Source organism: Phalacrocorax aristotelis, chromosome 1 (assembly GCF_949628215.1).
Source record: "Phalacrocorax aristotelis chromosome 1, bGulAri2.1, whole genome shotgun sequence".
In the NCBI taxonomy this organism is placed as follows: Eukaryota; Metazoa; Chordata; class Aves; order Suliformes; family Phalacrocoracidae; genus Phalacrocorax; species Phalacrocorax aristotelis.
In genome coordinates this window covers 210,744,305-210,868,940 of record NC_134276.1, presented here as the reverse complement: position 1 = coordinate 210,868,940, position 124,636 = coordinate 210,744,305, and the positions used below count along the sequence as shown (strand labels likewise).

The 124,636-nt window shown below is 43.5% G+C and overlaps 1 protein-coding gene across 2 annotated transcripts; it reads right to left on the bottom strand.

The window, feature by feature from the left end:
• Nucleotides 1–27,555: 27,555 nt before the first annotated feature.
• On the bottom strand, nt 27,556–90,690 carry FAM107B (family with sequence similarity 107 member B). 2 transcript variants are annotated; one of them, XM_075081543.1, is made up of 5 exons: nt 90,480–90,660; nt 88,409–88,528; nt 36,744–36,927; nt 32,493–32,646; nt 27,556–30,573 (listed from the first exon to the last, which is right to left on the bottom strand). In XM_075081543.1, the coding sequence occupies exons 3-5, from the start codon at nt 36,869–36,871 to the stop codon at nt 30,457–30,459; spliced, it is 399 nt and encodes a 132-aa protein (XP_074937644.1). In that variant the 5' UTR covers nt 36,872–36,927; nt 88,409–88,528; nt 90,480–90,660; the 3' UTR covers nt 27,556–30,456. The 2 variants fall into 2 exon arrangements, with proteins under 2 accessions (XP_074937644.1, XP_074937645.1); XM_075081544.1 differs by lacking the exon at nt 88,409–88,528 and having other exon boundaries at nt 90,480–90,690.
• Between the last annotated feature and the right edge of the window lie 33,946 nt (nt 90,691–124,636).

The window sequence follows — 124,636 nt, the reverse complement described above, 5'->3', positions numbered from 1 at the left end:
GTGATAGGTTACACACCACTGCAGGTAGGTTAGCAATTTTCTACTGGAGTTCCTTTAAACTGAAAAGCTCCTTTGGCTCACTTCCATCCACATACCCTTCAGGACTGTAAACCGAGAGTTTGGGACTCACTGAAGAGTATGGGTTCTGTCCCCTTGTGCTAAGTACAGGGTCCTCTCTGGTCCTAGGCAGCTGCTTATCAGTACAGAAACAGCTGATCAGAAAACACCTGTATTCCTTTATGAGAAGCAATTCAGGAATTTAGGTCCTAATTACTATCCTTTTTCACTTAAGGCTTCATCTGCACTGTCAAGTAATTTTGTTCCGTGGAGTATCAAGAGATGGAAGCTCTCAGTGATGAAACACCTGCAACTCTACTATGGCCAGGTCAGGGGGATTCGGTTTAGTCCAGTGCCTTGCACTAAATGTCCCCACCACACAGGGGTTTTCAGGATATTTGGAGGGCAATCTTTGGTCTCATTGGACCTGTATCTTCCCATGAGGAGGTGGAGAGCATTAATGGTGGGAGAAGAGCTTGTGTGTCCTGCAGGAGGAATCCAATCCATGGACACCAAACCCTATCTGAAAACCAAACGAAATCCTGCATGGGGACTTCTGCTGGGAGATTCACTTCAAAATCTCACCAAAGCTCTGAAGCAAATGGCTGATGTGGATGCAGATTTAGACCACATGTTTTTTGAAGAAAAGTCTGCATCTCACCAAAGCAAGGCTTTGATCCTTGCTGGGGTCTCTGCATGCTGCTTTGGTACACAATATCATCTTGAAAATGCCACTCTGTCCTTTCAGAGCAATGTACAGATTTGCTTTTGCTCCTATTTATGTAAACTGAAATAGGAATGGCTCCATTTCCAGGGCACAAAAAGGGCTATTGGATCCCCATCTGTGTGGCTGGAAGTTTAGGGTATTTCTAAGCTGCTTGTAGAAACATTCCCAAAACTCCTACCCTCATTCAACGTGTCATTGCACAACAGCTTCTTTATCTTGTCCAGAGCAGTATGGGTCTGCAGGGTCCCTGTACCAACCCGTGTCCTCCCCATCTAAAAGCTGCTCCTGGTGTGTGGCTGCTCCTTTGTTGGTTGGGAAAAGCAATGGTTGCCGCTTTGCTAAATGGCTTCGGAAAGGGAGCTGGAGAGAAAACAAGGCACAGTCCTGCCTCCTTGAGCAGCGGCACAGCCTGGTCAACAGCACTAGGAGGAGTCAGAAGCCCCAGCTCCCTTCTCAGCTTTGTTCTTCACCATCTGTGTTTCTGCAGCCAGCTGTAGGCATCTTGGGTGGCCCTGGGCTTTCTGCGCTGTGGAGGGAGAGGTGGGCTCATCCCACGGGGCAGGCCGAGTCCTCCTGGGTGGTAGATGTTAGAAGTTTCCTATTCTTCTCTGTTGGCCCAGCAGGAGGCCTGGGGCAACAGATCAGCTTTCAGACTCTGGAAACCCAAACAGGAACCCGAATGGAGATGGGCTTTTTTTTGATCTTTTTTATCCCTTCAGATGGGGATGTTTATAGACAGTGCTGAGTTCCCCTTCTTGGTTAGGTTCTCTAGATCGACCCGAGCAGAGAGGACATGGGGTGATGCAGGGATAAATTCCCCCAGAGCCCTGTCATAAGGCAGATCAGCAACTGAGCTAGCAAGTGATGTAGATTCTCCAACTGCTCCTCCAAATCGGTACATGCTCAGCAGTTTCCTCTGAGGTGCTCCTGATCTGCATCAGTGGAAGAACAGCTTGGGAGTACTGAGTTTGGCCAAAAGGAGGAGGACAAGGAGTCTCTGCACTGACTTCAATGAGTTTAGGGTCAGGTCTACTGCAATTCTCTCTAAAACACACTAAGTTCAGTTAAAATACATTTGCAGCTTATTCCTTTTTAGCATATGAGGACAAACCACTTTTGTTTCATAGCCTAAGATCTTTCACAGGGTGTTTTTCAGGTAAGACTATGAAGCAGAAATAATATGCCTCTTCAAAAGAAGTGTAAGGATGGGGCTGACACACAGAGGTGCTTCCCTGACCCTCTCCCAGCCTGCCATGATTTACATCCCAGGGACTTGCTGAGCTGGGGTGATACCACTGCACACATACGTTGTGTCAGAATGGCATGGCCATAAGGGTAGCAGACAGCAATGCACCTGCCTGCAAGAGTGACACCACCAAAACCTAGAGATTAGCACAGCGGGGACAAGGCGGTGTCACAGTGACAATACAGCATCACGGGGACATTCAGAAAGCAACAAGAGATCATCAGGCCACTCAAATTCAGGCTTGGTTCGGAAGTGCAGACCGTTTCTTGCAATATTGATGGAGAAGACGGCTTTAGACATGTCTCTTGAGATCAGCTTGCTTTGGCCAAACAAAGGACTGCTCTGTGTGGCACTTATTCTCACGAATGAAAAGGCTGTTTTCCCCAAAACATACTAGTGTATAGCTAAAAGATGAGCCTGTTGCTTTGGGGAAATATTTGGTGTCTTGGGTGAATCCTGCCTAGTCCTATTCTCCCCTTTCAGGGCAGAGAGCCTGCGTTTGCCCCTCTGGCAGAGGTGCTCTTGTCCAGAGGGATGGTGTTCCCACACGGGGTCCCACTGCCACCTCTGCACGCCCCTGCCTGGTGCTGATATTTGGGGGCGTGCCAAAGCAAAGGACAGCACGGAAAGGCCAGGCTCTAACAAGATCGACCTTTCTTTCATGTAAGTTCTGGCAGTTCCTATGGCTAATAAAACACAGATGTATCAAAAAAGACAGACTAAATAGAGCTGTGGGTAGCAGTTTCCTAAGAGGGCATCCTGGGAACAAGGGACATGTGTGCCACCATCCATCATGAAACCCTTCATGTGGAGACCTGTCCTAGGGAGGCGTGGGATACAGCTCTGAGGGGCTGTATTTGGCCCCTTTAGCCACCGGATTAAACCCCATTTGCTGTCTTTGCAATCACCCAGGGCTGCAGTAAGCAAGGTAGGGTACCAAGAAAGCATTTTATCAGTGCACATGACCGGGATTGGATTGTGTTATAATGCTGACCCTGCCCTCTCCTAATTTAAAATGCCTGATTTCTCCCACTTAATGTTTCAAAGCTGTATTTTATATGCAGTGTACAGGAGCTAGGTATTTACATACCCATCCCTTTGTCTCTCTACCTAAAGAAAATACAGTCTCCGTGTGTATCAGATGCTTGGGCCACTGTCTGGGATCACAAAGCTGCAGCACACCAAGCCCTCCTCTCCTTTCAGAGAGATCTCCTAATCAAGGGACGAGTCCTGAATAGCGCCCAAGGACAAAGCAGCTCTGCTGCCTCCTTCAGACCTGACACCACGCCAGTGTCCTCTTAAGAGTAAGATGTCTGCAGATGACAAATAGGAGAGGGAAAAAGGGAGCATAATGGGGGAGGAGGTGTTGGGAAAAAAAGAAAGCAGCAGTGCTCATTAGAGACACAGCGAAATGATGCCTTTCATACCTGCTTCACTCCCTTTTGCTCCTTCCATTCTTCAGACAAATGAGATACCCACGGCGCATGCAGCATGCTGGCGTGCTTCCTCAATTATTAATGGGAGTTGCTTTGTTTTATTTAATGCCATGGTTTTGATTAGTTTATTCTCCTGGGACTTGCTTTTTTCCCCACCTTGTCTCCTTGTTTCCTCCTCCTTACGCTGGTCTACCTTTAATCCTTTTTTTTTTTTCTTGCAGTAAAGATGCACCTACGTTGCTGCTTCTGCCACCAGGTGCTTTGCTAACACAGGCTCAGGTGAGTCAGGCAGCCACGACGTTTCTCCGAAAGGCCATATACTACCAGAGCCCCTTCCTGGGAGAGAGTGAGGCTTGCTAGAAAATAATGAGAACTGGCAGGTCTGATGATCCAAAGCCGAGAAACATATGCCTGACCTGCCTCTTTCATCTCTGTAATTGGGTTTTTCCAGTCCTGTCAATTAGGGCTTTTTTTCTCTTCCTTCTGCCCCGGCATGTCTCCTTTCACAGAGCACAGTGCGAGTGCCTGAATGGCTGATCACAAGGGGGCCCTGGGGTAACCAGCACCGGGGCGATGTGCAGAGGTACGTTTGTACGGGATCATGGGAGCCCGCTGGAAAATCCTACAGTTACTTTGACAAGAGAAGGATGACTATTTCTGCCAGAGAGAGACGACACCTCTAGGCACATGGAAGTGGAGGTCTTATTTTCTCTTCTTGTCTCGAGAACAGCCTGGGTGCTACGTGACAGCGCATTTAAAGGCAAGGCAAGGTTTTCTTGTACTTCCACTTCCAGCCATGAAGTTTATTCCCAGCGGTGTACTTACTCTTACCTACAGCAAAGCCCCCTGCTCCCACATCAGTGGTCAAAGAGGGGTTTAAAATAGGCAGTGTCTGTTTCGGGAGAGCAGTGTCTGCAAATGATGACTTCTTAGGTCCACTAGATTTGACCTTGCACCTTTTCCCTAGCCCTGGCCCCAGCTCTCGACACCCAGGGCCGTGAGGCCAGCCTGCCTGCCAGAGCCAGGGGAGGCCTGCCGTGATTTGGCCTGCACGTACGAACCATTCACCCAGTGGCTCACAAAGACAAGCCAGGTAGAAAGTGTATTTCTTGCTATTATTTGTATTTCTCAAGCCTTTTAAAAATCATTGACTTCTTTCCATGAATGTGTCCCCTAGTTGAAACCAATGAAAAATGTCAAATGCAACAGTTCAAGGTTGGTGAGAAAAGTGAGGGCTATGTTTTAAATTCTGACAAATAATTTTAATAGCTCAGCCTGATGAAGTTTGCAGATGACACCAAGTTGAGTGGGGAAGTAGACACTCCAGAAGGGAGAGCTGCTCTGCAGGGAGATCTGGATAGGCTGGAGGAGTGGGCCAGCAAGAACCTTGTGAAGTTCAACAAGGACAAGTGTAAGGTCATGCACCTGGGAAAACATAACCCAGGAGTGCAGCACAGGATGGGATCCACCTGGCTGGGGAGCAGCTCTGTGGAAAGGGACCTGGGGGTGCTGGTGGACACAAAGCTCAGCATGAGCGAACAGTGTGCTGCTGCAGCCAAGAAGGCCAACAGGATGCTGGGTTGCATCAAAAAGGGCATCGCCAGCAGAGAGAAAGAAGTGATTATCCCACTCTACTCAGCGCTTGTCAGGCCACACCTGGAGCACTGTGTGCAGTTCTGGTCCCCGCTGTACAAAAAGGATGTGGCCAGGCTGGAAAGGGTCCAGAGAAGGACCACCAAGATGACCAAAGGACTGGGAAGCTGCCATATGAGGATAGGCTGAGAGAACTGGGTTTATTCAGCCTTGAGAAAAGGAGGCTCAGAGGGGATCTCATCCCCATGTACCAGTACTGAAGGGGTAGCTACAGAGAAGAGGGAGACTCCCTTTTTACGTGGAGTCCCATGGAGAGGACAAGGGGGAATGGACACAAGTTGCTCTTGGGGAGATTCCGATTGGACACGAGAGGGAAATTTTTCACAGTGAGGACAGTCACCATTGGAATAATCTCCCCAGGGAAGGGGTTGACTCGGCCACGTTGGACACCTTCAAGAGTCATCTGGACAGGTGCTGGGCCATCTTGTCTGAGCTGTGCTCTTACCTCTTACCTAGAGAGGTTGGACTAGATGGTCCCTGAGGTCCCTTCCAACCTGGGAGTCTGGGATTCTGTGATTCTGTTGTTGAGCAGGAGAAAAGCTCATTGCTTTCATCTCCCATGCAAACAGCAGCTCATTTCAAAGGGGAATTCAGGGCTGGTGAGCTCAGCTGCCAGCCTGGTGACTCTGTGTTGGCTGCAGCAGTAGCCACTGCGATCACCAGCTCAGTCCCTGCTCTGCATGTGCTGTTACAACTGGAAAACATTGAGAATTTTTCCCATGAAGTGGATTTGAAGATATTTTTGTCACATAAAAGAGGTGAAAGCTATTAACTTTGAAAAGTACTTCAAATTTCACAGTTTAACACGACCTTTTTTCCCCCCTTTTTTTAATTGGAAAGGTGAAAAAACAATTCTTATTTTTCATTTTTCTTGGCAACTGCAAAACAAGATTCCAAAAGGGCTACTTAAAAAAAAAGTGTATCCAAAAATTCCAGTTATAAATACAGCTGAAGAAAGCTGACAAAACCCTTCCTTCCTCTTGTTCTCTGCTTCCAATTTTTGATCTGGTGTCCAGAAGTCTGATGGAAGTATCAGATATTTTGTGACTTGGGATGGACGTGAGCGGCCAGAGAGCAGCTGCTCGAGGCCTCTTCCAGACGATGCACCTAATACCTGGGTGTTTGCAGTTATGGATCCAGCAGGGTCCAAACCCTCCACAATGTCCAAATGAAGGATACTGGTTTTACAGAGAATTGGGCTATACTACAGTTATTGTAGCTAAAGATCTTCTCTCTTAACCAAATATGGTGGAGTCACAAATTAGACTTAAAAAATTGCTTTGTATGTTATATAAAAAAACATCTGCATTATTTTTACTGCCGGGCTGTGACCAGAAAGGACACACAAGGGTGGGTGGCTGGGCACATCAGCGTGTGCAGGAAAGGAGACAGAACACATGCTTTTTATACTCCACCATTTCTTCATCTGAAAAAATGCCGAAATGACCAAGTACTGTCATATTTCATACAATACTCATCTTTGCACAACTAAATAGGTTTATCTGAGTAGCTGTCAGCATCAGCCATCCGGGGGTAGTTATACATCAGCTTGGCTGATAAAAAAAATGTGGTCAGATTCAGGGAAGACAAATTATTTCACAAGCCTCAATACTAATTAAACGTGTGTTTCATTGTCAAATAGGATATTGCAGTACAAAGAGTGAAGGGCATATTGCTGGCTGCCTTCTTGTCTGTATATATGGATTTCCCCCCGATCTGCTCCTCACCAGAAGCAGTAAGGGCAATACACCAGCAGAAGAACACGGGTCCCTCCCTCCCCAGACCTTTGCTCTGAGCACACTTGCAGAGATGTGCTGGTCTCCCAGCTGTTCATGAGCACTGCGAAGAGGAAGCGGGATTTGGAGAACACAAAAGAGGGGCTTCCCAGAATCAAGCACCAGAGTAATTAATGTTTCTGAAGAATGAACTCCAAGGACTCTGTGAATGAGAATAGAGACGCGCTGATGTGCCTGTTTAATCAGGGCAGAAAATTAAACAGATCCACCGGCTCTGTGTAGATCAAATTCCACTTGGATGCTGTGACTGTGATTATGCATACTCTGTTGAATCTTGAGGAATTATTCTAATATTTTAAGAAAAACCGCCCTACCTGCAGGGGACTGACACCTCTCCAAATCTCATAGGAGCAGGTGAAAATGAGAGAAGAAAACAGAACACCACAGCTGAGATCTTTCACTGATACACAACAGTATAGCTAAGCTAAAACCTTTGTAGTTACATCAAGGTAAACCAGTTGTTGTTCTTGCCGACCATTCTACCCAACCACCAGGGACCCAAAGCAAGAGCCACAAAATCAGGTTTTAACCTGAACTGCTACAGCTATCAGAAGACCGTGGCTTGAATAATAAGCTCAGCCTTAAAGCTCTAGCTGGTGTGATGCTGCCAACCTGCTCTTCACAAAGTGAGGGTCCGCATAATTAATTTTTTAAAATTTGGCAATGAAGTAGGCTATATAAGTGAAAATCTAGCCCTGAATATTCTTTAAGAATAGATGAAGGCATATTATTAGCTGGAAATATTTGGTCTTTAGATCACTTACACCTTTTAAAATATATATAATAATTTTATAATGCCTTACATTTTCTGCCCCTCCCAAGCTTTGCCATTTATTTTCTCTTCCTCCATCACCTAAGTTATCATAGAAAGTGGATAAACGCCAGCAAAGACAGACACAGCTTACAACATCTCCAAATGCCCAAGAGGTAAGTCAGTCCCTGGGGAGGCAGGAGCCTCGAGTTCAATGCAAATTTCAACCAAGCAGAGGAGGGACCAGCACCTGGCTCTTTCACACTCAAGTGAATGATCTAATTGCTGGCTCTTAGTCCTCTGTATGACTCAAAAACCTGGCTGTGCCCAATGCCTTTTCCTCTTACCAGATCTAAACCCAGGACTAATCACTGGAAACTGCAATTAGATGCTTAAACTAAACGGTGCTGTAGATCTGGCAATAAGTCGGGGGGGGACCCTCTCCTTTACCTTGTATATCAGTTGCATGCCTGAAGAACAACGACCCAGCTTACATTTGTTTGGACACAACAGCCTCAGGATTTTCTGTCCCAGTTTCCAGGCACATCAAATTCCGCTTTGGCAAATAGATCCATTATCCAGAAGAGGCATTACTGCTACTCCAGAAACGGCAAACATCAGTTTCAGAGTTAGATTCCTCCTTTCCAAGGGCATGATGCCTGTCTAAGAAGTGCCCCCAGATGCCCAGGTCACATCCCCTTCATTTCTTGCCAGTCTCAAGGAGCTCCCTCAATCTCACTTGTCCAGGTGCTGACCCTAACCAAGTTCTGAGCCCTAGGAATGAACTTCAGCGAGACGGGGGATATCAAAAACACAGAACACGCAGCTTTTGTAGAAAACAAGGCCTCTGCCATCTCCTTCACCCTTTACCAACTCTTGCTAAATAAGATGCAATGTGTAATAGCCATAAAAACAGTAGAGAGGTTGATTTCCCACTATACTGCTGTTTTTGTCTTCTTTCCAGCTTGCCTGAAATCCTCTGATCAGCTTCACTACACCTTGACAGCTTCAACATCTCGGTGGCAAGAGAAGGGGCCCACTGGGAAAGGGCTGGTAGCTTCCTCATTGCAAACCTTGCCACTTGGTGTGGGACTCCTAGGTCTACTGCCTTCTGGTGAGTCCCATCTGTGGTGGGTGGTGAACCTGTGTGCTTGGAAGGGCCTAGCAGGGTGTCTGGAAAAAGCCAAGTGCTGGGCCTTGCCTGGGACAGGAGCATGCACGACAAACCCGTGGCCAAGGTTGGACTCCTCAGCCTCCTCTCCTAGCAGCCGCGGTGCCTGTTGTGCTCCCTTGAGACACAGTTTCTTCTTTCCATCCAGAATAAACACAGGAAGGTCATGCTGTGCTAGTGGCAGCAAGTTAAATGAAACACCAGCGTTTTATAACTGAGAAACGTGTAGGCACAGGAGGCAACAGGGAAGGAATGGCTTTGAAGTTTAGCTAGTCAATGTGTCCCTCTGGGTTTTTTTGTCTTACGCTCATTTTTTGCTTTTTAAATATATGTATTTTAAATGGTTCTGTAAATAAACGAGGACCTGGGAGAGGATCTGCCACAGCATAGAAAGAAGAGAAATTTTTATGCACCAGACAAAGAAATAAACTGTGAGAGTACGTTGTACAGCCCCCTCTCTCGGTAGCAGTCATTATTAATACTAGGCTGGAGCGGCGGTGGTTGGATGTTCACGCCTTTCTGTGGTGCACTTCGCTGCACCCTGGTGTACTTACTATTTGCAGCTCCTAATTGAAGTTTTTTTCGTCCTCAAAAGCCCCAGGGAGGAAACACCAAGAAAGGAAAGCTCTCCTACTTGCTACCAATCTGAAGTACAGGGGGAAGCCACCGAAAACCCTTCCAGTTTTTCCAACAAGCTGTAGGGTGAAACATAAAGTGCTCCTCCAGGATCTGGAGTCCCAGTTTTTAAGAGGTATTCTGCAATAATTTGGGATAAAAGACAAAGAAGCAGGAAAAAAAAGGCAGTAGGAGGAAAGAGATTAGTGCTCTATTCCATCAGATTATATTTGTTTCCTAAGTCAATTAAAAATCAAAGAAAAATATGTTCATTTCAAGTGAGAACAATTTTTTATATTGTTTTTCCAGATTTTTTGGCATTTAAAAAAATCAAAACAAGGAAAAAGAAAGTGTTAAATTACTTAAACTGAGTAATGTGTAGCTGAGGTCATTCAGTGTTGCGACAGACAAGGTACTTATTCTTTTAACACTTTTCCTTTTAGACTGGAGACCAGAGAAGAAAAAAAGATTGCTCATTAGGTGATGAAGAGTAAATCAGAACTGTTCCAGCACTGGAGCTTGATGCATTCTGTGAGATTTTAAGGTCATTTTGCTACACCGAAAAGGAAATGATTACAGGAAATACTACACTTCATGCTTCTACAGCTGGATTAAGTGTTTTATTACTTACCACTGAGGACACTTCTGTTTGACACAAATGTATTTTTTAGAGTATTTTATTAAATCACAGAAAACATCTGAATTCAGAGTGGGGCTATTGAGAAGCTAAATGTAAGAAGAATTGACGTTACAGTGTCTCGGCAGCAGTAAAGCTGTAATCAGTTTTGACAGATCTTACTCATGTGCTTTAGGCTCAAAGAGAAGTTGTTCAGATCCCACCATGGTGAAGCAGAAATGAATGAAATATCAGGAGCTCCCTAGAAATGCAGCGCTATGGAGAAAGGATCTCCAGAGGTGCTTCTCCCTATTCTTCACCAACAGCACTACAAAACTGAGGGCTGTAGGTAAATAACCAGTAAATATTTTGGTATTTAGAAAGATTTGGTATATTTGTTAATAGTCCTGCCTCCTGACATTACATGACTGCATGGTCAGATTATTTATCACTTTAAAATATAAGCTTCTGACACCCAAAGATGTAGACAAATTGTAAGTAGGAAACAAAACGATCCCAACGAGTGTGTTTCAAACTATTTTTTCAAGGCTTGTTTCATGAGTTTTGTAATTCTCATTTGATTTTTTGAATGTTTGGGACCAATAACTTTAGGTCCTTGATTTTGCTGTTTCTGGCAGGAGATTTAAGAAGAGCTGGTTCCTGGTGCCTGCTGTACCCCAAGACACCCCTGCAACAGCCTACCAGGACCAAACCCCAGATAAGGGCAGCTGAAGGGCAGCAGATGGTTCCTTTCCTTCTCCCTTGGACATGAGATGCAGGAAAAGAGGTATAAAAAAATCATTGGCATCTCCCTACCAACAATGGGGGATTCCCAGTGGGATCCTCTGCTCAGACTTAAGTAATTTTTAATCTCAGTCCAGAAGGAAATTATATTCAGCAACAATTAGACCAGCCTTCTGTAACGATTTGGGGTGCAATACAACCCCATCACATGAGAACTACTGTGCAGGGAACATTTTTCACATCTGCAGTATGTAGGAGGCATTTTCCAAGGGTTAAAGGCTCCTTGCTCATTGCAGGACAATGAATTTCCCAAAGGAACGTTCTCAGGCTCATCCCTTATTCCTTTCACTCTGCTTTATAGTCCTGGGAGTCATTAAAGCACAGGTACATCTCAAGTCATTTTTGAAATACCATAGGAACTGCACAGCTGAGATTACTTCCTCCCTCTGGCATGCAAATCATGCCTAAAAAGGGTTTTCCTGGAAAACAATTCCTTACACTTTTTCCCAAGGGTATGTGCTCTTTCATTTGTCAGGGATCAAAATGCTTACATGACAATGCATAAGGAGCTATTTAAACTAGAGTACTTTTTCTCCTCTTCCCTTCATTTTTTCTCATTCATTTTACCCATTCGTAGGTCCTCCACTGAGTCAGAAACTCAGGAAAAATCTTTAAATGGTTGTTCAATATCTTAGTGTGCTGAAACAAGCCAGTTTCTCTGCAAAATTCACTTAGGCACCAGATGATTACCTGTAACTTCTTGTTGTGGACACGTTTTTCCTTTATATTTCCTTGGACTTTTATTTTGTGTGTAGTCAAGAATATCTCTTGCAGTGAGCCCCATCCCACCTAGGTTCTGTGGTGCAGGATTTTCCTTGGATGTCGGTTACATTTCTGTTGAAGTCTCTTGACCATAAGCCTGTCCTTTTAAGACTCCATCCAGAAACAAGCAGTAGGTGCCAGATGTACGAAACTAGGTACCACATATTTCCTCCTAATGAAAAATCCAAAAATCCTCTTACAGTATCCAAACCCCTTGTGTGGTCAACAGAAAGGGAAAGGTGTCTTGGAAGATTTCCAGGGACCAATCGCAACTGAGGGCCCTTACTTGATTACATCTCTGTGAAGACAGACACAGGTGGTCTCTCCCAAGGTTAAATGTCCTTCTAGATGGTGACGTTAGATGCATACTCATGTTCCAGTGATTTCAATAGGAATTAAAGGCCCAGACCCCGGTCACTAACAAATTGCAATTTGGCCATTCACATCAGGGCTGAGATTTACATAACTCAGCAGGAGCTTTGGTGTCCAATGTAGAGAGCATTTCAAATTCCCTAATTATTTCTGAATTCAGACAGACTACCAGCTCTTTGGGTTGGGTCTTCTGCCCAGTGCCAAATGCACAGGCTGTGCTAGCCTGGAAGGAGCTGCTCTGTTGACTAACTCCACAGGGGTCCTTCCTCCAGACTTTATTTTGTTGCTTCACAAAAATAAAACTGTTACAGTTCAGGCAGGATTTCTAGTTCCTGGAAGCCTCCCTCAAAATAAAGCTGACTGATAAAGTTGTGCATTGTTTTTTCCTGGTGTTAGCCACCCCGAGTCAAAGCCACTGGAAAGGGTAGCACCGTGTAGATGAGTTCAACGGTCTAATGCAACAAAGGACCTGTGTATTCAGATCTTTTTCTTCCTTACAGGAGCAAAGTCTTATTCTTTTTTAGTTTTCTCTCTGGAGAGAGCTTTATTTAAAATTCTGTTTGTACATCTTTTTTTTTTTCTTTAGTGCCTTTGGGCCTTGAGAAATCTGGAAGCTCAAGAATTCAATCTTCAAGGAGGTTGTTTAGAAAAACTTCAGTGTGCCACAGCATTTTGTAAACCCCAGATGCAGGCTGGTGCCTTTGATTATTGATACAGGCCATTCAGCCTCTGCCTCTGTCAAACATTTTTTATTTCCACACTATCGGGTGAAAAATTCCCCATCCAGCAGTTGCCTTGTGAAGCAGAAAATGCTAATTTTTGTGTCTGTTGCAATGCAGCTCTGGCAGAAAAAACAGAGGCTGTGTGCAGGGAAATATTAGTGTTGTTAACCCCTCCTTTTTAGGTAGACTATGCACCTATATCACATTTTCATATAATCACTGTATGTTGGTCTCAGCAGAGAACAAAGAGCTTAAATTTATGGCTTGCCTGACTGTGGTTGTCCCCTGCAGCTCATTTGACTATTCATCATGCTCCACACCCTCAGCCCTCCACACAGCTGAGGATGTCACCTATCAGAGGATAAACCCTTGGCCATGTTATAAATTTAACATTATGCATTAAATATCTGTACTATTATAATACTGATGTAAGATATCGTATATATATTAAATCTCTATAATACCTTGCAGAGACTTTGACTGTCACATCCTGCTCAGGTTGTAGCTACAGTCATTACACGATACTCCTGTCATAATGGACCCAAGCTTCAACTGGCTGAAAAGCCAAAATCCATGGAACACCACTACTGCAGCTCTGCCAATTCACAGCATGACGGACTGGCAGCACCTTCCTCCCCTTCAACCATACACGTGGCACCACAAGCTCTTACTGCAGCTCTCCAGGGACTGAACCCACACTCAGCGTTACCCACATGCCTCAGGCAGCACAGCTCATCAGCCAGGGGAAGGAGGTTTGATCCTTGCTGGGCATGGAGAGGCTGGGAAGCTGCGAGGCCACAGGTACTTTGGCCTGGCTGCAGACACAGAGGACGCTGTATCACTTTGACTCAAAGCTGTGCACCGGCCTGGCTGTGCATGATCTCCTGTCATGCCTGAAGCACCTGTGCGATGCCAAGACACCAGTATCCAGACCTGCAGGCACTTTTGAGTTGTTTTCTCCTTTGAAGATCATAACACGTCCTGCTGCTGTTGCTCCACAGGCCCTGGCCCAGAGAACGCCCCACGGTATCTGAAGGCAGACCTCTGCCGGTGAGCCCGGCGTGCCCTGCCACGGCAGCAGTGTAGCAGAGGGATGGCATGACAAGGGCGGCAGCAGTGCTGAACACTGCTGGCACTTTCCACAGGTGCAGCCCAACAGCGTGGAGGTCTCCACCAGGAACATTTTCTTGGCATGGGCTGCCATATAACCTGCAGCCATCCCCACCCCTAGCCCCCACACAACCCTGTGAGCGGGCATTACCTGAGGTGACAGTCCCCACTGGCACTTAGAATGGGACCAGATACCAATGTTTAGGCAACTCAAATCTGCCAATGCCCTTACCTAAACAAGCCTGAAAGTGGAATCCAGAAAAGCAAGAGAAGTACCAAAGTGAAGGGCAAGGAATGCGATGAGGCGCTGGAACAGGCTACTCTCAGAGGCTGTGAAATCTCCATCCTCGGAGGTATTAAACACTCATATGGATGAGGCTGTGAGTGACCTCCCCGAAGCTGGCCCTGCTTATAGGGTATATCAGAGACACCCAGAGGTCCCTTCAAACCTGAGGTATGCTACAAACCCACAACCACAGATGGTATAAGTCAAGATGAGGCCCACAGGAAGGACCATGAGATCGGGGTTACTGATGATAGGTCTTGCTCTGGCCCCTCTAAAAGACAGAGAGGGAATGATTTGCATCTCACCTACTGTCACGTTATGGTTTAATTTTCCAGTGAGAAACCACAGCTTAAGAACAAGTCTATTTATTTGATTTTCATCAGCTAGGCACAGATGTAACCCATGCCACTTGAACTCTCCTCTTGCTCTTCAGTTTTAGATTCTTTTTCAGAAAGCTACTGAAATTTAGAAATATTCCCAGGCAGCCTTCCAAAACTCAGAACGTAGAGAATATTGAACACTGTTTTTCTTCCTCTAGACTACCTCACCAGTTTTAATCACCAGGGAATATATTTTCAAAGTGGCACTCAGAGGCAGACAAATCACATTAAAAAGTAAGGGGATTTCCATCCCTAATTCACCATGACCAGCTTTGAATCATACCTGAAGGCAGCTCATTTTTCTGTCCAGGCAGACCAAGGCAGAAGGAAAAGCTCCCCAGTGCAGGAACAAATCTGAACCTTTCTTGCTTGAGGAACCCACTTTCTTTGCACATGTCTAGGAAGGATCCCAGAAGCAGCTGGGATCTGTGTCCTGCAGGACCACCATGCAAGCTAGTTTTTGCTACCCACCCCCTGAGGTACTCACTCTACACAACATCATAGTACCTTCAGTTTTTTAATGTAGGGTGAAAGAACAGATGTTAACTCTGCAGGTCTGCGCCTATAAAACGATACATCAGCCAAAATAGCATCTATCTTCTCGTTGCTTCAGTCACGATGTCAGCTTAATTGTTGTTCTGAACTTGCGTTCTCATGCTGCATGTTTTTTTTAATTACACCTCATTAATTTTTGCCTTCTAAATGATTACAAATGGCAATGAGAAACCCAGATGTAAGTAAATTCACCTCCATTTTTCATGCACGTTCATATTTTTTTCATTCTGGATACACAATATACACAACATATTGCCACCAGAACACTTGATACCAGAAGATTAAGACCCAAACACAAAAGCATTTAGTCTGTTGGCTTCCCACTGAACTCAGTGGGCTGTTCACAGTCTCAACAGGAGCAAAGAGCTGCAATGGTTGGTTAAATCAGAGCCTCACGGAGGAGGCCAGGACCACACAGTGAGCTAGAAAGAACGCCAAGCACAAAACCCAGAAGATTCTTGGCTCTTTGCCCCCCATTCAGGACACAGGATCAGGCTTCCTCTCTCCACTGACTTCATGTAAGAGCAATCCAAGATGATACTAGGAGGCTATGTGCATGATTTGGAGATGGCCTGTGCATCTTTGCATTCACAGTGATTGATTCTCCAGGTAACCAACAGAGAGGAACGTAACCAAATCTGAACACAGCTAGTTGAAAGAAAATAAAACAGAGCTGCACAAAGAACTAGGTTGAAAGCTGAGATCTAAGAATAATAAAATAGATAGGTCACAATATAATTTGGTACATCAATATGCAATTAAAACAGTGGACTTCTGGGAATTGACATTTGTAGATATGCAGGAGTATTAACAACTTGGTAGAAGGGTTAACGTCTCAACCCTCCTTACAAAAGAGAAATGTTAAAATACATAAAAAAGGAACAGAGGAAACTGTTAAAGTGGCCGTTCAGGACACAAAGCGTCGTATTTAAGCATTCTTTTAGCACAAAGGAAAAGAACAAACTACATATATTAAATGATCCAAACAGCGGCCTCTTCTTTGTTTTTCTTAATGAATTATCTTAAGTTTTCCCCGGGACGCTGCACAAGCCATGCTTGTACTACTGTGGACTCAAGCCATGCTTAAACACAATGGAGAGTGCTGGAGCTGCATGTTCATGGAACACCATCTGTAAACATCTCCAGCACCACTCCTAGCAACTTCTGAGAAACACTGATGTTCGCACTGCCTGCAATGCAAATATTTCTGAACTTAAATATCAGGTGAGATATTTCTGAACTGAATTCAGTGCTCTTTCCATGAGCTTATCCCTGCCTCACAAGAGGTGAAACACAATAATCAGTCAGTCATGGCTGGAAGAAGGATCGTGCACATCTTCTAGTCCTGCTTTTGCTACAGTTGGGATAATCATGGCTTTTTCAAGACAAGGAGTGATTTTTGAAAGTTCCTTGGCTGAATGTTGGTCTTCATGAAGACAGCTGCTTTAAAGGAGTTGTGCGTCCAAAATGCCTTCGCTGAATAGCATTGCTCAACTATGCAGGCATTTTCTAACACGCTTTCCTCTTATTTAGAAGGCTAGACATTCTAAATGTCTTCAATTTTAAATTAGCCCAAGTATAGGGATGCCATCATTGCTGCATATGAACTCAGCAGTAACAAAATCCAACTACAAACTCAGCCCAGAATCCAGAAGGAAACGCAATGTGGTTTGATAAGATCTTTAGGAATTAGAATAGCTGCTGATAAAAACCCCTTATCTTTTCCAGAATGCATGATTGCGCAAATCCAACTCAAGGTGAGAACAAGCACATTTGGGAGAGAGAACTTCTTTGACACATGCTCGTTGACAAGGGCCTATAAAACAGCTCTTCTGAAACATTGCTCAGGTCTGAAAGGTTGTGGCGACAGGATGAAAAAGGCACATGATCTACTGAGGTTTAACCTCTTCTTACATTCCTAGTAGCAACCCTATATATCATGTGGAGTTAAAAACTGGGAACAGAAAAAATACATGGCCTCAAAAAGCCACAACTTAATGAAGCCTGGCGTTATCAGAAGGGTCCTTGTTTTGTGATTTGTGGTATTAAACAGTATAAAACTCATTTGGGTAGTTGCTGGATGGTGACAGATTCTGTCTGATTCTTTCTGAAAAAAACACCCCAAATTTGGACGTCTCTGCTAATGTCCAAATTGTTAAATACCGCACCAGTAGTATCTTCGGTTTAATCTGACTGGAGTTGGAATGAAACCTTTAGAAGAAATCATGGAATGAGGGAGGAGGAAATCATCGATTGATAGAGGAATAAATAATGGTTTGGTAGAAGAGGAAGCCCAAGATTGCCCTAATCAAGAACAGAAGAATGGGTCTGCGGGGAATTGTATGGGAAATGGTGCATGGGGCCAAATGGGTCCAAACACTTCATCTACACGAAGAGGTGATTCTCAAACACTTTGTTGTGGGGTCACATGGGCACTCCCTAGCCTAGTCAGGAACAGAGAGACTCACAGAAAGCAAGGATGCTCTTATGAAATTTTGACATTTTCCTTCCAAAAGCCCTTGAAATGGCAGGTGGAAAGCTAGGGTCCATTGTATGTATTTGCATGGGCTCAAAGAAAGGATAATGCTTTCTCCAGAGAAAATAGTTGATGCAGGATTGCAGGTGTCTAGGTGATCCACTGCTGCGTTTTCTTCCATTTCACTAGGTAAGTCAGCCTGGGTCAAGGATGTGAGAGTTGGGGGTAGCCTTGGCTGCAGTGACCATGAGATAGTTGAGTTTGGGATACTGCGAGGTAGAAGCAGGGCTATGAGTCGGGTTACAACCTTGGACTTCAAGAGGGCCAACTTTGGCCTCTTCAAAGACCTGCTGGGAGGAATGCCATGGGCTCGGGCTCTGGAAGGCAGGAGGGTCCAAGAAAGCTGGACAGTATTCAAGGACCACTTCCTCTCAGCTCAAGATCGGTGCATCCCCAGGAGGAAGAAGTCAGGCAGAGGAGCCAGGAAACCTGCATGGATCAGCAAAACGCTTCTAGAGAAACTCAAATGGAAGAAGGAGGTTCACAGTATGTGGCAAAAGGGACTGGCCACTTGGGAGGAATATAGGAATGTTGTCAGGGTATGCAGAGATGTGATGAGGAAGGCCAAGGCCCACTTGGAATTAAATCTGGCAGTGCATGTCAAAGATAACAAGAAGGGCTTCTTTAAATACATCAGCAGTAAAAGGAAGACTGGGGATACAGTGGGCCCACTGCTGGACGAGGAAGGGGCCCTGGCGGCGCAGGATGCAGAGAAGGCGGAGTTGTTGAATGCCGCCTTTGCCTCGGTCTTTACTGCTAAGGCTGGCCCTCAGGCACCTCAGCCCCCAGAGGTGAGAGGACAAATTGGGACAAAGGAAGACTTACCTTCGGTTGAGAAAGACTGGGTCAGAGATCACCTAGGCAAACTGGATCCTCGCAAATCCTTGGGCCCCAAGGGGATGCACCCATGTGTGCTGAGGGAGCTGGCAGATGTTCTTGCTGAGCCACTCTCCACTATCTTTGAAAGGTCATGGAGGACAGGAGAGGTGCCTGAGGACTGGAGGACAGCAAATGTCACTCCAATCTTCAAAAAGGGCAAGAAGGAGGACCTGGGAAACTATAGGCCAGTCAGCCTCACCACTGTCCCCAGAAAGGTGATGGAGCAGTTCATCCTGGAGGTCATCTGCAGGAATGTAGAGGACAAGCAGGTTATCAGAAACAGTCAGCATGGATTCACCAAGGGAATATCATGCTTGACTAACCTCATAGCCTTCTATGATGGCAAGACTGGCTGGGTTGACAAAGGTGAGAGCAGCGGATGTTGTCTATCTTGACTTCAGTAAGGCATTCGACACTGTCTCCCATAGCATCCTTGTAGGCAAGCTAAGGAAGTGTGGGTTGGATGAGTGGACAGTGAGGTGGACAGAGAACTGGCTCAACAACAGAACTCAGAGGGTTCTGATCAATGGAGCAGAGTCTGGATGGAGGCCTGTCACTAGTGGTGTTCCCCAGGGGTCTGTGCTGCGGCCTGTCCTGTTCAACATATTAATCAGTGACCTGTATGAAGGGACAGAGCGTAACCTCAGCAAGTTTGCTGATGATACCAAGCTGGGAGGAGCGGCTGATACACCAGAAGGCTGTGCTGCCATCCAGCGAGACCTGGACAGGCTGGAGAGCTAGGCCCAGGGGAACCTCATGAAATTCAGCAAAAGCAAGTGCAAGGTCCTGCCCCTGGGGAGGAACAACCCTATGCACCAGTACGGGCTGGGGGCTGAAGTACTGGAAAGCAGCTATGTTGAGAAGGACCTGGGAGTGCTGGTGGGCAGCAAGGTGACCCTGAGCCAGCAATGTGCTCTTGTGGCCAAGAAGGCCAATGGTATCCTGGGCTGCATTAAAAGGAGCGTGGCCAGCAGGTCAAAAGAGGTTATCCTCCCCCCTACTCTGCCCTAGTGAGGCCACATTTGGAGTACTGTGTCCAGTTTTAGGCCCCCCCAGTTTAAGAAGGATGTGGAACTCCTTGAGCAAGTCCAGTGAAGAGCTACGAAGGTGATCAGGGGACTGGAGCATCTCCCTTATGAGGAAAGGCTGAGAGACTTGGGTCTCCAGCCTGGAGAAGAGAAGACTGAGGGGGGATTTCATAAATACCTATAAATATCTAAAGGGTGGGTGTCAGGATGACAGGACTAGGCTCTTTTCAGTGGTGCCCAATGACAGGCCAAGGGGCAATGGGCACAAGTTGGAACACATGAAGTTCCACCTCAATATGAGAAAAAAACCCTTCCCTGTGCAGGTGGCAGAGCAGTGGCACAGGCTGCCCAGGGAAGCTGTGGAGTCCCTTCCCTGGAGACATTCACACCCCGCCTGGATGCAGTCCTGTGCCCCTGCTCTGGGTGTGCCTGCTCAAGCAGGGGTGTTTGGATGAGATGATCTCCAGAGGTCCCTTCCAACCCCCACCATTCTGTGATTCTGTGATGCTGTGACATCTCCAGTGTAGCAGAGCAGTCACTCCTCAGCTGGCTGCTCTTGTCCCTGCCTCTGGGGCATCCCGACGCTAGGGAAGGCAGGCCAGCACAACTGAAGCTGGAGATTCAACTGGGAAACAGCGGGTTGGATGATCGGACAAAGTAAGGACAAGAACATCTGGGCCAGCTGTCTGCTGTCAGGATGGCACAGCCTGGACGTGCCATGGATTTCAGCTGAGCCTGCTTAGAGGCACAGAGCACACCTCCGAGCCTGCAGCAGAAAAGAGCAGCTGAGGTTCTCCATTTATGGGAGCAAAACTCTGTCTGTCAAGAGAACCCGTAGCACTTACCAGCTTCATTAAAGATATCCTCACTTCAGCCTTGGAGGGTGGAAAACTTGGTACAAAGGTGCACCATCTCCTGTGGTCATAGGAAGAATATACGTTTCCTCTTGATGGAAGAATGGCAGCAGCATCTCAAATTTATCTCAAGCCTTTTCTCAATTATTAAAACCAGGCTGTGTGAAAAGCCCATCTGTACACTGACCCAAAAGCATTTTGCACTTAAAAGTTGTTTTAAAAAAGAAAAGATCAGTAGCTTTGGAACAAGGGAATCCTTGAAATCAGCAATCCAAGACGAACTGAAAGAACAGTTCTTCAATCCAAAAATACATACATAAAGAAGTAAATTTATATTGTGGTTGAGGCCACAAAACCACCAAAAATATCAGTAGCTGATGTGCAGTTCCAGCTGCAGGCAGGACTGCAAAAACAGTTCATTGCTACAAGGAGCAGGAACTGCCGTAAGTATTTTAGCTTGCTTTTTAATTTGCTGGTTTTTAAGTGATTTCACTTCAGTTAGTGAGGATGCGATACAAATGTCAAGGGGCTGGAGAATTTAAAAATGCACACGAGAGTACTTTTTGGGAACAAACTCTCAGCAGGTCTTTTTGGACATGCCTAGGCACCTTGCTCGTTGTACAAACACAGACAGTGCTGGAGAAGGGCAGCTCCTGAGGATCACTAGCCCACCAGAGGAAAATACATGATTGAACGTTTGTTTTGTGCAACCCCCAAATTTCCCAACCTGGAGCCTGGCATGGAAAATGCTACAGGAAAAATGGCAGCCGGAGCACTTTGATATCCTGAGGTGGTGAGATGGTGGAGGACGTGGTGTGGCTCCTGATGTCCCACCAGTCTGGCATTAGCCCAGGAGGCTGTCCTAGGTCTTCCCCAGGGCAGCAGAGCTTGAGCTCAGCAGGGAAGAGGAGCTTGGTGCCACGCTTTCCCTGCCGGAGGGGAACTTGCCATTTCCCACCTGCATCTTCCAGTCTGCTGCTGCCACCCCCCAGAAAGGCTTGGAGGAAGGACTTTTAAGTGGAGGTCACGATCCAAGGTGGAAAAGCCACCACAAATACATGCTTGCTGCTGGGTTTAGCAGGGTCCCCAGGAGCTCAAGGGTGGCAGGGCTGGTTTTTGACTCTCTGCAGGAACAGCAAGCTCTGCCCGCAGCACCCTACATCCAGCTTGCAGTAACAGATGCATTACCCAGCACCAGCAGATACTCTGTGGGCTGGAGCTGAGGCTCAGACCACAGAGCAGGGACACCCAGTGACTTTCCTTTATAATTTTATTTCCCCCCCCACACACACTTCTGTGCTAGACATGCCTTCCAGCTTTCAGACCAGGCCAGGATACAGCCCTGGACACATCTTTTTCACTGTATTTCAAGAAATCCTCCCATTTTCATGTATTAATAATATAATCTGTATGGGGTTTATGGGCCAAAACAGTGGTGTTTTGGCTTGGAGGGTGTGGGGGACTTTAAATGTGGTCCACACCATGCCTATGGGCTGCCTGGGGGGCTGCAGAGCATGCACAGAGGGGGCAGGAGGCACTTGGAGGGGTGCAGCCCCCGAATGTAGCAGTCTCCTCCTTGGAGGCAGATGGCAAAGACTTGAGGAGGAAGCTGGTGTGTTTGCACATAGGGAGGTGATTTGGATGCAGGCAGGGAAGTGTGGCAGGGTCTGGCCGATTTGGCCAGGCTGCTGCTCGTTGTTATAGCAACGGGAGGAGCCTGCTGCCAGCCGAGAGGATGGAGAGGGAGGATGGGAAAGGGGACATTTTTAGGAAGCAAAGAAGGGAGTTTGAATGGGTGATGAGAGGGGGAAATTGAAGGTCTGGAGATCACGATGAAAACTACAGAGGGATGGGCAGGATATGCAGGAACAGAGGATTCTCCACACCTGCATTGAGATGGTGTCCCACCGTGCCCCTTCCCTGGGGCAGAGCGAGGGTCCGGAGGGTCCCTCACCTGCCAGGAAGGGGAAGGTGTGCCAGGCCATGAAGGGCACAGCAATGCTCTCCACAGTGGCAGCAGGACAAACACTGGTGGGGGAGCCAGTGGGAAGGGGGCAGAGGAGAGGGAGCACAGAGACCTTGTGCTTGCTGCTGGAATTTCACTGGTACCCCCGGGTACAACAGTGGTTGCAATTGTTGCTTAGGGCAAAGGACCAGCAGCTGGAGAAGGCTGTCCCAGCCACAACCCTGGCACATTTGGGCTCGTCACACCTCCAAACCATCCTGATAACGCCTTGGATCTCTGCAGTGATCTGCCAGCGCAAAACACCACTGGAGACTCCACAACAGCCATCACAGACCTCTCCGTGGCAAACCAGACGGAGCATTTTAACAGACACACCAAAAACTCTTTGTGAATCCAGTTCTTGAATTACTGAGATCTTGAAACGCACTGAAGGCTTTTTAGCGTCATGTCTCAGTGCAATAGAACTGTTAAGGACATCTGCATAACAAAAATCATTAAATCACAAAAAATAATCTTACATTTCCCCAAGGAAGCACCAGTTTGCAAGAGAGCGAGTTTCAAGAGCTCAGCACCGCTGCGCTTTCGGAGGAAAGCTTTGCAGAGAGGAGGAAAAGCTTTTGCCAGGCCACCCCGCAGGGCGCAATCCTCCAGGCCGGCAGGACACCCCGCTCCGCACCGCTTTGCCCAGGAGGTGGCAGCAGCGTGTGGGAGTTCGGCGTGGGGCTGCGGGCCCCGGCCCCGCACCGGCCCCGCGGGATCCCGCCCCACGGGGATGCCCCCGCACGGGGACCCGCCGCTCCCCGCAGCAGCCCAGGGAAGTGGGGGGCACAACCTGCACGGTAAGGCATTCAGAGCAGCTTTGCGTCGCTTAAAGCGGGACCATTTGGCTTTGCCCTAGGATTCCTTCTATGTACTTTAGGCTTCTTCCTAATCATGGAATGTACTTCTTCCATCATCCTCCTCCCCTCTCCTAGGGCTTTTATCATCATGGCCCTTCTCTTTAAGTGGGGCTCTGAGATCAAATCTTCAGTACAACTATACCAGTTGCTCATTTATGCTCTATCAGACACCCATTCTGAATTTTTATTCCTATAGAATCATAGAATAGAATCACAGAATCATTAAGGTTGGAAAAGACCTCTAAGATCATCAAGGCCAACAGCCAATCCAACACTCCCAGGCCTCCTAGACCATGCCCTGAAGTGCCACGTCTACACGTTTTTTGGCACCCCCAGGGATGGCAACTCCACCACCTCTCTGGTTCCAATACCTGACCGCTCTTCCAGTAAAGAAATCTTTCCTAACAGCCAATCCGGAATTCATCTAAACCATTAGCACAGAAATAAAGCTGAATGAACAGCCAGTGGCTATCTGCTTCTCCCCTGCATAGAGTGTTTCTCATTTCCACTCTCCACATGTCGAGGGTTCGGGCTGGGTTTCCCCTCACTCTGCACAGCAGTGCAGTCAGCAGCCTCAAACACCCATCTTAGGATCCATCCCAAGGATTCCGCATTAATTAAACACCTTTCATTACAAACCAGATCTGGGAAATAATCCAAGGGCAGGGAGGCCTGAATAGGCAGCAAGAGCTTGGGCTGAAAGAAAACAATAGGAAAGGAATCAAAAACACAATAAGGTTTCCAGGAGAGGGGAAAAACAGACATACGGTACGTCAGATACGAACGCAGGAACATGATATGCTGTGCGCAGGTTGTGCATCATCCTCAGACTTGCTGTTTAACCTCGAGTACGGGGTGGAAATCTTCACCAGTCAGGAACTCACCTTCCCACTGTTTCTTCCTCCTTTTTAGCACCTCCTTTTTCTCCCCGGAGAGCAATCCCTGCTCTTCAGCATCAGGATTGAGTGCGGCTGCCTGCAGAGGGGCCTTTTAAAGCTGTAGGTAGTTTGCAGTTCACCTCTGGTCTGGTTATCAGCACAATTTCCTAATATGCAGGAAATAGAGTTCTTGATGCAAAACAGAAGCAACTCCCTTGCAATAAGAAAATGATAAAAAAAAAAATATAAGATCTGCGTTTTGAAGAGAATTTGTTCCTTGGTATTTAGTGAGTTAATCTGATTTTTGTTAGAAATAAGAGGAAAGGATCCCTAACAAACCAGCGGCTGTGAAGTATGGGGCCCACCGTGACCAGCCAATTTCCAAAAGCTACTTTTTTGCCGAGTTCAGCTTATGAAGGCGGTACCCTGGAATTGTACGAAGAAGAATTCATCTGAATGATTAGCACAGACATAAAGCTGAATGAAGGCAAGCGCTGAAATTGTACATCAGGGAGAATTACTCCCTCTGGTCCCTGACTGCAGTGATGAAGGGCTTTCCAGGTTTGACAGCGGAAGTTTAAAGGGTCTCTCTTTTTTCCTGCTGCTACTGACAAAAGCCAATTCCAGATCAGCTTTTCATTGGAGAATCTTTTAGGCTTTGCTTCGCAAAGGAGAGTTCAAAGCAGATATCCTGTTGGATATAACCCCTTTTCCAGGGAGACAGTTTCAGATGGGCTGGGCTGCCACGCTTCGACTCCACAGCAGGTGGGATTCAGCACTTTGCCTTACTACACTGAGCAATACGCGCTTCAGATGAACCCTGCTAAGGGGCTTAGGCTTGCTGGGTGCTCTTTAATTTTCGAGCACAATGAAGCAGGCTTGGTATTTCGGCTGCATTATGAAAGATTTGTTTCTGAACAGCTGAAGAGGGGCAAAGAAGTACGTTTCTTCTTCCCACCTCATCAGGCTGAAGTTTCCTGGTGCCAGCTCAATCTATGTTAAATTGCTTACGCCATCCACCGGAGAGATTAGACTTGGGCACATAATAGAAATTAATTCTGAAAATGATTACTCAGATAATTAAGTACTACAGCTGTAGTGGGTGATTCTGGCTCTTGGAGTCCCCTCTCACATGCTTTACATCCTCCTCCTTCCCTTGGCACCGCTGCGGAGATGCCACCTGCCCTCCCGCTGGCCAGCGTTCGGCCTGGAGAAGGTCCCTTGTCCCCAGCCCCCTGCAGAGGCCACATGTCCCCCAGGACCCTGGCGGCTCAACTGAAGACTCCATGGCACCAAGCACCAGAGCCGGTGAGCACAGTGGAGAAAGGGGCTCTTCAGTTTATGAACCATACAGAGATTAAGGGCCAAATTTATTCAAGGTATCCAGGTGCCTCGACTTTCCTGGGAAGTAAAACTCCATGAAAAAGGTGGGTAGTGTAGGGGCAGCATTTGAATCGCTCAGCTTCAGAGGCCTCGCAATGCAGATGACATTCCCTCCCTGTCAGGTGTTGCAGGCTCCTTTACAGTCAAAGAAAGAAAGGGAATTGCGCTCCACAGGGCTGATTTCTCTGCGCTGATGTAAATGAAAAGCAGATGATTAGGTCAAATACACCTATCTGAGGTTAAGCAAAATGGACCCCTGGGTGCCCAAAGAATAGAAGTAGTCCCTGTCTAACCTCAGAAAGGCAACGCAGGCAGCGTGATGGACCAAATGCAGCCTTTAACTAGGCCTAAAGCAATGCCAAAAGGCAGGGTGTGGAAGACAAGCACTGGGGCGGGAGGTAGGATGTCAGTGCTCTATTACCACCATTAAATATTCCCTCCGGCCATGGTTTCCGCCACTTCCATCGAGGAGAGTCATCCTTAATATTGACAAGGGCACCACAAACCTTTACTCTGACAGACAAAAGATTTCAACTACAACACAGAGTTTAAAGCGAGAGAGTGGGTGGAAAGACACCTTGTACTTCTAGTCATCCAGATCTCATGGAGTGTTTGTGCTCTTCCTATTGCGATGTCTTGGGAACCTAGCTTGCCCTCCCATTCTTCACCCTAAAGCCATCAGTTCTGATCCTATGGAAACAGCACAGCTGAAGCCATTCTGTCTCCAGCCATCTCACTCAGTTATTTTCTCAAGTGCAACTGGTCATCACAAGTGCCATCAGCCATTTTAAGTTATGAATGCCACCCACGGACCCTATAACAGCAGCCAAGGAACCTCAAGGTACTTCTTTCCACACAGCTATGGCATGACACAGCCCATCTGCATATGGCCACAGGAGCACAAGCAAAGCCCCCAGCAGACCAGTGCTTGCAAAGCCACTTGACAAAACGTATTAGCTCAATAAAATCCGAAAAAGTATGCAAAAGAAAGATCATCTTTTCCGCTGGACACACTACAAAAGCAGATCACATGCCCTCACTGTTTTCCTTCTGGAGCCAGAGTGAAATATCAAAGGATAATTCAAAACACATTTGGATATGCTTGAGGTAGGAGAGCACAGGGCAGTATCTCCAACAGGCCACAGAAACCCACCCCTTATGAACTCTGTTCTTTCTTACCTCCCCCACTTTTGACAGCTCCTGGAGCAGGTCCAGCATCATTGCATCAGCAGTACTGGCAGGCCCCGTTCCACATGCTGAGCAGTTTCTGAAGGAAAAAGCATTTCCTGACATCTGTTCTGAATTCACTGCTCTTCTCCTCCTCCTCCCCCACTTTGTTTCACCCCATGCTCCTCTCCAGCTCCCCGTCCATCACCACCTGTGCCTGGCTGACCAGTAAGAGCTGAGGGTGGTGGTGGAGAATTGATGGCCCACACCTGTTCCAGCCCTGTCCCTCCACCTGCTAATTTTCTGTCTGCTGTTGACACAGGATTTTGCTCTTAGCAATGGCCCTGAGCAGTCTGACCCTAACACAGCATATCATTTGTGTGTGCACTTCCTTTCACATGTCCAAGTTTTTCCTACTAGAACCACAGGCACGAGTGCTGGCTAAAAGGGCCTTTGCAGGACTGAGCACAGGACTAGGCTCTTTACTCTTTCCTTGCTCCCTTTTAGGATGGAGCTGTTGCAATGCTAATGATTCCAAGTTGAATTTTGCCTGGTGCACTTTGATGAAGTTAGCACGATAGGGAATGATTTCTATAGTTACTTGATTCCCATCAGAATTCTGCCCTCATGCTCTGCCTTACCTTGCACTAGCTGTACAGCTACGGTCTTTGAATAATTTTCTGCATCAAAAATATTCAAAAGATATTAAGACTAAGAGAGACAAGTTTTTCTGCCAACTAATTTGCAGTAATTTTGCATATTTAAACACAGATGCAGTTTTAAGGAACCAAACGTCGTTGTGATCCTGATTCTTCCCCCTACATTGCAGAATTTTAAATAACCTGATACCTCAGTGCAGTCCTCAACGTTTTGTTTTCGGCAGGACATGACAGACACCACGGCATATGCCAAGCATGTGGTAGATTTTATTAAGCATAACTTTGGTTCTAAGTATCCCACCCTCATTCTCGTAATACCTTTAGTTAAAAACAATTATACAAGAGCAAATACAAAAAATATTAAATTATGAAAACAAATCCATTAAGGCTCCCTTTTTATATTTATATATATTTATATATGTACACTCAAACAAGTGCAGATATTAACAGAATGTTAAAGCCACAAAAATGCTAAGAAATTTACTACTATACTATCAAAAGCAAGAGTTTTAAAAAAGTACAAAGTGGTAAGTGAGCCATTTTCAAATCATTGAAGTATTTGCCAGATTGCTTCAAAACCCATATAGCTAAAGGGAAGGTCAGGAATTGCTTATGCTCACTGGCAAGCAGTTTCTCACTTGAGTAGCCGCACAGGACACTTGTGGTGTGACTAGCTGACCACCCATTTACGGGTTGCCCATTCTAGCCCAATCCTAACTTTAAAGACAAGCTTTGGCCTGTCAAACCTACAAGAAGGTGGCTGGGATCCCTAGACTAAAGGGTCGGCGGAATTCTAAGATGTTCCAACACACACATTGATGGTCTGTTCACACAGAGAATTAATTCCAACTGAAAACAAATAACTACTTCACGCTGTATGTACATAGGAGTTTCCTGGCCTCCTGTGATTCAGAAAGAGAAACTCTACCCTGAATGGCAGGCTAACATGGAGAAAGCAGAACGTGTTCAGCCTTGAAGGGCCCAATCCAACACACTCACTGAAGCCAAAGAGAGGTCCTCACCCCCAGCCGACTCAGTGCTGTTTGGATTACACCACCTTCATCTCACATGGTAGGATTGCCATGCTCACACCGAGGGCAAATGGCTGAGAAGGGATGCTCTGCTCAAGGCAGAGGAGGGTTTCCTCACCAACTTCTAGTCATTTCCATACTGTGCAGAAGGATAATTGTGGAGTGGAAACCAGGAGGCATGAAGTTTAGTAGGCTGGGAGCGGCTAAGATGAAAAATGCGCGTGGCGTGGAAGGCTCGTATATAGTGCTGTCTCAACAACATGAAACGAACTCAATCAGTGCAAGTGTTTGAACAATGTGCTCCCAGAAAGGAAGAGCCTCTCCTTCCAGAACAACAGAAGGAGAGGGGGAAGAACCTGCAGCACTCAGGGTGTTCCTTTGTTGAGAAAATACATGGAAGAGTTATGTTTGGCCTTTGTCTTTTGTATGTCCATAATCTGAACAGTCTGGTAGACCATCTTCATATTTAATCTTCTAGACGTGAGTCACACTGCAAGTCTAAATCAATGGTAATATCCTTATCACAATTCAATTTACTCTCAATCTGATTATGTCCTCATAAAAAATGCCTGGATCTTGACATATTGAAGTCTGTATCTAGGAAAAATTCCTAATTATGAGCATTTTGTCCCGAGTGCTGTGTTGAAATTGTATTTAAACTGTCCAATACTTACAGGAAAGGCAAAATGAACTAAAAAACAAACCAACAAACCCTCCCCCACCACCTTTACAAAATAAACACACCACTGTTGACATTAATAAAAAGTGTTCTCAAACAGTGATGTCCAATGTAATTACAAAGTAGAAATTACTTTGTTTAGCATCCTAAGGCAAAGACTAGGATTAAATCCTCAGCTGATATGGATGAGCACAGCTTGGCGAGAGCTAGGACTGTGCTGACCAAGATAGATGAGGATTTCTCCCCAGGTTCTGAAGATAAGATATCTGCACCCATTCACACCATGTAAGAACCCAATTCTATAATCCTACATGAGTAATCTGTTTCCCCTCCTCACCCCAGGCTTTCCTGGGTAACTAGTAGTCATAAGCATGAAAGATCAGATTCTGCCATCCCTGTGCAAGCTAAGCAGTATTTTATTCAATGGCAAGACACAGGAGCAACTTGTGGAAAGGCAAAAGGTGACAGAATTGGACCCTAAGACTCAGTGGTAACACGCTTCCCTTCTTTCTTGAGGCTAAAGGAAGAATGGAACAAAATGAATTTCATTTTATGCCTCACTTTAGGGAAAAAGTTCCATTTCAGTAGATTCCAATGATCAGTTTGGTCTGGCTTAAGCACTGCTCTGTTGCAGGAATTGCAACTAGTTCGTGCACGCAAAGAGCAGGAACCGATGGTGGATCAGATTCCTTGTTTGAGTTCCAGCAAATGAGTTTAAACACTACGAAGTAATGTGTTAACACTGCACTCAGATCAGCATGTCCTTGGAGTAGAAAGGCCACAACAGCAAAGTATGATTTCAAAAAGTACAAGACAGGTCATTTTGCATTGAGAGGTAAAACCACAGGTAGCACTGCACAGGCCTGTACACAATGGTGTAGATTTAGAGACAGAGATGAATCAGCTTCTGGATTCTCCCTGGTGAGAGGATCATCAGATCGTATCCTCGCCAGATTTGATAAAAATTCCAACTAAACACAAATTATTGTGGGATATACACAGGCAGTAGGTCTAGATGGAGGAAATATCTACCTGCACAGAAGCTTCATAAAATATCACAGGAGAATTTTTGTTCTGTTTTAAAGCAAAATATTAATCTGTGTATCTCCACTAAACTAGGATCACAAGAGATAAAGCAGTGCAACACTGAAGGAGTTTCTCTAGTATCCCTGGTTAAAATCTGAGTAAGCACGTCAGGCTGGTCCATGACACTGAACTGACAAACAGACTCCTTATCCATTGATCTCAGGACTGCATTTGGCAAGTCGATCTGTTTATGGTACTGTCTTTTTAATCCACACGTCCCAAGAATTAAAAATCTCATCTTCGGTAAGTGTCAACTGGATGCTGTTATTTTCCCTCTTGAGGGGGCAAATCTGAGACAACTTGCAAAAGCCTCTCTCTGCAGGGAAGCTGGAAGTCTTAGCAGGCGCTGGCTCTAGGAGTCTGGTGCTTCTGTTGCTTCCTGGACCGTCCTCCTCAAGTTGCCCTTGACTTTGACAAATTCAGGTGCATTTTCCTGCTCTTCCTGTATCTTCTGTTGCTCCAGTTCCAGCTTAAAAGGGAATCACATGTAAAAAAAAAGTATATAAAACAGATCATTAAAGCACAAGACAAAAACTAAAGGTTTCAATAACTGGCCATGCCAAACTTCAAACTGCTTCCTTTCTTTCTCTGATGGAAAAGATAAAGTTGCATTTCTTTGGGAGTATCTGCTCTCATAAATGATACATCTTTTAAAATCCTTGGCTCTAGCTCATTCCAGATGTCCACCTTTGCCAGATGGACAAAAACCCAGTATGAGAACAAAGATGAAGCATTTTTGAAGAAATTCTTGGACAGCTTCATTAAAGAAACAACAGTAATTCCCTTCTCTAGCTTTTACAACAGGACAAGGACGAGTGTGCCTTGTGGGAGAACACATGCAAACAGCTACTACTGAGCACGCTTGCAGAATTTATTTCTGAGTGTCTAGGTATGGATTTCTGTACCTCACTTGAGTCTGTTTTGGTGTATGTTTTGTCTATCACAAGAAACATTGAAAAAATAAAAATCCTCCTAGGCCCTTAGCTGTTCATTTCTGAGAGACCATTCACTGACATTTTTAACCTAGTTGATGCTCCTGCCCATGCAGACACTCAAAATTACCATGTGCAGTTAGATGCTCTGCTCTACGGGCCAAGGCTATACAGTGCCCATACTGAACACAGCTTACACATTGCACAGAATACAGATTGCTTATCAGTCCTCAGTGAAGGCAGATAAGTCAGCAGAAAAGAAGAAACAACCCTTTAGAAAGCTCCCTGATTAATGGGGACCACGTACGGCTCACCTAAATAATCTCTTTTGTTTCTGGTTCATTAGCAAGGGACATGTCTTGTTACAATAAATCATGATAATGTTCCTCCAGGAGTTGTATTGTCAATTAATGCCATTCCTATGATGTTTACAAAGTCACAACATTGTTTGCAATGGGCAGGTTTTTCCTCTCCTAACAGAATTTTCTATTTAACATATGTCCTTGGATGGCTCAGTTTCCAATCAAGTCTTCCCACAAGCTGAACTGTCTGAAGCTGGGCCCTTAAGAGCAGAAAGGAAAAGTGACAGGATGACACACTTAAAAATACAATAGCTTTCTCCCTCCAAAAATATTTCTAAGCGTAATTAATAAAAAAACTATAATAACCCCCCAAAACCTAAATAATGATTAAATTACACCTCATTTTCAACTGAGTAGTTATTTGACCTAAATGATTTCCATTGAGAAAACCACAAGATACTGTTTTAAAGCATTTGTTTATTTAAAAATAAACACAATGCTTGATGTATAGTGACTTCTTTGATGAGGTGTTTGCAGAAAGATTTCTTCGCAGGTACATGAAGTGCCTTAAGAGGCACAGAGACATTTGGCTGGCCCTGAGCCTAGCAGTAAGCTTCACCACAATGAACTCCAACTGCACATCATCTCCATTCTCAGGGTCTGAGGATCTTTTCCTTCATTTGAAAATGCCAACGGGCTCATACGTTTTACAAAAGATCTTTTTAAAGTGATCTAGTTTCTTGCATAACCCAGGAGAAAGAATCAGTTGATTTTTGTATTCATTAAGCATCCAGATTTGATGCACTCTAGCCTAACAGCCATTCTTAGTCAATTATCTCTTAATAGTTAGACTACAAAAGTTGACTAATTCACCACAGTTTCAGTGGTTAAATAAGGTCAGTGCTCCACACACATTCCTGTTCTCTGGTGCAGGATTCATTTGACCAAAGGCAGACGCCATACGCAGTCCCTATATGGTGACAACAAATAGGTAGTTGTAGAGCGTGATTTGACTCATCCTAAAAACGATATCTGCATCTGATCAGAGGAAATGTGCCAATAATCAGGGGATGCTTCTTTCTTGTCTACAAAGGCAGCCTCGGGCGACTAGCTCAGATGTGGATGTGTAAAGGTAGTGTTATTCCCCATCTTACCTGCTCCAGTTTCTGCTGCCGTTTCAGTAGCTCTATTTCCAGGTCTGATTTCTTTTTTTGTGCTTCCTCTTCTTTTTGTTGTTTAATAACTTGGTCTCGTTTCCTTTTCTCCATCACCTTCTGTAGCTCTGGTTTGTTCTGAGGTGCAAGACCCCTTCAAAATAAGCGGGAGAAGTGGCGGGTGGTGGGGGAAACAGGGAAGATAGATCAGTTTTAATCAGCAGAAATTCACACAGAATTGTAGGCAGGTTTTCTAAAGTCAAATAGTTGCCTATTTAGATACATTGGAAAATAAATGATTAATTAAAAGGAAAAAATATGCAGACATATGCCTGGTTTCTAACCAAAACCCTAAACCAAATTTAAGCCATATTATTAGTGAGGATATTTCCCTTTAACATGCATGCTAATATTTTTCCCAGATAATTTACTATTTTTACTTCTATCTTTAGTCTTCCTCTATTCTCTCAATTCCAGAATGGATAAAAAAAAAAAGATCACAAATCAAGACTGTAGCAGAGATAGAAACTAATTTTGGACGAAGAGATTTCCCTTGCTGGCTGATAACTCAGAGAGGTTGTGTTCAGAGAGTCCTATGCAGGGTATTATGCCCATAGAAGTTTGCATGGGCAGAACTAAAAAGAGATCTCCCTCTGAATTTTGTCACACTGCTCCTGGAAATCATGGATTCTGTCCTTCCTGAAAGTGTGAGTGCTTTACCCCGGCCTGGCTGCAAAGCTATTTCCAGTGAGGGCTCCCAGGCTATATTCAAAACCTCAAAGAGGCTAAGACAACAAAGATCTAGAATAAAAAAGTTGTGGTCAACTTGGAGACCAGACAAAGGCTGTAGGATTCTCCCTCTCGCAAGATTTTAGCCACTACATCAACTGAACGTTTCAGGTCTGTTCAGCACAAATTGCTTTCCAAGCCAACTACCTAAAATGAGAAAGCTGACTCTGGGAAGATGCATGACTTTATTTACAGGCACACACGGAGATACACACTCATTCCTCCTTATTTCTCTGACTTCAGCTATTTCTTTTATCTCTGTTGTGCTATGATGTTTCCAAAATTTGTTATGATACAATTGGAAGGTATCCCCATTGCTGTTAGTGTCACTTAAGTCAGAGCAGAAAGATGCGAAATTTGCCTTCGTTATTGTTGTCTTCCCTGGGAAGGCTATTCTGTGAAAACATCCAGCATTAAGGTTAACACCAACCATTCTTACATCAACTTTAAGAAAAGCAATCATCTAAATAAACTTTCAGAAAGCGCTGGGTTTTTTTTACCCTTCCCTACTTACTATACATCTGTGGTTGCCTAATTCTTCCCTAATATGCATATCCGACAGCATGTCCAATAATACATTAAAATGCCATTTTATGGTGACATCTATGAATGACTCCATATATTATGCAACGCTCTATCCCTGTACATACCCTAACAGCAAAATCAAATATTTAGCAACACCAAATGCTGCTCCCTATTTCTCATAATAGATCTCATGGCCTGAATGTAATAGAAGCTACAAGTTTGTGTTAATATTTTATGTTTCATGCTATTTTAATTATATTTTAACATTTAAAATTTAAGTCAGGCAGAGAAAAGCTGCAGTGATTTTTTTATTATTACTACTACTGCTACATGGTCAGTGAGAGCTGAATCAATGGAAACTTCCATGCTGATAATTAGCAAGACAGCTACGAACCACAGGCAAGCTGCTAAGTAACGTTACTTGTTCCTGCTTTTTTCAGTAAAGTTGCACCATAAGAAGGCAGAGGCACAAGAGTGATTTAGATGTGCTGTAGCTATAATAAAGGGGACCCACAGAAGACAGAAGTAAATACAATCCCTCAGCCTACTCAAATGGGGTTTGTAGTAAGATCTGTAACAGAACAACTGTAACGTCAATTGTATTTTCACTCTCCTAGGTAAGAAAGAAAAGCAACAAACAGGTGGCTACTGGATTAACTGGGAGTCTTGTATCACCTTCTGGTGATTGTTCTGGTTAAATAAAAAATCCTAAAGCTTTGATATAGAGTAAGCGAAGTGTGCTATAACACAAGTTAGAGCCAATAAGGTTAAAACCTCTGGAAGGGACAGGACCAATACTCTGCAGAGCTGAGGTTAAACCCTAATAAATAAAAACAGTTTAAGATAAGCAACCAGTGCCTTGAGGTAGCACTACCTGGATCTGTTTGCCCAAAAAAACCTACCATTTCTACAAGTAAATAACTACATTGATAGTTCAAGACCCAAGAGACACTGCTTACAGTAGGCATGGAGAGTGATCAGACCAGCACTGGCTAATATCATCTAAGATCCAGAAATTCTGAGCTGACTGGTCAAAAAGTGAAGCTGCTGGTGCCTACACTGAGTCTTCACAATAAATTAAGGTGCATGTTAAGCAGACTTCTGTAAGAGCACTAAAAGCCCTCCATATGTATGGCAGTTTGCAGTAACAAAGCTGAATACAAGTCTAGTATCTGTATTACTGAAAAGCCTCATATCAGAGCTAGTACAGTAGCACAAAGCACAGAAGACTAACCCTCTTCTCAAAAATACCAGTTTTTCTGCTGATGAAAACCCTCAAAGTATTTCATTTCTGCACCAATAAATAAGAATCTAAAATTAACAGCTGCAGCAAATCAAAATCACAATAACAGAAGAGTGGGTATTGAGAGCTATACGACGACTCTGTGTAATAGGATATTCTCCTAGAAGAAAAGAACTCCATACTATTTAGAAGTGCTTTATGCTTTTATAAACTTAAAAGAAAAAAAAAAAACCACCTTAATTTATTGCAGCCTCCACATCCTTCAGAATAAGATCAGAAGTCAGGAAACTTCAACTATCTATCTTCAATGCCTATAAACTTCTTGGTGCTAGGAACTGACTTTGATGTTTAATCCCATTAATGAAAAATAGGACAAACACCTATTTAGGGCAGTTTCTTCCAATTCAGCTGGCATTCTGTAAAACATTTCTACTTCATCACGAAAGAAATGCTGTATTGTGTATGCAGTTCATTTAGAATTAAGTATCTAAGCCTAGCGCTTGTGAGGATTTTGCTATTACACATAGAAAAGACCCCTTCACCCCTCAGAATACTACCCTACAAGAGAGAGGAGGGTGGGAAGGGGAGAAAAAAAAAAAAAACAAAAAAAGAGAAACTTTCATAACGTGACACTTCCTGCCAAATAGACAAATCCAGTTGTGCCGGAGTAGCCAAAGCAATAGCTTCCTCCTCTCCTTTATCAAGGTCCTGAGTCTCAAAAAGCCTGAATAGCTGCTACCAGCAACTTTATTCTCAAGCACACTCTGAAGTACTGTTCTTCCACTTCTGTTTTGTGTATCCCCACAACCTTGCCTTTGGAAAGTCCATTTTGGGTGGCTGCAATGCACCCAATCACTAATTTATAAAGTAGTTAGTTTCTGTTTGTTTAAATGGAAGAACCCTGGCAGGCTTGGTGGCTTTTCTTCCACTGTGTGGTCTGGTGGCTCTTTTCTTACTGTGCTTTCTAAATGAGTCCTTCGTCACTGAAGAGATTTAATAACAGAATGTCAGCTATCTCTTGGCCAAGTGTCTGTGTCTCTGAAGTTGGCAAAATCAAGTTCCAGTTATTTACATCTTTAAAACAATACATAGAGCAACAGCTGTGTATCCCATCCCATCCCAGAATGAAGGAAGCAGGATTTGCATAACATACAAAGAAACTCTTGTGCAGCAGCAGAGCAGGCACCAGACTATCACACTGCATTGCAAGAAAGATCAAGTAAGCAGAGAACGATTTAATGTGAAATAAAATATATGATTTCTTTGATTTAAAAGTGGCCCCATAAACTCAGTGTCCCAGGAATGGTGAAAGCCCAAAGATTTTATCATCCTGCTGGTAATAGCAAATTTTGTCAAATGCTTGATAAATTTAAGCGCTTAAGGAAAATTACAGTGCCCAGGTAACCAATATGAAATGTGATAGGGGAGAACTAAACTGCTTCCTCTGGAAACAGAGCCTTTGTGAGTAGACACAAAAACAAAGCGAGAAGTCTTTTACAGCAAGCTTCTGCAGAGCAACTGAAATTCATACAGAAATAAATGCCACAGTTAAGAATCAGAGACTTTTCATCTACAAGATCTGAATCAACAAAAAGTGTCTGCTGGGTTTGGGTAAAACATCATGTCGATGCAACTAAAATTCAAGCTGTGTGTTTCGTGTGGGAGGATGGCACAAGCGATTTTTAGACTCTTACCTTTTTTGATTCATGAGCAGCTCTCTGTGGAGATCTTGATGATTCCGGGATGACTTCACAGGATTAATTAATTTTTGAGGTCTAATTAATTCAGGATTGTCATCATCTATGTAGTCTGGTTCAGCCATAATCTTTCTTGGAATGGGATATGTATCTTTGGGTACAGTCTCCTTATTCACAATATCTGTAAAACCAGGGAAAAACTGCAGTAAATCTACACTGAAAGGCCTTTTAAAGATGTATCAAAACATAAAGCCAGCATATTACATTGGTAACAGTTATGCTTTTCCTAGATTAATTTTTCTGTAGTAAATAAAGGCTCTCAGAGCAAACACCAGTAACACTTTTTTAAAGTCAGCAATTTTATAACTATGTCATCTCCAGCAGCCTTCATCCATGGGCTTGGAAATGCAGACTCCCCCCATTTTAAGAACTAAACAAATAATCTAGGTTAAGAGTGTGAAGAGCCCTGTTGATTTTAACAAGCCTACTCAGACGAAACATTTTTAGATCAGCAATACTGAGACCCTAAAGACATTTTAAATACTGACTATATTAAACACTATAAATGTGTACCAAAACCATACAGAGTGTCATCTTCTGCCATCAGTATCATGCCAGCTATGGGGAAAACACCTTCTCTGGATAAGCCCTGAACTGTACTGTACTAAGCAAAACCTTCCACATGGAAATAGCCAGATCTGCAATTGTTGGGATGGGGGACAGATTTTTGAGTGGAAAGGTAGACGAGAAAAAGTTGGGTGAGGTTGTTTCTTAAAGGCCATATTTCACCCAGTGAAAATCCACAAATATCCACTGATCTGAAGGCAATGAAGTCTTGATGATTCATATAATCTAGAAATGTGGCATTTTCCTATTCTGCTATAGAAGACGCATCTATACACCAAATCACAACACTTCTAATCAACAGCTGACAAGTAAACTATAGTTTTCAAATAATTTATACATGACCATTCATACCCCTGTCCATTAAAAAAGCGTCAGTCACAAAAAGTTCAGCATTTGAAACAAAGCACATTCAGAGCAATTCTGCCTCCATTTGCTGTCGTGGAAACCTGCACGCAGAACCTGGCACGCTGCAATTATCAGTTTGATGAAACACTGGCCCCTCAAAGAGACCCCCAAAAATAATCTCACAGCATGTGGTTTTAGAGATGAATCAATGGGACATGAAAGGAAAGGCGAGAGACCTCCATTAGCCTGACTGGCAGAACAGCTGAATGCTGCACATTGTACGGTACAGGGCTATGAAACAAATCAGAGAATCACTGGAATTTGCCACATACTTTCCAGCAAAAGCTGAATATGCACTTTAATTTAGATCCCACTCTTACCAGCCCTTCCCTCCCTCTCTCACCCCATGGCCTGCAAAACCTGTCTAAGTTCAGTCTCAGTTCAATCCCTATTTTGTTTCATTAGGAATCTCACTGTTGCTCAAAGGGTCTGATTCAAAATCCGCTTGACTACAAGAAGGACACTGAGGTGCTGGAGCGTATCCAAAGGAGGGCAACAAAGCTCGTGAAGGGTCTGGAGAACAAGTCATATGAGGAGCAGCTGAGGGAGCTGGGGGTGTTTAGTCTGGAGAAGAGGAGGCTGAGGGGAGACCTTATCGCTCTCTACAGCTACCTGTAAGGAGGTTGTAGCAAGGTGGGCATTGGTCTCTTCTCCCAAGTAACAAGTGATAGGACAAGAGGAAATAGCTTCAAGTTGCGCGAGGGGAGGTTTAGGTTGGATATTAGAAAAAATTTCTTCACCGAAAGGGTTGTCAAGCACTGGAACAGGCTGCCCAGGGAAGTGGTTGAGTCACCATCCCTGGAGGTGTTTAAAAGTCATGTAGATGTGGTGCTCAGGATGTGGCGGACTTGGCAGTGTTGGTTTTGCGGCTGGACTCGATGATCTTAAAGGTCTTTTCCCTAAACGATTCTATGATTTCCACTAACAACATCAGTACATGAATACTGAACAGTACCAACTTCATCTTACTTGGGCTGCATGTGCACTTACAGATGAAGAAGCAAAACAACAGGACCAAGTTTTCAGCAGGTGCAGGGAAGCCACTCTGGCTTTGAATGTGTCCAATATATCCAGCACAGCCCTTTCAGCTTCTTTGTCTGCATGGATGATGTGAATTCTGCTTCACTGGTGCTACTTCTCACACCCCAAGTTTGCACAGAGCAAATCCAAAGAGAAACAGCTTACTAGTGTGAGCTGCTCTCAGGGTGGCCCCTGCATTAGTTTTTCAAGGCAAGAATATATGTAGTGGTTTTGAACTCTCTGGGGGTGCTAGTTCTCACAGGGACCTCTGAAACTAATATAGAAATTGCCCACAGTTCACACCTATATAAGTATATTGCTGTGCATGACATAAACCTCTTACTAACATTGATCATGCAACAAAAATACTTCACCCCTTCAGAGTCCTTCTTGCTTCAGTCAGGGAACCAGCGAACACGTGCAAAATATATAGGATCATTGGAAAACTGAGGTTAGAAGAAACTTGAAAGATTTCTAACCCAACCTCCTGCTGAGAGCAGGAACAGCTGAGATCAGACCAGGTTGCTCAGGACTTTACCCTGAGGTAAGGTCCTGAAACTCTCCAAGGCTGCACAGCCTCTGTGGGCAACCCTACTCACCTACCTTCATGGTGAAGTTTTTCCTCACACCTATATGAATCTCTTGTTTCAGTCCATGCCTCCTGCCTCTCACCCTCTAGCCACGCACCACAGTGAAGAGCCTGGCTCCATCTTCTTGGTAGGTTCCTCCCAGGCACAGGGGGCTGCTGTTAGGTCCCCCTAACCCTGCCTCTGCTCTGGGCTGAGCCCAACAGGCCCCTCGGCCTCTGCCACAGCTCCTGCGCCCTGGCCCCCAGCCCATCTCAGTGGTCCTTCATTGATCTCCTATCTCAAATCCCTTGCTGTTTAATTGCATGCCATATAAAAAAAAGCCCACCCCCTCAAAGAATGCAAACTGCAGCATACTTCTCAATGTATACCATGTAGCACCATGCCATTAATAAAAAGTGCATGGAAGTCTGTGCTCTTTACCATAGACATTGAATAAACTAGCTACAGGGTTTTTCTGGTTTTGGTTTCGGGTTTTTTTTTTGGTTGGTTGTTTTTGTAAATAAGGACAGGATTTATACTTCCTCAGTGTTCACATCAGGCTTATCACAACTAAAACAACTCAAATGTTACATATCCAGCCTCCACCCAAAATAAACCTGCTCTGTAAGTATTTTTCTGTACTAATCTATCAGCTCTGTTGCACTGATGGGACTGCAAGTCTTCTACAAGCTATTTATCATCAACAGCTCTCCATTAAAGTAAACCTGAAAATAACCTGCTGCTGCTTCAAGACCAGTCTTCTGTTAGCTTAGGCGAAGATGAAAAATGCAGAATTACCCTACAACTGCCTATCATAAACAAGGTACTGTTTTTTTAGTATGAGCCCCTGAAAAAGAATTTGATTCAATCATTTCTCAGACAGTTTGATGTAATATTTTGCAGCCTGTAGATTTGCTTGTGGCAAGTCCTTAAAATGAAGTCTATTTATTCTTCTTTCTTCTGTCCCATTTCTATTTTTAAAAACATGTATTCAACTCAGAGGTCAGGAATCCTGGTTTCGTAATGTAACACGAACTCTACTAGTAGCAAACTTGAATGAATAAAACTCCCTTGGGAACAGAAGACGCTTTCCATGTGTGATTAAGCTGTAAATTGTTTCAGCTAGAATTTCCAAATGGAGCCAGCAAAACAGGGCACCCAGTCCCCACTCAGTGAATCCCCTCACACACTTTGCAAACCTCAGTCTGGCTGGAGGCCACCAACCCAGTCCTGCAGAGTCACTGTGTAATAGTATACACAAACAATACAATGAAGATACTGTCATTTCTACCCACACCCTTTCAAAGTAAACATTTACAACAGCACAGGCAAGTTTCACATAAAAAGGAAACTAAGGCATAAAGGATTCACCACACACAGGCAGACAGGAAGAGAGCTGGCAGTGTAGCCCCTGAGTTTCATTCAGAGATTCAGGCTCACACCAATAAACCAGTCAAGCTCAATGACAGAATCCCTTAAAAGTCCTTAAACAAAGTTTAATCAATTTTCAAGCAATAGCAATTAAAAAAATATTAAATCCACAAGTGCTAGTGCTCATCACCACAAAAGTTACAACCCATAAAGCCTCTTTCAGATCATCACAAGGTGCAACAGTGGGAGGAGAATAATCCGATAATCACTTAGCAGGAATATGCTGCCTTAAGAGCACCCAAGAGGCTCCTTTTAACCATCTACTGTTACGTAATCAATTGAGAATGCACAGTCCATTTCTGTGTCTCCCTGTTACCTTGCTTCAAAACAAAGTAAAGATTTGGTTTTGGGGGATGTTTTATCTGAGCTTGGCCCAATTTTAATACGCCCACTAATTTGGCAGATGCTTCCCCAGTGCAATTGTTGAATTAGCTGATGCTGCACAAGCAGCACAAAAGTATTTATCTACCCCATCTACTCCAGCCTGAGTAACTCTCTCAGACTTTGTCCATGACTTATGTACACACGGACTTTCATCCGGAAAGAAGAGATTGGGGATCCTGCTTGGAAGAGGAATTTTAACTCCTCAAAAGGAACTGCAAAGCAATTTCAATATCTCACTAGACAAAGAAAATGTCTCTATAAAAATTACTTCAAGTATCCTCCCAGACAGAAGTTTCACATTTTCAGATACAAAGATGCTCTTAGCGCAATCAAGAAGTTCCATACTGGTACCTCATTCTTGGAGAGCCAAGACCAAGTGGTCACATACTTGCCATTATCTCATTTATTTTCCTTGGAGCACAAGTAAATTCAGGGAGAAGAGACTCTTCAAGGTGATCACATTGAATAGGTACAACTGAACCGGGGCATGCCAGAAGCATGCAAGTTACAGCTGGGGGAACATGTCCAACAGACACGTTTGCTTCCAATGTAATTTATTTTTCATTCTACCTATAGCAGCACTTTTTCAGCAGAAGTCCCTTAATGGTAGTAACACTGGAAACACACGTGCAAAGAGAGCTACAGCCAGCCACTAGTGTTTTTAACAGATTTGAAGTAGATCTTAACAACATCAGGTTAAAGATTCAGCAGCTGCCAGAGCTTTTGCTATATCAGGGCTCCCATGGCTTCTACAAGAAAGGGAAGTCTATGCCAAAGAAGCCCTTGTGTTTATATGGCATTCAGAGAATTGCATTTGTTTTCTATCTGGTATTCCTCACACCAGAAATCACCCTCTACATGTGGAACCTGAATACAAAAATTCCTGTGAGACACCATGTATTTATATTACTATATGTATATATGGCATTTTTACCCTTCAAATGATTCCCACAATTACTTCCAGTTGTGAAAGCAGAGGGAGAGTTTAAGCCCCTTAAAAAGCAGATAAATGCCTAAAAATATCAATGAACATCAAAATAATAGACTACTCCAGGATCCAGAAGTTACATTAACGTTAAATTCACGTGGTTTCCTTTTTGCCTTACTAAATTCTTGAATTAATATCTTCCACAGATGCATTAGCTCGAGCACTGAACACCTCCTGAAGTAAGATTTTATTCTTGAAAAAGCTTTAACATCTGTTCTGAGCTGTATTGTAAACCATCAAATGCTATTTTTTAAGACTTACAGTTTTAGCTCTTTAAACTACCACATAGACTTGTGGTTTGTTACAAGTAACCCAAAGGCATTCTTTGAGAAGAAATATGGTTTTACTCTCCCCCTTCCGATTTTGAGAGGAATCAGAATAAAAATTCTCCAGCATGTCTCTGCTCAGACATTACACAGCCAGCACTGCCTCGCATAGGCCAGCCCGGGTGCAAAGCAAAAGACCTACATAAATGCAGAGTATGCTTTCCAGGCACCATCTCAGCACTGTTTGCACATGAAAGCTCACCACCGCTACCATTTTTATCTATACACTCTCAGTGCAGTAAGAGGCACTTGACCAGAGAGATTTACTTGATTAATCCTTGATTATAGATATCATTAATAACTTCCCACAGCTTACCCTTTAATTCAAAGTAAGAGTTCCTGAAAACAGAATACAAACTACTCTTCCCAGGCAAGATGCTTAAGCCAACAACTGTCCAAAGAGTTTTGCTCTCATTCACACCATCTTTCACAGCTGAAAGGGATAATGGGGTTTGATCACAGCAAAACACAGCCAGACTGCCTGTGGAGACAGAGGGAAGGACCGGAGAGGTCCTGGCGGCTGCAATTCCTCCCAGCTCCTCATGCAAAAGGCTGCCACTTCCCCCAAGAAGTGGGAAGAATTTTGCTTCTAGATCAGAAAAGGAGACTGTCTTTACCTGCCTCAAAATCAAACATATTTAGGGCAGCATGTACCTACTGTGCCACAGGAATCCCTCATTGAATATCATCCTGTTACCAGATTACTTACTGCATCATGATTCTTCAGATAAAATTAAGACCGTCGGACTCTTACACCCTTTGGCAGGCAACTGGCTTTTGATTATGGCTCCAGCCTTGCCTTACTGATCTTAGGCAGGTTATTTCATGCCTGCGTGCCCCAGCTCACACACACACAAGTGAAGAGCATCTCAGAAATCACCATGAGCTTCTGAAAGGCCAATCTCACTGCTTCTTGTTACGCACTTTAAAAATCTTCACATCCCAGCAGACAAAAAGATGTAAGAAGACTGAAAAACTTCTGTCCATACTATGCCAGAACAGTTTAACTTCCCTACACTGGGTATCATCAGTTAATGGATCATTAATTGCATGCCTGCCAAAAGACCATGTAGGCTTCTCTCGGGAACAAGGGTGTGCTCATTTTAACCAGGGCAGCCCAAAGCCATCTCCATCATGTCAAGGATATGGAAAGAAGGAGGGCTCGCTGGCTTCTGGAGCTGTTCCTGTTGTCACTTCAGAGGACATTAAAATGAACTAAACCACTCAAAATCTCTAGGAAATCCAGTTAATGCTCATTTTCTTAAGTACTGCTGAGAGCGTAAAGTCAACAAAGCACAGATAAAACATGCAAGTAGATGTGAAAACAGAAGAAAGAGGGTCATTTTAAAGATGTTTGCTTTGGCACTGACACCTTTTAGGAGAGAGTGCAAGGTTTGGGGCAGTGCTCCACACTTATGATTCTCCCAAATGCAAAGCAAATGGCTCTCATTCAATTTAAACACCACCAGGCAGCCTCTGTTCCTGTGCTTTGAAGTTCAGTCAGGTCTTGGGTGCTAAGGGAAGAGCCTAGATGCCCCCAGAGGCTGAGGGCTAAAGAGCAATGCTGGTGATGACAGAAGAGCTGGTCCTTCTTGGTCTCTAGTCTACTTGGAGAAGAGAAGCAGAAAGACATAAACAGCTTTAAGAATAGTCTCACCATCCACTAAAATCACCAGGACCAAGGAACAGAATTTGGATTAATACAAGAGAACCTTCCCTTGGGCTGCAGGATCTGTGATGAAGCTCTCTGCCACTGACTTTGAAACCAGCTGAAAGTTACCAGCTCTCCATAGCTGCGTTTCTTCTCTTGCCCAGTTAAAACACTGAGGAGGTATCAATGCAGCTGTGTAACTAGAGGTGGATGAAGAGAGAAAGAAAGTGCCTCGCCTCTCCTACTGCCACAGGAGGTCTCCACAAAAGGGGGGCTTTTAAGAATGTTGAGAGGGAAGGAGGAGATGGAGACCGTCGTTCACCTTAATTCACCATCACTGAGTCCCCTTTTTGACAGACACAGGCAAAACTCAGATAAAGACTTTCCCAGCAACAAACTACCTAGCATCTAATTTTTAATACAGGCAGCGGTCAGAAAGACACACAAGACTAGGATACTGTGAACAGCTCCCACCTTCTGTAAATCCTGGCCTATGCTCACCCACTAACACCATGGTTCCAATCTGAGACTAATGGCAAATTAAGCAAACTATGCATTTTACATCATTTCTTTTCCCCCAAAGTCCTGCATGTTTATTACGGACTTTATATTCTCCATACTCATTTTGCTCAGGTCCTTGTGATTACTGAAATCCCTACACACCGTTGGGGACGCGGAAAGCCATTCTGATGGCAAGGAGAAGGCCTGCAGTTTTGGACACCTCTCATCAAAAAGGCCCTTAGTAATCATATTGCTTTCTTCCTGCAGAACAACAGCATGTCATGCACACACCCCCTCCCCTCCATCTCATCTAATGTCATTCATTTGAAAGGAATAAAACATGACTAGCAAAGGCATGCAACTGAATATACATCTGGCTTTCACCAATACACTACACAGGTAATTATTACACCACAGTGAACATGACTTTCAGGAGAAAACCATTGAAATTATGCCTCCTAGGAAATACCCGCCACAGCACAGTTTGCAACTAGATTAATCCCAAAAGGTAACCAGCAATTTATTTATACATGGGTCAACAGTGAGCCATATGCGATTGTGAAATGATGCATTTTTTTAAAGAGATGTTAAGACTAGAAAAACAAAATCAGTTTATACTCCTCGCAGCCACAGTGCACTGTCAGTGTTTTAGACCAGCCAGTTTGGACCACTAAATTAAAAATCAGGGCAGCTTTGGTTCAATCAAATTTAACTACAGTAAAACATGGGATTTTGTATGAAAACCGAGCCTTGATTCAAAATCAGAAGTCCAACGAGTCAGAGGACAGTTTCTTCAGGGCTTCACTGTGCAAATGTTAAGAACTATCAAACAGTGTCACCCAGTGGTAAAGGACTTCCTGCAGACAGGAAGAGTAGAAAAAGTGGCAGGGGGAGAAGGGGGATGACCCAAATCCATGTTTATTTACAAACCCACTAACCTTAAGAGCAAACAAGCTAAATCCCACACCACTTTAGAAGAAAGTCTTACTTCTAAGACATTCTATTTCTGAAAACATCAGCATTAGAAGACAGTGGTTCTTCTGTAAAAGGTTTAATACTGAAGAGGTGTATTTGTGAGGGACAGGGGGAAATCCAGAGCAGCCAGCAGCTTGTTACTAATTGGGAGAGCAGAAACATTTCAAGCATCTGAGTTGAGATGCTTAAAAGGAGACTGGTAAATCTTGAATACTCTTAAACTCTAGTTTAGAGACTTCAGTAAGATTCTTCCAGGGAAGAGAGAAACACATCGATGGTGGTTGTTTCTGCACTTGTTCTGCATTTTGGTCACTAAGGTCTGGCGAGTAGGTGAGAAAGCAACGTGTGCCCCAGTGAGGCCAAGGAAGATCCAGGAACAACAGAGTGTAGGTCATGCTCTCTGAACAGAAATGCTCTTCTGGATGCTATGATGCTGACGACGACAATGGAGGATCCTGGTAACTATTCAGTGGGGCAGAAGTCTATGCCAGATATAAACCAAAAAAGGGTAAAATGATCTTCGATATGTGACACAATACTTGGCACCCACATAAACATGACTGGCATAGCAAACACTTTTCTTATTTATAAAGAAAATAGGATATTAAAAAGCAGATGGAAGGGCAACATTTATGAACTGGAGAATGTGCCCTGTAGAGTCAGTTCTAAAAGCTCTGCTCATTTTATTTTTTAGAAAGTGGAGATTAAGACCAGCCTTATTGTCCTAAAAGCAGCAAGCCCAACAATGGCTTGAAAAATTTCAATGTCTGGAGATCAGAGCTAGAAAACAAATTCCTAAAATAAGGCACATGCTTCTGAAGTGAGGGGAATAAAACCCTAGATTTAGTAAAAGATTTGTGGTAGGAAATCAAAAATGGTTCAATTGCATAGAGAAACTAAATTACAGGGTCATAATTATCCCCTCTAATTTTACAAATTTATAAATCTATAAATGCAATTACTGAGTGTTTGCAAGGGGGTCTGAAGATGAAAGTCTCTGCATTAATCGGGTAATTATGTATTTAGTAGCTACAGCAGCAAAAATGAGACTAAGCGAGCTCAGTATTTCACATGCTGCCTAAGTTACACCAGTGCTGTAAATCCCAGAGTCTTGTCAGTCAGAGCATAGTGGGGCTGGTGAACCTCCAGATTTCGCTTTGCGCCACGTGCTGTTCCTTAGGGCACACCAGCATCCTGCCTGGAGTTACCGCAGGATCTGCTGTGCTGTCCCACCTCCCCTCCGGATGTTTCTGAATGACAACTTAAAAGGAATTCTACCATACATAAAAGAAGCCAGTTTTCAACAAATTTAAAAACACTGACATAATGAAAAACACACAGTCCACTGCAGCTTGCCAGCTTCCTAAATGTATTCATAGGTAGTTATGTAAAAGTTAAGCACTTCTTCAGACCAGGCTGATACACATCAATTACCTGCCAACTCAACAACTCAAGTTCCCTTTTCTAGGAAGAAACCCCTCTCCTAAGAAGGAAAAAAAAAAAAAAAAAGACAAAAATATCTGCACTAGTAAAGATTTAAAGATTGCTATTTTTCTTCTCTCTTCAGTGGCAAACGACTCAGAGCAAGCATCCAGCTTCTGCTTCAATTTCTTAACACAAGGAGTATCCTTTCTTAGAAACAGAGAAAAGGAAACAAATAGTTTTCTTAAGCCTATTGCTACTCCAAGCTAGCACACTTCCATCTTACTCACAGGAAAGAAATAAAACCTTCACTTCAAGGAGTTAGTCCTGGCTCAGGCAGCTACATCAACATTCCAGCCTGCACTGTGTCCAAAGAGACACCCTTCCTTGCCCAGATCTGTTTTATCCACTCTCAGCTGGCAGAGGTACGTTTTAGGTATGTGGCTCCTCACTGCAACTCAGTTGAAAAGGACACCACTACAAAGGCAAGGAAGAAAAGACCTAAAGGCAAAAGGAGACCAGTAAAATTGATGACCTAATCTTCCAAAAGTGAGGCAGAGCAAGAAACTAAAGAGAAGGTTCTTCCACACCCTACTTGTGCCTTTGGTTAAAGTCACAATGCCCTAATGGGTTTAAAAGGAAGAAGTGGGTGTAAGAATGTATGTCAGCCAGAACAAGCCTCCTGCAAAAGTATAGAGGGCATACACCATATGGGTTTAGGACAGCCAAGCCCGATATACATGAAGATATTAAACTGCAACAGCGATCAATGGGAGCCCTGTGAAGAACGCAACACACCACAGCACACTTAGTGGAGCATCATCTTCTCATGATATATCCAAAGAACATCTTGACCTAATATAATGTTAGGTAAGTTTCTTCAACAATTTGATGGAAGAAATGTGAGTTCTGAAAAAAAAATTTACAGAAAACAAATATTGGAAAAAAGTGGACACTGGGTCACATCTGTCAAAGCTGGTGACACTTTACATGCTCCTTATGAGCAGCTACAATCAGCAGCTTCTACTGCAGCCTCATAAATCATGAAGCTCTGACACCAGGACAGGGCTGAGTATCAGTCAGTATGCTGCACATAAAAGGATAACACAGCCTGCCCTGCTTCTCAGATGGAGGGGCGCTGTTTTCTAAAGAAACATGCCTCTTTCTGAACAGTATATTGATGTGTTGCTCACACGACTGAGTTGCCTTTGGCCTTTTAGCCTCCCTGGAATGAAGAGCACAGAATGTCAAGACCTAAAACAAAAGCAGTCACACAAGCTTAGCATGTACACAGGGGAGATTTTAGCTTATACTCTGGCAGAAGAAATTAAGTCATGTATAGTGACAATGGGACTATTTCTAGGACGTTTGCTACTTCATCTTTTTTGGGTTTTCTTAGAAAGGCTTGAAGCGGTTCAGGAAGGGAGAAACAGACCACCACTCTAATCCCTCCAGAAAGGAACTGCTCAACAAATTCCAAGTAGTTAACAAAGAAAGATAAGAAACTAGAGGGATGAACCCAGTCTCTCCACAAAGGGATTGTTTGTTGAGCTTGTGAGCTGGTGGCAGGAAAGGAATTTCCTACAATTGTTACCTTTCTGCTTGACAGACCACCTGGAGGAAAGTCTCAGACTGTCCTTCCTCAGCAGCACTCATGAAGGGGGCCAGCCATGCCACTGGAGTTAGGACTGCTCAGCTTTGCTCCTCGCGTCCTTCTCCGGGGCTTTTGAAAGGACACCTCGCTTGCTTTATGTACTACAGAAGTGGAATTGAGCTGGACTTGAACTGGAAGAACTCTTAAGTGCCTAAGTTGAACAAGCAAAAAAACCTCAGTAGTCCTCTTAAGTCCTCTTAAGGCACTACAGGGATCTCCATCAAACTGGTAAAACAAACCACCTGCATCCCAGAAAGTCACACACTAGTTTTACAATGGTCTTATAAAGGAAAATAAAATGTGCATGTTCTTGGCTCTTCATGCTCAAAAAAAGGAGAAAAACCTTACAGCAACTAAAAACCAAAGGGCTGCAAAGCAAGACTCGTGTAGAGCCAAGAAAGGGGCTGAAAGTCGTTGTCATTAGATGCCTGCAGCTGAGGAACAAAAGAAGTATTAGGTCACAGCTTGGCTCTTGCTAGTCAAGGTTCAAGAAAGCACCATAGAGAGCTTCCAGAGAAAAGAATGCCATTTGTCGTTCACATATAGACAACCAGAGCGCCATGTCTCTTCCTGAAAGAGGGTGCTGTCAGCCTGAAAAGGGTTTGAAAAAAGCCTTCTCACAAGCCTTGGAGCCCTCTTATTAACACCATTTCACAGGTGACTCGGCTTACTTCACAACAGGCAGGCTGAAAAGCTGCCCCGAGCTCCAGTTTTAACAACAGCAGCTTAATTAATATGATGAACACCTATTGACAGGCAATCATAACACCCAACTGCCAGCTGCACCTCTCTATGCCCAAAGCCAGCCCTGTTCATTGTTCCTCTGCCAAACAGGCAACTCGCAGGTTACTTAGCACCTGCTGGGCCTGCAACCAAGAGGGAAACTTTCAGACCAGCAAACTTTATATGTTGGAAATAAACTGCATGTTAAGGACTCCTTAAAAATGTCACCATGTGGTGTCCCCAGCAAGACATCATCTTACTGTCTCATATGTTTGTAGAAGGAAGGAAGAAACGGCAAGAGGTGTTTCCGCGGTTCTCTTCCTGCTCTCCTCCAGTAGCTAAATGGGCTATTTAAAAAAAAACAAACACCAAAAAAAAAAGTAATTAAAACACCAGCTAGCCTATATGACCCCCCCACACACACATGTTGTTTTAAAAAGCACACCTCTGTTTTGCAATCAGAAGACACTCCAACAAACGGTCATGGGTGAATACTCAGCACTCCAGTGAACACATCGCACCATGTCACGTCCCAGGGAGCACTGCCTTTTGTGTTTCCTATCACTAAATTAATTACTAGTTTTCTTTATGACTGTGTAACCTACAAAGACATTATGGACTTATTAGAAGGACAGGAACTGTCTTTGTGATGAAGGGTGAAAGGGGAATTGGTGTTTTTGTAGCTATCTCATGCATTCTTGATTCCTCGGGTTACGCCTCCCTACAGGAAAGGTGGTCTGCAAATGTGAACACAATTTCTAAAAAATAGGAGGTGCAAATAACCCCTTTCCTTTACTGTAAATTCTTGACCTGTTACTAGCCCCATAAATCCGAGTAAAAGAAACCAACCACAACACTTTCAAACATTTTAACCCAAGTTGCTCAAGTCCCTACATCCATCACAGTTTGTCTTACGACACAATCACTTTCTCAACCTGATTGCTTAACAATTAGTGAAGAACTCCAGATTGCCAAAGCAGAAAATTAACATCTGCTTCTTTATTTTTAACTAGACAATCATGTTTTTTCCATGATTCACTGAGGAATTATGTTTTAAAACTGCAAAAAAAAAAATTACCAAGCAAGGGGAATTCATCAAAATATAAAGTGGGACCTGTTCATTATAATGGGCTTGGTCACAACAGAGGCTCGTTCATTCAGCAGGAAAGCTGTCCTGTAATTACAGTGAGGAACCGAGTCACAACAGAAGAGAGAAGCTCTATTCTCAGCTCTACCAAAAGCTGGATTTGTGATGCTGAGCAAGTCACTGAGGCCTAAATTAATCTGGAACAGGCTGTGGTTGTCAGCACAAGACAACATGTCAGATACCAAATGCTGAGAACACAAAACATGCTTTTTTGGATGAGCAGATCAGTAAGAAACATCATAAATTACAACAACACTATGCTTTGTTCTATTATAGGCAGAGTTTTGTCAAAAGTCTTGAAGCCATTTCATGTTAACCACTCTCTTTTACGATGGAACAAATGCTTGTTTTAGAATCAAGAGGCAAAATCCAAGTAGGTAATTTGCTGAATGAAGTTTAGAAAATTAAATTGATGATTCTTAAAATAAGCTAAAAAGTTATAGATTAACAGATACACAGTAGAAAATTTAGAAAATATGTTAGAGTTAATAACACACAGGCTGTGAACTTCTTGGTGCTGCGAAAGAAAGGCGAGGGATTTATGATTCTTATGCCTGAAGGACCGACATTGTTCTCACCCCAAGCCTATTTTTATGAATTTCTTCCTTCCCAAATTATTAGCAAAGTCTCTAGTGTTTTATTTTTTGTTATTTGTCTATGCATTTATCATCTCAAAACAAAAAAAAAAAGACACATTAAACACACACTTTTTAAAGTTGTGCTAGTAAATATGTTCTGAGAAACGACTCCAAGATGAAGACCCACACTGAAAAGCTGGAATGAGAGCTGGGAGCCTGAGGGCTTTCCTATCCCACTGACGAATACAGCGCGTTCTTCTCGAGCATGTTAGTAATAAGACAGAGACCCATTTATCAAAATCTGTCTTCTTTAAAACAGCATGTACTCCTCAACCGTCTCAGTGCTCAGCAGGGTGTAAATACTGGATCTTCAGCCACTACACCAACGTGAGTTTACCACATACATTAGTGTTTAAGATTACAGCAAAAGTTTGCTACAGTTAAATCCCATTTCATCAAGAGAATGTTAGTAGTCATCCTTTAACATGAATGTTAACAAGCCAGCCTTTTTCATAGCATCAAGACATACGATGTTATGAACACAGGATTCCTACACACTACGCTGAACCCAGCAGCCAGCCTGCACAGAGGATGTCGTCCCACCTGCTTTAACATTGATCCCAATAAAGCAATTGGAAAAGCTGTACAGAAACACAACAGCACCATTTTTTTACTGCCAGACAGCAGCAGGATCCACTTCCAGTTTAGAAATGCATTTGGTTATGAAAGCGAACAGGCTATCAAAAGTCATCCAGGAGAATTCCCCTGCAGAGATATATCGTTAATACTTCTTGTTCTCTCACCTACACCTTTCCAGCACTGCTGAGAGCAGCAACTTCACAGGTACCAATGGCACCAAACTACAACTGGTAAGTGTTTGAACATGGTGAACATGGTTTGAACATGGGGTTAGCTCAACCAGACATGCCTCTTCAGAATCTTTCCAGCTGAAAACAGTTTCCTCCAGCCAGTCCCAAGTCAGCTGCTTTTGAGAAATTCTGTAACAGTGATCAGCTCCTGCTGCACTTGCATGAACAAACAGGCCCTGCAAGGATGCAAAACCCCCAGAGAAGCCAAAGACTGGCAGCTGGGATTGTGTAACTTCTACCAGTGCAATATACTAGTGAAAATCAGCACACGGGTCTATCTGTATCAGTATGAAGCAAAGTTATTCCAGACTGGGAACAGCTGTACCAGCATGAACACAACTAGTGCGAAGAATCGTACCACTTCAGCCCCATAGACAAAGCAGTACAATTCGTAGGAAAAGGTTAGAATCCCAGTAACAATTAAGATCAGACTAAAATGTGCAAGTGGAGAAGTGAAATACCTCTATCAAGGACGCTGTCAAAGAAAAAATCCCAGCTCCTTCATCTTTCATGATACGAGGAAGGAGTTACAAAAGGCTGAAATGACAAGGTTTCAACCATTATTATTCGAGTTCTATTAGAGCTCGTATTATACATTTATTTTATGAACAACAATTAAACCCAAAATTAAAGCAACTTCACACTCCACACACACTTGAGAGAGTCATTATGCTCCACAAGCTTCCAGTCTACACAGGGATCATTACCCCCATTTTATATCCTAGATCTTCCTGGAAGCCAGTGGGCTTTGGGGCTACAAAATAGGAAAACTTTTGGAAATTTTACCATTGACTGCCCTCAGCCAGTGTTGTGCCCCTCCAGAGAGACATGACCCTCAAGTTGTCCTTCCTACAACGGTAATATTCTGACTACATTTTTTTTTAATTCTCTGGTTTAGATTTTCCAGCGAAAAAAGATGTCAGTTGCCACCTTCATCCCCAAACCTCACCTTGCCAGCACTACTAACCTGTTTGCTGCAAAGTCAGGCTGCATGAGATGCAATATTATGTGTCTTTGAACAGGGTGACAAGTCACCTCCATGAGAGTCCACCAACATGGCATCATCTTGCATGTAAGCTAAGCTAACAACTCCACAGTTTCGGGTTAAACACCCTCTTCTTTCAAGAGCTATTTCCTTCTCACAGACACACCTAATTAAACATACACCTTGAGGCCTGGTGGAACAAACAATAAGGCGTTGTGGTTGTACAGGAGCGCAGATTTTGATTCAGGAAGTATATGTCTGCAAATTAATTTTGATCCGCATCCTACTGCGTTCAGTGTTTTACTATGGCTTCTATTCAACATAAACATTTACTACCATTGAAAACCCATGCTTCCAGGAGAACAATGTTCAGTTAAATCCACACAGTAATTAAAAAATAACAGTAAGACTTCAAACTTTTAGAGGTCAATGGACGAACTTTGTAAGACAGCAGTAACGAGCTTAGTAAAGTGCGTGCCAGCAAATGTGCCTGCCCACCATCAGAAGTACCAGCCCCACTAGTAGAGAGGTTAAGAAACTTTTTAGTTGTTTCCAGCAGAGACAAAATGGAAACGTCCGTAGAAGCTAGAGCACAGGCTCCTAGGGGGTAAAAGAGATTGTACAATTTCAGAGTTCTTTAACCTCCCCTCGGGGGGTACTTCCATTGCTAGAGGGTGCTGACATCCATTTTAGAGAAAACCTCTGAAGGTCTTTCAAATATCCCTTCCCAAAAAACTCCCATGGGACAGCTGCATTACTTCAACAAGTGACTTGAGAGGCAGGAGATTACAGTATGTTAAATGAATAAGGCAGACACATGGAAGGCCAAGGCAGCATGAATTTAATTCAAATTCTCATGTCTCATTCTCCCCTTTTTCACATCAGATAGATCAACATAGTTCAGACATAGGCACCTTCTATTAATCTCACCCAAGACCTCAGCTAAAAACTGAAGACATCAACAACTTGTCTCTGCCTCACTTAAGACCTTTTATATATCCCACTCTAACCCTTGTTTATACTATTATGACTATTATCTAATTATAAACAATGGCTTGATTAAAACATACATATTTATAGAGGCATTCATGGCATCTATCTTTAGGCCTTTACTGTAGCTAATATAGGAGAGCAAGCTCCTTCTCGCATTAGCATGGTTATCCAGAGGGCAAATCAAAGCAGCTACGCTGTACTCAATGTCAAATATCATAGTTCTCAAGCAGCTCCCAGGGACACTTGCCTTCCTCCACTGGGGTTATGTGAAGTTCAGGGAACTAAACTGCTTTTTATAAAAAGCATAACTAAACTGCTTTTGAATAGTAGCAGGAAAGGTCCCCTCAAAAATCAAAATAGTTAGAAATTCCAGCCCAAATTTCATGAACTACAGCAATACTGAACAACTTAAACCTGCCACTGCTTTCTACAATCTCTCCAGTATGCCAGTTACTTCCAGCTCCACACACTGTATAATGTAAAACCATGGAAAATACTCAGTTTAATAATTTCCTGTATTATTCACCACATTGTGTGCAATACCTGGTGGATTAATTATCTAGATAACAAAATGACTGCAAGTACCATTAACATTGTCAGTCTGAAGTAGTGATCTAAGGAAACAGAGCAATGTGCTCCTGTGACCTACAGCATGAAGGAAGCTGAACTGAGGAAGAACCCATCCTACCTGCTACATACGGGTGAAAAAACCCCTTCCTCCCCTTGCAGGAAGGTGACTAAACCATTATGCAAATGTGGAAAGTCCCAATGATTGGCAAAATTGAAGACAGGAAAGGGCTTTCATACCTGGAAGCCAAAGGGTCACCAAGTCTAACACATCTGAGTCCTCTTCATCCGAAATCCAATGAGGAGCCAGAACTTCTTGTCAATCATTACATGAACTTACTATGTAGTAAATGCTATAGAGTGAAAATGGTTTTTAGTCCTGTACGTAGAATTCCAAAGAGCAGTGCAAAACCATCAATGGCTGAACTCACTGTGGAGCCTGGTACTGACTGCTCAGAGGATGCACACACCGCCAACCCCTTCTTCCCAAGCACCCAAACCTGGCCAAAAATGCTCAGCTCCTGGCATGGAGGTGGCTAGCTAAACACTAGGAGCAGGGCATGGGTGGAACAAAAACACCCTCATTAAGTGGGACAATCCACTTCACCTAACGGTGCCATCTAAAAGACACGTATCCAGGCTAAGCTGGTCCTTTGGGCTGGTCTAAGCTAACCTAGACTTTTTCTGTAGAGAAGAAAAGAGAACAGCACACCTGGGAAATGACCCATCAGACCAGGTCCAGAGAAGGGCCGCAAAAATGGTCAGAGGCTGGAACACATTTCCTGTGAAGAAAGGCTGAGAGGTTGGGGTTGTTCAGCCTGGAGAAGAGAAGGCTCCAGGGAGACCTTACTGCAGCCTTTCAGTACTTAACGGGGGCTCCTAAGAAAGATGGAGAAAGACTTTTTACCAGGACCTGTAATGACAGGACAAAGGGCAAAAGTTTAAAACTGAAAGAGGGTAGGTTTAGACTGGACATAAGGAAGACATTTTAACAATGAGGGTGTTGAAACACTGGGACTCTTGCTTAACCAGGATGCATTTCTGTTTGAAGGCATATGAATTGTACCACTGGAAATACCCATGGAAATGTTTCTGTTATATCCAGGCCAAACACAAGTAGCACTTACTAGTTTACTACTCTGGTTTCCAATTTGAGAAATGGCTTTAATGGAAGCACTTTCTTGAACACACATCAAATGCAACTGAACGTAAATGTGCCTGAATTGCATCTGCAAGATAGCTCTGTTTTCAAATTAACTTTGAGAGTGTTCTAACCTAGAAAGGGAGGGGAGGGAAGAAAAAAAAAAGAAAGAGGAAAAGAGGAAGAAGGTGTCTTCTGTGGCATTTTTCTTTCTGCGAACACAGAAGGAAATAGGTGTTGGTACAAGCAGAAAGGAAGACAGATTTACATCTCCCAGTTTCAAAACAAAGCGCTATCAGCAAAAGTATTAGATTATTGATGCAGAGAGAGAGGAAGTTGCAAAGCTGCTTAACATTTCAAGAAGCTGTGAGGCTTTTCACTCAGTGGTATAGCTCGGGAAAAAAATATTCCGAGTAGGATTTAGTAACTCAATAACAAAAGTCAAATAGATTAAATGCTGCATCTGTTGTTATAATTAAATTAACAAAGTACTGATAGAATCATGTATGTTTTCCCCTTGTGTACCATACCCTGGGCAAAGATACGCTGTAGCTGTATATATTTCCTGTGTTATAAATTAAAACACAAGCCAAATTCACCCTTCCTGCAATGCTATTAAAAATCAAGGAATATTACTCCAGGGATAAATCTGGCCCAGAGATGTTTTTCAACAAAGATGAGTTTCAGAATAAATTCTACAAAAATAGGTCTGTGAGGAAATACTTGAAACATTTTCACTGGTGTTCCCAGAGCACTTGTTTAAAAAATATATTGGAACAGATAGCTCCCAGTATTAAATAGCTGGAAAATTTGAAGACAGCATTTTAGAATACTGTGTTTCCAGGTGATCAACCTGATATTCTCAGTCTGGATTTGGGGCGGGGGGGAGGAGGGGAGGGGTGCTGGTGTTGCTGCTGTTTCTTTTTTTCATAGAATCATAGGATCATTGAGGTTGAAAAAGACCTCCAGGATCAAGTCCAACTGTCAATCCAACACTACCATGTCTCCTAAACCATGTCCTGAAGTGCCACGTCTACATGTCTTTTAAATACGTCCAGGGATGGTGACCCCACCACCTCTCTGGGCAGCCTGTTCCAGTGCCTGACCACTCTTGCAGTGAAGAAATTCTTCGTAATATCCAATCGAAACCTGCCCTGATGCAGCTTGAGGCCATTTCCTCTCATTCTATCACTAGTAACTTTGGAGAAGAGACCGACACCCACCTTGCTACATCCTCCTTTCAGGTAGTTGTAGAGAGCGATAAGGTCTCCCCTCAGCCTCCTCTTCTCCACACTAAACAACCCCAGTTCCCTCAACCTCTCCTCCTAAGACCTGCAGTATGGGGGGGAGAGTGTGGCAGGTTTGGGGTTTGTAGGTATTTAAAAAAAAATCCCAAGTATCTGCAGTCTTAAAAAAAGGCCACTTTACATGCAGCTCAACTTGGGTACCAAGAATTGAGGACCTCAGAAATTAAGTTTACTTTGAGAATCAGAACCATGCATTCAAGAGATTACAAATTTTTACATCAAGATTACACAGTCAGATGAAATACTACTATAAATAGCATCTGGTTAGACTCTCAGCTGGGACGAGCTGGAATAGCAGCTACTAAAATCAATCTTCCTCAGCTTATCTGACTCATTCAGGCAATGTGTACAATTATTAATATTACAGTTCTCCATGGAGCCACATATGCAGAAGTGCTGGCAAGAGCAGTGGCCTCGGTTAACCTCTGTGCACAGTAGCACGATGCTGGAGACCTGCATGAACACACCCGTAACACTTCTGCAAAAGTGCATCAACTAAAATGATGGGAATAGCCATAAAACACACACAAGTTGCTGAAAGCCATTCATCTCCAGCAATTTGCATGGCCAACAACCACTGTAATCACATTTTTGCAGAACCATAGAAAACCGGGTTGGAAGGAACTTCAAGAGGCCATTCACCCCTTCCCTGCCCCAGGGCAAGCTGTAGCACACCTACACACTCCTGACACCTCCTCCTTCCATGAAGGGTTTTGAGCCAAAATGTTTCACTCTTATCTCAGTCCAAAACAAGATGTGGTTTAAACCCTGTTGCTCATCTCGTTTTAAGCTCCAGGTGTTGGCCTTTAATGCTAATAAATACACAGCACAAACTGGCTGGCCAGATCGTATGTGAATACAGAGCTGAGCCTTTGCTAACACAGGGACAGTAGAAGATATAAATGGGTAGGATTAATGATTTATTTTTTTTAGAGCAAGAGTCCAACACAGCAGAAATAAAACATCTGTTCCAACAGATCTCCATTGCAGGAGATATTTTTAGCACATCTGGCAGAGACACAAAGGTCATGAGAAAATTTGCAATGCTCTCATCGAGGCCATCCTCTCCATGACAGGCACTGAGAGGCAGCGGGTCTACCCTCCTGCTGCCATGCAGAGGAGGCCACTCTCTGGGAACAGAGTGCTGTTCTCTCCAGCGTTGCTCTGACCAAGCCTGTTTTCCATCCCGCAGCTTTTATAAGCCTGTGACAAAGTCCCCTTGCAATGGCACAGGAGCACGTACTTCTCCTCCCCTCTGTTTTCCCACCAGAAAGTCACAGGCAGAGAAGAGAGAAGAGTGTCCCACAGAGCAGACAGCTCCTGGCTTCTCTGCCTCCAAAACCTCCCAGGGCACAAATCCAGAGATAGAGTTTGTGGAGACAGAAAAGGGGAGGCTGGCAGGGAAAGCCATTAAATGTACCACTTTGCAAAAACAGTGCTTGGATAGGTCTCACCAGCACAGGAGGATTCAGGACCAGTGGCGCTACTGATGGTGCTTCTTCAGTAAGGGAAAGGGATAAGGGTCTGAACATCAGATCCCAGTCTTAGAAAAGTTTTAAATTATTAAAACAAGGCATCAGTTCTTGTAACAAGGCACTGCAGCTTATTTAAAGAAAATAACAGGCTAATAAGAACACTTTTTTCCTTCCACATCTTCCAGGCATGGCATCACTAGGATCTGTTTGGAAATGTTTCCACTGCTTCTGTCACAGGCCTGAAAACAATCTTGTGCTTGTGAAGAGATGCAGTCCAGCCTCCTCATTGTGATTCTAAACCAGAACACATATTTCTCCTATTTTTTCCCCCATATATTTCTTTGCATGCAATTAGTCAGACAAATCATACTCCTCAATCTACTGGGACTCAGATTATTCCAATAACTGAGAAGACGTTTTTCTTCTGATGTTCAATTTTTCAGGGCAACATTATTTTTTGTGCGTATGATCCTTTTTCAATTACGCAAAACCCAAGACAAAAGTGTAATAAAAAATGCAAAAACTGTATTGCTTATTTTTGTGGTCTGACATTTTAATTTCATGTTATAATGAGTCTGATCAATCTATCCTATATTACACACATATCACATTCCTAACCAGTAGCAATTAGAAATAGATATGCTACTTCTTTCTTCCACAGTTGTATGAAAATTAATGTCACTTGTCACAGAAAGAGTTCAGACAACAAAGAGCAACACACAAAACACTAAGTATTTTAATCTGACACCATTCTTCCTGCAGTTCTCAAATCAAAAGCAACAATGTTAAACTCTATTATTAATCCTCCCATTTGGATCGTCACTCTGAATGAGCGTTAATGAGATGGAGACCTGCAAAGCGTTGTCTTGGAAGCCACAAAACATACAGTTAAAACTGAAATTGAACAGTTTGGTCCTCTGGATTAAAAATCCTCAGTAAATCACATAATCACCAAGAAAAGGCTGAAGTACTGAGCAAGGAGTATCTGTAGCAGCTCTGTTCCTCTCTGTACAAGTGACAGGCAGAGCATCTCTCGAGTGACAAACACATGAGTCTCCCCGTGACCCATATTAGAGATGTGGTACCCTTCATGATCAGGGAGCCGTGTTGGCAACTTTCCATCCCGGGGTTTGAATTCTCACAGCTGCCTGCTCATGGGACTTTCCTGCTCTCCTCTGACACACTTGCCCTTATTTTCCAAAGGGCAACAAGCACAGTTGTCCCAGTTAAGCGGGAGGTGTCCTGCACCAGTTCACACCCTCCCAAACACCCAACTGGTCTCATGTTGGCAGCTGCAATAAAAACAACTGCTCTGCTTAAGCAAGGAGCAGCCAGTTGCTGCAAAAGCCAGCTCTGCCCCAGCTGATGGAAATGGGAAATGGCAACATTTCTTCATACTGGTTACAGAAGTCTTGCCTTTAATTTCACTTGGAAGCTCATCCTTGCCTATCCGGTTTGTCCACTCAGCACGTCAGCCACTTGTTCCTTGAAAAGTTCCAACAGGGGAAAAAAGGATGTAGAAGCTGGAGTAATGCTGAGCTGTTCTGTAACTATGGCTTCTGTATCTGTACCTCTAGCAGTGGCTGTAGACATTCAAAGTGTGTTGGCTTACCACCTCAGAAGTCAGAGGGCCGCCCCAGTTTCAATTCCCAGTACTGCCCATCACTCATTTGCATGTTAACTGTGAAATGCAGACTACAGCTACAGCAAACATGGACACAGCACCAAAAATTCAGCGATTCAGGCTCAGGTCTCAACCCCCTACTTACATGTCACATCCATTTCATGAAAACATCCGTCTGTTCTGCATCTGTGTTAATGAGGAGAAAAAAGCCAAGCCTTGCAGATGCGCAAAGCTCAAACAATAAAACAGGTCACTGATCAGATAAACTCTCAGGATGTATTCACTGTGAAAGACGGCATGAACTGCGTTTCCTCACAAGAAAACAAGACAGATGGACAGTAATGCCTTTTGCAAAATTGTCTTATGAAAAGTGAGTAACACAATGAGGGATCCAAGACATTTGCATACAACCCTGTTTAAGCTGAATCCCATATAGCACATGCAGGAGTGTGGGAGCAAGAACCACACAACTGTTTGCTTGCACATTACCTCAGTCTTGGACAAAACACATGTGGCCAGCCATCCCAGGGATTTCCAGGGCAGACTTAAAGCCTAACAGCTCACCAGCTGCTAATGAAACCTGCATTCAATGAGAGGCTAAAAAAATACCAGGTAATTTCTTATTAGGTCCAGACTCGTCATTGAACAAAGTAACAAGATCAGCAGGATCCAAGGAGTCTCCTTTATTCCAGTGATCCCTGGAGGCCCAGTCCCTCCAAGAGAGGCAGCAATTACAAAGTTTCAGTAGCAAACCATTAACCTCACAGTTGCCAAAAAACTAAAGTTTCATTTCATACACAGAGTTTTTTTCATATCCTTCTAAACCCTTTACACAATCTGCATATCAGCGAGTGGAGATTACAGTTTTAATTTCATGTAGCAAACAAAATATAACCCTGACAGTTAAGAGTGAAATAAAGAAATAATTGCACATTTTGAATACTGGTTATTTCCTTCCTCCCCCACAATATTTGTGTGTATCTTCCAAATAAAGATGCTGAGTAAATCAAAACCCAGAGAGAAATATACACACTGTGGGCCAGATCTTTCAGCAGGTATAAGTCAGCATGGTCTGATCAAGTCTTCATACATAATTATGCTGCCAAATACTCAATGAAAAGAATTGAGTGGATGTCAGCATATGCTTCATGTAAAACAGACAAGAGGACCTTTGTCAGACAAGAATTAAATTATGAGTCACTATAGGAACTCTATCATAGGATTTAAAAGAAAACCACACTACAAACACATGTGGAGGCCTGAAAACGGGTTAGAAGCATGAGAAATGTCAGCTGAGGTCTGCTCCTTACAAGGAAGGAGATTCAACAGCAAGGGATATTATTATCCACTGCATGCAAAGAACTGGTTTTATAGGAACTGGCAGGCTTGCTGCTCCAAAGCAGCTGCTTGACCATTTAGCGTGAAAGTCAGACTATTCCTTGCATTTTCTTTGGTGTATTTTTTAGCTGTACTGCTAAACCACTCTGCTGACACAGCAGTGCCAGACAGCAACGTGTTTCGTACAGGACTGGAGTGCCTTTAGGCTGAGTGAGTACACAGTAAAAACTGCACGTGGTTTATATGGCACACTGAAGCAGAGACCACAGCACTGTACCGATGCCAGAGGCGCCTGGAAGCCATCACGTAATTTTTGAAGACGCAGCTCAGTACGTTAGCATCAACAAGGTGGGTACATGAACCATTTCAGTACTAGCTATTTTGTAAAGAAGCCAAAGGAAAAAGCAGTCAGTGACAGACAGAAGCCTGTGCATTCGGGAGAGCAGCAAATGACTCTCATACTATACAGATGCATACAAGACTAGTCCATGCTAGTCAGAGCTGGGTATTATGGATAATAACTCCAACAGCCTGCACCATATAAATACAGGTTTGCAGCCTACACATCTGCCCGTTTTCTCGCTAGATACTGAAAACCAGCATACATCTAACCACTCACAGCAATAATTCCCTTTCCTGCTTCAACCTTTTGTTACAGCGTTTAATCTGGTCCAAGAGTCTCAAAGTATATAAATTAGCAATATCTGATTTTTGCTGGAACAGTGGAACAAAATAACTGACAAATTGAAACAAAACAACAACAAAAGAAGAGAGCATTCAAAAAATTGAAGTTCACCAACTGAACTATTTTGCAAAGCGGTGATTCAGCTTCGTGTGTGATTTTACACACACAAAGACACAGGTTTTCACGTATTGAACTAATACTACCTAGAACAAGAGATGTGCTCAGCTTTCCTTGAAAAGCCCATCACGCAAGTAGGTATCTAATAAATAAAGAGACAACCGTAGTCTGATACAATATGGCAATTTCAATCTAACACATAATCTTGCTGGCACTAAGGCTGAAGCCATGCATTTTAAAGGAAAGCTACCAGACCTTTCCTGATGTGAATATTTAATGTTTTGACAGAAGCGAGAGAATTTTGTGTTCTAGAAGTTACTCCATCAGAAGCACACTCTGTTCTCTTAAACTTTGTTTTAAATTAGGGTTAACCAACTTGTAAGATTGCTCACAAAACCTCCAACCCCTCAAGTATACCAAGAGCTCCTCAATCAGTACAGCTGTGGACAAAGGCATTACCAGTCTGGCTGGCAATTGAGAACAGCCTGTTAAAAATGGCAAAAATCACATTTCCATGTGGAAAACTTTAAAATTACCATTACTAAATATAACACCTCAGATTCCCCCTATTTCATTTACAATAATACACATAAACTCATTTCTGTTTGTTCCTTTACATAACAACAGGTAGCAGAGCCAAATTCATGTTCTTATTCAAAATCGCTTGGGATTTGAGCACTCCCTCCCAGGTTCCCCCGGGGGGGAGCAGCAATCCTGAGACCACAGAGAAACAGGCAGACACGTGCTGGGGAAGAGGAATAGGAAATACCTGCATGTGGCTCTCACCCATCTTCAAAAGCCCTGTCAAAATATCTGCAAAGTAGACAAAATTCCCATACAAATCCAAACTGGGGAAGGGGAAGGGAAAGACTCAAGTATTGGGATGTTCCAATTTGAAACTGTCATTAAGAATTATGAACTAATCACATTGGGGGGCAGCGGGGGGATTAAAAAAACATGAAGCAAAGAGGATCCACTTGATATGGCACCTAGATGGCAAGGGAGAGAAGCATTTATTCCACCACACTGAAATATTTTATATTCACAGTCATCGCCACAGTGTTGAATAAAGTGAAGTGTTGCTGCTTCTTTCTCATATCATTCTGTATTATGGCACCCTCTGCCATCCAAATTCCCACCCCCTCTCACACCTTTATAAAATGTCAGTGGAGTGACTTTCTAGGAATTTGGGCCAAGTTCAAGAATCCCCATCTGCTCCTGTTGGCGAGGAATGAGATCAGACTGTAAATGCGTGGCAGACTCCTAGCAAGGAGACATGCGAGTGCTATTTGGACACGTATGAAAGTCAGTACCAGCTTTACTCATTCAAATGAAAAACTTTGGACTCATCTTTGCCTCTCTGTAATGAAGCATTCATATATTCAGTTCATCATCCATTTAGGTTAAGTGCATGTATAGGCAAGCACTCTCAAGACACTTCATTAATCTACATTTATCTTAAAGATGTTTAGAATTGTAGATGTGCATGCACAAGATGAGTTTTCAAGACTTAAAAGCAATTAGGTCTTGAGAAAAGTGGCTTTGGTAGCACATGTTCTCACAGTTATTTAAATTAATTCAAATCAAATATATGTTTAAATCAGCACAAGACTTCTCATTAGACATTGGTGTTTTTTTCCAGTTTTAAGAGCTTATTGAATCACTTTGCACTGTGTACTTAGGAACAGGCACTTAAGCAGGTAGTCAGCTGCAGGATGGTGCCCCTTGACAAGCCTACTCACACACCTTCCACAGGTTCAAAAACAGAATTTGTAATACTTTGTTGTTATGTTTGGTAGCACTACAGAATAAATACAATAAAAGATGCACTTTGTGTCAAAACAGCAGTCTTCCAGTGACTTGCAGGAACAAAAGAGCAGAAATAGAGCCAACGACTGAAAAGCAGAGCAGCGTCCCCACCCAGATCAAGCACTGGAGCAAACCTGGGTCAGCAATTCCCTGACTGCTGGGAAGGAAGCACCCAGAAGAGAGAAAGGCCATAACAGTAGGAAAGGAAGAAAGAATAAGCCACAGCTCCTGAGCAACTCACATTCACTTGCTTGTTCATGCTCTGAAGTGCATAAATCTGGAGTTACTTTGCAGAGATGTTTCTCCCCACCTGACTGGTTATCAAGGTAGCCCAGGCCTAAAGTTAGGAGCAGAAGTCTGCATTCATCCACTGGACACTTCCCAATTTATCTTCATAGCACTCTGTAGAGCTGAGATCAAACTTCTTATTTCATGAGATGGGGAACATTAAAAAAAAAAAAAACCACACCAAACACCCAAACCAAAACCAAATACAAATCAAGCTACTTCCCCAAAGCTATATGAGAAATTAGGTGGAACTGGAAACGGAAGGTGGGTCATGCAAGTCCCAGTTGAGCCCTGTAAGATTAGCCCTTCTGCATTTTACCACCTATTACCCTTCTAGATGTGCAGTAATTTAAAATCCTGCCTACTTAAACTCTAACAGAAGACTCTTGAATTTTCCATCATTGGAAAAAGATGGCTCTAACTGGTGGATAATATTGGATGTCCTTATAATCCCAAGTGTCTCTCTTTCTTCCATGTATTTATTTTCCTTTTAAGTTCATTTGCGGTCTTAAAAAAGAGAATAAATAGTCCATTTCATGGCCAAGTCCCTTTCTTGGCCAGAAGTTCAGCCAAGAAATAAACAACGTGATTACATTCTGCATGTGGTTAAAGCCTGAAGCCTGCTGTTTTAAAACATAAACATACAGATACATACATACATTTATACTCACATATATATAGCCTTTGTTAATAATCAAAGCAGATCTTGATGAATCACCTCTATTTGATATTTTTACGGTGATTCTTGTAAAAAGCAATCCCCAAATGTGCAAACTATTAAGAAAATATGTGACACAACAAAGTCAGATTGGCAGACTGAAGTCGTAGGCTGAACAAGACATAAGCCTGTTTAACATTAATGCCAGAAGATCCCCCCACACTCTAAAAATCTGACACACCATTTGCTGTATTAGCTCTAAATCAACTACTCATTTAATTTACATTAAAAATAGGAAATCAAAAATTAATACAGACTATTTAAAACTGAAGTCACGCAACAACAGCACTTCTTTTTAGACTTTCAGTTTGGAAGTGAATATTACTGCACACTGCTGAACTGCTATGACAGTCCACAAGGCCAGCACTAGAAGTCTGTCAATATCATCATTAAAATTTCATTTAGTAAGAGCTGCTTAACTCAGGGCTTCCTTTGCCTCTAATTGAATACCACAAACTGCCTCCAACTATTATAAGTTAGATCTGAGTGTATGAGCAAGGAATGACTATCTTACGCACCATCTAGAATTACAGTTTCACAGACCAAGGAAATGAAACTTTTTAAAATTGGGAAAAGAAAAAGAAAGGCAATATATAGTGCTTTACCCTAGTCAAAAAGTCTCTGCAACTCAGAATAACTTAGTATTCAATAAACTTTAGTCAAGAAAGTAAAAATGAAAGTCTGACCCTTAAAAAGTAAGGTCAGATGTTCCATTAATTTCCTGTTCCATTTTTGTAAAGCACATGGTCCAAGGTCACAGAAAAGTCTATGACAAGTCACAGATATGCCAACCAGCAGAGATTCAAGAGTTTCCCTTCCGAGCTAGAGACAATTACCAACAAAACAGAAGACACCACTGCCGCACCAAGCCAAACAAAGTGAGCCAGAGCTCTTCATCAGCAAGCACGTTTAACAGAAATGACAATGTATAGGCAGAGCTCTGCAGCCAGAGCCTGGAGCAGGCACAGCTGCCAGTGCCCTGGGGCAATTAACTCTAGCCGAACAGTCGCACACACACCCTGCTCACTGCAGAAGCCTTGCTAACATTTGCGTTTACTGCTCCAGCTCAATGCCAATAACTTCAGAGTCCTTACCTACTGACAAGTGTTACCCTGCTCCACCTTCAACCTTCCCCACGTTCCCACAGTGAGAAGGACATACCTCTTATTCCAAGCACCTCAAACGCCCTCTAAACCCATTTTAATCATGCACACGGAGGCTTTCTTCCCTTCCAATACTTTTAGTGAACATTAGAAGAGGCTGAAATTTTTTCCTTTCTTAATCTTGACAAAACGTTTTTCCACTTTGTAACTTGCTTTGTATAGGGCTGCTGCACAGCACCCTTACAGGAAACAAGGGGTTTAGAATGGAAATGGTGATGTAACCTTGAACAGAGCACCAAGCCACATGAAAAATCAGTCATGCTTCTGGAAAGAAAACGCATTTAAAACCTAACAGGCTCCATCATCATCACAAAATGCACGCACTACTGCTGCATGCTCTCAGAAAGCTTCATTAAACGAGGCTGGGCACAGAGGCAATGAACTGCCGTCTCCCCTGACTTTGTACAGTACATGGGCTCATTACTACCACCAATTGTGACCATCTTCACTCTAACAAGGAAGGGGAAGATAAAAATCTGCACTAAAGTAGAATCTAGTTTTGTGATCATGAAACAAATAAGGGAACAAAACTGATGTGAACAGGAGTCAGTGCTGGAGAGTTACTCTCACTACCTGTCCATTACACACTTAGTTATTCTTTGCCTAGCATTAACACCTACTCATTTCTCCAAACCAGTGACTCTCATTATCATTCTCATTCCTTTGTCGTTATCAAAACTAGCCTTCCTCTGGGGAAGGTTTATCGGCTTCAATGAACACTGGCCACTGTACTTCACACAGAATTTAGCAATTTTGAAGCTAAGACAGTAAATCACCGCTACTCTCTGCACAAAGAGACAAGTCCAGGCCAGGTGTAACAAAGATATAATGATGCTAGTTTATTAAATCAGTAGAAGTGAACAAGACTTGGCGTTAGTGAACGTCTGAAAGTTAATAACCCTAGGTTAATAATCCTGATGAGGACTGCTATTACAAAGACAAAGATCTCCAGGAATTTAACATAGGGTGAGTTTTATTATTAAAATTATACTTACACCTAAAGTGCTCTGGATTATTTAAGATTTATATAAATGAGAGCCAGGAGACCTCATCTAATCATCTCATCTACATCTAGTACTGTAATAGCCTCTGATTCAGAGGACAACAATTTACTCTGAACACAGAGTATGTGCAACATACCAGAAAACAAAATAATAAAAAGAGGTAACAGGGAAGAGCTGATATGGCAAAAGACCCAATCAGAAGCAAGGGGTGGGGGTGGGAAGAGAAGGATATTTTAAAGACAAACTATCTGCATGTGCAGTTCTGAAATTATAACTCCCAACTTCCCTATCACATTACTGTGTGCGCTGCAGATGAAACAAAGCAATGAAGAACAACAGGGCCATGTTGCACCTTTTGAAAGGAGAAGTCCACCATCATGGAAGGCTAATAAAGAGAATGAAAGCAACAGGCAAGTCTAAAAGCAGAGAATGAAAAGTAATAGTATCGATTCAGTACTTCATCTTTTATTCATGGATATTCTTTCCAACGGATATCATGGAAACATTTTATGCTCTATAGGTGCCATCACTGTTCAAACATTTTCTAAATTAAAGACTGAATTATTCTTAAGTACAGAAAAATCCCTTTACTGAGTCATTAGATGGCTTCATTCCCCCATCCAAAGCCTGCACAGAAGGACGCATGTGAGAAATAACAGGAACATGCACAAGTCCTTTACAAAAAGGTCTTCACAGGAAACAGCCATATGCAGAATTCAGAAACCAAAATTAAGTGTGGACCATGTAAAACAAAGGAAGACTTATCCTCAGTGAAAGCCCTTTGACGCTGAAACAATTTAACAGATGGTAGGTGCTGTAGATGCTGAAATATTCTGTTCTTCTAAATTGCAAGGCAAATTAAAATATGGTTCTTTTGATAATCCTGGTAATTTGTCCATCAGCAGTCCTTGACTTCTCAGAGGAGACCTGTGTATTATTAACTACCTTTCAAAGGGCTCCAAAGGAGAAAAAAAATGCATTCTATGTCCTCACAGGGCATTCAAGAGCTCTATCCAAAGCCATTCTGGGAACTTCACTGAACAGCAGGTAGACTATGTGTGAATTCTTTCCACCTGGTCTAGACCAGTCACCCCAGTTCACTGCAGTTGCCGAAGAGCTACCATCCTCTGGAGGTTCAACTCTGGCTCAGCTTCACTCTGAATCACCCTCTAACAGCATTTTTCTTGACAACTATAAAGGAAAATAGACACTTCAGTTGGAAGGGTAGTGCTAGACAGGATGATGTGGGTCTGTATAAACTCTTAAAAGAACCATCAGGTGGTTATAGCACTGACCTGGCACAACATTGAAAATAACACATGAAAACTTTGAGAGTTAAAAGATGCTTTTCACATAAGTGTGTGATTCTCCCTCTCCACTTGCTCTTTTATCCTGTCACTATGAAGTTTATACACAGACAAGATTCAAAGCAGGATGGCCAACTGACCTGCGCTTGTATCCTGATAGCAGCCCTCTGTGTCCCTGAAGCACCAGTATGCAGTAAGGCCTCTTCTCCCATGACTTAAAGTAACATTATTTATTTATTTATTTTCAGTCCAAGTTTTCTAATACAGTTTCCTATTTTGGGCATAGCTTCTATGTAATAAATGCATGTCCTGTTTATTTAATCACCTAAAATACCAGACAAATCAGAGGTTCACTGCACTTAGGATAAGACACAGCTTTGAAACACTTTATACTGTTACATTCAATTTTCAGCTTGACCCCTGTGATGAACTGTATTAAATATACATCAGACTTTGATCACAAGTTTCTGCTTCCTAATTAAACTTGGTTGCATTTCCAATGGTACTTTTCCATACATGTGAGACATGGGAAACAGGATGGGAACCTAAACTATGTACAAAAAAAGTATGTTGCTGTTTTTTTGTAATTCCCAGAAAGACATAGGTTTGCATAGGTTTTTTTCTTAAGAAAAAAAAAAAATCAATATTCAATAACATGACTGAAAAAAAGAAAAATCAAATCCCCTAGCTGGATGCACAAGAACCAGCCTCAGAGCCTTACAGAGAATGAGCCCAATTGCTTCCTACTTATCACCCTACCTCCTCCTGCTTCTGGTTTAAATACTTGCAATACTTATATTTTGAATATTTAACCCCAATTCAATCTATATAATCCTAACTCAGCTAACAGATTCAATCCCATTGTTTAAACTACAAATTTTAATCCATAAGTAATATGCAAACCAAGGTCTCTTATTTCTTTTGTATAAATTGCTCTCCTCCTTCCCCACTCGCCAAGATAATGTTGTTCATCGATATTTTACTTCATAATCTCATTAGCAACCTCTTCTTCCCTCTCCCATGAGTTAGGTTTTGTATTTAGATAGAAATGTCTTCAGATACTGCCTAGCAACAATTACAGCAGTCACACCCAGTTGGAATTGAAAATGCTATTTAATCTACTGCCATTTTGTCAATATCAAATATTCAGATTCATTGTAAAGGTGGTGGTGGGGAAATTGTTACATCTTTGGAAGAATGCAGTGTACTTGATACCTATTGCCTCTATTTACTGAGTAAACATTCAAAGAAGCATGTGTTTTCCTCCAGTGAGCCAAAAAGGCACGTGAGAGGGTCACAGTGGCTGAAACAGGAGACGGTGCAGGAGTAGGTCCCTTGCGCTACACGCCTTGTGTGCATCCATGCATGCACTGCAGGACGCTGGCGGGAGGTGACACAGGGAAGCACAGGCTCAAGGCAATGTCCCTTCTGCTTCCCTTAGAAGTGCCATCCTTTATCCTAAATCTTACATGGCTGCGCTTGGGCAAATGAATATCAGATGACTAACAGTCGTTTGTGCAGAAGGGAGCCAGGAAGCAGACCGTTAACAAAGCCTGCCAAACGGCACTCTGAAGGCCCGAAGGGTACTGGAGTGAGGCACTGGGATAGGATGGGCAATCTTTCAGAAACCAGAGCCTTGCTGGTGTAGCTGACCAACATTCTCCAACTCAGCACTGAAGATCTAGCCAAAACATGCATAAATAATGGAGTCCTCATAAGCTGAATCTACAACCATCTCATGCTGGTGAGAACAAGTCATCTCCTCTCGTGTACTACTGTCACGAGCCACAAATGCTAAATATGATCCCAAGCCACATCTGTTTTAACTTGCACAAGGCCCTTTACAGGCCAGACTGTATCTTCCCAGAACCTCATTATTGATTTTGGTGGTGGTGAGAAATCCAAAGTTTTAAATGACCAACATAACCCTCACCTTTGAAATCTGATTTGAACCAGTTTTAAGACTTCCTTTTTATATCTAATTCCCTTTATCCAGGCATATCTCAGATTTAAGAAAGAAATCATAGCAAGCTTCAATTTTTAAACTTGTTTTTAACTAAGGTAGTCCTTTCTTGAAAGGCATCAAAGGTTCTTCATGATCCGCACATCTAAGTATCTTCTTGCACAGCCAGGGGCAACTTCTACATATCCAAAGCTTGCTGTCTGTGGGTTTCAATGTCTCACATCAAGAGCAAAGTATACACAGGCTCAAAATAATCCCATGCCTCCATTTTTTACTTCAACTCAAAAGGATTCAACAGGACACGAGATGGGAAAACACTGGTGTAGATTTGTATTCTAGAAATGAACAAATGCTAAAAAAGAAAATTCTTTAAGCAGAAATCTGGACTGTTCAATACTTGTAGCATTTTGTACATTTCAGTTACGCTCTGCAGAAGGGTTGCTGTAACATGAGCCTTTTGTTTGCTAAAGAGGCAGATAAATTACAGCACCAATTGATTGCATATAACACACTTATGCAAATTCTTTATTACACATGGAAAATGACTCAGTTCTGATATTCTAACATTTTCAGCTGTTATTTCTATCAAGTTTGCATTAAAAGACGTAAGTGAAAGCAGAGTAAATTCACAAAACCAAAGTGAAACTGATTTACTTAGATAAAATCACCTGAAGCAGGCTGGGCACAAAGTGGAACAGACGTTATGTTTACAGATCAAATTTATAAAACTAATTATCTGAAGTTAGCAACTTGATTATTTTTGGTCCTGATTCCAGATTTTAGAACTAGTAGAGTTATCCTTCTATATCTCAATTATATTACTTTCTCAGCTTTGGAAAGCTCAATTACTTATTGAATTGAAGTAACTAGTTACTGAATTCATTGAATGAAATAAAATAATCAAGAAAATATCTCTGAATTTGACAGAAAAACTACTGTCAAGTTTTGCTTGTTTCTCAAAAAAAAATGGTTCCAACCTCTTAATCGGTATATGTCAACAGGTCACAAATGTTCAGGGCAGGGAGGGAAGCCTTAAGGTGCTTATATCAAGGAGGTATGGAAGGTTAAGTTACCCCTATTTCATTATGGCTAAACTACATATTTATTTTAAACTTATTTGTAAATAGGATTTTTTCCCTCCATTACTTTTACAGGTTTCTAACACAGTTGAAATTAATATTTCGATCTACACAATCCTGAAGACCTACCCCTATGTATAAATTCAGCAAAACACTCAACCAAGATCTCTAAGCAGACAAACTGAAATCACCGGACATTCCATCCTGAAACAGGTCTTTGCCAATCTTGAATTCACAGTTAGTGTTTAAGTCTACATCCCCAATAGAGAACCTAGAGTACACTCCTCTGACCTCATCTGGGACATGACACACTCCTGTATCACACCGCCGGTGGGATGCTTGTACAACACCACAAAGGCACAAACATAGTGGATGCTTCCAGACCTGAGTTCCCAGTTAAAGAGCAGAGCAGTGAGGACTGCAGCAGTGCTACGTTACCACACACCAGACACCCAGAGCAGAATCAGATTCATGTCAGGCTTACATCCAGCAGAAAGTCTTCAGGCTCTGCTCACCTGCATTACTCTTCACTGGAGAAGTGGAAAACGATTCTTTGAGAGGCACACTGCCCCAAGATATGAAGTCTTCCTTTTCTTCCTGCTCCACCCCAGATACCTGCATTTGGGCAATGGCTGCTGCAGGTATAGGATGGCCCCTCCTTCCTGCCTACCTTGTACCCTCACCTTTACTGGCAACACCAGAAACCACCTGGCTGCTAGATCAGATGGCAAAAGCTGTTCTAATCACCCTGCAGCAGCCGCTGTCTGCTTCTCCTCTCCCACCTCCCTACATCAGCCCTGCTCTGGGGGGCTGGCACAGGAGTCAGTAATTGCACAGGGGATACGAGGGGCAGCTCCACCCTGGGAGGTTTCAGTCTCTAGAGCAGTCCCGCACAGAGAGGTGGAACCACTTTGTAATCCTGGTTTCTGCAGGCTAAAAACCACAAAGCAAACATGGGATTGTGTGCTTTTGCATACACATCAGAATAAATGGAGGCAGAGATGGTCAAAAGAGATACAGCTGCATAAGTGACTGTGGGAGCTTTCAGTGCAAATGGAGAAGTGCCGGGGGACAATGGCAGAGACTTGTGGAGCACAGCATCAGGCAGACACAACAGGCGTGTTACGATGAGAGCAAGGATAACAGCACTGGAACAGAGAAACCTGAACTGGTTTAATTGGCTCCTTCTCCTTATAAAATAGTTATAAAAAGAAATGTGATATTAGAGGACCAGCTGAAATCGGCATGCTAATAAAACACAGGAAACCATTGATCTCAGAGTCATTTACTGAATGTCTACAGAGCACTGGGTCTGTAAGGCTAAAATATCTTATCATTTATTACATTTTTTAAAAACATGTACAGTTCCTTGTGAAAGTCAAACAAGCAACTGGAGAGAACCCATACCCAAATGATTCTGCAGTGATCATGGCTTCGCTGAAATTCTGAAGGCAGAAGATACCAAAGCTTTTCCTGCATAAATGCAAGGCTGACCATTTTAAAAAGCTTTTCATCACGTGCCAAACTAACTTAGACAATATCACGCCATCTCAAAAGCCAGAGGAAACATAAGGAGTTCAGAGAAAAAGTCAGAAGTACATACATTTTTACTTTTTTTTTCCTCCACATGTATGACTGCAACTGAGGTCCCTTTAAACTAAGGATCGCTAACAGATTAGCCAGTAGCACAGAAAGCCAAAAAGCAAAGCAAGAATACAAAAGGAGACATAGAATTTACTTAACAAGGTCTACAATAAATCCTGGCACATCTCTGCCTCAGGAAAAAATACAAAAAAATTGAAAAGACACTTACCACAGGATTTTGTAAATATGGGTTGATGCTCGCATACCACTCAGCGTTACATGCGGTCGCAAAAATTCACTCTGTCTCATGAGATCATATGCATACACCCTAAGTTATAAATTTATGCACGCTTTTGCCAGAACCAGTCAGACGTTTCTCCTTTATTTCCACAGCTGCTGAGAAATATTATTGCATCCATACTCTATCATGTCCAAATTTTCCTGGCTTTTTAAATGATCCACGCTTCCTATTTCAAGCTTGAGCTGGAATGGATGTTTAACTCATTTCACAAAGAGTTTGGTTATACATGTCCCTTTATGAAAAATTTAAATTGTTTGGCTGAGAAGCAGTGTCTTTTTACCCCTAGACACTACTCCAGCAGCAGTGAAGAAAATACAAAACAAAAACAGGGAAAGGAACCGAAGTGTTTTGTAACTAACACAGAAGAGGGTTTTGGTTTGTTTTCATAAAGTTCAAACAGAAGTTGTTTTATGACTGAAGTAAAATGAGTGCAAAAGGGTTTGGAGAAGGAAGGTTTCCATTAAACAGATCTGAACTGGTTCAACAGTAATTTGAGCTCTGTATGAGCTCACTTTTTGCTGTGCAACAGTCAGCCGTGAAGCAAAAACTTCACAAAACACAGGAGGCAGCTGATGACAGATGAGAGGGCAAGAGGCAATGCAGGGGCCATCTCTCAAATAATTACTAGCACTATATTAGAGCCGGCCATAAGAGACCCTTTCCCACATTTTAAAAGCTGCAAACATAAACAGCACTTAAAAGTAAATTTACCTTGAGGGGTAAACCAGGAAATTAAGAAAGTGGGCTAGAAGAAAATGATGGATTTTCCTGTGCCCCAAGGAGCAGCCCTGGGAAGTCCTAGTTCTCACGAGAGAATTCCACTTGATGGTCACCAGGGCTCTCCATCTGTAGGGAGTGAGATTTCAGGATGATGTTTCCTTTCCCCCACCTTTTGTTGGCTGCCATGAGAGGCTGCTGTCAGCTGTGGCAAACCCAACTGCGGGATATGGAGAAGCTGTAAGGCAGCTCAGGACAGCTAACATGCAATAGGCCTCAACTGCTTCAGGAGTCTGGTTTAGGGAGTCATCCTCCATAAGCACTTCTTAAGTCAGTTCTGATTCACGGCAAAATAGTTTTTTGATAGGGAAAAGCAGCTACTAAAAATGCAATCGTGCAACAATGGTGCCAACAAAAAGCCGGGCCAGGAGACACTCTGACAGCATCGGCAATTTATGGGAAACGGCCTCCCAAAGAGCAAGCTCAGGCCAGGCTCAGCGGTGGGTAGTGCTGCCTGGAGTTCATCCCTGGCTGCCAGCACCCACACTGTGCAAGGGCAACCTGAGCACAGTCCCGCCAGTTCCTATAGCAGGTGGTGCAGGTGACCCTTTGCAGAGAGGGCCCCACAGGAGGATGACCTGGGGAGAGTCACGCCAAACCTGCAGCCGACGGGAGTGCAGTGTCAAGGCCATGCTTAAAGCACAGTGCAGACACTGCCCCTGCGCTCTCCCCTGGACAGTACAGGATGGTGCCCGGGGACCGCCGCAACTTCAGCTCTGACAGCTGGGCTCTGGAAAGACAGTAACATGCAGTCTGCCTGATGGGGACCTAACCAGACACCACTGCATCTCAGGCAGCGCCACACGTGTCCTTTCTGAGAGCTTAACATTTCACCTGCAGATCTGCATGTAATCAGCTCAGTGTTAGGTTCTGCAGTTAAACCTCATTGGCTGACCCTGAAGATTAGAGATTAAAAAACCCAGGAGATTCAGGAACAAAAAGCAGAGCAAAGCAGTCTGATTTGATGTTTCCTTCCTCATTACTCATCACTGTAACTGCACCTAAAGGACAAACACTTGCAAACAGCACTGAAGCCAGATCATTCCCTTCTGAAGAGCTGGGCAGGGCATTACTGTTTTCCACCAAAAAAAAAAAGCTGAAACTACCGAAAACCCTGCACAGGTTTGGAGGGGGGAGGTTCATTCCTCCTGGGGAAGGGGAGCCAAGCCACCATCTGTGTTGGCAGCCCAGTTGCCCAATACCTGCTCAGACAGTTTAAATCCTGACTTACCGGGCTGAGCAGCACTTGCAGAAAGACTTCACATCAACAGGAACAGGGTTAATGGTATAGGAGGAAGCAAAGCACGGGCTTTGCTGAAGACAAACTTTCCTCTCCAAGGAATTCTGCAGGCAGCATCCCACATATTGCTGTAAATCAAGACAACGCTGGGCAGACCTTACACGCAAAGTCAATGGAAGTCTTGCTGCTGGATCCATACTTTTTGTATATATGAAGGTGATTTTAAATACAGAATGGCTTGATAAAGGTGACTCTCTAGGACACCAGTGCAAACACATAAATGTAGGGAACCACGTAAGCTGAATACCCAAGATTTCTTTGCATATAGAGACTTGCTAATCAATTTCTCTTCAGCTTCACTGTGGGATGGAAGTGTAAATGGAAACGTAAGTATTTTTGATAGCAGGTAATAATGACTTAGGAGAGTCTCTGATTTTTATTTATTACACAGGCAAGAGGCCAGACAGAGCATTTAATTAAAGCATTATTGATAGCAGTAGGTGGTGCACTTCTGACATCCTCCTGTTTTGCCCCAATAGAACGTGGTTCTTAGCCTTCCTTTCATGTACAACAAAAAAAAAAAATGCCAAGAAAAAAAAAATACTGTAACCTCCTGCAAAATTCAAATAAAAAAAGCTACTGCTAAAGTAAATAAATTAAAAACCAAATTCATCACTCAACACAGCCATCCCCATAGAAAGATTAACATACAGATGAAATGGGAAAAAAACTTTGCCTAGGCTGTTAAGGGGAAATGCTGTATTAAAAAGGTAACTTTTGAATAAAATACCAAAGGCAGGAAGTAGGAAAAAATAATGAGATCCATATACTCTGCAAGCTGGCCAAATGTGTCAACTCCTGTTATATTTGTTTTTCATGTGTTACTCACTAGGCATGTTCGTGCACTGGGAAGAGTATCAGCTAAAACACGTGGTTATTGGCCAGCAGAGATAATACAGCTAGAACGCAAGCTCAGGTCTGCAGCAGCTTTCCTTAGTAACTATTTCCTATTTAAGCAAAGATTGATCCTACGTGATGTGACAGGCCACTGATACAACGAAACTGCTTTACAATGTGATCCTTCACTGTTAAAAACAAAAAACCAAAAACCACCAAGGCACCGCAGTCAAAGCATATTCACCATGGCCTTACTGAGTTTCATACTGTGTCTAAGTTTCCACTCCACGTAAAACCAACTTTTATCTTTCTGAGATACAACCCAGTAGTACGTTGAATTCAATGGTTAGTCTTTCAACTCTAAGGCCTGAAGCCAGTTTACAGATACATAAAAATTTGAAATAACAAGTTTCGTGTATGTTCCCATTTTCAAGACTTGGCGATACACCTGTCATTGAATTACAGAAATAGCTCATTCAATTACAAAAAGCTTCTAGAAGGAAGTGATAAATGAACATTATGCCTTTATAGTTGTAACCAAATGAGGGGACTGAAATAGATGGGGTTCCCCCCCCGCCCCGTCTTCAGCTTTACAAAATTTTATGTGGTTCACTGGTCAGAAAGTTAGCAAGAATGAAAGTTTATCTACTATTGCCCACACGGCTAACCACCAAATGACAGTTAAATAGAGCTGAAGGAAATCGGTGTGGTTTGCTTGCACAACAGGCTGTCGAAAAAGGTAGCAACCATGTTGCAAAGCATTTAGACCCAAACTAGAAAGAATCTAGGACATTATTCTGATGCCCACATCTTAGTTAAATCAGCATGGCTCTAGCAAAAACAGACTGCAAGAGCTGGGCTACAAGAGCTGCCACAGGGAGTTCCCTTAGTGCAAAGCTAAGCTGCAGAAACATCCAGAGAGACTCTTTCATAACAAAGCAGCAAATACAAGACCAGGTCAGGTATTTAAGTTAAATGACCTTCTTAGATTTCTTACATGATATTTAAGTGTGCACTCACAACACTCCTCATAAGTTTTGGCTGATTTCAGCCAAATTTTTAAAGGGTTTGAAGCCTCCAAGATACGAAGCTCCCCTAAACTTCATGTAAACTGGTGACTGAGTAATGAGACTCCAACCAGGAGTCCAGGCTCTGACAGGGCTCATTCCAGTGCTGCTAGACAGCAGTTGCAAGTAACAGCCCTTTGAAGCTTGTTAGAAAAAACAAAAACACTCCTTGAAAAATTTGGATCAACAGGAAATGAAGTGTCAGGAAAACAAAACCAAGGTTTAGGGAAGGCAAAACTGGAGGATCCCCACATTGACTACATGCGAACTGGATGACAACCGGGATTTAGTTATGCAGCGCAGATGAGTTCAAGCTTGCGATGCTGGTGTGAGAAATCCACGCAAGCTTATCTTGTGCAGATCTGCTAGAAAGTTTACAGCTTATGTTTGTAACAGAAATACATACAGTACAAACAGATATACCACAAATTTATTTTCTTTTTTTATTATCTCACATTACACTTTCTTTCCAGTCCAGTACTGCAGTCTGACCCATTTTCTTCCCCAAGTCAAAACTTATCAGACAAGATGATGATGAAAAGGTACCACTCCAGTGTGCCTACCTGCCTACATTCCTTCTAAAGTAGGTGTCTCGTAGGAGACCTCTGGCTTCTGTGGCACATTTAAAAAAAAAAAAGCAAAAAACCAAACAAAAAAGCCCCAAAAGCCCAAATTATTCGAGCTTTAAGTACAAAGACCTCTTCTATTAGGAGAAACACACCATCACTATAATGAACGATTAAAATTTCAGATTCTTGCAAGAACCATTTTCAGTCATTTTACAAACTTCCTGCCATCCGCCCATTACATAACTGACACCTGTATCTAAAGCATCTTTTGCTTTAGGGTAGAAAAAACCCCAACGATTAACAAATTGTCTTATATGGGATAATGCAACAAGGTCTAACCCTGCTGCAATGAGATTAAGCCCAGTTTACTCCCAGGCCAGTTATTCAGCTGAGGACCAGTCATATCACAAGAAGTCTTTCCAGCTACTCTCTACTTCACCTTTACCTCTCTTGCTTATTTTGTTCACGCCTAGAGCAGAATGAGGCACAGACCCAGGTGCATCATCACTTGGCTCTGGAAGATACGTGCTTGTCCCAGACACACAGCTTCACCCTGTGCTTTACAACCTGCCTATGAAAGGCAACACATGGAGTCCAGAATTGGGCTGGGAGGAGAGAAAGCCTGGTGCCACCACAAGTAACAGCTGCAAGGCAGCTTGCTTTTATTCAGTGCACATATGTGCATATACCTTAGCCGGATTTCAGTCGAAAAGCCTTTAACTTCTGAAGTTGGGTTTTCAGCTTCAAAACAGCTGGCTCTGGATAAGAAGTTCTATATTCTTAACAAACACTACTCAGGCAGAGGGTAAAGGAATTGTAGTGTAAATTCAAGCCTCCCATAAAAGAGACTTAGAAGATACGCGCATCAGAAAAAAAGCATTCACAGTGGAGACTAAACTGCTTGAGAGTTGAGAAGAAAACAGAAAAATCTGATCATTTAAGCCGACCTCCCTACATTTGCATAGTATGTTGATACTCCCACTCCAATGCCAAACTGACCCTGTAAAATTCGAGCCCTAGATTCAGTTATAAACCCTAGGCAAAGATAAAGAAAGCCTTTTAAAAATGCCATTCTGCTACCCTTCCATTAAGGACTTCGAAGTAATAACACTTAAATCTAGTCTAAGCTTTAAGTGTCCCAAACTTAATGATACAAGCTTTTAAACTTCCATTCATCTACTCTTCATTCAACGACTGGTTTACAGAAATATATTTGAATTGTTTTAAAGAGCACCAGAACTCACTGTAGGACCTTTTCATTCTCTAGCATGCACTACCACTTATTTACTTTAGGTTTTCTATTAGTCAGATGCTGGCTAGTTCACATCCAAATGAAACACAAGCACCAGAGCAAACAATACAGGTAAGGCAAAGGAACCCAATTCAAACAACATCCAGTACAGAAGACATTTAGAAGTCCAGAAAAATGAGGGAAGTTTGCTTTGCTTTTTACCTTAGCATGTTTAGAAACAAAAAATTATCATTAAGAAAGCCTGAAATTCCTTAAACTTACACAAAAATGTCACTAAAAGCTCCCTATCTCTTAATTTTCATCAGTGACACAAAGGCATTGACTGAAAACACTAGGTACTGCAATTAAATTCTTTCCAAATGCATCTCTGGAAAAGGCAGGGTGGGAGCAGGGCGGGGATCCCAAACCCTGATACAGGACCACGCTGTTCTCCCAAAATGCACAAACACTGGAGTGGTACAGTAACCGTGTGAGTGCCACCACCCCTCCAGCATGCAATTCAGAGAAGCAAGCGAGTATTTTGCTTTAAGGTGTGTCATCCTTTACATTAAAAAATAAAGGTCTTGTGATCCAGAGACTTTTAAAAAAGTTTATTCTATGTTCAGCCCAAATTGTAATGAAAATTAACATTTGACCGGGACAGAAGGAAAACTGCAGTTTAATGAAACTGCAGTTAGTGACACTCCATAAAACTACGCCAATCACTTGTCCTGGAGTCAGCTAGATTTCCATAACTGGTACAACTGCTTCAAGTATTTCACACCAATAATCTATCTGGGAGATAAACAAAGGAAATCTCTAGCATTATTTTGTTGCAACTTTTAAAGATGAATTCTAATTTGCCTGGTGCTACTCATTTGAACTTCAATGACGTGAAAACTTAATTTGAAGTCCAATTTGACTTTAGGAATTTTCTCAGAAGCAACAAGCTTAACGGGGGTAATGCAAGATGCACAAATTTGGCAAGTAAGGTAATGATCATGGCATAACAAGATCCTGTTTCCAGTAAGAAGCAGCTTTTCACACTGCCCACTTGCCTAAAGGCCTTTATGGGAAGATAATTTCTACATTGGGGTAGTGAGTTTACGCTTGAAATAAAGTTTATATTATCTTTTCATTATGTTTCTGTTTGCAGTGTGTAATCTTGTTTGTTTTTCTCTTGGTTCAAAGTCCCAAGTTCAAATCCTATCCTTGCACTAAGTAGTTATAGCTGTAGGCTATAATTTTGTTTCTCAATCTGTAAAAGGAGGACAATAATAAATATTTACCTACTTCACATAGATATTGGAAGGATTTGTTTATCCTGACACAGTTTGTTTTTCCAATACACAATGACTCTAAAATTCTAAGAAGAAATTACCTAGTTTATCCACATTAACTGGAATGGTTGTAATTTTTGTAGACGGCTTGTTGAGGTTTCGGATCCTTTCCTTCCTGAGGGATACTGTTTCCTACAGTATGCTTCTGAGCCTCCCATTTAGCAAACTATGATACCCTAAGCTGAGTTCCTGGCATCTGAACTATGGCAGTTTAAAAAGAAGAAAAAAAAGAAACAGTACATTTAATCTAAGAATCTGAATGGTTGTATTTTAGAATACAGTCCCCTTTCCAATGGAAAATAGCCAGTAGGAATGGGAGCTCCTTATTTCATTGTTTTTACAGTGATGAGTTATCTTTGATATTCAATATTTTGTTGACTAGTATGTGTAACCTGGTACTTTCTCAATCAAATCTTTGCCTGACTTCATAGCACTCTGAACATCTGCACTTAGAAAGTAAATTAACTACATCCATGGCTGTTTTAGCAGCCAGTTAATCAGCTTCCTCTTAGAAAGAATGTGTGATTCTAAACAATGTGTGATTCTAGAAGCAAAATAAAGATGTATCTCAAGTCTTGTGAAGCATCAAACCTGAATAGGAAATCAGCTGAGGCTTCTTCATAGTTAGAGATAAAAAAAGGAATGAACAAACTCACCACTGGCTCAAACTTCAATAATAATTCTACTAGTCCTGCTGTTACTTGTAATAAAGAGATTAAGATCCAATACTAAAACAGGACAAAGGGCTTGAAATGATCACTTAGAGCAGTCATTTAATGAAGCACCATTTTATCAATGCACACTATGCCCAGTTTGATGGGACGCTTCATTAATTTAATTTCAGTCAATGTTGGAAGAAAAAAGCTCTTTGAAAGCACACACTCTTCTACCTTAAAGTTAATCCTAAATTCTTGCCTTTCGGTGCACAGAACAGGCATTACAAATGCATCCCTCCCCACGTATGCTACCAGATGATGGCAGTCAAAAGAATTAAGCATTAAAACAAAGTCGCCCATCAATACAGAAAAAACACAGGAAAGGAAAACAGGTGACAGCATTGTGCCTTAGCAGCTAGAGATTCTTTCTTCTTACATAGTTCTGCAGAAAAAAAGAGGCTCTGAAAAACAGTTTTACTGAAATCTGATATGGGGATGCTTCAGCAATTAAGAATTTGGTACGGCAGACACCAAGACCTCAATTAGCATAGCATTACAAAACCCACATCCTTCTGGGTGCAAAGCTAAGTCCATCACAGACTGAGCCGACCACAGCCTCAGCACAACAGAAATGAGACCCTTCCTCTGGCAGATGCTGTCCATAGTCATCCAGTGCCAGCAACACTGCAACAACTTTGAGGAAAGAAATAAATACTTAGCCATAGGAAATCATGGCAGTGAATTAGGAAGAGACTAGATACCTGAATTACAAATAAAGCAGAAAATTTAGCTACTTAGGTGCCCATCTTGCCCACTGCTACAGCATCCAAGAAGTCCCCCAGGATTTAAATATTTCCCCCTCTTTTGAGGATCTTCACCAAGTCCCTTTAAAAAGTTATACCAGCATCACTGACCAGACCGATCTGATTCTGCGTTTTGAACTGACTGCCATTTTTAGAGTTGTCTGCTATAAAATTTCACAATAAAAGTTACATCAGTTGCAGAAATTTTCTAGTGAAAAGTACTGATCTAACTTTAAGTCTTTTTTTTTTTTTTTTAAAAGAGATTCACTATATAGACCTGTGCTTCTCCTCCCTGAAATAATTTTTGGCTAAAGCTGGCAAATGGATTACATTTAGCTAAAGGAACAGTTGTCTTGGGTCTGTTAATCCTAGTAGTTACCTGGAAACAGGTAACAAGGTTGAGGAGATGCCTTTTTAGTGCTTCTACAGAGAAAAAGTAAGCCTCAACTAGCTGGAAAGTTATAGATCCCTACAGCACACCTTACAGTGTTAACATTTTTTCCTGTAATGCAATAAACATGAGTGACAAAGCACCTTTATACAGATCCAGTGTAGATGTAGCTTTATGTAAGTTTCAGTAAAAATCTGGCTCTCCAGCAAAGCAGTTGCATTCAGTGCAAAACTGTTCTCTGATACAAGAAAGTTTTTTACCTCAGGTTTGCAAAAACACTGAGCTGGTGTCACCAAAAAAAAACCCAACCCCAACGCACCACCTTTTTGTCTCTCTAATGTCCATTCACTCACTCTCTCTTCCTTATTTAAACCGTAAATTCCTCAAGGCAGAGACGAACTCTTCAGGACAGCGCTACACAGGAAGGGCCCTCAGACCACTGGAAAAAACAACATTGGTTGGCACACATTTTCTAACTTGATGTGCTAACTTGTTGCCGCATCTTTGAGCGAGGGAATGTATTTTATTCTGCTAACACACTATATTGCAAAAAAAAACCCCACAGTCATTGCACAGTCCATAAATTCTTGGGTTTATAAAGGAAACTTTGATGGTACAGCACTTCTGCACAATTAGGAAAATGATGTAGCATATAACACGGCCAGCTGATGCCTCCAACTTCTCCCTCTTTTTGCTCAGTTTCATCAGTCCCTAACTAAAGAGAAAGCAAGACAGGCCCAAGAACTCAGATTTGAGCTTCCTCCAAAGAGTGAGTGTTTTGATGCAATGGCATCTGTAACACATGCTTCAGCCTCTTAAATTAAATCCTCCACCAGAGACTGGCTGGCATGGACATTCACAAGCTACAGCCTTCATAACAAGCCTCAAGGCTGGCTTTTCTAGTCACTGGAACTTCAGAAGTTCCCATTGTAAGTCTTTTCAATGGGATACAGGTTCACCCCAAGATATACATGCTTTCTGCTTTTCAGAGACATTGAATTTCTTGAACTCTAAAGCTAGCTTTAGAATTCATTTTCTGAAAAAGGAAGAATACGTCCCTTCATATTTTGCATAAGAAATTTACTTGTTCAGCTTCCTCCTACTTGGAAGAAGAAAGAGGTAAATGAAGAGTAATGGGCACGCTTAGACTGTCTTTGGAGAGCCACCCTGCTCACTACAGTTGCTATGCGTAGTAACAAATAGCACACACAGGACAACATCCTGCACAGCCAGGACTTCCTTACAGACACATGACTCCTGCACCTGAGCATTTGTCATCAGTTAGCGCATCATTGCACAGCTCACTGTGACAAAGGGTGGAGGAGAAAAAGGAAAGTGGCAAGGCAAGCAGTGCTTACTGCTCACCCTCACCCAGGTAGCAGCCACCTACGAAAGGTAATCTCTTCACTTTGCAAAACCTATTGCCAGCACAAGTGGGAAAACTGTTACAATACACAGCACTCCAGTTTGCTTCTGCAAGAGAAGGAGGGCCTCAAAGGTATTTCTAAGGCTTGGAAGAAAAAGTTGGTTTACTTTTAGAAATACCAAAAAATCCCACCTCCCACCCAAAGAAAACCCTAAAACCACCATGACTCTTCCCCCATTCTTTTAAGAAACCCAAACCTGGCTATAAATTCTTGCCAGACTGTTTTCAGGGGGCAGTGGTGATCAGGTGTCAGGCATTATGTGAGTTAAACATGTGTATTCCAATTTGCATTATATGCCATAGCTCACCTTCAAGGACAAGATAGCTGGAAAAGCTCTAGGATTAAAAAAATAAATAAATCATAACATAATGCAAAGGCTATCACAACCCAATCAAACTCCTCCCTACCCTCTCAAAAAATAAATCCCCCAAATCCCAGCCACCTCAGATGAAAATTGGCTTTCTTTCTGTACCAACAGCCAAGCCCCAAACTACGTCTCAGGGTGAGCCAAGGCACCCGCTCTTCCTTGAAGGGCACCGGGGAGCTCAACCACCACAGCAAGTCTGAAGGACATTACAGCAACGCAGTGGAATACTCAGCAAGTCATGCTGTCCCCAATTACACTTAAAAGGAAACGGAGATAGCAGAGATGTATTTCAGGTGAAAGAGCAGAGTGGTACACATTATTTGAAGGGCTGATCCACAACTCATCCTGCCAGGAAGAAGAAAATTTCCTTTGGCTCCAGCTAAACTCCTTGCTCTTCAGAGGTACTAAACAGTTTTCCTCTGTGGTTATATTAACATGCAAAGCAACTCAACACCATCCATTGCGATCCCCATCCTTAAGTGCTCTGCTCAGCTAGAGGTGCACTTCACCCATCTGACAGCATAAACTCCAGCTCCCCTGAAATCTTTTCAGCTTGTTTAGAAGCATCCAGCAGAGGCACTGGCCTAGATGAGGAGTGTAGTTATGCACACACGAATGGTTTTGACCCACTTCTCATCACATCGTCTTGACTATTCAGAGCTGTGAACTCTGTTTTATTATTAGCACCAGAACAAAAGCCCGTGTATATACATTAGGTCCTATGAATGCCCATTCACTGTACAGGCAAAGAATGAAAAGAATTGTTCTATTATTTCCCATCATCCTCCTCCTCTCACCCACCCACCAGAAGACCCACTGAATGCCATCGCTATTGAAATACCTTTGACTGGCAGTGTTTGGCTCCCATTCAGAGCAGACACCACTGGACGTGGGGGGGTTAGCTAGTACCAGTGGGCACGAGCCAGGTGAACTGAACGTCCTTCCAAGACAGGCAGCAAAAGCAGCTTAATGTGGATTTCCCTTTACACAATAGCAAACAGTTTCAAGACTCAGTTTCCCCTCCCCAAAATATACTATACTGCAAAGCAGTGCAGCTTCAACCAAAGTCAAACATGAGGGTAGTTTATCCTTCAGAAGAATTTGTGGATTTTAGCTCTCCAGCTTACAGGAAAGGTGAATAATTCCTGGGTACAAGGTAAAAAATATGACCCATCCCACCACAACAAGCAGCCAGGTTGCTATCCAAGACATTAAAGCACCCCTTATAGCAAGAGCACGTTTCACTCTTCATCGTCATAAAGATAGTTCTCTGCAGGACTCCAGTGCAGCTCATGTAGAAGGGCAGTACATGTAAGAGGCTGAGATTTGCTGAAGGACAGAACAGAGGCTTTACAGTCATCCTGCAGGCACATACACTGCCTGAAATTGCAGTACAAATGTAAAAATAAAGAAATCTATCTCATCTAAAAGAGAGGAATGTGTCCCACTGTTCCTCTCTTTGAAGGAGAGCATGTATTTGAACAAAAGGCAACCTTCTGGCTTCGTGTTGCCAGAGAAATTTTAAAAATGTAAGCAACTCCAGGAGTTTTGCTTCTAGGATAAATAAAGCTAAATAAAGGCAAAGGTTATTGCATTTGTGCTCCCTGCTCTCCTCATGAAACTAGGATCCCTGTCGCATCTAAGCAAGCTGATGACCTGCTGAAGACTCAATTAACTGTAAGCTGGACTCGATCTATACTAGAAAGGAAACGGCACCAAGCCACCACAAACCCTGCCCTTTCAGCTATAGGCCCAGGCCACAAAATGAGTAACTATTGATTTCAAATGTTATTTTAAAATGTGATACAGACCAGTGGACAGAGCACTGCACACAACTGCTCCAAGATCTTTGTGGCTCATTCTTTTATAGACACGACTTGGAAATGCTGCTCTCCCACCTGTCAGTTTCCTCCTTTTCATTGCACAAAACTTACAGCATTGGCCTAAGCACAAGAAACAGGCTGCCAGCTCAAAACATGTTTTGAAACTGAAGTTAAAACTATGACAGATTTTGCAATTGCAACAGTCAACCACCAAACACAGTACTATAAGGAAAAGTGTTACTTCAGACTTCAGTTTTCCCAGTGTGACGAAACGTGGAGGTAGCAAGTCCCCTCCAGTGTTTTCGAGTTACACAGAAAGGGGAAAAAAAGGTTCTGTTTGACCACATCTTTCCTTTTCTTGCAGATGCCACTGCTCCCTGCTCATACAACCTCTGTAAGATTTCTGCCACAAGAGGATTGCCACACACAGCTCTCGCTGTCATGCAACGCACACAGCCCTCTGCACCAACGCTCTGAAGCGGAAGAGCAGCCAGGCAAGAACAGCAGCTATGCAAGCATCTGTGCATAGCAGCCATAAAAGCAGCCGCCACTTTTAGAAACCACCTTTAAGGAGAAGCATGAGCCTGGTCTCTCAGGGTTGAGGATCTCTGCGCTTGCATCACCTCATCCTGGTGCTGGGGTCACAGAGAGGCAGTCCTGGTCTCACCTCAACCCTCCTGGCTCCACAAAGCCTTCTCATCCCTTCTGCTGGCACCTACTCTCATGCAACTGCACAATGGGCCAGATGAAGGACCTCCTGAAAGATCTATCTGGAGACCAATCCTGTAAAAACAGCATCCACTATTTAAAGGCAGGTGCAGAAAGAAGACGAAAAATGGTCCTCACCATTTTTTTTTTCCTCTCCTATGCATGCTGAATATTTTTGTTTAAGCACTTATTATAAAAGCCTCCTGTTTTTCATAGTCTAACAAAGACCAACATGCATGTTGTTGGTGGAAGAGCAGCTGACTTCTGATTGCATCACAGCCAGGTAACCAAACTGACTTTCATACCGTGCCTTTTGGACCATGCCTCCTCTCTCCTGCTACTCCTTCATGCAGCGAGAAGTTCTTTCATTTCAACACTAGCCAACAGCTCCAGAGACATGAGTTCAAGTTCGTGCACCATTACACAGTTCCTGTGTAGTCATGGATGACCCATTTACTTCCTTGTGCTTTTACTCCCCATAGTGGGAAGATGCAGCACCTTTCCACTTCAGCATGGTTTTGAGAGGATTATTATAAATAAAGCGCACACAGAGATAAGCCTGAGAAGAACATGCAAGATGTGGAAAGAGGAAGTATCACTGAGAAATGTAGTTCTAGTCAGATAATTTACCTTTCTCGTAAAAAAAAAACGTTTTCCTATCAGATTTGCACCTCTGTGTTCAGGTTCGCATGTAAACAACTCCCTTTCCACAGCTGAATCCTTCCATTGGTTCATGTTAAAATTAAACATCATAACACCAACCTACACACTCCTTAAGTAAATACAGAATAGTCGCAGGCTCTTTGCAACATCTATGTTAAGCTGCAAACCATACTTCCACGGGTACTCAAGAATACGCCAGGTCTGGCCAAACCAGAAAAAACTTCAGACTGGTCACTGAACTGAAGAAGCATAAAGCACATTTTTCCCACCTTCCAAAGTTAGACAGCGCATGAATCTCGCTCTTTCACACTTGCTTTTTCCAGAAGTGTCAGAACAGTGTCAGCTGTTAGTTATGTCCAACATACTCTTTTTGGGTACTTATGAGATGCAAATAGATCCAAAGTTGTACAAAGATGTCACACAAAAAAATTTTCGGAAAGACTCTGCAAAGCTGAGCATTGAAACTTTGTTTAAAATGACCAACGACCACAGTGCCAGGACAGCCTTAGAGCTGGCCACACATATTTAATAGTGTTAACTGCGTACAAAGATAATTTTTTTTTTTTTTAAACTTCGATGCAGCCAAAGTTCTGTTATGGCCAATTACTGGTTAAACAGTTCCACTCTTCTTCCCACAGCTAGTAAACAGGAGTATTTGCTTTCATCATTCCCAATTTTTCTTCTGCTCCAATTTTTAGATTATTTTTCTGTCCTTACTGATGTTATGAAGGGGTGTACTCAAAACCAATTGTTTCTTAATGTCACAAGTACAGCACTAGGTAAAAAACTCAGAGACTCCCCCACCCCAGTCTACTCACTTGGTCTCTCTCAAGCCTGCCTGTTCCACTGCATGACTGTCGGACAATCTGCCACTTCAGCAAATGCACTGACCAAAGCCACCAAGCAAATCAGCTTGTAAAGAAGAGACACGTGCATGTGCGAGAAAGATCTCCAAACTGCAGCTGCTACGCAGCCCCTCACTTACCTAGTCGCACAGTGGTGGTGTAGGGCAGTTCAACACAGTCGCAAAACCTTTGAATGCTCAAGCGTGAGCTGGAGTTCAGAGAAACTTCTCAATTTTGAAGAGAGAAAAAAGATCTCAAGACTGAAAAATAAGGAAGAGAGTAAATTAAGGCATATAAGATCTGAAAGCAGAAAGAAAAAGCAAGAAGGAAAGTACTTTGAGGGCCTGATGAGATGACTCCCACCTGTACCACTTACTTTTGGGAAGCATCAACATACCATTTTAATTAACAATACTTAAGTGCTGGAAGCAAAATACCTTCATTACTCTTGAGCATTTTAGACTCCAAAAAACACAAGTGACACTTCACCTGCCAAAATCATTCCTGGCAAAACTTCACTGACATCAGTGGAACTACACCAAGCATGAAACTGGCCCACAGTTGCTTAAGACAATAAAGGCTTTGCTTTAAGAGATAGGGGGTGTTTGTAGTTCTTTTTAATAAAGCCCAGCAAACAATTGCATATTGTCCCTGAGCAAATATCGCTGACAATAAGAAAGCAGCTATCACATTCACAGTATATGCTCTGTCATATATTGCTAAGAGAACAACCATCAATAAAGCAAGAGATTCTCAGCGTCCTGTTTGTACCACAGGGATATGAAAGACTGTTTAACGCCTCTCAAATTGCCCACAAGCAATTATTCCCATTTTTAACAACGTTCTTCCACACTCCTACTTCTCTGCCAAGTCAATGAAAGTTAAATACCCTCATTGGTGCTACAGGATTTAGCGCACACATATACATACCACAACACAGAACAGCACTGCTGCCAGGGAGTTATTCAACAATACTCCCACCATGAGCTACACACAGCGACCACATCATGCTCAAACAGAAGCATCTTTTCCTCGTTTGGTTGCATTTTTGTTTGACTGTGAGAATTCTCAGTGAACCCCAGAAAATTTACATGTTCCTGCCTGTCTCTCCAGCTTGCTACGAGCATGCTCTGAACTTACAGGACCAGACCCTGCTCCAACACCAGCCACGGCAGTTCACCACATTCACACAGTATTGATATATCCCAGAACTCATTAAGCTGTGAAAAAAATCGAACAGAAGAAGCAAACAAGTACGTAAGTCACACAGAGCTCCTGCATCGCACGCCTTCCCCTTGTGAACCCCTAAAAGGCATTTACCCACGCAGTTACCCTGGCCAGCTGCGCTGCCTTTCAACCCAACACACAGGAAAATCTGGAAGTTTGTACTGTCGGGGCCCTTGAGGGAAACTTTGACAGAACGGCACTGGGAGCGATGGAAGCACAGGGGGACAGCACGAGTCCTCGGGGCTCGCCGCCCCACCAGCTTTTACTTTTTTTGAAAGATTTGTAAGGAAACAGCCATCCTCCACACCTTGTACACCTGGAGTTCAGCTGCTCTGAATTCCCATTTAAACGGGCAGGGCATATAAGAGATAAAACATGTATATTTTTTAATTGCTTTCACTTTTCCACCTCTCCTTCCTACCCAACACCAGAAGCCCCCAGCCCCACCAAGCTGCAGCCCACGGACCCCGCTGGGCCGTGGGGGTACCCCGACCACAGAAAGAGAATAAAAGTTGCCCCACCGACAGGCCGAACCTCCCCAGCGGCTCCACAGCCCCGGCGAACGGGGGGAACCTGCCAGCGGCTCCGAGCTCGGCGGGACCGGCAGCCCCTCGCCGCTCCGCACAGCCCCCCCGGGCATCCTTCTACTTCGCCCCCCCCCCCCTTTTTTTTTTTTTTCAGGACGGCGATTAACTCCCCGGGTTTCCCCTCACGAACGAAGGAGCAGAGCCGGGGCTCTCCCGCAGGACCCCCACTGCCCGGGGGTGCCGCCGCCTCCCGCCCCGCAGCGCCCGCCCGATACCCCGGCAGCCTGAGGAGGGGGTGCGGGGACGGGACCCCACACACACACACATACGCGAGCCGCGGAGCCCCACCACGGCAGCCGCCTTCCCTCAGCCACCCCCGGGTTGTCCCGGCTGTCCCGTCCCGTCCCGTCCCACCCCGCCAGCGCCGCGCCTTTGTGTGTGGAGACACAAAACCTACCTCGCCGGGGCGGCTCTCCCCCGCCCGGCAGCGCGGGGAACGAGGGCAGGGAGACCCCGAGGCGCCCGGCGGGAGGAGGGAGGGAGGGAGGCCGGCAGCCAGCCGCCCGCCCGCTCACAGACAGACAGACAGACTGACCGCCGGCGCGGCCCCGCCACACGCGCGGAGCCGGCCCGGCCTCGCCTGAGGGGAGCGGCGGGGCGGGCCGGGGGCGGGCCCGCCGCTGAGTCACCGCCGAGGCCGCCCGGCCGCCTCCTTTGTTGTCAGGCGTGGAAAAATCCGGGGTGGAGTGGAAATCCCGAGAGAAAGGCGGGGGGGAGAGGTGAGCGCCGTGGAGCCGTGCCTCCTCGGGGCGCGGGGAGAGTGGCGGAGGGCTGAGGCCGGGGAGGGCCACGCGCGTGGGGTGTCCACGGGCGGTTTTCAAACGCCTGCCGAGGCCGCCGCACCTGAGCGGCCCCACTCACCTGCGGGAGCCACCCCTCTCTTCGTGGAAGAGGCATCTCCAGCTGTGCCTTCGTTTTAACTTTCCCCAGTGGTTTCTTCTCCCCGTCCGTGGCCTGGAGCCCTGTGTCCCCTGTGGATATTTCCACTGGTCACTCCGTAGGAATGACAGTCCCCACACTGCGAGCGCGCCCATTCAAGTAAAAGGCCAACAAATCGTGGCCAGCCAGCCAAAACTTGCCTCTGCATGCCCCAAAACCTGTTTCGTAGAGAGTAATAAGCACTGGAGACATGGCAGAGGACCTGGGACACAACACAATGTGCACAGGCTTTGGGAATGAACCCGAAAAAAGAAAGACCTTTGGGGGTGAAATGTGTATTTATACATTGGTGTACATACTTGGGTTGAACTGGTTTCTTTTGTATATTTATCTCTAGAATGATTTTGCGTTTCTTCAGAGCAGATGACTCAAATCACAGCAAAGTGACAGAAGCAACTTGAGTCATCCCAGGGATGGAAAGCTTCAGACTGATTTGAGGAGCTCAGTAACTTGAGTCGCTGAGCATTCAACATCACTTGGGCTGCGGAGACAGACCCTTCTTCTCCAAAAAAAAAACCCAACCTGCAGGAAGGATATTGGGTGTTCAGCAGATGGTGCTATTTCCACCAAATCTGTCCTAAATAACCCACTGCCCCAGCATGGTAAGGGGAGTGAGTGGCTAGGGAGAAATATGCTTTCTGCGGAGCAAGGCTGAAATTCGGGGCGCTGGTACATACTAAAAGACTGCTCAAGTCTCTGTGTGTGGCTGTTCTTTCACTAGGAAAAAAAAGCAGCTTGGGTGAAACCTAACAAATCGATGAAATCCAGAGCGTGGGTGGCCACTGTCAGTTCTGGTTCAATTTGAATGTTGCTGAGCACCAACATATGCAATCAGAGCTATGCTGTGAACAAATGAAGTCTTATAAAATACTACACGCTCCTCAAAAAGTCACAAACAGCATCACAAGTTGAGCACCCATTTGTACTGTTCATGTTCACAGTGTCAGCCCCAGCACCCTTTCCTTCACAGGAGTGGTCTGAGGTATAGTTATTCCGAATGTGAAGCCCACGGATACTATATGGAAAAAAAACTCATAAAAATTGATTTTTTTTTTAATTAAATGCAGTACAATGATGTGCCTAGATGAATGAGGGAGTATAAATATTGAATAGTTCCTTGTTCTGTGAGCAACCCTCCATATGAAGCATGGGAGGGGGAAATGATGTATGACCAGAGAATTGCAAACAGCAAAGAAAGAAAATGAACTGCAAGGCCGGCTGGAATGCTGGATTCCACTATCTTTTGCATTCGTGACCTTACAGGCCTCTCCATATCGTTTCTGTATGTAAGCATTAACCATTTGTATTCTAAAGGCGCTTTGTAGTCCTGACCGAGTCTTTATCTCCATTGCCTTAGACCCTACACAGGCAGTTGTCCCTGCTCTGAAATCTGACACTTTGCATCAGCGTTTCCCAACCCTTTCTCAGCTCAGCCAGCTGTTTTGCTGCGATATGTACCATCTCCCCAGCAGATCCTGCACATCCACACCTTTAAATGGAATGTAACACTTTGCTGAAGCTACCAAAAATTTCTGGGTATCTTGCCACGGCTTGTCAAAGGAGCACGGGTACTTTTTATGGTGATTGCTACTTAGTTCCAGTGTTGCATTCAGTTTAAGTGTGTGGTTATGTGGTATCGTTCGCTATACCAGGTACAGATTTAGCAAAGTACATCCCCACACATGCTATCAGCTTGTGCTCTGCGAAACAACTGTGATGCCATGCAACCCCTCAGCTACTATGGTCGTATCCAGACTTGAAAACTGTTGCTGGACTTAAGCGAGAGAGGCAGAAAGTTGAAAGGACTCACCAAGAACACATCTGAGGACCAGAAATGGCTGAGATCAGCCTGTTATCCCAGAGTCTTACTTCCTTACTCAGTGCTTCATACAAGACTGGTCAAACGATAGCTCTGAGTCAAACATCTCACAAGTAATTTAAGGGACGGTCTGTGTCATCGGTTTGCCTGCTTTTGGTGCAAGAGCTGCTAAGTACCCCGCAGCTCTGGCTGGGGAGAGAGTGGGTCAGTCCAGTTCTGCACCAGCCCATAAGTGAGGAACAGGGACACGTGAAGAGTCAGTACTGTCTCCCATCTGTGAGCCACTCAGGTTCCTCGTGTTCCCCTTCCTTCTTTAAGGCACATCATTTGTGCCTCATGCCTCTTGGCCACATGAAGATTTGGCCCAAACTGCATTTTACTCATGACAAGCCTTCTTCCTGCAGCACTGTGGGTACTGAAGCTCCAGAAAGCACTTGAGGAGGCCTCAGGGATCTTTCTAGATGAAAGATATAAATGTAAGACATTACCAATTTATTTTAAACGAAAAGCAGTGTATTGGAATCCAAACCATGAATAAACTGGCTGCACTTTAGAACAGCTCTCAGACAGAATGATGCACTGGAAATACTTAACAAGATAAATCCCTTTTTTATTAGCATTATAGCCAAAAGTATATAGTCATTCCATTGTATAAGTGTCATGGGACATATGTAGTATGTAGTTTGGCATTTTGGTATCTTATGAATCAAGTACTATGTATTTTAATTGCCTGCTGGTGTTTTATTTCTTTTTAGTCAAACTGTAGAATTAAAAGAAAAATCATCCTTGAATTACTTGCATTGTCCTCTTTGTCGGGTAAGGAATTGCATTTTACTCCATGCCTGCACCTTACCTGGCCTTTGAGTATTACCATAATACAACCTTAAGTAATAATAACGATCTTAATTGTGGCAGAAACAAGTGGAGTACAGAGTCAGCAGCTGTGGGATTCCCCTTGCTTAATTTTAGCTGCCTGAAAGGAGACATTGCGTCTAAGCAGGTCATGTGGGCTGGGGAGAGGTAGGTACCTCCAGAGGGAAATTTGTGCCTGCTATCTTAGGTGTCTGTGTTAGAACTGAATTAATTGCTTTTGGAAGTGCTTCTGCTGGTTATACAAGGCAGCGGCCCGACAAGCTTCAGCTAGATGCCTTCCTCAGAAATTCTTTAGCTGTGTGCAAGTCACACAAAGTGGCAAAATGCCTCCCCATTACCTGCTCCTATTTGTAAAGAAGAGATGAGCGCTGCCTGTATACCAGTATTTTTCTTCCACATAACATGGGGAAGCACTGACTTACATCATAGGAGAATGTGGTTTTCTTTATTCCAACGTAGCCGCTTTAAATGGGGTTTTTTGTAGATATTTAATTTAATTGAAGTAAATCAACTGGCATGCAGGTTGCTGTGAAGGTTTTTCCACACCATAGTTCTGCAGAAACATCAGTTAAGTATCCGAAGAAACATCTGCTATGCACTTAGATGTATAAATATGTATAGGAGCTGAACAATATGACTTTTGAGTTTGCAGGGTTTTCTTTACACAAAGCCAGGGGCATTAAAAGGGATTTCCTCCAAGTTTTCCTGTGTATTAATGATGAAGATCAGGATGCCACCTTTGTTTCCTCCCCTTCTGAGCATACAGTGAAAGGAAATGGTTCTGGATCAAATCACAAAGAGCAGTGGAAAAAAACAGACTACACTCCACGCTGGCACTCAGAAGTTTAATTATCCAGCATGCTGCATCTTTATGGAAGAAGGAGACAGATAAATCCCATATGTTAATAGTTGGCCCCCTGTGGCTGACCTTTGGCTCAAATATTCCATATTGTGATTAATGTTGCACAGTTGGATCCAAAACATGCTCATTCCCCAGGCTGCAGAAAAAAGGGGGATTTAATTTACCTTCCAACAGCAGAATTTCATTTGATCACTCTTTTGGAGTGATTTTATCCCTGCCTTTAGGTTGGCCTCTGAGGAGCTCTTCTGTGCTCCCTCAGCTAGGACTCTTAGGACCCAGATTCTCATATTGCCTCCACTACTGGCTCTCTGGGCAGCCTGAAATAAGTCATTTTGCCTCACTTTCTGGTCTAGTAGAACAGCGAAAAAAACTGTGACTTCCTTGCAGACACAGTTTGAAATCTGCAGATAGAAGACAGTAAACAAGGTTCATCTTCAGACAAAATTAGATATTGACCTCTAGAATCTAGAGGTCTCACAAGATGAGGTCAGTAAAACATAGCTGCACTTGGATCATGGTTTTCTGGCCACCTTCTCCCCTAATCTTGCAGTTCTTATATGCCATAGATTGCATTTGCCTTCTCATGTCATTGTAGCAATCTTACATCATTCTAAATAACATAAACTGTACCACTGGCCCTGGCACACATAGAGAAGCAGGCATGACGATTTCTGAGCCAATGTGTCAGTTTGATCCTCAAGGACTCAGGATCTGTGGACACGATACACACCCCATATATTACACAGTGCACTGCAGTCCATGGTTCTTCCCTGGGGAAACTGGATCCTCCAACATGAGGTAAGACGTGGGCTCAGAGTTTTAATGCAGAACATTGTAACAGACTCAAACAACATGTCACTGGCATCTGCCTTAAGGTTAAAGCCTTGAGGTGCTGCAATTAGTAACACCAGAATTCCTCCCCGTTTGACTTCTCTAGAGTCAGGTCTCACACAGAAAGCCTCATCTGTAGCTAATTAAAGACTTTGCTAAAATTGCCAGAGCCCTCAAGTGAGTTTAGACTGAGCCCTCATTTCTGCCTTCCTCCTAGATGAGATGAAGCAGCAAAGCCTGATGAAGTCTTGGAAACTGCTCCTGCTCCTGTGGAGATCACAAAGAATTCTGCTTGGACTGGGCCTATAAAGACATGCCCAGCTGTCTTCCCAGGGATGACACAGAAAAGTCTATAAAAATACAGCTGTAATAGCTGGAGCCACAGAAAAACGTGAGACAAGGCCTCTGAGGAGGTCTGTCCCTACCTCCAGCCAGGACACATCTGGGCTCCTGCACAGGCTGGGCAAAGTTTTCCATTTCCAAGCTGTTTTATTTACCAAAGAGGACAGGCTGTTAGCAGGCTGTACAAGGGGTGGCCTTATGGCAATTGGAGCAGACAATCTTGTATCATTCCCCACCAAAGCAAATAATCAAGTGCTCTTTCCCCCATGAATAAGAAGACAGTCAGATAAACTCTCTGTGCTCTGAACCATAAAGTACATGCAAATTGCAAGCAGCAAGCAGCTTTTTTCTGGCTTTCATGTAGTAAGATTACACTCCAAAGACTTTCCACAGGCCATATACATGGCTGCAGGGGAACACACATGTGGATCGAGACTCTACAGCATCTTTTATCACATGATCTCGAAGTGCTGGTTAAACTGTAAGAAATCAATACTTATGCCATCTCTAGTATGTCTAGCACCAGAATATATAAGCCTGTCTAATTTAGAGATTAAAAACCACAGTTTTTAATTTTCTGACAACTGCCAACCCCAGCTGAAGTTAATGGAAGCCTTAGAGATCACCACAATTGAAAATAAAGTGGAAAAAGAAGAAACCCCATATCATACCTGCTGACATTTGACACCTAAAAGCACAAAATTTAACCCCTAAGTGTTGAGTTCCCTATATTTCTATGTGAGATTTCCTATGCGGAACTCCATGAACATGGGTCATGCAGCGAGTCTTGTGCGAGCTCAAAATCTCAGACCTTCCATGCAAGCTCTGCAAAATCAATGGGTAAATGCCCAGCACGCCCAAATAGTTTTGAGTGTGTCCAAGCCTCCTTCCATGGGCAGATTAGCCCTGTTTATCATACTACGACAGTTGCTAGAGCAACTAGCTCTAGTTGAGCACCTAGAAATCCTTAATATTAGCCAAGCTGCTCTGGTTTTCCATAAATTCCTAGCGAAACAGAAAAAGGCACAGGATGGCAGATGCCTTAGAGAGGTGGTAGAGTTGACAGAGACACCCCAGGCAACACACCAGGCTAGCAGCAATTCTAGGAACAGGAGTCAGAACCCCTGGTTCTCACTATCCCAGTAACAGGTAGGTTGCACACTGGAGCGTGTCTCCATCCCAGAACTGGTTGAGGTCTGAGATCTGTGTGTGACATCTCTGGCTGGCTCAGGCATGTCTTAGGCAGTTGCACTGTGAAATTCTGCCTGCATTATCTCTGGCCCTGCATGCTACTACGACTTCTGGGGTCATTCTTCCTGGGGAAGTTGTGCTAAAATAAGTTCAAAGTCTCTCTGATTCTTCCTCAGTGAGTCATTCATCATGTCTTCTACACACATGGGGAAAACTGTGGGAAGAAACTAGAGACAAAGTAAATGAGTTAGCATCCCAGGGGAAAGCAGAGCCGTAGCCTGCACTTCCAGCCATGGCTTCAAAGCTGGGTGACAGCATACTGTGTATGATCAAGAAGGAAAATATGGGGAACACTGTATCAGAGCCTTCAGCAGTGTGTAGCGTGGCACAACGTGTGCACAATAGATCCATTTCTGCTTAATCAGTTTATGATCTCAGCTGAGCCTCTAGTCACCAATTCTAACACAAATAATAACAAAAAGTAATGACAGTAACACGATCAATTAACAGAAATAGGTTTTCAACTTTTTTCCTGGTTCCCCACTTGAAATAAATCATTATTCTGTCCCTAACTCTTCATTTTTATTGTCTACCCCCTGTGGTTTAGTAACCAGCTGGCATTCCTTATAAAGAAATCAGCAGGTTGATTGAGACTGTGGCTACCCTGAAGTCCTCTGAGGCTTTCTTATTGACTGACCATATCTTAGATAAGGTTGCCAGTAAATTATAGCTCTGCTTAAGAGCATCTGCCTCAGGGCTGCTCTCCCCTCATTATAAAACCTGATCTAATCCTGCATGTCTCTTCAATTATTGGAGAGTACAATTCAAGAAGTGACTTCCCCGGTGAACATGAAATGAGATAAACTATTCCTAAGTAGTGTAAACACGAACACTCAAGAGTGAAGCTAAGCATTTCCAGGCCAGTCTCCTTCTCATTTCCATGTGGTTTCCAACAGAATAACGTATCACCAGTCCTGTTAATGTTGACTGTTATTTCACCACAAAACAGAGTTAAAAATTGGATGTCCATATATGTGTCAGTGGAACTACTTGTAAGTATTTCTGTCTGCAAGAACCACGTGTGTGACAATTCAGGTGACAACCCTCGGAAAGGTACTGGTTAAGTCACGTGCTTCAGACTCCCCAGTCTGCCACAGAAAGCTTTGGGATATGCTTCATCTCCATGTGAAGATACAGGAAAGACGTTTCATTTATGAGGTCAATGAATGTCAGAGAGCAAATGGAAAAGGAACAAGCTTATCTTAACCTTTTTGCATGTTAGGGAGATAAATTTTATCTTGGACTCCAGCATGAGTTCAACACATCAGTGCTGAATGAGATGAGTTAGTCCAATTTATAGCTCTGTGAACAAAAATACCTCATGTTGTGGAAGCATCTTACAATACTGAATAAAAGGTAAATAAAGGATGGGATGTTGGGTCAGCACCTGCTCGATGTTCCAGTAACTGAGACAACTGTCATCGCTTTCTGTGGCCTTCCACACACATCATAGCACTAATGTCCAGCTTTGCCTGAGCTCTGGCTTGTCTTGAACCTTGTCTTTTGTGAGCACCCTTTCACTGGAGAAAGCGTTAAGTTGCATGTTGTCTTTATATAAATCTAAAAAGTATGTTTGAGCACTAGTAGACACATGACTTTTATTTACAGCTTTTTATTTCATCTGGATAAATAGGCAGAAACAGAAGGATTTATTTAATTCAGGGGCAAATGTGCATCAGGCAACTAAGTTAATGGAACCTGTGAACCCAAGCCAAGATTATATGGCAGTTTGACTCAATATGACGTTAATGACTTATTCTAATTGTGCATTAAAACCCCAGATTATGGTTTATTCCACAGCATCTCTTTCTGTCTAAAGGAAGTTTATTACTCATTCAACTCCAGATACGGAGTGAATTTTGTCGTCTCTGGTGGGAAATGAACAAGCTGTCTCATTGCTGCTATCATCTATGTGTGCTGTTCATTAGATCATTAATTTGTGCCAAGGAGGGCAAACTAGATCGGGATGTCAGAGGATAGAAGGAGGAATGCTCTTCTGAGGATGTGGTGGGACTACACACAGATCATCCTTCCTCAACCTCAGCCTAGGTTGCCAGCCCAGGGAAGCACCGTCTGTCCTGTGGACAAGCTTCATAGGATCCTCTTGGAAACCTTTTTTCTTGCACTTCCTCCTGATCGGTCATAGTATAAAGACATAAAAGGACCACAAGAGTGCCTGCAGTGTTCAGACTAAAAATCTGTTTAGACCCATCTCCAGCAGCGAACAAAAGTAGATGCTCAGGGAATACTACAAGAAAAGGGCAAACATGCATGATACCCCAATCACAGCCTCCAGCCACCCGCAGCTTCCTGAGCTGGATGTAGATTTCTACTAATTTCTACAAATAGGTATAGATTTCTAGAAATAATTCTCAATAGATCTTTTTCCCTTGAACCTGTCCAACCTTCCCTTAAGTTCATGTAAGATTTTGGAAGTGTCTTTTGGCAAGAAATTACAAAGCTCAATAGTCTTCTCATGGGAGAGGGCACTCTGCTACCACTGGTTAGAATATGTTTTGAAAATGTTAATGACTATCACTTAGTACAATTTTTCTTATAGGAAACATGATCCTACATTCAATGGAGGCAAACTTCTACAGGCTTCTCTGGTGTTGGATCTCAGCAATATGGTCTGACCCAAGCCCCCACAAAATCAGCCAGGGATTCTTCATTTTAGTTAGGTCCACAATTCCTGGCTGCCAGAAAAAAATATTCCAAATTACTACTTAGTCAAAGTGAGGTTTAACCTCTCCTGAGTAGCCAGTATCCTTTAAAGCAATTCTGGCTTTGCAGTACTGCTTTGGTTTCTAGCAGGTTTCATCAAAACAAATATTCCACTTCAATACAAAGCTACATGGTGTTTCTTAAGGAAAGATGAAAGGATGAATGCTAATGAAGGGTGGGAGGGACTGCCCCACTACAAACAATTATGGAAAGAAATAGGTCCAGTAAAAAGCTCTGTTCTCAGTTACAGGGCTACAGTACTCGTCTCGCTAAACTGTTGCCCCTTTTATCAAAGGATTTAAATCTGGATCATGTCCTTTTAATTCCTTCAAATTTATACCAGTTGTATTCTGGTTTTGATCAACTATTTCCTACTGTGCTATTAACTAAGGCAGAGGTACCCTGTAAATACAGTATACTTCAGTGAAGAGGACTCCCTAATTTATGTACTTACAGATAACTTCAATATTTCCCCGAACTAGACATGCCATCATGACCCATATAGTCAATATGCATTGCATTTGCATTCTTTTATAATGCAAGTCAGTTGTAGAGTTACGTTCAAATAGACCTCAGGGGGCCCTTGCCTCCCAGCTGTATTAAACAAATCCCCATAAGCACAAAAGAAGAAGAAAAGGAACCAAAAACCTTCCTGCTAGCTTTTCCTGGAAGCATAGAAGTGAAATAATTCACATTAGTGTCTTGTGGAAATACACTGTAGTTAGAAAACATCAGAATGAACCGTTACAAAAATACAGTCCTATAAGTGCAATAGTAAACATCTTGCCTGTAAAGAAGAATGGAGTTTTCCCAGTGCATCGGCTCACCATCACAGCCCTGCAGAAAGCACTTAATCTTTACTCAGACTGAATGTCCTTGTACTGTGGGAATCATAAGGGGAAAGTGCACCATGTGGGTGGACATAGTTACAGGGGTGGGTTTTTGGCAGTATATATAAACTCTTCTGCCCTGTTTTAATGAGTTGCAAATTTATGTCTATTGGTACACATACAATACTCCAGGTGACTCCGATATGATAAAAGGAGCTGTTTAGATATAATTTCTGGTTTTCTTGCAAAACACTTAAATGAAAACTTAAAAACAAATTTGTTTCAGTTTAAATCAACCATTTTTTCAGGGTTTGTTCATGTATTAGTCAAAAACCACATCTTCCTAAAACTTTTGACCAATATTTCCATTTAGTATAAAAACTTGTTTCTGGAAAAATCTTCTTTTGAAGATACCAATTCTTCTATAAAAACTGATGTTAGACTTATGGTTATCCTGGGCAGACCCTGTAACATGGGTGATGCTTAGTTTGTTCTTCCTTGTGGGCATCTTTTGGGGCCCTCCTCTGCATTATCCCTGGACCAGTGGCATATCCATTGCCTTTCACACCAAGTCCTCCCCTCTGTGTATCTCGTTGTCTGTACTCCCTGGGTTTAGTGGCAGTGGAGGGATATTTCATTCATCTCCTATGATGAGTGGTGTTTTTCCATATGTCCCGTCCCAGAAAGAGACAGAATGGAAAATCAACAGGGTTTTTTTTTGTTTGGGTATGTATTACAGGATGGATTTTGGAGACGGAAGCTCAGTAGTGTTTAGTCATGGCCCTTTGGCCTTGTCCACTGATTTCATTGTCCTGAACTCACAGCATCCAGAGACAAGACACATATTTTGTTAGTAATTAAGTGAATGGAAAAAGGATGGCAAAAGTTTGGCCCATGGCACATTTTATTTCACAGACTGTTGAGATCAGGGATCAGAGGCAGCAAGCTGAAGCTTACCACATGTCACCAGCTCTCCTAGGACCTGCCGTGTCTTGCATACAAACATGATTTTACCAGTCTGAGCACCGAATCTGAAGCCCTGTTTGCACATGACAGCGTATGCCAGATGAGTTTTGTTTTGCAAAATCCAAAGTGGGAATGACTGGGACGTAATCAAAAGTCCCTGACTGGGAAACATTAGATAAATGGTTCTGGTTTCAATCCATCTCCTTTGTTAATCTTATTATTCAATAACTGCTAAGAGTCATCCCATATTCATTTAAACTAAATGCATAACCCAATTAAAACAATCCTGAGCTATTTAGATCTACAGAAGCAGACTAAATTTCAGTGCTTCTGACATTTTAGATTGTTCAGACCTCCAGAGCATGAATATCTATATTGCCACTTTATCTTCTTTCATCTCAACCATCATTAATAAATTGCACATATGCGTTAGGAGGCTGTCATATTTCATATATGATGCAATAGTTTCAGTCAATTTCCTTAATAAACCAGCACCTAAAGGAATTGCTGGATATTGAAATCCCCTGGTACGGCTCTGTGTCTGACTACAGGATGCAGGACTTTGGTCTGCACATCCACTCGGGTCCCTGGGATCACGGGAATGTGCTGAAGTGATGGCAAGAAAGGACAGAGGAAAAGGGTTGAGCTGGAAGTATTCAGTCCATCAGCACAATGGCTTTCCTAACAGAGCTGGAGTCTTACCAAAGGCCTGTCGGCTCTTTTGCTCTAAGACATAATCTGCTAACTAGAGAGTTCACAGTGGAAGGAAACAAGAAGAGGGTAGTTAGACTGAAACAATGAAATGCTTTTCTCATCAATTCTACTCAAACCCAGCTGCAAGCTGATATGTTCGCTAGGAACCAGCAAGCAAGGTCTTTCCAGGGGATTCTCACAAGATTAAAAACAAGGAATGCTGAAGAAATTAAAGTGAGAACTTAAATAAAACAAGGGCAGGAAACTCATGGCAAACATAGAGCTCAGCAAATAACTCCAAGCATATAATTTCTTCCATGGGTTTTGTACCATTTAACTCCACAAACTGTTCATGAACAGACTGCAAAATTAAAATAAGCAAACAAATGAGAAAACATTTATTCATTATTGGAATAATTGATATACAATATGTTACGAGTTAGAGAGAATTCTTGGTCTCCAAATTGTATCAACCATGATTGTGTGGCTGTCATAATTTGCACAGCGTAACTTTGTCACAAAAGTCAGATGGCTCTGCAGGACTGAAAAGCAGCACAATTCATCTCAGCGGTGAACTGAAAGCTCTGATGTATCAAAGGCAGCAGAGAACCTAGTGGAGCTGAAGGAGAGCTAGAGAAAGGCAGCTGAAGTCAAGGGGATGAAGCAGCTGTCTTACAAGCTGAGGTGGAAAGGTTGGGACTCTTCAGTTTGGAGAAAAGGCAGCTGAGAAGGGGATATGACTGAGGTCTACCAGCTCCCAAAGGTGGCGGGTAAGGTCAGAGAACATAGTAATTCACCCATCCCTCAATACTATGACTAGTACAGCACCCCAAGAGCACCAGCTGCTTCTTGCAGGGATCCACTGAGCTGATGCACTGCTGCCAAGGGTGCTCTGCCCGGGGACACAACAGCACCAGGGAAGGCAAGCAGGCCACCCAGATAAAACAGTGGTCATGGCCAGGGGGTGGTTGAGAAAGACTTGCAACTGGACCATTAATCTGAGCATTCAGGTGTTTCTTATGTCCTTAATCCACATGGCATGGGGTGCCCTTCACACAGGATAACTAACCTGTAAATGAAATGAGTCCAAGTTGTATAAACTTGCACAGGTGTGGAAGAGTGTGTGAATGACGCCGTCATAGATTTGCCCACCTCGATTTTGGTTTGAACAATTTAGGTCAGATACCACATCCCTGCTCTTGTGTTTGGACTAGTACATAGATTCCTTGCTAGTCTTGCTGGGCTTCCCAATGTCAGAAATGCTATGAATTAGAAGTGGTAGAATGAGTAGAATTCTACTACTTTCATTAGTAGAATGAAGGAATCTCAAAAAGACAGTAAATTTAATTGCTGCATGCACAAAGGCTCAGCTGTAGGATATTCTTGTGCCCATCTCTTTGGTCAGTAGCAGACATCAAGGGCAAGGAGTTCATTAATCAGCATGCAGCCCTCCACACTGTGTTCTGGCTTCTCAGTTTGCTTTCCTGCTTTCCTGACATGGCTTTAAATTCAAGCAGTACTGAGGAAGCTACTTTTCTTTCTCACCCGTGCCTTCTCCTTTTGCTCCCTGTACCCTTTCACACTCTGAATATGCATTTGAACCTGGCAGACACGGGTCCCTGCTTGGTCACAGGGCCTTGACTTTTTTCTTCCTTTTTTATTTTTTCTTCTTTTGCACTTGCGGATGACTGGGGGCCTGATTTTCTGTCATCAGTTATACGGGAGTATAATTTGCACCTCTCAGAGTGCTCAGCAAAACTACAGGCACTGCTTCATTTGTGCCCAGTTCTGGAAAACAAAATGCACCTGCAATTTTGTATCCATGGGTGCAAATTAAAAGGGTAATGCTTAGACAAGACTGGGAATTTTTCCAGTGAGGTAGCTTTTTGTTGGGAAACAAAGAAAACAAAACTGATCTACCTGTGCTAAGGGATTTTTGTGAGAATGTTCACACCAGTTTCAACAATGATGACACTTCTGGGAACAACCACACAAAACAAAAATCTCCTTTTCCCACCACAGAATAGCAAGAACTCAGAATTTAGAGCATTTACTTAAGATGTCGGTGCCAATGTCAAATTTCACTTTGCTTAATTCAGAACAAGTAATTGTTTCTGAAGTCTCACATCTCCAGTGCATGCCCTGCCTGAAAGGCTACCAATGATCCTTTCCCAATGTCTCTGAAGTTGTGTCATCTGAAATGTTGAGTCAACTCTGGTCTGGCTGACTCCACCTTAGCACTCACAGGACTTACAAAGTTAAGACTGAGGGTCACAGCTGGGTCATCATTTAGACAGGGTGAAGTCCCAGATGGTGCACACCCAAATCTTTCTGACAACTCATAAATGGCTAGTTGAGGTTCCAGGCGATTGCCTGCCTCCAAGCATTGGCTTAGGGCTTTGGAGGTGTTCACACCAAGCAAAAAAGGTCCCAAAAGCCTTCACACCTAGTGCAGTTACCAAAAAACACATTACCTTCAGGCAAAGTCCAGACACCTGACTTCAGAAGAAACCCTTTAGACTGAAAATGGTATAAAACTTTACAAACTCTAACACATTATGCATTCTCTTTCCATGCTGCAGCACAGCTGAGGTGTGGAGATGAGGCCAAGGCCGGGAGTGAGACATGGGTCTCACAAAGTTTTGCTGGTGCAGGCCCTTCATCATGGATGTCCTCTCTTAGGTTCAAGAGTGCTACTCCACAGCCAGGACCAGGTACCAGAGCACTTTCCCCCACTGAAGCTGCAGACTAGTCCTGACCTATTTGTAAATACGGTGGTGAAAAGCTTTGGTGAAAAGAACGAGGAGTTTGGAAGGACTTTTTCTGTGGTAAGAGCCTCTTACTTCTAAAGAGCTAATCTGAACAGGATGAATCTTAACTCAGCCACTGCTGAGTCCTCTGAGCTTCATTGCTCAGTGACGGATGACATTTCTCGTCCAGCCTTGTCAATAAAGAAAAGCACTAAATTGAAGGTCTGTCTCATCCTGCTTCATTAGAACATAATGAGGCAAAATTACAGGGTTTGCTGGCACCGCTCAGCAATTCAACACCTTGATCGTCCTCAAAGCTGGCAAAGTAAGAGAGCTACCAGCCCCTCCTGCAGCACCTGGCACCGGCTCGGGGTCCATGCAGAAGATCCACTAAGGCTTTTCTAAGGGGTCTGCCATTATGATAGCGTCTGGCATACTAACAAAATCAGAAGTAGCCCCAAAGGGACGGGGGGTAAATGAGGCAGATGTAGCAGCTGAAAGACTCTGGAGTGGAGCTGCTCCGGCATTGCCATTCCTAAGGGCTGCAAGGGGCGTTAATGGGCCCCATGTGCTACAGGAATGCAAAGCTCTGCGTGGGCTGGGAGATTTATGGTCTTGACATTGGGGGGACTTCCTGACTGAGAGCTAATTGCTTTGGACTGTGAGTGTCTCTGCTCTGAATTACTGTAACTTTATTGAACAGTAAACCTAAGGGAGTAGCAAAGCCAAAGATGGACGGTCGTCCTGTGTAAGACGCCACTGGTTTAACCTCCCATTTCTGAGGATGTGAAGCATGCAGTATTTTTGTTTAATGAAGTTCATATTTAATTGTCATTTAAGTGTCATAAAAAGATGGAACTGGTCTCATTATGTTTTTTTTCTGGTTTATGCCTCAAACAAGGGCCAAGAGTGAAGGTATGTGGAAGAACATAGGAGCAGAGTAAAGCTGTAGTGCTTTCCCAGCCCTCAACAAGCTATGGCGTGTGCTGAGCCACAGATAGTGCCTTTGTATTTTAGTAATCTTCAGTGATTTCTCTGGTTTTTATGAATTTGTCCATTAATGAACTCATGTAAACTGCTGTCAGCCCAAATATCCCACAGCTCAACTGAGCACTGCGTGAAGAACCGTTGCTCTTTGTTTTCTTGTACCTGCTGTTTGCCAATCACTGCACATCCTACATGGTATTTAGATGATTCTCTTCTTTTAGGTGCAGGTTGTTGCAGAGTTTAATTGACAGAATTATATACTTGAGACGAGACTTAGAGATCCAACTGTCCCATTTTTTGTTGATCTCTGACTGCTGACCATTAAACCTGAAGCTGAGCTCACCACGGGGAAAGAATCAATGGGTTTGAAGGATCTGCTTGAGATGGGATCACCTGAAGACATAGACATTCAGTCATAAGTTCAATGGCCCAAGAACTTTGCGTTTACCTGTGTAACCTGTTGAGGCACTCAACAAAGGTTTGGATGTTCAAACAGTGAGAGGAAACATGAAAGCAGGTAGAGGGACTTACTGTAAAAGGAGAGGAAAACAGCTCTGCAAGAGCGAAAATGAGTGGCTTTAAAGCATCTGGAGAAGGCACGTGCACAGAGGTGCAGTAACAGATGGAGACGCCGGTGGGTTGGAGGGAGAAAAAAACCCATAACATTCAGTGATTTAGGTTGGTCTGTGCCCAGTTTGCAATAGTTTGATTCCAATGTGTACACAAAATTAAGAAAAGTCACAGGTCATAAGAATGCTGAAAACTGAGGGAAACAAGGTCCCTTTTGAAGGGATCCCCCTCTCACCACCACATGGTTAACAGAACCCTTATTCCCCAGCCCCTGATTAACACAGAATTGTCATGCTCCACTGTGAACCCTGAATAATTCTAATTCATTCCTGTGGTTCCCTAAGCATCCAAACAAGACAGAACTTTAGTCAGTTAACTTATTTAGGAAGGCCTTCTCCTCCTCTCTGTACCACTCACATTGCAGTATATTGCTGGCATTGTTTAAAGTATTACTGGCAAATAATATTTCTTTGTGCATTATAAACAGAAATCAGGCAGCAAATGAAATTAAATGTGGACTGAACGGCACAAATTCCTCAGCAGAACAGTCTGTGTGTCTGACAGGAAATAGAAAAACTTTGTTAAGTTTGCCAATGACCAGCCTAATTTGATCTTGGATTTTTATTTTTTTTGAAATGTGGTATTACATGTCTACAAAAAGTAACAGCTTCTTGAAATCGAAAACAAAACCACCAATATAAGATCTCTCCAGGGCATCCCAAATTATTTAAAACAGAATTAGATTGAATTCTGCTTTTCCAGTGTTCCTGCACAACAGGTAACAATAAACAGCAGGTTAAAGATATCCAATATTAGGGTTATATGGGCAAAAAATAACAGCAGATAGATGCGAAGGATAGGTTAGCAACAAATCCACGCTTTGGTTATAAATGCCTTTCATCCATAAGAAGGATTGCGGTGACATTCCAATTCCTTAAACTACATAAAACATCAAGTATGCTGCAATCCAGGATGCCCTGCAGTGAGTTGGTGGGGAATCGTACCCATCTTTCAGGATTTTCCCTTGCCATCAGGTTTTGTACTACTCGGCCATCCTCCACATAAAATATGAAGCAGATGTAAAAGACCTCACTGAACTTCTCAGTGTCTTCAGCTTATTTTTGTGTATGTTGATTCATTTTATGGACTTTTTTAGTTTTGCTTCCAGTTGTAACTTTCACAATAACATTGTGGATGTTTTTGGTGGCAATTAGAGCAAAGAATGTTGAGTTTCCAACAGCGTCTATCATTTTCTGCTGGGGTAGCAGGCCCTTTTGGAAGATTAAGATTAATCTTCCCTGCTTCCTGGCTCCTAAAGATAGCATCCAGGCTCTCCCCTAACTGCACTGCAAGTTCATTTCACAGCTAAAAGCTCTCTGTTAAGAATGATCTGTTCGTACCCCTCCCTCGCTTCTTCCTCAGCTTGCTTCCTCTTTGAAACATTAGAGAAAGATTTAGCCATCCCTACAGTTTCCATATCAATACTCAACACGAGTTGCAAGAAACCCCTCTGGTAACTGCTAACTGGATGTTTCCTTTACAGGCGTCTTTGGGGCTTTTTGTAAACCCAAAGAGTCAAAAAATGTTGAGTTAGAATCAGATGATTTTCAGTTTTGCATTGCAAACCTTGAAAAATTTTCATTTTTCCAATTAGGTTTACATCCAAAGTTTCTTGGAAATCATATTTCCCTTGAAAACACAGTTTGGTTTTGGAGAAGCCCAGCTTTTCTTGCTACTTCTGCTGGAAAAGCAGGAGGAACTGATGTCAGCTTTGCTTTGCTGGAAAAAGCTATCGCAACCTCTTCTCGGGAACAAAGGGCTGCATGTATCCCCAGAGCACAAGGAGAGGTACATGGAGATCTTTAACTTGGCTGGACGTGAACCTGCCCTGATCTGGAAGCCAAGTGACTGGGCATTCCCAAACTCCTTTTCTTTGCAAGCCGAGTGCTCCTGTTTTCCCACTTTGTATAGCAAAGGAAGAGGTATTAGGTGCCGACACCCAGCATGGGTGCAGCACTGAAGCACAGAAATTACAAAACAAGGACTGAATCATGTTTAGGGCTGTGCTGAAGTCAAAGAGGATCCTGTGCACACCCAGAGACCTGGAGCTTATTTCACAACCGTGGCCTGGATCAGTGTACGTGACCTTACACGTATGGCACAGCTGTCATTGATCTTCACTCTTATAGAGTCAGGACATGAATGAGCTGGGACTGAGAAAACACTTAATGCACAAGAGAGCTTTATAAGTATTTTAATTACAACCCCTTGCTTTAAAAATGTGACCATGTTCTAACAGTGGTAATTTATACTGCAAATTTGTAGTCAAAGTAGTGCACGGTCAGTGCGATATTGCAAATGGGAGTTTAATAATTGCTGATTACTTTAGAAATGATGTATTGTAAAAAAGGCATAGAAGTAAGTGATAATCAAGGGTGAAGGGATTACTGCTGTTGATTTAAAAGCTTGCTGAGGCAGATTCAAAATCCCAAAGCTAGAGCATTTGTTTTAGCACATAAAAATGCAAAGAGGAACAGACTGGTGGAGTCCTTGTTCGAACAACTGGCAGGCAAGAAGCAGTAAATCATGAAAAAAACTTTCCCTTTTAATAAATTAGGTGTTGTTTGTAAAACAGCTTGGGAGAAAATGTTAATACAGAACTGTTAGCTAGGTAACAAGCCAAATCCATCTCTGCATTTCGGACAAGTTGCACAAGGGATGAATTTGGCTCTGTCTCTCTATAAACATGAACCAAGCTGTTTGCATTTTGTCATTACACTATCCCTGGCCCAGGAGGATACATTTCCTTGGCAACAACAATTAAGAGCCTGACAAAAACACTACACATTATCTGCATCATTTTTTTCTTCCTTAACAAAAGCTGTATTTTCCCACCCTTACTCCTCCTGAAGTAAGGAAGATTAAGGGGCCCATCCAGTTTCCTGTGAAATCAAAGATAAAATTTCCGCTGGTTTTGATAGCTATGGCAAAGCTTTCTTCATTTTGTAATTATTTATTGGATTGGTAGGCTGAGCCAGGCAGCAGTCCCAGCTCTGTTGGCTCCAATGCATGCATTTTGGCTTATAAAACTCCTGTCCACAGTAAATGCAAGGAGAAGAGGAAGGCGCTGCATCAGTGATGCACTCAGATCCTTCTGGGTTTCCAGGTGTTTGGGTGAGATTACAGCAACTAACAGGGTTTTCTTTAGGAAATCCACCAAAAGTAAGAGCTAGACAGGTATTTTGGGATCACGGCTATATATTTAACCAAGAGACTCACAATATGCATGACAGCTTTCCTGCAATCAAAGATCTGGCCAAATGGATCCTGGCTATGTGAAAGTGACTCCTCCAGCTGTGCAGAACATCTGGCCCAGTTTTTAAGTTCTGCTCCCTTAGATACAAGATACTCGTGTATCTCGTAGGCATTGCATGAAGGAATGTTACATTTTGTCTTTGACTGAATTTGCCATCAGGACAATGGGTGATTACTCTCCTCTTTTACTAGACAGTGGGATCTTTAGGATCGTCTCCCAGTTTGTATCTGTACAGCAGAGCCTGGATCCTGGCTAGCCCTTTAGGAGCTATCAGTATATATTCCCTCATGTTTTTACTCTCTGTAAAATATTTTGATGAATGTAAACCCTCCCCCATACCCTATCAGACTTCTTTTCCTGATCCAATACAAAGCAAGACTAAACATAAGTACATAGCTAATAACTGCAGGAATTTCCATCATGGCTTTTCCCAACTAGAGATTGCACATTAGGATGAGAGGAACAGCACGTGCTTCAGTCATAACATGTAAGATACTATTTATTGAGAATCAGCAAACCTCTGCTCAGAGCTGTGCAGAATACCATCCCTGTCTTTAACAAATTTGTGTGCAAAAAAGCTTAGTCCTGTCAAACTTCATTTTCAGAGGAAACCTCAACGAGTGTCTCAGGGTTTATGTGCCCAGACTTTAGGCAATCACTGCATCTGTAAGTGGTGTATTATTCCCTTGTAGTGAGCTGAGCTGTTGGCAATGCAGACTGGCTGCAATGAACACTCGCCTCCGTTGGTGGTAAAACCTGCTTCTGCTCATTTCAGATGGCTGAACCTAACTCGTAGCCTTTTAGCTGTCATTGCAAGGGGCCGGGAGGCAAGTAACAGACATGACATCCAGCCACTGCAGTCAGTGGTACAAGAGAACAGTGTTTTCATTAACTGCATCTGAGAAACCCACCAAGGCACCCTGTGAAGGTTTTACCTGACTGATGGTAACCCAGAAAAATAGCAAGAGAACAAAATAAAATCTGTTTTCCTCCTCTCTTACTTGTTTGCGTGGCAACATGATAACCCCACTATCAGGATCAGCAGCCCTTTTCCGTTAGCAAAACTGATCAGTCGCTACCACCACACTGCAAGAGAGCCCAAATCTGCTTTTTGCTGCTTTTGAGCAATAGGCTGGCGGTGGGATTTTCCACATCTGTTTCCTCTGTTCGCCTCTCATTCACTGCCGTGGGGCAGGAAACGCATTGCTCGGTGCACCGGCCACTGACCCCTCTGGGAGTCAGCCTGCAAGCAGGGCTGGAAGTCCTTCACACTTCATCTTGTGGAGCTTTGAAAACATGGTTTCCTATTAAACCCAGCCCAACTTGCTGTGTCAGGGCAAGAGTCTGAACAGAGAGTGTGTTTCCTTTGGATATAGTAAAGAAAAGAGGAGGAAAAAAAAAAGAAGCCAGTGAAGGGAAAGAAAAACAAAAATGAAACCTGGCCTCCCCGGGAATGTTTTAATAGCTGTGCGCTTCAGCATGAAGGGTTGGCTCTTTCATGGCTGTGCCCTGGCTTCCCATCACTCTGCACTACAGATCAGCGCTACCAAGAGTCCCCTTATTGGCAGCCTCTGCCTGCTTCATAAATCTCCTCCAGGATGTCCTTTCTGCAGGAGGAGACGTGTTTGAGTCATTCCTGCTATGGACTGGTGCCTAAAGGTCTGTCACCTGGATGGAATGACTCCAACACCTTCCCTGCCACACCCCAAAGAGCCGAGCCCCAAGGCAATGTTGGCCCCTCTCAGCCCTTTCACCCTGACTCACATGATGTTCCCCTTCAACCTTTACATGCTTCAGGGTGCCACCAGCCAGCATGATCCCCCGACATGATTTGCCAGGAAACTCTCCCACTTGTTCCAGTGCTTCCTTCCTGGCTGTCATATCTTACAAGTGCGTTTGCCATAGCAAGGGTGTCTCTCTTTTCTTAAGGCTTCAAAACATAGAAAAACATATTGTTCTTCCCCACCCATCCCCTCCTGACAAAGAATGCTTATGAACAATGAAGGAAAACAGTTGTCATTCAAAACCTCTTTTCCCAGTAACCTGTAGGCATCTGGTCCCTGTCTCTTACTGCAAAGCCAGATAAGTTCCCTTCCTGATATCATCCAGCTTGTTTCACACATTCCAAAACTTACAACTTGCATGCTGGTGAGCCCTTGAGGCTGATTAAAAATAGCCTGTGTTAAGCAAAACCACCAGCCAGGTCTTCACTGTGCAGCAGCCTGTCCCAGAATCTCACACGACACCTTGTCTAACACTAATTCGGTGGAGGCTGGGGTGTCATTTCAGAGGTCAGCTCTTGGGTCTCCCAGAGCAACCTACAGGAGGCCCTGCTGAAGGCTGACTCCCCTCATCAGCAAAGGGTAGGAAACAGAAGAGGAAAGAGGTTGTAATTTTAGATTTCTAGCTCCTACAGCAGAAATTGAGAAGGCAATGTTGCATTGCATCCACAAAGGACCCAACGGCTTCCTCTGCAAGGCAGGCAGAGCGTGCAGAGAGACCACTGAGGTCTTTTGGGGAGTGTTGCGCCCTTCTTCAGATGACAGAGCGTGCACAGATGCCCACTCCTGGGTAGCGGAGGACAGCATGCAAGGTAAGTAGGAGAGCAAGAGATGCAGAGTCATAGCAGAGCAAGGACACAAGGTGCTCTGAGGTAACATCATGTCCTCCTTCAGCATTTGTTGTTTGTAAGCAAAAATCAGTACAAGGCAGTGTTTATCAAACACTGTGAAGGATGTGCTTTCATCTTTACCTCACCGTGACCTTTTAATCCCTGACATTCTCCTTAACAAGACACACTCTGAATGCTCAGCAAAGACAAATGCAAATGAGTCCCCGGCGTGCACAGAACTGCAGGGCTTAGTGTGGAGCATTCACTGTAGCTCTGGGATTATATACAAAAAGACTGTCTAGACCACATTCAGAGGGGATGTGGATGGGGTGAGGATTACTGGCTGGGAAATGAAGTACTCAGTGAGAGGGTGGGGAGCTGGGTTGGGGCCAGAGAGGAAGCCAAGTGGAAATGTAAGAAAACACTAGATAAATTTCCACTGGGCCAGATTTATTGTACACCCTCAGCTTCCTTGCATTAGCTATGTCCTGTGCTCCTACTGCAACATCTGAGCCCTTTGTGGTCTTGCATGTCTTTCTCCTTCCACATATCTGTTAGCAAGGATATGGCATTGCCTTCCATTAACACTGGGCCAGTGAGACACAAATTGGGTTGTGATGTTCAGGTATGCTCAGCTCCACCTCCCATCTGCCTTCTGTATGTGTCCTGGTGCTTCAGAGAGACCAAACTTGGACATGTCTTGGACACAAAAGCATGTAGTCCTCTGTATGTGCCCATTTTGTCCTCTTGGTTCATACAGAGGGCCTGTGGCAGACCAAAACCTGAACCCAGGTACCCAGGCTGTTCTTCTAATCCTTGGATCATACTCCCACCCATGGTCGTTTCCTTCCAATGGCCTGGGGTTTCACCTTATTGCCAGGTGTAAGAGTATTCCTATAGAAATCAGTACAGTCACAATCTAGTTGACATGCCACAGTGAGTACTTCTCATACCGAAAACAGAAAAAAGTCCTGTTTTGTTCCTGATGTTCCCTGTGGGCAACTGGGACCAAATCTACGCCTGCACCAGTGCTGAGTGTCGGAGAGGTGCACAGGGGAGATGATTTGTCCCTCTTTGGCCTGAGGTTCATGGCACAGAGATTAGCGTTCCTGGGGCAAATCACAACAGCACTGAGTGTTATTCTTATGTGTATCCTGAGCTTTAACACCCTACAGTTGCCCTGTATGACATGATCTCTCCTCCTTTTCCACTTCCCTGGGCTATTTTCCAGGGAAGTAGGTGTAGATGTGCTTTGTGGACACTTTGCATGGACTCTGCTGGAACATGGTGGCCACAGGCCACCCTTGGTGGATTGCTCCTGTTCTTGCTCCTTTGCATTGGACTGTGCTTTGCCTGGCACCAGTGTTTTGGAGCCAGATGGTCTTGCAACTTGTTGCTTCTTGCAGTTGGGCTCTGCCAGGCTGAGCAGACGGATTGGAGGGGCCTTGGTGAGAGCAGGAAACCGTTTCTGCTGAAGTGTAGGAGCTATTTTAAACACATCAGCAAAGTCTAGCATGGAGAAGACCCTGCTGCCTCAGAAGCATATTTAGCCAATCTGATACTCAAATCTGACAAAGCATATCATTTACCCTGCTCCAGGCAGGGCCTGGGGTCAAAAGGTTTCATGCAGTTCCAGCCATTAGCAAGGAGAGCCCTTTCTCCAGCAGGCAGTTGAGGAAAAGTACATTTTTCACTGCATGAGCTGGAAAACCAAACACCTAAGTTCAGTGCTTCTTTATTTACTCCCCCATCAGTGCTGTTGGATGACCTGCAGGTACCTCTTGGCATCATTCTTGTCCTCTCCCACTCTCCACACTGAAATAGGATAGAAGGTTGGAGGGAAAAATGAAAATTTTTTGCAGACCTGATTAACCTGTCCATGCTAACCCCTGCGGGCAGCAGCCCTGCATGTGGAGGTCCTGCCTGCTCTGACCTCAGAGCACTGGGAGCCTTCATCCCTGCCTGGGCTAACTAACACGGCATGGCTTGGTGCCAGAGAGTAGAGGTGCTTTTATACTCTTTGCAGCAGAAAATATAGAAACTCATCTCTCTCTGCTCTCCTCAGCCCTTACATGGCAGATATCACACAGTCTCTGCCTCTTCATAGTTTCCAGCATTACTCCTGGGCTCTGTGTAACATCTCAGTGGTTTTCGGTGTCTCCTCTTGGCCCTAAGAGGAGCTGTGCTGCTGCTCTCCAACACCCCACTTTCTGCAGGGTGGATGCAGGAAATACTCCGCTAATCTTTTTGGCACTAAGGAGGCACTTTCCATTCTGAACAAACCCGGAGAGACTTGGGATTTTATTCTCACTGCGTGACAAGCAGCAGGCGCCATAGGTGTGGGGTGCTTGGGATGTATCCCACCGCACCACAGCTGGCAAAACAAAGCCTTCCACAAAGTTTTCACCACCTGTCCAGCTTCCTCCCTGGAGGAAAGCCAGCCTCCCCCGCTCCTGGAGATGATAGCTGGAGCTTTGTTTGCAGCTCCCCTTTCACAAATAAAGCCAGCGCTGACTAGTGAACACAGTGCCACCAAAAATGAGAAGCAATGCTCAGACTTGGAAGGTAATGATACTCTTTTTTACTCTTTTCTATTGACTTACTGGGTAAGAGCACCTGCCAAATCCTTGAACTGTGTGCATATAGCTCCTTGTTACTGTAATTTGCTTTCCAGCAGCACCCTAAAGCCCCAGCTGGGACTGGGGTCCTGCTCCGTACCTGCTCTGCAGACCATACATGTGCCCTGATTCTTATGCACTCAGTTCAGAGGCTGGTATTGTAAGACTAGAGGAGCAGGGCCAGATCCAACATAGGTACAAACCTGACTCATCAGGAAGAGTTTAGCTGCAGAGAGTGTGGAATGCGAAAGGAAAGAAGGAATGTGAGGATCACTACACTCGATTTGATCTGAAGTCCAGTTAGCTCAGTATCCAATCTCCAAATAAGGCTGAAACTAGTGGCTTCAAGAGCAGATAAGCATATCCCTTCAGCCATGAGGGTTATATTTCTCTTTCAGAAGTGCTGATAACTTAAAAATCCTTTCATTTGATCTTTTTTCTCTCTCCTGCCCTAACTGGTCTCACACAAGCCCTGTACCTCCCAATAAAAGAAAAGGGACTTAAGGCTGAGGAATTTGAGAAATTTGAACATTACATGAACTTCCATTTACCTCCTTAATAAATAGTACTTCATTGTCTTGAGTTAAAAGAAGGGAGACTGTAAGAGGAAGAAATGCAAGACTGATTTCGGATATTGGTAGGGCTGTAAGAAACAAGCAAATAGTGTTTGCTGGGACATGGCCATCGCTGGGTGCAGCCTCTAGGATACAGACACACACATGAGGGAATATGCCTGAAGTCCAACTCTCCAGGAGGACAGGAGCAGGAACGTCCCTCCTTATACAAGCAGACCCAGAGAAGGAAAGTTCAGCTGGATCCTTGCACACAGACTGTCCTGAAGTATGTCATGGCATGCAGTATTTTAAATATAAAAACCTCAATTTGCATTCGTCTTTAAAGTCTTTTTCTAAGAACTCTGTTAGCTTAGAGCTGCTGGAGAACCCAAAGTGAGAGACACATACCTGGACTGAGTCTGTAGTGGCAAAGTGGCTGATGTCCCCACTGAGCACAGGGGAAGACCTACTTCTGGAGAGGAAAAATCTGTGGAGTAAAAAAGGCTGGAGGAAAACTCCTTGGAGGAGCTTTCAGAAGAGGATTTCTATCTAGCAGGTCTGCCAAAGGTTCAATGCTACCTAAAGGCCATGTGGCAACAGATTGCTCCCCTGGAATTTGCCTTGGGAAACAACTTTTATGATGAAAAGCAAAAGCTTTAAAGGGTCAGAAGTTTTGCTGACTCTGTTTCATGGATGCTGGTATTCTAACTGAGAGCATTAGATTCTCTAGTAAGATGTTTCTGGTGGCTAGGAATCTGTGGTGGTCCAAAAGGAATTTAAAAAGAAGTGATTTACATTTTCTATAAAAAAAGCAGGAGGTGAGGAAAGCTTCACTGAGCTCAATGAAAGAGCTCTGGATTTATATGGAATAAAATAATAACCAGGCTGAACTGCCAAACCCCTTAATGACCATGTTCCCTTTCCAGAGATGGAAAAAAGAAGGAACAGCACCCTTTTTTTTAACCTCACATTTCCAGGAATCTCTTTGTTGTGCTTTTCACATCAGGATTAGAAGAGGTAGGGTTAAGATATTGAGATAAAGGTCATCCTTGAGTATATTTAGCTTGACTGGAAGTAGGAAATACCAGAAATCCCTCCAGATCCCCAGCTCCACTTGGCCATTTCAAGAAACACAGATAAATCCCCCAACATCTGCTTGGTTATCAGCCACACCAAAAGGAAACTGCAAACCATCTGCTTTTTGAAAAGCAATACCCAATGCAGTTTATTCCTGTGTTGGCTGGTGCTTCATGCCCTGCACCTTCTCCATGCCAGCCGCCACGGGCAGGGGAAGGGACCCTGCAAAGGGGCATCCCCAGCTCCTTGGCAGCACCTGCATCTGGTGGAGCTGCCAAGGAAACTCCTGCCTGTCTGTTCACCTTCAGATGAGCTACGATAAAGGCTCCTGCTCTCAGGATGGCCAGGTCAGGAAATAGCTCACCTGCAAACTACATGAAGGGACCTGCTTTCTGAGCCCTGACATGCTACCTGGAATTTTTATTTTGGATCAAGTCACATGTGCCATGGGTTGTTATTTGAAATTACATTCAAGGTGTGTGATGTATATTTGCATCCTGCGCTGCAGGAAGGGATTTTTTTAAAGTTCTTATTTTTATCTCAACATAAACAAAAGGGCCATAGTTTCAAAGGGTATCTGTGATGCTGCCAATGTTTTGAGCAAAAAAATACTCAAATTTTGTCACTGGAGGGTAAGCCACATTGAGGATGTTCCTTATAATAAAACACACACCCCCTGTGCCCTTTCTCCTCCTGTATTTCCAGTATTCCTTGTGATTTTTCAGCTTTTCATTTGTACATGGCATTGCAAAGAGAAACACAGACGGACCCTGAGATGTGGGTGCTGTGTAAAAGGCATGGAAACAGAATCCAGATCTTCCTGCCTACAACCTCATGCTTTGGTTGAAAGGTCACGACTGGCTTTACCATCAGTCATCCCCTTGCACACGGAAAGAAAACTGCACATGTGCTTAGTGGAAGGGAGGTAAATCTGACACGTGGGATATTTTCTGGTTTGTAAGACCCAGATTCATCTCTGGCTGAACTTTGCTTGGCACCAGTGAATTTCTTCAGCAAAATACTTTTTACACCCTGTTCCATTTGTCATTTTTTAACCTGCTGCTCTGTTTCTGCTCAAGTAGCTTTTTTGCCAAGGATATAAACATCTTGGCCAGTTTAGGCTTTCCTCGTGTAAGCTGCTATCTTAGAAAAGGAAAAAGTTCTAGATGACAAAGTATTTCATCCACTGGTAGCTGAAGAAGGAAGTCATGGCTTAATGGAGAAGTCCTGTGAGCTGTGAGCAGAGGACAGACCTGCTGAACCAGGAAGACCACGTCTCATTTGCAGCTAAGCAACAATGCAGTTGCTTCAGCCCTGGTTAAAAACACCTGCGGCCTGATTCTGCTGCAATCATAAGAAGTCTGGCCTGGGTTAAGGAAGGCATTTTAAAAAATCATTTTGCAATGATGCAGATGTTTGCTTTAGTGTCACCGGCAGCATAGGCTGGCCTGAAAGGCAGAAGAAATGAACACACACCCTCGTTTTACTGGGCAGCTCACCATCCAGTGTCGGCATTTCTAGCTTCTTTATCACTATAAGTTAATTTAAGCATCTTTGTTCTCTGCCTCTGGTGCAGAAGATGAGCAGCAGGTCCAGTTGGACTCCTTAACATGTTAAAATACTGCAGCTACATCCACTTGGCAGTTACCTGCAAACTTTCTGATTTCTGCTCAGAAATGTGCTTTCTGCTTTGCTTGGATCGCGGCCAGTTTGCTTGTGGTGCAGCATGTAACCGTACCATGGCAGCTAGAAGAGAGGAGCCACCCTGTGGATTTTCTTTAGCAAGAAGCCAGAACGTTGTTTTTTCTCCGTTTTCCTTGGTTTCCTCCTTTGGCTTTGCTTTCAAGGTTTGCGGAGGAGGGATGGATGGTTTTTGGCTGGTCTGTGGGGTTTACCTTTCCCTGGAGGCTGCGCCCCTGTGGTATTGAGAGCCAGTGCTGGCATTGCTCCTGGCATCTGTGCCAGAAGTGCCGAACGATGGAGCTTGTGAAGATGCAGTTGCAAAGCGGTGGTGAGAAGGCTTCTGAAACTTGCTCTTTGCATTGCATGGGGCTTACACCAAAGCCGTTAGCAAGAATCTCTAGGCCACAGATGTTTAAGCTGTGGCCCAGAGCTAAGGAGGGACCTGTCACTGGAGAGCAAGGGAAGGAATAGTGTGACAGCCTGCTTGAGCTCAGCAAGTGAAGATGGAGCACACCTCCTGCAGCAAGGTTAGAAGACACTAAGATGGGGAACTTGAGGCAGAGTTTCCCCTCCCCTGGCTGTCCCAGGCAGCAAAACACCCGCTCCCATCCTCCTGGCCCTGCCTCGGGGTGCAATGGACCCCAGCTGCTCCTTCCTGCACTCCTCCCTCCCTTCTTTGCAGTTTGCTGGGACCTGCACTTCCACCAGGGGGGTCCACAGCAACATACAGGTACTGCCTGGAGGCAGAGTTAACCCCTTTTGGCCAGTAACACATCATGGGCAATCACAGCAGTGGAAGATATTAATCTAGTCCTTACCCAGAGGCAAGTTTCAGGAGGTGCAAAGGGGGAAAACTCCCTCTGCCTTGGCATGAAGAGCCCAGAAGGCAGCTTCACAGCCACCCAGCACATCTCCTACCAGCTTCACACCAGCATCGTGTCCCACCTGGCAGGGGTCTGTGTGGCGAAAGGCAGTTCTGTCCTGCAGAGTCATCTGCACAGATGTGGATGGCAGCAGGACATCAAAGTTGTTCCTGAAGCTTTGTTCTCTCCTCCCATTTCCTCTTGGCATCTTGCTGGTCCTGAACTGGGTTTTGTTCAGATATTTATGAAAAACAACCCTTTTGTTGTTTTATTTTAAGAGTATTTTCTTCACAACTTGCATTTCTTTTGGTGCCATCCTGTTTTTAAGCCAGGAAAATACGCAGTTTTTCATTTTTAAAAATGACACATTCCTGTGAGCAAAGGTAAAAAATTACAAAATTATGTCTGAACTTTTCAGAGGTTACATGGAATAGTTTGCTATTTTTCTGCTCAGAAAATAAAATAAGTCTTGCTCAGGTTATTTCTTTAGTGGAATTTAAATAAATCACAATTCAGAGGGCAACTCTTCAGCTCAGTATTGATCTCCAGTTGACTCATCATACACCAGTCCCAGAGCTGTGTGCTGCTCAAAGCATCTCCGCTCACTAATTTGTCTGTTGGATTGCAAATGCAAGAGCCGGGAGGTTCACTTTTATTTCTCTGCCACAAAAAATAAAAGCAACCTTGCTACTGATTCTAACTGATGAAGGGTAAAAGCTACATCAGTCAAAATGCTTCGTTTCATTGCTGCTTCCTTACAACAGTGCCTCTGGGACATGGCACAGACGTTGCACAGGTGTCAAGGCCAGGCAGATTCAGTGCTGACATGAGTGGAGAAGACGGGAGAGCTTTTTTTAACGCCTTTTTTTTCCCTACACTTTTTTCCATGGCCACATCAGCTCAAATGCCATCCATCAGCAGCTTTGTCCTGCTGCATTCCCCTGACCAGCGTGGGCAGCCCTGCTGCAGCAGCAGCTCAGCTGATGCTGTGACGTTTTTCCCTCTCCAGTCCCAGCATCCTAAATCTCAACATCTGCAGCTGGTAACAACCATTCATGCAAGATCTTCTATTATCAGAAATGGAGCTTCAGGTCAGAGCTCACATATGTTTCAATACTGGATGTTACTGAGCAATTAATTCACTTGCCCAGAGATTTTTTAACACTCTAAATAAATGCCCAGGCAACTTTTTCCAGGGTCCTTTTCCAGTTCTCATCTCTCACTTGCCATCTGGGTGGACCCATGGCCCCACTTCAATCTAAACTGCAGATTTGCTGAGAATGTTTTGTTGTGTTGCTCTGCTCACAGCAAACCAGGCAGGGAAAGAAAGGAGGAGGAGACCCTACCCAGCTGAAATGTGTGGTGGCCTCTTGTTTGCTTTGCCTTATCTAAAAAGCCTCACGGGTAAGATACAATACCTCCAGGTCCAACCTCACATGCAGAGCTCCTGTGGCATCCCTGTGTGCTCAGCACTTGTGAAGATTGTGGCAGTCCCTGATAATAAGTGTCTGTACAAGAAATATTGATGTTCAGAGCTGTATCCATCTGGGATGACACTTATCCCTCTCGCTGGTGGCAGATGGAGTCCATGTCTCAGAACATGAGGGCATTTCATTGAGACCTCCTTCCACCCAGCCAGATGCTACATGGAGTGTGACTGGCAGAATTCATACGGTGTTACCAAATCACCCAAATTTAAATACAGTCTGGTCACAGGACCAGATTAACCACGCCTCTGAGTTTTGAGTCTGCAAAGCAGATACAGCAGCCAGACCTTGTAAGTGACAGTAATATTGATGATGGATGCTCTCTTAGCAGGCCTGAAGTCTTCTCTTTTTAGGGAATACCTGGTGTCCACTCCCCACAATGCATGTCGGGGAGCAGGAGGTGCACAAGACTGCCAAAAACAAGACTGGGCAGGCAAGGGTGGGAGAAGGAGGAGCTTCCTACCAAAATAAGCTCAGAATGGCAGGGAGCAGACACTGCTGGATACCTTTTTAACAGATGTTTTGGGAGCTGCCAATGATTTTAACAGCCAACTCTACCAAACCAGAGTGAATGACCTTCAGCCTGGCTGTGATTCATACCCAAAACTTTATAGAGAGGTTTCATGGCCCATTGTTTTTCATTCGAAATGAAGCTCTTTAAAGGGGGGATGGGCAAATTCATGAAGTCATGAAGTTCAACAAGGCCAAGTGCAATGTCCTGCACCTGCATTGGGGCATCTTAAACACGGATACAAGCTGGAGGATGAGTGGATTGAGAGCAGCCCTGCAGAGAAGGACTTAGGGGTATCAGTGGATAAAAAACTGAATATGAGCTGGCAATGGGTGCTTGCAGCCCAGAAGGCCAACTGTATCCTGGGCTGCATCACAAGCAGCGTGGCCAGCAGGTCAAGGGAGGTGATTCTGGCCTCTGCTCCGCTCTGGTGAGACCCCACCTGCAGCGCTGCGTCCAGCTCTGGGGTCCTCAGCAGGGGAAAGACATGGACATGTTGGAGCGGGTCCAGAGGAGGCCATGAACATGATCAGAGGGATGAAGCACCTTCTGTATGAGGATAGGATGAGAGTTGGGTTTGTTCAGCCTGGAGAAGAGAAGGCTCCTGGGACACCTTACAAAACCCTTTCAGTAATTAAAGGGAGCCTACATGAAATAAGGGAAGGGACCCTTTATCAGGGATTGTAGTGATAGGATGAGGGGTAACGGTTTTAAACTGAAAGAAGGTAGATTTACATTAGATACTAGGAAGAAATTCTTTACTGTCAGGGTGGGGAGACACTGGGACAGGTTGCCTGGAGATGTTGTGGATGCCCCATCCCTAGAAGGGAGGCCAGATTGGATGGGGCTTTAAGCAACCTGATCTAGTTGAAGGTGTCCCTGCTCATGGCAGGGGGCTGGAAGCAGATGATCTTTAAGGTCCCTTCCAACCTAAACTATTGTGTGATTCTATGATTCTAAATTCCTCTTCATTCCCGCTGCAAGGACGTGCCTCTGCAGAGTATGGATTGCAAAAAAGAACAAATATTACACATACTCTTAGTATCTGTCTTTTGCAAGGGGTGAGGTCAAAGATATTTTTAATTGCATTAGCTGCAAGTACCTGTCCTGTTGTTATACAGGCACAGAACCACTGTGTTAACTAACTGAAATAAAATCCCAAGATGATACACAGGTTATAATGGACATGCAACAAGTCCCAGGTCTGTTATCACAGACATCTCTCTCTTTCATTTGGCACGATCTGAATGTCATCGCATTATCATCCCAGCCTAGGCCAATTTAGAAAAGACAGGTTTTAATTTGCACCATGTAGAGGATGCAGGGGCACGTGTCACCTGTACCTGGTAAGGGCTCATTCTCCAAGACTGGCAAATCCAGCTCCTTCTGTGACTCCTCTTCTTCTTCTTCATCTTCTTCCTTTTATATTGCATTTCCCAAGAGAAAGCAGAAAAAAAGAAAGAAAATGCAAATCATTAAACTGTTTGTGAAAAGGAGACAGAAAATTTTGAATGGTACTGATACCAAATAGAAACATGAATTACCTCAAACAATATCTTTCATCAAACAGTCTTGCAATTCGTGCCTACTATGAAAGCAAGCTTTCTGACAGGCTCGTGTCAGACCACTTCCCTGTAATGCCACTAATAAAAGATGGAGAATGCGAAGCTCAGAAATCATGTGATACCTCATAAAACCCACCCCACATTTGAACAGTAGAACTGGCTGGACATGAAAATCCAAGATTTAATCGTGACAGTAAAACCCAGTGTTGCTTGCCACATGCTCCAGCTGAAGGCATTACACTTCTCTGTCCATTTCAGAAGAGAAATAAAATTTTACTGGAATTATTCAACTTTTCCTTATTAAAATCCTAACTCCATTAATTTGAAAATCCCATTGATGCCAAATGCAGAACAAAGCAAAAGGCACAATTGTTTTTTCTTCTGAGACTTTGCTCTTTGGGAATGAATGCCTTCAGTAGAAAAATCTGGTCACAGCTAAACTTCTGATGCATCATCTCCCAAAGTTTAGTTAAAAAAAGCAACCCAGTATTTTCCATAAATGGGTTTATATGAGTAATGGTGTAGCCTGATGGCCTTTGATGCTGTCTGTGCAGTACACATAAGACTGCATTCGATGGGGTAGAAAGAGCTTTGTTATTGCATTTTGCAGAACAAGGGGAAGGTGGGTCTGGGAATGGAGGATCACCACAGGATTGTGGAGGTGACAATGCAAGCCCCTGGCTCCACACCAGCCTACAAGTTTTGGGGAAATTGGCCCAAGGGGGATCCCTTTTCAGTCTATTTCTGCCTCAAGTCTATTCTAGGTTTGCCCTGTCCAGAGATAGGCACCTCCAGCTGGTGACCTGTCCTATTGGAGAGAGTCACCTGAGGTCGGTGAGGTGAGTCTGGAGACAGTTTAGGATGAAAATCAGAGACTATCTGGGACAGACACACGACTGTCAGATGTCTTGAGCAAGGTCAGACGGGCTTTGCCATCTACTGTGAGATAAAGCAGTGCTGGGCACTGAAGAGATGCTACATGGATGGAGCTTTGCAACTTTTCAAGACTATGGCCAGATGCAGTGAAAACTAGTCTGCCATTACCGTAGTGAGGCATAACTGAAGACAAGCAGAAATCAGCATTTTTCTCTCAACACTTTCAAGCCTCTTGGGGTAATGCCCTGCCAGAATCACCCATGTGATTTAAAAGGGGAAAAGGGGGCACATGTTTAGAGATCTGGGTGGAGGTTTGAGTCCGTGATGGAAGCATGTTTCATGGTGCCAGGCTGGAAGATCAACATTGTCTAGGGAACTCAGAGAAGCTTTGGCAACACAGAGCATAACCCTTCCTTGGTGTAAATCACTTTTTTGTATTTAAAATGCCAAGCGCCTTTTTTGCTTTATTTTGCCTCATTACAGCCAATGGCCCAGACAGCTTGACCTCATGCAGCAAAGACAGCCAAGCAGATATTCAGCAAGAAACCCAAAAAGGTATGATTTCACCCAGCCTATCAAAATGGACAATAATGTCATCAGCAGAGCTTTCTCAGCAGCAGTGGTGAAAGAATATAGCATTGATCACATATCAGGTCAACATGTTTTGCTCACCATAGCACGGTCCAGCGGTCAGCCTGCAGACCAGCTTTCACCTCCTCCTGCTCACACACTTCCATCTCTCAGTGCTTCAGTTTTTCACCCACTGGCAAAAAAACCAACAGCCTTCCTGCAGGCTCTATGCTGTGCATGTTCAGGATATTCGGCAGTGAGCTGGCCACGGACACGGGTGTGAGCGATGCGGCCCGAGGACTCAGCGCTGGCAATGACAAGATGCTGCCCAGCTGCTGGCAAGTGAGGGAGGAGCTGCCAGTGCATAAAGCAGATGGGAGATCATA

Coding starts and splice junctions, on each gene's coding strand:
- FAM107B (XM_075081544.1), bottom strand. CDS start 36,871: ATGGCTGAACCAGACTACATAGATGATGACAATCCTGAATTAATTAGA. Junction 32,647..36,743: donor CTGCTCATGAATCAAAAAAG/GTAAGAGTCTAA, acceptor CTTATTTTGAAG/GGGTCTTGCACCTCAGAACA. Junction 30,574..32,492: donor GGCAGCAGAAACTGGAGCAG/GTAAGATGGGGA, acceptor TTCCCTTTTAAG/CTGGAACTGGAGCAACAGAA.